Genomic DNA, 144,179 nt, shown 5'->3' with positions numbered 1-144,179 from the left:
CTGCAAGAGTCCAGAGCATCCTCCAGGCGTGACCCCCAACTGTCCACATGGGGCCGCCCTCCACAGGAGCGATGCGATGAGACTCCGACCAGACACAGGGCACCAGGATGGATCAGGCAGGTCCGAGGAGCAGAAGAGGTTCAGCATCTCGATCCCAGGACCGACATGTAACTCAGAGGGGCAGATTTGGTGGGGGGGGGAGAAAACACAGGTTGTTAGGTATGCCCAATGTCACCTGAATAAGTAGGAACAGTATACATATTGTACTGAGTACAACCAGGGACTCCGGCAACTAACTATGACAGCATAACTAAAAGGGGAGAGCCAGAAGGTAACACAGGCATGAGGGGCCCTGGGACATAAAGCAGCAGCCACTACACCGTCAACAAACTCGAGTGAGCAAGCGAGTGGGGACTGACAGCATCCATACATCCCAGTTGACCAAAACACTCTATGTCTGACGACCCTCCAGATCTACTCCTTTACCTCATAAACACCATTAACACAAGGCTTGACTAAACAGATCTGTTTTCAGCCTAGACTTAAACACTGAGACTGTGTCTGATTCCCGAACACTACTTGGAAGGCTGTTCCATAACTGTGGGGCTTTGTAAGAAAAGGCTCTGCCCCCTGATGTAGCCTTCACTAGGGTTAGGGTTTTTTTTTGGCTCCCCTACTCAAGCGAGTAGGACGCTTCTTTGCTTTGCTCCTGCTTTCTTAATCTTTATTTCTATACTTTACTTTCTCATTGAATTTCCACTTTTTTTTTCTTTTCTTCATCTTTATAAGCTTTTAATTTAATTTTAATTTCCACTTTTTTTTTTTTAAATGCCAGGAAGCAAAAAATCCTGCAGAAAATGCATGGAATTAGAACAGAGGATTTCTATTCTGGAATCAAAGATTAATGCTCTGCCAAAGACGAACGAATTAAAAGCGATATCTCAGGAAAGGAGTACTGAAACAGTGGCTGAGAATGCAGAGATTGCACTCCGACAGACTGAGGACATTGCAGACCAAGCGGAAGAATTTATAACTCAAGCTGTGCAAAATGTGAGTACTGAAAACTGGCAAATGATGGGTGCTAAGCCCAAAAACAAAAACAGAAGAGTAATTACTTCAACACCAGCTTGTTCTACAAATTACAATAGGATCTACAATCCTATGGAAAATCCACAGCCCATAAAGCTTCAGAACAAATTTGAATGCCTCAGGGATGTGGAAGAGGATTTGTCAAGCGGACAAACACATAGTAAAAAGAGATCGCACCAAGATCGAAGAGCTGTGAGAAGAGGTAAAAAGCAGCTCGTAACACCACCTGATCCCACAACCCTTGTTCTTGGTGATTCCACTGTAAGACAATTAAAAGGTTATGAGATGATTATTTGTTGTCTTCCAAATTCATCCATCTCTGACACCAAAGACAGCATTTTGAAACTCATGTCCAAGCATAAAACTATTAAGCGTACTGTTGTACATGTGGGAGCAAACGATGTTTTCAGAGAACAGCTGTTTGTCCAAGATGATTTCAGAAAACTTTTTTCTGAGCTCTATAAGACTGGAATTCAATCTTTTATCAGTGGCCCACTCCCAGCGAGAGGAAGTTTTGCTTTTTCTCGACTCTTCAGTCTTAACACCTGGCTTGGAAAAACTTGTTCTTCATTTGGTATGAATTTCATAGACAATTTTAATCTTTTTTGGAATCGCAAAGAATTCTACAAGCCAAATAGCACTGAACTCAGCTGGATTGGAGCCAAAGTCCACTCCAAATCTGTCCCTCTGAGTTACATGGAGTCAACAGGAAATCTTTTGGTGGAGACGGTGTGGACCTCGACTGGCTATCGTAGCCTGCAGGGAATCGGCCGTCAGACATTCTGTCGCATGTCCCAGACCCGGTGAAATGTAACTGAATTGTCTTGGCCAGCCCTAAGGGTCCCATCTGCATCTCATCATTGGTGAGGAGTGTGCTCCCATCACCCAATCAAGCATCCAGCCAGAGCAGGTCATGATATATTTTTTTTTACCATATTAACATGCCATTGTGTGTCATGCCTGATGTAAAGACTCTCGTCTCTGCGAGCCTACCACACAGATTTAATACTTGTCATTTTTAGGGCATACCTAACAACATGTTTTCTTTCTCTCTCTCTCTCTCTCTCCCCCCCCCCCCCCCCCCCTCTGTCCCTCTGGGTTGCGTGTTGATCCTGGGGTTGGGATGCTGGCCTCTTCTGCCCCTCGGACCTGCTTGGTCCATCCTGGTGCCCTGTGTCTGGTCGGAGTTTTATCGCCCCACTCCTGTGAAGGACGGCCCCATGAGGACAGTTGAGGGTTATACCTGTTAAAACTGTTAATATTATAGTCAGGCTGTCTGTTGTTGCCCAAATGAGGATGGGTTCCCTTTTGAGTCTGGTTCCTCTCGAGGTTTCTTCCTCATGTCGTCTGAGGGAGTTTTTCCTTGCCACCGTCGCCACAGGCTTGCTCATTGGGGATAGATTAGGGATAAAATTAGCTCATGTTTTAAGTCGTTCAAATTCTGTAAAGCTGCTTTGCGACAATGTTTATTGTTAAAAGCGCTGTACAAATAAACTTGATTTGATTTGATTTGATTTAGCAGACCACTACAAACTTGCAATCTTTTCTCAGCCAGCACCGAGGAAAACAGTTGATAAGATGTCACAGACTGACATAGTTACAAAGCCTAAACAATCATCTTTGCAAGTCGTCATCAAGGACACACAAACATCTGACTTGCAGGCCTCCCAACATTCAAGGACAGATGACTCCACTTCTCCTCGGATGGATTTCCCAAATAGCATGAAAAAATTGCTCCCAATGGCTACACTCTCTTTTTCCAGCCCAAATTTGTCGCGACAAGCAGTGTACCCAGTTCATCAAAATTGTGTTCGTCCAGGACTTTCAGCTGGCTACAAATCTTTTTCACCATCCAAAAGATACATGTCATCTCCAGTCCTTTCACCCTCAAACCAAATGGAACATTTAGAAAGTCTTGTTTGATGTACTCTGGGTCCCTGCAAATGGATGTAGAAAAAAGCTGGGATCCGATGTTGACACTATTCCTGTGTTGATAAGAAACAGAAAACATAGAGCACATTTAACCCTGGGGGTGAACCAATCTAATCTCCTTCCTGTTTTAAAACAGCATCAGAGTGCACAACCAAATATTACTGTAAAACTAGCCCTTCTGAACATTAGATCACTTTTAAACAAGTCATTTTTAATTAATGATCTTATTTGTAAACACAATCTTGATTTTTTGCTTCTAACTGAAACCTGGCTGGATCAAGCAAATAGTGCTACCACCCTTATCGAAGCAGCTCCCCCAAATTTTAATTTTTTGAATGTTACCCGACAAGGGAAAGGTGGAGGGATCGCAAATATATTCAAAGTCTCTTTTCAATGTAAACAATCCTCACTTGGTGATTTTATGTCCTTTGAACACTTATGTGCACTTGTTACATGCTCTCCTAACATATTATTATTAACTATTTACAGGCCTCCAAGACATTCAGCCAAAGTCTTTCTTGAAGAGTTTGGTGAACTGTTGTCAGTCATTTGCTTAGAGTTTGATTGTCTTATTATATCTGGGGATTTTAACTTGCATGTAGATAATACTGATAACATTTATGCCAAAGAACTATTTGCAATTATTGATAACTTTAACCTAGTACAACATGTACAGGGACCGACCCACTCTCGTGGTCATACTCTTGACCTCGTCATCACAAAGGGTCTTACTGTTTCTTATACTGTTGTTGACCTGGCCTTATCTGATCATTTCTGTGTTTTCTTTGAAGTTTCTATGTCTCCTCACATTCAGAATAGCTCAACGACTATAGGCAGGAGAGTCATAAACGACAACACATGCTCTTTTTAAGCAAGCTCTCTCTCAGAACTCAACCAAAATGTCAGACTCTGTAGATGATTTACTGGAATTTTTTAATTTAAATATGACCCAAATTATGGATGATATTGCTCCATTCAAAATAAAAAGAGTCAATGATAAGCAGAAAGCACCATGGAAGCAGTACCCGGCTGTTAAACTGCTAAAGAGAGAATGTAGAAAGACTGAAAGAAAATGGCGCAAATCTAAACTTCACATCCATTATCAAATCCATAAAGAGATGCTTTGTAATTATAATTATGAAATTCGTAAAGCAAGACAGTCTTTCTTCTCCAATATCATCAGCAGGAATATGAACAATGCCCGTGTGCTATTTTCAACAGTAGAGAAGCTAACTAATCCCCCACCACAATTAGCACCTGAACTTCTCTCAGTTAATAAATGCAATGAGTTTGCATCCTTCTTCAAAGGTAAAATTGATAAAATACGGCAGAATATTTCTCATAATATATCTCAGCTGAAAAAAATTGAAAAACTGCAATCACCAATGACACAGATAGATAACTTTAACACAATGTCAGAATTTTGTTTAATTGATTATGAGACTCTTGAAAAAACTGTACAAAATCTCAGTTCCTCAACATCTGAACTGGACATTCTGCCCACCAACTTTTTTAAGTCTGTTCTTCATCTTATAATTACAGATGTGCTTCAAATTATAAATACATCCTTGGAGACTGGTGTTGTTCCTGTGTCCCTAAAAAAAGCTGTTGTAAAGCCCCTTCTTAAAAAAAATAATCTGGATCCTTCAGTGTTAAATAATTACAGGCCAATTTCAAATCTACCATTCATCGGGAAAATCCTGGAAAAAATTGTCTTCAATCAATTAACTGCCTTCTTGATATCAAACAGCCGTTTTGATAATTTTCAGTCAGGATTTCGTGCCAATCATAGCACTGAAACAGCGCTGATTAAAGTTATAAATGACATACGTCTTAATACTGATGCAGGCAAAACATCGGTCCTGGTATTACTGGACCTCAGTGCAGCTTTTGATACTGTTGATCACAACATACTGCTATATCGACTTGAACACTGGGTTGGATTGACTGGTAAAGTTATCAATTGGTTAAAATCATACTTAAAAGATAGAAGCTTCTTTGTTACCCTGGGAAATTGTTCCTCAACGTCAATGCCCTTGACCTGTGGTGTCCCCCAGGGGTCGATTCTTGGACCATTACTTTTCAACCTTTATATGCTCCCACTTGGGCAAATTATCAATAAAAATTCAATTTTGTATCACTGCTATGCAGATGATACCCAAATTTATTTTGCTCTATCACCTAATGATTATGCCCCCCTTGAATGTCTCTACCAGTGTATCGATCAAATCAATAGCTGGATGTCACAAAATTTTCTTCAGCTGAACACAGATAAAACAGAAGTAATTCTATTTGGAAAAAAAGATGAAAGACTCAGGATTACCACTATTCTTGACACAAAAGGGATTAAAACTAAAGAAATGGTTAAAAATCTTGGTGTTTTCATTGACAGCGAGCTAAACTTTGACAGTCACATGAAAGCAATCACTAAAACGGCATTTTATCACCTAAAAAACATTTCCAAACTAAGAGGACTTATGTCAAAACATGATCTGGAAAAACTAATACATGCCTTCATCTCTAGTAGGGTTGATTACTGCAATGGCCTTTTCACAGGCCTGCCAAAAAAGACCATCAAACGACTTCAGCTGGTTCAAAATGCAGCGGCGAGGGTTCTCACACGAACAAAAAGAACAGAGCACATTACTCCAATTCTAAGGTCCCTTCACTGGCTTCCAGTAAGCTACAGAATTGACTTTAAAGCATTGCTGCTGGTGTACAAATCTCTAAATGGTACAGGGCCCAATTACCTCTCTGATATGTTGCAGCGGCCTAACCCAATCAGATCTACCAGATCGCAGCAGAAAAATTTACTATTAAAACCAGTTGTTAAAACAAAGTGTGGTGAAGCAGCTTTTAGCTACTATGCAGTACAGCTATGGAACCAACTGCCAGAGGACATTAAAAATGCTCCTGCTGTTGGCAGCTTCAAATCTAGGTTAAAGACCAAGCTGTTTTCAGATGCTTTCTGTTAAATAATTAATATTTTTACATTTTTTATAATCTTTACTTTCTCTGCATGTTTTAAATTTACTTTAACTTTATTCTATTTTATTCTGCTAGTTTTTTTTTCTTTCTTTCTTTTTCTCCTTTTTCTTTTTGGCATTTTAATATTTTATTTCTACTATTGTTTAATTCTTATTATTTTCTTTTAATTCTTTTAATTCTTTTAATTAATTCTTTTAGAATAAAGATAATTATTTTATGTAATTTTATTTCTCTATTGTTTACTGTTTTTGTTTTTACTTCTGTAAAGCACATTGAACTGCCATTGTGTATGAAATGTGCTATATAAATAAACTTGCCTTGCCTTGCCTTGCCTTCACTATATGAGGTACCAGCAAATAGCCTGCACCTTTTGATCTAATGGCCCTTTTCCACTACCCTTTTTCAGCTCACTTCAGCCCAACACAGCTCGCGTTTCGACTACGTTAGAACAGCACGACTTGGCTCGCTTCAGCCCTGCTTAGCACCCAAAACTCGCACGGTTTTGGAGTAGGGCTGAAGTGAGCCAAACCGAGCTGAGTGAGGCTGGGGGCGTGAGCAGACACTCCCCTGTGCACTGATTGGTGAGGAGGAGTGTCCTCACATGCCCACACATGCCCCGCGAGCATGCTGGGATCTGTAAACACCGTAAACCCGGAAGAAGAAGAATTACGAATTACAAGAATTTCTGAAGCCTTATGCGCCTCGCCTCATCTATACGCTCTTGCCAGTATCTGTTGGCGTTGTCGGTGACAACAAGCCACAGCACCAAGACCAGCAACACTAACGACTCCATGTCCTCCATGTTTATTGTTTACTATCTGGGTCGTGAGACTACCACTTAAAAGATCACTGATGTCACTGTTTGCACCGCTTAACGACATCACGTGACGCCCACCCACTTTCGCTAACTCCACCCAATGTGTCCACCCACTTCCAGCCAGCACGGTTCAGCGCGGTTGTTGTCGAAATGCAACTCCAACAGCCCCGCTCAGCTCGACTCAGCTCGGCACGGCTCAGCCCAACTCAGCCGCGTTTGTAGTGGAAAAGCAGCATAAGTAGGCGTGGCAGGTCATAGAGGACCAGAAGTTCACTCAGGTACTGTGGTGCGAGACCATTCAGTGCTTTGAAGGTCAATAGTAGTATTTTATCGTCAACACGAAATTTGATTGGGAGCCAATGCATGTGGATAAGACAGGGGTGATGGGGTCATATTTTCTAGTTCTAGTAAGGACTCTTGCTGCTGCATTTTGAACTAACTAGAGCTTGTTTATGCACTTATTGGAACATCCAGACAGTAAGGCATTACAATAATCCAACCTGGAGGGAACGAAAGCATGAACTAGTTTTTCCGTGTCATGTAGTGACATTAAATTTCTTATCTTAGCAATATTTCTGAGATGAAAGAAAGCTATCCGGGTAATGTTATCAATGTGAGTTTCGAATGAAAGACTGGGGTCAATAATCACTCCGAGGTCTTTTACTGCTGCACGTGAAGAAACAGAAAGGCCATCCAGAGTTACTGTGGAATCAGAAAACTTACTTCTAGCTGTATGTGGTCCGAGTACAAGTACTTCAGTCTTGTCAGAGTGAAGCAGAAGGAAGTTAATAAGCATCCAGTGTCTAATGTCCTTCACACATTCCTCAGTTCTATTAAGCTTGTGTCTCTCATCAAGTTTTGCAGAAACATACAACTGTGTGTCATCAGCATAACAGTGGAAACTAATACAATGTTTACAAATAATATCACCCAGAGGGAACAGATATAAAGAAAAAAGCAGTGGACCCAAGACAGAACCTTGTGGAACACCAAACTTTACCTCAGTACATCTAGAAATATCACTATTTACATCAACATACTGATAGAGATCAGTTAAATAAGAGCTGAGCCAGGAGAGGGCCGTTCCCTTAACTCCCACAACATTTTCTAGTCTATCCAGAAGAATGGAATGATCAATGGTATCAAATGCTGCACTAAGGTCAAGCAACACAAGCAGTGAGACACAGCCCTGATCAGATGCCAACAGTAGGTCATTTACTACTTTAACCAGAGCTGTCTCTGTGCTATGATGAGGTCTAAATCCTGACTGATACATTTCATGGATGTTATTCCTATGTAAATATGAGCATAACTGCTGTGCCACAGCTTTTTCAAAGATCTTGGAGATAAAGGGGAGGTTTGATATTGGCCGATAATTGGACAGCTGACAGGGATCAAGGTCAGGTTTTTAATCAGGGGTTTGATAACTGCTAGTTTAAAGGATTGGCTATGTACCCAAATCCTAAGAGAAGAATTTATTATTTTTAGAAGTGGTTCAATTACTTCAGGTATTATCTGTTTGAATAGACGTGTAGGTAAGGGATCTAGTGTGCAAGTCGAGGCTTTTGATGCCGAGATTAATGAAAGTAATTCAGTTTCTCTAAGGGGAGTAAAACATTCTAATTGCTGATCTGATACAGTTATCTTGTTCACTACAGGGTCACTTACATTGTCTGACCTTAAATTAGTAGTTTGAATTTTTTGTCGGATATTCTCAATTTTGTCATTAAAAAAAAATCATGAAGTCGTTGCTACTACATACTGCAGGTGTGCATGTGTCTATAGTGGACTTATTCCTGGTTAATTTTGCTACAGTATTAAATAGGAATCTAGGATTATTTTTGTTATCTTCTATTAGGGAAGAGAGATATGTTGATCTAGCAGCACTAAGAGCTTTTCTATACTTCAGGAAGCTCTCCTTCCACGCTAATTTGAACACTACCAATTTTTTTGATGCCATTTACGTTCCAGTTTTCAAGTGGTCTGTTTTAAAGTGCGAGTGTGAAGTGGTACCAGGGTGCTAATTTTTTGTCTCTGACCAGTTTCCTTTTTAGAGGGGCTACATTATCTAAAGTATGGTGGGACGTTGACTCTAAGCATTCAGTTGCCTGATCAAGTTCTGCAGGGGCTGACAGTGACCCAATCAAAGTTGATAACTCTGGGAGATCATTTATAAAGCTCTGTGCAGTAGTTGACGTGAATGTAAGTTTAATACAGTAGCGTGGTGAGGTGCATATATTATTACTCAGACATAGTTTGAATGAGATGAGATAATGATCTGAGATAACTTCAGACTGTGGAAGTATGACTATATTTTCTACGTTTAACCCGAATGTTAGTATTAGATCGAGGGTGTGACCACCATTATGGGTCGGTCCTATGACATTCTGATTAATCCCGACTGAATCTAAAATGGACACAAACGCTGTTTTCAAAGGGTCTTCTGGGTTATTGAAGTGAATATTAAAATCTCCGACAACTAAAGTCAAGTCAAGTCAAGTTTATTTGTATAGCGCTTTTAACAATAAACATTGTCGCAAAGCAGCTTTACAGAATTTGAACGACTTAAAACATGAGCTAATTTTATCCCTAATCTATCCCCAATGATGAAGCCTGTGGCGACAGTGGCAAGGAAAAACTCCCTCAGACGACATGAGGAAGAAACCTCAAGAGGAACCAGACTCAAAAGGGAACCCATCCTCATTTGGGCAAAGCTTTGTCTAAGGAAATAACCAGATCTGAGATAAAATCTGCAAATTCAGAAAGAAACTTAGAATATGGCCCCCAGGGGCCTGTAAATAATAAGTAACGGAATTGACTGGGTAGACTTATTTTTCAAGGCTACATACATTATATGAGTGTGAAGAACTTCAAATGTATTAAATTTATAACCAGATTTTTGTGTTACACCTAGATAATCATTATAAATAACCGCGACGCCTCCTCCTCTGCCAGTTAGACGAGGCTGGTGTATATAACTGTATCCAGGAGGACTCGCTTCATTTAATGCTATATATTCATTTGGCTTAATCCATGTTTCAGTTCAACAAAGTACATTAAACTCCTGATCAGTAATGAGTTCATTAACCATTAGCTCTTTAGATGTAAGAGATCTAATATTTAATAGCCCCACCTTTAGATCAAAGGTGCTGGCAGCAGTTGTACAGTCAGTATGATCTAATTTTATATTGATTAGGTTACTGGAACAAACTCTCTGAATATTTCTACCTTTTTGTTGAGCTCGGGGAACAGACACAGTCTCGATGTAGTGGACCCTGAGTAACGACTCTGTGCAGCTAGCAGACAGTTGGTTTAGCCTGTTCGTCTGCTCCCTGGCCTTGGCTCTGGATTGTCAGAAATTAACTAGGCCTGTTCTGAGACTATGACCTATGCTGCAGGAAATGAGAGCAGCACCTTCCCAAGTGGGACGGATACCATCCCGCCCTAACAGGCCAGCAGTGCCCTCAAAATTAGCCCAATTATCTATAAAGCCCACACTGTTTTCAGAGCACCACCTGGACAACCAGCAGTTCAGTGACCATAACCTGCTGTAAGCTACATCGCCATGCCACACTGGGATGGGGCCAGAGCATACTACAGCATCGGACATCGCCTTCGCTAATTTAAACACCTCTACAAAGTTACTCTTAGTAACCTCAGACTGACGAAGGCATATATCATTAGCTCCTGCATGGATAACTATCTGTAAGAATCTGTGCTTGCCTAGGACCCTAAGATTACCTGCTATGTCCGGCACCCTGGCTCCCGGTATACACCTGACTAAAGCTGCTGGTGCCCCTAAAGGCTGAGCTAATTTCACATGCCGTATGATAGAGTCCCCTATAACCAGAGCTCTTTCAGGTTTCTCAGCGGGTGCATCCCTCAGGAGAGCAAACCTGTTTGACACGTGATGCGGAGAGGAGTGGTGCTCCTGTGGACGAACCTCAGCAGTAGCTTTGGCTCTACGCTTATGCTGCCGAGTCGTCACCCATTCGCCCCGCTGTAAGGGCTCTAACGCCAGAGTTGGGGGATTACTAACTCCACCTAGGGCATCCAGACTTTCCCCTACAGAAACTACAATGTTCCCATGCTCACTGACCTTCCCTAAGCCTGGACATGCGCTTCTAACACTGTAATCTTCTCCGTCAGAGAGCTAACTAATCTGCACTTATCACAAATAAAGCTATTGCTAGTGACAGAGGAAGAATGACTAAACATCCTGCACTCAGCACACTGAACAGGCTGAAGATGTGCTATGATGAAAAGATTCACATACCTTCATCGAAGATCTGTTGATATTAAAGCAGATCCAATGTAGATGGCCTCCGCTTGTGGTCTTTATGCAGGAGGAGAAAAAAGAAAAAGAAAGCTTCCGGTCTCTGTGTTCTTCTGAAAAAAGAGAGAGAAAAACCGGAAAAAGGAAAGTGAAAGTGGAAAGTACAAAAAGGAAAGTGAAAGTACAATAAAAATGAAGAGGATACTGGAAAATTATTTGTAGAAAATTTTTTTAAAAGATTAGTAATTAACACCAACACTCGTGGAAAAAAGACTCGTCGCAAACAACTCAGGAACCAGGAAGTGCGTAGCATTGTTCCTCCTGAATCCGAGGTTTGACTATCGACTGGACTCTCCTCTCCAGCACCCCAGCATAGGCTTTCCCAGGGAGGCTGAGAAGTGTGATCCCCCTATAGTTGGAACACACTCTCCGGTCCCCCTTTTTAAAAAGGGGGACCACCACCCCAGTCTACCAATCCAGAGGCACTGTCCCTGACCTCCATGCAATGTTGAAGAGGCCTGTCAGCCAATACAGCCCAACAACATCCAGTGCCTTCAGGAACTCAGGACGAATCTCATCCACCCCCAGAGCCCGGCAACCGAGGAGCTTTTTAACCACCTCGGCAACCTCAGCCCCTGTGATGGGTGAGTCCTCCCAAGCACCCTCAGATTCTGTGTCCTCCTTGGACAACATGAAGGTGGGATTGAGGAGATCCTCAAAGTATTCCTTCCACTGCCAGAAGATGTCCTCAGTTGAGGTCAACAACACTCCATCCTCACTGTAAACAGTAGGGACAGAGCACTGCTTCCCCTTCCTGAGCTGCCAGATGGTTTGCCAGAATCTCTTCAAGGCCAACCAAAAGTCACTTTCCATGGTCTCCCCAAACTCATCCCACACCCCAGTTTTTGCTTCAGTGACTGCCAGAGCTGTGTTTTGCTTGGTCCCTCGGTATCTGTCAGCTGCCTCTGGAGACCCACAGGCTAACCAAGCCCAATAGGACTCCTTCTTCAGCTTGACAGCTCCCCTTACTGCAGGTGTCCACCACCAGGTTTGGGGATTACCACCCCGAAAGGCACTAACAACCTTGCAGCCGCAGCTCTGCACAGCTGCCTCAGCAATGGAGGTGCAGAACATGGTCCACTCAGACTCAATGTCCCCATCCTCCCCCAGTATGCAGTTGAAGCAATGCCAAAGGTGGCAGTTGAAGGTCCAATGGATGGGAACCTCCACTAGATGTTCCCAGAATACCCTCACTCCACATTTGGGGCTACCAGGTCTGTCTGGCCTCCTCCCCCGCTATCTGATCCAGCTCACCACCAGGTAGTGATCAGTTGATGTCTCTGCTCCTCTCTTCACCCGAGTGTCCAAGACATACTGTCATAGATCAGATGAAACGACTACAAATTCAATCATTGATCCATGGCCTAGGATGTCCTCGTGCCATGTGCACTTATGGACACCCTTATGCTCAAACATGGTGTTCATTATGGCCAAACCGTGCATGGCACAGAAGTCCAACAACAGAACACTGCTCAGGTTCAGATCGGGCAGGCCGTTCCTCCCAATCACACCCCTCCAGGTCTCACCCTCATTGCCCATGTGAGCATTGAAGTCCCCCCGTAAAACAATGGAGTCCCCTCATGGTGCACTGTCTAGCACCCCACTCAAGGACTCCAAGAAGGCTGGGTACTCTGAACCCGGCGCATAAGCACAAATGACAGTCAGAGACCATTCCTCGACCTGAAGGCGCAGGGAAACAACCCTCTCATTCACTGGGGAGAACACAGATGTATAGCCCCACCCCTGCCTGGTGCCACTCACCCTTGGCAACTCCAGCATAGAAGAGAGTTCAACCCCTCTCCAGGAAATTGGTTCCAGAGCCCAAGCTATGCATTGAGGTGAGCCCAATTATATCTAGTCAGTACCACTCAACCTCATGCACAAGCTCAGGCTCCTTTCCCACCAGAGAGGTGACATTCCATGTCCCAAAAGCCAGTTTTGTCAGCCGGGGATCAGTACGCCAGGGCCTCCACTTTTGGCTGCCACCTGATCTACAGTGCACTGGACCCTTAAGGCACCTCCTGTGGGTGGTGGGTCCACAGGAGAGTGGTTCCATGTTGCTTATTCGGGCCAGGCCCAACCAGGCTCCATGGACATAGGCCAGGCGCTCACTGATGAGCCCCTCCCCCAGGCCTAGCTCCAGGGTGGGGCCCTGGTATCCCTGGTCTGGGTGAGGGCACTCAGATACCTGCTCTTCCTCTCATAAGGATCATTTGAACTGCTCTTTGTCTGACCTCTCATCTAGGACCTGTTTGCCTTGGGAGACCCTACCAGGGGTAAATGCTCCCAACAATATAGCTCCTAGAATCCCTGAGGCACTCAAACCCCTCCACTATGTTAAGGTGGCAATTCAAGGAGGGGCTTTGTGACAATGCTTACTGTAAAAAGTGCTGTACAAATAAAATGAATTGTACTTGAATTTTTAAAGGCAGTGCAGTGGTTAGCTCTATCACCTCACAGCAAGCAGGTTCTGGGCTCACATCTGCCAGTTGACTGGGACATTTCTGTGTGGAGTTGGCATGTTCTCTTCATGTCTGTGTGGGTTTGCTCTGGTTTCCTTCAACAGTCCAAAGACATGCAGATGAGGTCAACAGGTTACTCAAATTGTCTGTAGGTCTGAATGGCAGTTTGTCTCTCACTGTGTTAGCTCTTGGTGACCTGTCCAGGATGTACCCTGCCTCTCGCCCAGTGTCACCAACGTCAGCTGGGATTGGCTCCAGCTCACCCTCGATGGATAAGCTGTGTAGAAAATGAAATAATAATAATAATAATAATAATAATCCATCCATTATCTGTAGCCGCTTTATCCTGTCCTACAGGGTCACAGGCGAGCTGGAGCCTATCCCAGCTGATTATGGATGAAAGGCGGGGTTCACCCTGGACAAGTCGCCAGGTCATCACAGGGCTGACACATAGACACAGACAACCATTCACACTCACATTCACACCTACGCTCAATTTAGAGTCACCAGTTAACCTAACCTGCATGTCTTTGGACTGTGGGGGAAACCGGAGCACCCGGAGGAAACCCACGCAGACACGGGGAGAACATGCAAACTCCGCACAGAAAGGCCCTCTCCAGCCACTGGGCTCGAACCCAGAACCTTCTTGCTGTGAGGCGACAGTGCTAACCACTACACCACCGTGCTGCCCCAATAATAATCTTATCTCATCTCATTATCTGTAGCCGCTTTATCCTGTTCTACAGGGTCGCAGGCAAGCTGGAACCTATCCCAGCTGACTACGGGCAGCTGGGATAGCAGGGTACACCCTGGACAAGTCACCAGGTCATCACAGGGCTGACACATAGACACAGACAACCATTGACACTCACATTCACACCTACGCTCAATTTAGAGTCACCAGTTAACCTAACCTGCATGTCTTTGGACTGTGGGGGAAACCGGAGCACCCAGAGGAAACCCACGCGGACACGGGGAGAACATGCAAACTCCACACAGAAAGGCCCTCGCCGGCCACGGGGCTCGAACCCGGACCTTCTTGCTGTGAGGCGACAGCGCTAACCACTACGCCACCGTGCCGCCCTATTATTATTATTATTATTATTATTATTAATAGCAATATATTTTTCTAACTTTATGATGAAATACTTATATATAAAACTCATGAAACTCATAGGGGTTTGATGTCTTGCTCAAGGGCACTTCAGCCATGATACAGAGGGAGGGGAAAGTGCTGTTCATTCACTCAACTCCCCTCACATTTTTCCTGCCGGTCCTGGGAATCAAATCAGCCACCCAAGGCTGCTTCTGTAACCTTTATGCCATGGCTGCCCCAGTCAGAAATTATGCAGCTGAGATTCCCACATTTGAGAAATTCCTAAAGGTCAGCACAGCCTGACTGCAATGGCTAGACCTCACTTTCGGTGAACCACCTTCTTGATCATGTTATTGCCCCTGCCGGGTAAGTACACCAGGTAAGTATGTTTTTAAATCCCAGTTCTCCCATAGTCACATTTGAAATTGGCACATATTCTTCAAGATCAAGTATCTGAAGCACAAGAATGATGGAGGACTATTTAATCCACCTTATTATCAGGAATAAAAAGAGCATCTCCAGTGCACCAGGGTCACAGATATAAGACTAAAAATGCCTCTCTGAAACATTCAGTCTCTTTCTTCAGAAGAGAAACACTCGTGTATATGGGTCAGTGCATCTGTATCTCCGCCTGAGGAAGAACAGTGATGGATATATTGTACATGTACAGAAGCTGGGATGATTCTTTATGTGACTCTTTATGGTGAACGATCGAAGATATTCCCCAGATCAATCTATAGCTTAAAAATGACAGAGCAAAAAGCATCAGATCACAAACATATTGTTTTCTTGGAATGCTTTATGTCAGGTTTCATGTGACCTACTATTTCCTGTCCAAAAGGTATTTCAGATGGTAAATGTTTGGGCTCGTCAGAATGAAATGCACCATCCAGAGACTCCAAACGGCAAATGTATGACTGTGTTAATTTAACTGGCATGTTTTTTAGTTTGTTAGTGTTTTTTTTTAAACGTTTCTCAAATGTATTTCTCAGGAACTGCTGATGTTAGTGTTTTTCTGCTCTCACACAGACAGGATGTTGAGTTCTAATGATTTACAGTGAAATATACTGAAATAAATGGATAATTTGTCTAAAGTGTGTTAAAGGAGCAAAACACTAATGTTCTGTTCACTACTTAGCAATGGTGTGTTTTGCTGTTTATTTTGATTTTATTTAGCGCTTCAATTGGAAGATTTAGATGTATTCAATTATTGGTAATATAGATGGAAACTCTTCTCATCCATTTAATGGCAAGTGGATAAGCAAGAAGAAGAAGAAGAAGAAGAAGAAGAAGGAAAAAAACCAAAGAAAAATCACAGGGATAATCTTTTTTTTTATTTTGCATTTTTAATGTAAAAAGAGTTAAAGGGTGATTTCCCCCAAAACAGTAACGATTCTGAATGAGATCTGGTAGTGTTTGTTGCTGTTGACCAGCAGGTGGCTATAGATGACCACTCACTGCTGTTTAGGGAACCCATGCTTTATTATGTTTGAGAAAATAGTTTATGTTTTAACTTTCTTATGGTGCATAAGTCAACCAATCAACGTGACGTGCTCAAGGTCATCCTGCCTGTATCCTTTAGGCAAGGCAAGTTTATTTCTATAGCACATTTCATACACAGTGGCAGTTCAATGTGCTTTACAGAGGTAAAAGCAAAACAGTAAACAATAGAAAATAAAATTACATAAAATAAATGGGGAAGAAGAGATAAAAAAAATAAGAAGAATTAAACAATAGTAGAAATAAAATAATAAAATGAAGTAAAAGTTCAGTAAAAAAACAGCAGAATAAAATAGAATAAAAGTTAAGAAAAGTTTAAAACATGTAAAGATGACAATATTAATCAGTTAGCAGAAAGCATCTGAGAACAGCTTTAGTTGTATTTAAATTTCAATTCAATACAACAAACATGTCAAGCAATTTTAGCTGGTTGGTTTAAGGACATTCTACACTCTGGGCTTTGACCTTTGCTCTTTTTCTGCTTGTTATTGATTAAACTCTTCTGTAGCTCTTGCAACACATTCTGACGGTAATATTCCTACACTGCATGCAGCTCTCATTATTTTATATTTATTACGATATATTTATTATATATAATTTTAGATTTTTCCTTATTCCAAAAGGGGATTACATATGAAACTGACGACACATCTTCAGGGTGAAATAAGACTATAAGGCAGCAGATTTTCCAGAAGCCCCATGGTAAGCTTATTTATTACATTATAGGCATTTAGTAGACGCTCTTATCCAGAGCGACGTACAACACACCCAGAGCAGCCTGGGGGTTCGGAGCCTTGCTCAAGGACACTTCAGCCATTCCTGCTGGTTCAGGGAATTGAACTGGTGACCTTTTGATCCCAAAGCTGCATCTCTAACCATTAGGCCATCTGAAACTCCTTGTCATTAACTACTATTAATATTTTGCATGTCATTGCACTGTTGAGCTTTAAAAAAGTTGTTGGTTGGCACAGCACATACACTTAATTAATGGCAAAAACTGGACTTTTGTATGTTCTCCCAGTGCATGTGAGTGTTACAGCTTTACCTCTGACTGTAACAAAACACTGACAGCTGAGACTCCTTTCATAAGCATGCTCTCGCAGAAAAGTTTCATTTATGTGGAGCATCCACTATAAACATTACGTACAGCTGTGACTATAGAAACATATTAGAACACAATATACAGTATAATATTTTGGCTTTTTTGCTTGGATGAGCAACATCTCATAAATCAGACAGTCCAGCTGCTTTCTAGTGCATTTTCGTAGAATAATAAATTGATTGTTCAAATCAGGGACATCTCGGAGGCCATGCTCAGTCTAAAGGTGTTTACCAATAGTTGAGTGCCAATGGTCTTCAGTTCGTTGGTACAGATGCCTGCAGGTGAAGCCGATACAGTCTGCATCACACAGACCCCAATGAAATAAATTAACATTCTGTTGGCTAACCAGCCGTGGTTTGGCTTCGTGTAACTTGACTTCCTCCGGAATTTTACGGCTTGTGTAAACAGGAAGTAAGGCACTGTTAAGTCTAACACTCAAAGATCCAAGCTCTCTTCCAAGCTGTTTAAGCGTCCAATCTGATTCTGTACATGCTGAGGTTTTTACTTGATGGGACTTTATAAAAAAATTGAACTGACTCTTAATCACTTACTTAAACTCTGTTTATTTTACTCTGATGATGTCAGTGACGTCAAAATGTCAGTTTATATTATTGCTAGCTTTTTTTTTAATTACACTGTTTATACCTTTATTCGTCACATGCACACTTCAAGCACAGTGAAATTCATCCTCTGCATTTAACCCGTCTGAAGCAGTGAACACACACACACACACACACACACAGAGCAGTGGGCAGCCACGCCAGAGCGCCCGGGGAGCAGTCAGGGGTTCGGTACCTCGCTCAAGGGCACCTCAGCCCAAGGCCGCCCCACGCCAACCTAACTGCATGTCTTTGGACTGTGGGGGAAACCGGAGCACCCGGAGGAAACCCACGCAGACACGGGGAGAACATGCAAACTCCACACAGAAAGGCCCTCGCTGGCCGCTGGGTTCAAACCCGGAACCTTCTTGCTGTGAGGCGACCGTGCTAACCACTACACCACCGTGCTGCCCTTCATATACATATTTATATGTAAATGCCATAATTGAGGTAAATGGTGTCTTTGTTGTGACAGTGTGTGATGATTTCGACATGCACGCAGTATAATACTGAAGAACAAGGAAACTTCAGATGCCAAACTTGTCCTGGCTGAATGATTATATTTCAATTAAGGGAAAATTGTATATATTTCATTTTGGCCAAACAATTCTGTCATCTAGGAGACAGTCTGAATTTAAAATGCTCCAGCTGGCGAGTTAAAAAAAACCTCAGCCCTCACAGAGCCTACAGGTGTCCACGGTACCCCTTTGAGCCCCATGAAGAGTTCATTGAAAAGAGATAGAGAGAGAAATAGAAAGACGGTGGGTGTGTGCAGTCTATAGAGACAGCGAAGCCAGTCTGCAGGAGAAAGAGAATTAGAGGCAGATAAAGACAGGCAAGAGAAAGACACGCTGAATGGATGCACTGATCCGTGGAACACAAAACACAAACTGGGCAAAGACTCTGGTGCATTCACAGCGTGCGGTGTGTGATGAGAAAAGGACACGGTGCAGAGGCCTACTTCTGCTGAAAGATACACAAACTCATGTTCTCTTCAGCGACTGCACTCTTTACAAAATACCATGTGTTTGTGAAATTCCAGATCCTCAGCCACTCCTGTCCAGGGTTTACTCGTCTCCCAGACACCTGACCATATAGTGTCTCACTACAGCTGTGTCTCATTCATAATTCGACTCAATAGGCCAGATGTGCATACATGAGAAGGCACAGCAGAAATCTTACTCACAATGAAGCCGATATTAATTTTTAAATAACTCAGGGTGCTTGTAATTCCTTGAATTGCACTTCCTTGTTCCTGTTCCTTGTTTACGAGCTCATCCCTTCGAGGATGGGAAGAAACAAGAACAAACCTACAGTATTTGTTGAAGGATCACTTGTTGATGACACAGTGGACTCTTTGTCATGACATACTGAATTAGCATCAGTGAAAACATTACTGTACATCTACAGTGCATGTAGTACGACACCTCAAACGCAATTATACACATTTTAATTCACTTTTATCTGAAAAATGACCCACTCGAGAAGTAATTCGCTTATCATAAGTGTTTTATCTTAATCAAGGTCGTACTGGAGCTTAGGAAACATTTGTGGGACTAGACTTTGAATGGGACATTTGTGCAAACAGTTTGTTTTTGTTAATATTATTAATACAGTATCAATAATATTATGAGAAAAAGACAGGAGGCTGAACTGGAGGGAGCAGAGCTGAAGATGCTGAGATTCTCACTGGGAGTGACAAAGTTGGACAGGATCAGAAATGAGTATATTAGAGGGACAGGACATCTGGGACGACTTGGAGACAAAGTGAGAGAGATGATATTGAGACAGTTTGGAGACATACAGAGGAGAGATCCAGGGAATATTGGGAAAAGAATGCTGGAGATGGAGTTGGAGGTAGAAGAAAAAGACTAAAAGCGAAGATGAGATTTATGGATGTGGTGAAGGAGGACATGAGGACAGTTAGTGTGACAGAAGAAGATACAGAAGACAGGAGGAGATGGAGGGACATTATCCGCTGTGGAGACCCCTAACGGGAACAGCAGGAAGAAGAAGAAGAAGTGAATGTGTCTTAGGTCTTGTTTTAACTGCATAACCATATTTTTTCTTTGGACAGTCATGCTTTCTTGAGTCTTATGTGGAGGTCATGGTCTCTCTCTCTCTCTCTCTCTCTCTCTCTCTCTCTGTATGTGTGTAGACCACACCAGGCTCATCTCTGAGTGTGTTTGCCCTGCGTCTGGGCCCAGGACAGGAGTTGCTCTCCTCTTTGCAGGCATTTGTTGAGGAGAAGCAGCTCAAAGCTCCGTTCATCATCACATGTGTGGGCAGCGTGACAAAGGCAACACTGCGACTCGCCAACGCAACGGCAGACAACACCAATCAGGTGTATATGCCTAAAATGAAATGTGCACTAGCTTCACCTGACAACAAATACAATAAAACAATCAAAATACTGTATATCCATGTGTTTGCTTCTTTGGTTTTCCAATGAAGCCATGAGGCGACTGTCACACTGAGCACGTCTAAATCCTTGTAAATATTCTGTTTTACATTATATTAAAAGTATTTATGTATTTTCATGACTTGTGGATTAGTTTTTATTGGTGTGTGTGTGTGTGTGTGTGTGTGTGTGTGTGTGTGTGTGTGCGCGCGCGCGCGTGCATGTAGGTGATTCGGCTGCAGGAACGCTTTGAGATCGTGTCTCTTGTAGGCACACTAAACCCCGAAGCTCATCTGCACATCTGTCTGGCTGATAAGGAGGGCCGCACCGTCGGAGGTCACGTCCTGGGTGACCTGGAAGTGTTCACGACAGCAGAAGTGATTCTAGGGGAAGCCATGGATCTGTATTTTACCAGAGAGATGGACAGCAGAACCGGCTTTCCTGAGCTGGTTATTCAAAAGCGTCTGGAGCAGACAGAACCTATTTGAATGCACTACTGAGAATGATTTAGATATACAGTAATTATATGAAATACAGTACAATGATTTCTTGTATTATAAACCGCTATAAATCTTCATTGTGTGTTGTGTATTCTTAAATATTGAGCATTGACTGAAGAATTTTGATGAACATTTGCATGAGTTAAAGTTTGGGGACTTTTTAAAAGTGTATTTTGGGCTTCTTGAGTGAACAGAAAAATGTTCACACTAATTGCTCGAATCCTATCAATGACTTCTCAAAAAGAGAGTGAAATAATGATTAGGCCGTGAGGTGAAAGACTGATTGTGCACCATGAGGCATTATGAAAGGAGCCTGAAGCACTTTGGAAAAGAGAGAATACGGTATTATACAGGATAATATTTTATTACTGCAATGCAGTAAAGATGTGATTGTATAACGAGTTGTGTTCATTCTGAGTTCACGCTCCAGCAAGCCCTAAGCAGAACACAGGTACTTCAATCAGTCCAGCTTATAAATCAGCAGGTTTCATTAAATGCATCAGGAATTATAAGCTTTTGAAACATGTCTCTTCAATGTTTCACAATTATGTAATAAAAGAAACCTGTTGGTAATTTCCCGCTCAGCGCGTAGATGGAGATTTCTGCAAAAATGACCTTGAAATCAGCAAGACTCTGAATATATACATGAGCTTCAAAAGAACAGACACTTGTCTTTCAGGCAGCGTGATTATGTGACCATCAGCTGCTCCGAATAAAAATAGAGGACTAAATTTATGAGGCATTAGTTAAAGGCATGGCTGATTTGCGACTGTTGTCCCACTGGGATCGTTTAAATATAAGTGGTACTTGAGAACGCGGCACTGCAGTAATGATGGAAAGGTTTTGCTTTTTCTTTACATGAAGCTAAAAATAGTGTAATGATGCTGAAGCCATGTATCAGTTGTGTTAACTCCAGAATTATTTGCACCCTTTTAAAAAATGGGCTAAAAGTATTGTTGCCAAAATCATTATTTGTTTTTCTCTAACAAAAATCTCTCTTTTAAAAAAAGAAGTTTTTTTTTTAATTAAATAGTATTGAGAACTAACTCAACTCAAAAGAAGAAGAAGGTTGTTGAACTTACTTACTTAGGCCCTTCGCTCCTCCTGGAGCATCGGCCATTAACGATCTCCCTCCTCCAGCTCATCCTGTCTTGAACTAGTCTCTCAAGCGTGTTCCAGGTGTCGCCCCAGCTCTTCATCACAGCCTCAACATCACGCCTCCTGGTGTTTTTGGGGCATCCTCTTTTCCGCTTGCCCTGGGGATTCATTTTAAAGCTTGACTCGTAACACTGTCTGGATGTTTCCTCAAGGTGTGGCCAATCCATCTCCATTTACACCAACTGATTTGTATTTGAATGGGTTCCTGACCTGATCGTTCCTAAAGATCTTTGTTTATTACTCTGTCTGTCCATCTCATCTCATAATTCTTCTCAAAAAGTTGTTAATAAAGGTTTGTAGCTTGTTGCTAGATGTCTTTGTAGTTCTTCATGTCTCTGATCTGTACAAGAGGATGTTTTTCACATTGGAGTTGAAGATCCTGAGCTTTCTTTTACAGGAAATGACATGGGAACTCCACACTTTCTTTAACAAGTTAAAAAACACTCGTGCCTTGTCATTGAAACAGTTGTGTAATTGGGCTCAAACTACAGATGCAAAATGAAAAACAACCAGGCAATAAAAAAAGGTCCAAAACTTGGGAATGTTCCATATCCAGAAAGCACCCAGGACAAGCAGTTTTCATGTCTGCGCTATTAGTTTTCTTATTAAAGCAGGTCTAACAACTAGAAAAAGAAAAACCTGTGCTTACTGCTTTCCATTTGCTATGTAGCTACATATATTTTAAACATGCTGGACTTCAACATTTACTGTGTGCCACATCATGATGCTGTAACTACAGTACAGGTTACTTGTTCTGAATCCAAACACGTGCTTCTGAATGCAGAACTATTTTTACTGACAGATAACAAAGAATCCATCCATGCATCCATTATCTACAGTGGTGCTTGAAAGTTTGTGAACCCTTTAGAATTTTCTATATTTCTGCATAAATATGACCTAAAACATCATCAGATTTTCACATACATGTCAACCTATACGGAATGTCTGTATTTTATATGGATTTGATTCAATAAACGTAGTATACGGGCGTACAAATAAAGTTATACGGATTCTTAAAAAAACTTCAATATTTATTTAGAGCTATAATCAATTCCCACGATGATAAAAGAGCGCATAACATTTACAAACGTACTGTACACCACAAACAGCACAGACAGCCAGTAAAGAGTCTTATGAAATCGCGCGTTATCTTGTGGTAGCGAGACTTCGTTCCACTTTTGATCATGCGCACACCGCATTGCGAGAATCCCGCCAACCGGGAAGTAACATTTTGTTTGAAAAGAGAATTTCCACCTGAGCGACTTTCAATAGCGACTGAAAAGATTCTGAATGGGCGCTCCGGCAAAGAAATTCAAAACACAATACAGCGGTAGGTTTCTCACTGAATGGAAGGACCTTTTCAATGGCATAATCCAACCGGCAGCCTCCAAAAACGAAGAATATGCACACTGTATTTAATTAGTGTATATTTAACAGTTATTCCACGAAATCAAGTTGTACATGAGCTGATAGGTGATGAGTCATGTAGCACCAAGTTGTCTATCATCCATGTAGGACAAGGTTGAGTGGAATAACTGTTTTATTCTATGCACAATCACTGGATTTTGAGAAACAGAGCATTTTTATTTTTTGCAAATTCGATAAATAAAAACTTTATACAAAATGTTCAACAAAATTATTTCTGCTTAGAACGTAAACAAACTGGTGAAATGACAGGAGCAATTTGTGAAAAATGTGATAATAATAATTCTTGGAGAAAAAAAGATATATTCTTACCATCAAATACTTTCATTCCATATTTTGTTGCTTTTTTTGTATCGTTTGGGGTTTTGTTTTCAATTAGAGTTTTTATTTTGTCCTCGATTGGTTCAGAAACACGCGCTGCCATTTTGTTTTTCTCTACTCATGGTATATGAACTGATAGCCTAGTAGTAGAGTAGCCAATCAGAGCACATGATTGCTCATATCCAGTGACTGTGGATAGAATATTTTTCATATCCTTTATGACAAATAATGTTCTCCAGCAGATGAAATGTAAATGGAAAAGAAAATGTTTCTTCTATTCTTTGTGTGGTTTGAATACAACAGCTACCAACTCTCACGCTGTCTTGCTATAAAATCCAATGAGAAAACTCAACACTCAGCTTATCTGTGGATCCTTTTTGGGCCTTGATCAAGCATGACGTCTCCCTACAGACTGACTCCTGAATCCTTTTTCAATTTTCCTCACTGATCTCCAGGATCACTGGGAATGTGGAGGATAATCAGTCCCAAAGAGGAGCAGGGTCAACACTCTCCACCACCAGACTGAACAAACACACCAAAACAAAAGGCCAGAGATGCTGCAGAAATGAGCTTTGTGCTGAAACACTTGTGGCCAGCTCCATTTAAACCTGCATTTGGCAGAATCCTGTTATTCCCCCAACACACACTGAGGCCTGTCTCTCTTAATGAGATACTGGGTTCATTAGAGATGTTCAGCTCGCTCATGAAGCGTCTGCCTGTGTCTTAAAGCATATGGCTGATGGGTGACGTTAACTGAGGGCAGGTGCTCAGGGTGTGAGGTGGATAAATTCCACACATTTTATTATTTTATGTGGAGTGTCCAGAATGTAGGTCTCAGTTAAAGGTAACGTATTAGTATTTAGTTTGAGCATTTAATTCTCTCTCTCTCTCTCTCTCTCTTTAAAGGTGGAGTACGAGATTTTGCAATAACGGTTCCCGCAAGCCATATTTTGAAAAGAAACATGCCCGCCCTCGCCATGCTCCCACCCCCCGCGTCTCCACCCCTCCTTCCCCTCCCCCCGCGTCTCCACCCCCCTCCCTACCCGCGCCTCCAAAGCATGTTGCCAAAACCATGTTTATGTGAACATAATGGTACTTACAGGTCAGAGCCTGAGAGTGAATCCGAACGAATAGTGGATACGGGAGGAGGAGGTGGTTTCAAAAACCCATGCTTCATTGGTGTCGAACTGGCTTGTGCCATGCCTTCATAACTAAGAAAACAATAAATAAGAGTTATCGTTTGTGCCACATACAGCTAAGCTAACAAATCATTTGTATGCATGAAATAAATACCATGGAAAAACTACCATCAAGTACGTAATACGACTATACGCATTAGTATAACAATCTGTGTCAGCTAACTTTGCAAATCATGCTAACTTAGCAAAACCTACATTGTGGTCCGTATCATCGGTTATGCTCTCGCTGCCAGGGTGTACACTTGTTAAAACGACAACACTGTCCTATCTGAAAATGTAATAAATACATAATGTTATCTTACCTATCGAGTAGAAACAGGGCCACCATTGCATGGTAGGCTATCTATCCGTTGCTTTGAAATGGCTGGAGTGGTCCCTGCGCATACTGTACGCGCAAGGGTAGGGGCGGGGGGGGGGGCGGTGAGGGTCGCGGGCTTCAGTCTGATTGACGTGTCAGTATCCAATCATTTTGAGGTGGTTACCTCAATAGGATTTGATGGCGTTTTTCCTTTATTTTACACTGTAGACTGGATTAAAATATTTCGTTTTTGGGTCAAACCTTCTATTGTACTGCTTGCAACATGGGTGTGAGGAGCTTTTCAAGCAATATGGTAAAAAATACTCCTGAAAAAAATCTCGTACTCCACCTTTAATTTCCAGTGCCTAATCCAGTCCATTCCTGATGGAAGCCCAATCAAGTCCATGTGCTCTGAACCTCTCGCACTATCCACTGTAACTGTGTTTTAGGGAAAAAAAAGCATAGAGTTGAGATTCAGTATTAATAATGGGACACTTTTAGCATGAACCATCGTTACTCTTGTCTTTCAGGTGATGAATATTCTCCTAATGCTTTATATTGCCACCGCGAGCTGGCCTAGTGGTTAGTGTGTCCACCTCTTGACCAGGAGATCGTGGGTTCTACTTGTGGTTGGGTCATACCAAAGATCATCATAAAAATGGTACCTACTGGCAAGGCATGCTGCAATACAGATGTGAGTAGGGAGTCAAACTCTCGTGGTGACCAGAGGACCCCCTGACTGTAACCTTAGCTATGTAACAGGTGAGAGACTGAGGGCTACAGAAACAGAGATTGATGCCACACCCATGCGCCTCAAAGAACTGGGTAGTACTGGGACAGGAGACTGCCTGGGAAGACCAGATCCTGGAGTGGGAGGGACTTTGACTTTATATTGCCAGATTTTCAGCTGTTTGCACTTTCTGTAAGTTTCTCTGAGTAATTACTGAATGAAAAATGTAACTCTGTCAATGGATTTGAAGTGTTTAGATGTTCTTTTCTTCTTGGATATATCCTCTTTTTGAGGTTACTAAAATTATCTTGAATTTTTTTTCTCCCAGAAAATGTCATCTCAACCACTGTTTCCATGCACTACATGTGCATATTTAATGTGTATAGACAAATCAATTAAATATGATCCACTGGAAGCCTCCCTCATTACTGAAAAAGTGGCTTCCTGTTTTCTTTTACAACAATCAGCCAAGTTTATAATCAGTAATGGAGCTTTGCATGAGGAGGAGGATGGTTATCTGCCCACTTCTTGTCTGATTCTTAGTTTTCTCCCTATTTTTTATTCGAGACACCCCTTCAGTTCCCTCTCAGCTTTGAGAGTCAACTTGTGCCAGGTTGTGTTATGAAACGTCCTGAAGCTGTGTTTTAAATTTGAAGATGTGTTGAGCCGTGCCCTCTTTACTTGATGAATCTTCACCGATCCATGTGGGAGAGCTCTCAAGAAGTTTCATCATCAACACAACAAAGTGAAAGTGTGGTGAAAAAAAAAGAAGTGAGGCGCCTTACATAAGGTGTTAATGTAGCTGAAAGTATTTGTATAGAAAGAACCTGTTGGGATTATCGGGTAAATATCAAGTTAAACGTTGTTACTCTGGGTAAACAAGGATTTCTTTTTTGTCTTCTCTTTTAATGACTGTGCAAAATGATGTCCTTATGACTGAACCTCCAAGTAAACACAGGCAGAGGAGATTTGATGGAAATAGGCACTCTTTTGAGCAGCCACCAAGGCCACCAGGCTGTACACGGAGACCATTATGGGCCCCAAATGAAGGTCAGTTTTACAATCGCTGTTCCATATTAGTGTTTGTGGCAGCAGTTGCAGTGGGGTTTCATCACAGCATTACAGTCATCAGTGAAAACAACTTTATGTTGATTTGCTGTGATGTGATCACATTAAACTGAAAAAGTTCAAGGCTGCAACACAGAGAGAAAAAGGAATCAATCAGGATAATTATTTGTACTGCAGTATCTCATACATTATTGTGCATGATCCATACAGGACACTTTTTCAATGGAATAAAAACGTGTTCTATTCCATTCTAGCAGGTTTCATTCATTTGGTTTGATAGCATGCAATATTGTTAGCATATCGCTTATCCTACATGTATTATGTCACTCTACCCAATGGAGAACGAGCGTTGAATATGGTTTATGATATTGCACGGTTGTCAAGACAACATGACGTCGCACGTCAGAGACGTAAAACTTTCATGCTAACGAGCAACTGACAATTTGTAAACAAACATGGCCGCCAGGTTTGCTTTATTAAATATGGAAGCTTTTGAGAGAATTTTGAAAGAGAAAGACGCGTTGAACACCTGAAAGGAATGTATAATAATAATAATAATAATGTCTGGCTTTTTTTGTGGTCTATCAGATATATTCCATTCAGCTACTCATCTTTGACTTGTTCAGTATCATGCTCGCTTAGTGGAATATATCCGATAGACCATGAAAAAAAGCCAGACAATATTATTTAAATATCATATCAATTAGAATATATGTAAGGGCAATATATTTGCAATACGTTGTAGCAAATATGTATTGCTAAATATATAATATCATATTTCCTTTATAAAATTGGAGAACATATGTAGTTGTTACTGTTGCAAAAATGAACATTCATATTCACCTTCCTAGATCATTTTCTGACCACATTTAAAGATAGCATGGGCTGTTTAAGAGCATCTAAAATATGCACTGCGGACATTACGAGTCTGGCCTCAATAAGGTAAAATAAATCCTTTTTTTTCTCTCATCTCAGAATTTCCACTGGACTTTTTCATCCATGTTGAAAAGCATGTTGATGTTATTTATTGCACTCAGGCTATCCAGTAACAGAGCCACTGTAAAACAGGTAGACATTTTCTGTGCTGAGTCTAATCGTAGTGAGTATTTATACACACTCCTCTCCAAAAGTATTGGAACAGCAAGTCCAATTCCATTGTTTTTGCTTTACACTGAAGGCATTTGGGTTTGAGACTAAAAGATGAATATGAGACGATAGATAAAAATTTCATTTCCTGATATTGTTTTGATATTTTAAATATCTAAGAATATAGCACACTTTGTTTGAACTCACCCAAGTGATCAACCATCTTGGAACATGTGACTGACAACAGTTTCTTGCCGCCCAGGTGTGCTCTGTTAGATTGTCTAAACAACAAATAGCTATGAGTGTCTAGTCTTTGTGTGAGCCTTGGTTTGAGTGAAGACTGCATTTGTTGTTAAAAAGGATAAACCAACATGAAGACCAGAGAGCTGTCTATGGGATAAAAGCAATTGCTCAAAGAAGACTTTGAGAGCAGAATTATAGAAGCCATATCACATGATGCAAACCACTCATCAGCAGTAAGCTTCAGAAGGACAGATTGGAATTTGCAAAGAAAAATGGAGATGAGCCACAAAAGTTCTGGAAACATGATTAACCTCAACCAAAGTGATGGGAAGGCCAAAATGTGGAGAAAGAAAGGAATTGGTCATGATCCAAAACATATAAGTTCATCAAGTCATGCACAGTGGAGGTAGTGTCATGGCTTGTGCTTGCATGGCTCTGGAACAGATTCATTAATCTTTATTGATGATGTAACTTATGATGGCAGCAGTAGAAACCCTCCAAAACAAATACCTGAAAGAAGCTTTTTTTTTATCTTAAATCCAAATGCCCAGTGTGTAGTGGTGAAGAAGAAGAAGAAGAAGAAGAAGAAGAAGAAGAAGAAGAAGAATTGGCCTTGCTGTTCCAATACTTTCAGAGAGGACTGTAAATAACAGAATAGGTTTAGCCAAAAATGATGTTTATCCCTGACCCTGTATGTACAACCCCAATTCCAAAAAAGTTGGGACACTGTGTAAACTGGAAATAAAAACAGAATGTGAAGGTTTGCAAATCATGGAAACTCTATATTTCATTGAAAATAGTACAAAGACAACATATCAAATGTTGAAACTGAGAAATTGTATTGTTTTAAAAAAAATATATGCCTATTTTTGGATTTGATGTCAGCAGCACATATCAAAAAAAGTTGGGACAGGGGTGTGTTCACCACTGTGTTGCATCACCTCTACTTTTAACACTCTGTAAATGTTTGGGAACTGAAGAGACCAATTAGATTAGATTAGATTAGATTAGATTAGATTAGATTAGATTAGATTAGATTAGATTAGATTAGATTAGATTAGATTAGATTAGATTAGATTAGATAAAACTTTATTGATCCCTTCGGGAGGGTTCCCTCAGGGAAATTGCTGTAGTTCTGAAAGAGAAACGTTGTCCCATTATTTCCTGATATACAATTTCAGTTGCTCAACAGTTCAGGGTCTCCTTTGTTGTATTTTGCACTTCATAATGCACCAAATGTTTTAAATGGGAGGCAGGTCTGATTAGATTAGATTAGATTAGATTAGATTAGATTAGATTAGATTAGATTAGATTAGATTAGATTAGATTAGATTAGATTAGATTAGATAGAACTTTATTGATCCCTTTGGGCGGGTTCCCTCAGGGAAATTAGGTCTGGACTGCAGCAGGCCAGTTTAGCATCCAGACTCTGAATAAAAAGTGATTGTTGACCTAAAAAAAAAATCACACACTACTGGGTGGTCTTGTAGCTTAACCATGATACCATTGTACAACCTCCATTATGTTGCTTTTAGTTAAAGATCATTACTGGTAGCATAAGGCTTTTTAAAAGAAGAATGGAGAATTTACCACCATCACTATTGCTCTATCATTTTGACTGCCATGTCTTTTGACCAGGCTTCTCCTTTCTTTCTCAGAAACACTAGCATAACACCCAAGGTAGCAACAAAAACACAGAGCTTTGAAGAGCTAAAGTGTAAATTGACCCATAACCCTCTCAAAATTATAGGTTTCAGGTTGTCATTGTGATGGCCAGGACCCTCTCATTTGAGGCACTCCTGCTGAAATAGAAAAGAAAGTCCTGATGGATTTGCTCTCCTTCATCTGTCATATGTCCCAAGGTTAACACAATGTGAGAAGCTGAACTGCTCCATCGGCACCTTGAATCAGTTCTTGCTGCTCAGCCACAACGGCCCAGTAGAGTAAATGAGATTTTTTTTTGAGTGGACAGCTGGTCTCATCTTTCTATCCTCACCTGCAGTGCTTCATTTTGACTGGAAAAGAGCAGTGAAACGATGAGCAAAAGAATGTGACAAGCTAACTTGCTAATTTTATCACTACATTGAAATATCTGAATGCTTTCAAATAAAACTATGATAGAAATGTTCCAATTTGCCAATCATGCTTTAGCACAGGAAAGATTTATACCTCCACCAAGAAGAGTAGATTTGAAGAGGTATTGTGTGATCCTCCAAAAGCTGAGCTACACCTTGTGCCAATTTGAGTTCCTGTGCATCAGATATTCATTCAGCAGATACTTTATTAGGAACACCTGTTCTTTCTCTCAAAATGATAATGCGTTTCATATAACAAGTGAGTGTATTACGTAATATAAACCAATGATGTGCAGCTGCACTGTCAGAGCTGCTGTTTGAGAAAATAAATCAACATCTTGTGACCAATCAGAATTGAGAATTCAGTTCAATTCAGCCACAGTCTAATCTGGGAAAGTAGAAAGTAGATACAAAAGAACAATGCATTTGGTTAGTTTTGTGCGTGTGTTCTTTTCTTCTGGTTTGCACAACACTATTGGCCTTTGGCCACCTAAATAATTGCCCTTTCTTTCAACCTCACTGTCCTTTAATTCCAGCTATCTTCAGCATGACAGTGTGCTGTGTACATGACGCACTGACACAAATAACTTCGAATAACCTGAACAATTAGCAGTTATTCCACAAAATCGAGTCGTACATGAGCTGATAGCCAACGAGGTGCATAGCACCAAGTTGTCTATAATCCATGTACGATCAGATTGAGTGGAATAACTGTTTTATTCTATCCACATTCACTGGAGTTTGAGAAACATCTTTTATTTTTTTTGCAAATTTGATAAATAAAAACTTTATACAAAACGTCCAACAAAATCATTTCTGCTGAGTGGACATATGATAAATTACATACATGTGTAGTAACAATTTGTGAAAAATGCGATAATAATAATTCTTGAAGAAAAAAAGATACTTTCTTACCACCAAATACTTTGATTCCATATTTTCTTGCTTTCATTTTTTGTTTTTGTTTTTCAAGTAGAGTTTTTATTTCGTCCTCGGCTGGTTCAGCAACATGCTCTGCCATTTTGTTTTTCTCTATTCACGGTATATGAGCTGATATCCTAGTAGTAGAGTAGCCAGTTAAGTCAAGTTTATTTGTATAGCGTTTTTAACAATAGACATTGTCGCAAAGCAGCTTTACAGAATTTGAATGACTTTAAATATGAGCTAATTTTGTCCCTAATCTATCCCCAATGATGAAGCCTGTGGCGACGGTGGCAAGGAAAAACTCCCTCAGACGACATGAGGAAGAAACCTCGAGAGGAACCAGACTCAAAAGGGAACCCATCCTCATTTGGGCAACAACAGACAACATGACTATAACATTAACAGTTTTAACATGAAGTCAGTTTCGTTGATGTTGTAAACTCTTCATTGATGGAAACTTGAGTGCAAAACTGTTCATGACAACTGCAGTCCTAAAGTTAACAAGACAACTGTAGTCCTCAGCCATAAAAGCATTACTGTAAGAGTCCAGAGCATCCTCCAGGTGTAACTTTCAACTGTCCTCATGGGGCCGTCCTCCACAGGAGCGATGCGATGAGACCCCAACCAGACACAGGCACCAGGATGGATCAGACAGGTCCGAGGAGCAGAAGAGGTTCAGCACCTCGATCTCAGGATTGACATGTAACTCAGAGGGACAGATTTTTTTGGGGGAAGAGAAAACACAGGTGGTTAGGTATGCCCAATGACACCTGAATAAGTAGGTACAGTATACATATTGCACTGAGTACAAGCAGGGACTCCGGCAAAACTAACTATGACAGCGTAACTAAAAGGGGAGAGCCAGAAGGAAACACAGGCATGAGGGAGCCCCGAGACATAAAGCAGCAGCCACTACACCATCAACAAACTCGAGTGAGCAAGCGAGTGGGGACTGACAGCATCCATACATCCCAGTTTACCAAAACACTCTGTCTGAGGATCCTCCAGATCTACTCCTTTACCTCATAAACACCATTAACACAAGGCTTGACTAAACAGATGTTTTCAGCCTAGACTTAAATGCTGAGACTGTGTCTGATTCCCGAACACTACTTGGAAGGCTGTTCCATAACTGTGGGGCTTTGTAAGAAAAGGCTCCACCCTCTGATGTAGCCTTCACTATACGAGGTAATCAGAGCATGCGATTGCTCATATCCAGTGAATGTGGATAGAATAATTACAGATTAGCCCAAAAGTGGTGCAGTGGTCAGCAGTCATCTCACAGCAAGAAGGTTCCGGGTTCAAACCTCACAGCCGACGAGGGGCCTTTCTGTGTGGAATTTGCATGTTCTCCCCGTGTCTGTGTGGGTTTCCTCCGAGTGCTCTGGTTTCCTCCACAGTCCAAAGACATGCAGGTTAGGTAAAATCCCCAGCCACTGGGGTTACACAAACCAGTGCATACTTAGAGCCAATCCCAAGCCCAGATAGATTGGGGAGGGTTGTCTCAGGAAGGGGATCTGGTGTAAAACCAAATCAAATCAAATATGTGGAAAAAGATCCGCTGTGGCAACCCGTAATGGGAGCAGCTGAAAGAAGAAGACATCAGTAACAACAATAATATGCCGCTTTTCCACTACAAACGCGGCTGAGCCGTGCCGTGCCGAGTCGAGCTGAGTCGGGCTGAGCGGGGCTGTTGAAGTTGCATTTCGACTACAACCGTGCTGGCTGGAAGTGGGTGGACACATTGGGTGGAGTTAGCGAAAGTGGGTGGACGTCATGTGATGTCGTTAAGCAGCGCAAACAGTGACATCAGTGACAGTGGCGGAACAAGTCAGAGCCGGGCCGGGGGCGGGGCAAATGACCGGGCCCTTTATTAAAGCTTATCATAACATCATTTTAGGCTACAAAATGTCCGCAACTGCGGTGTTTACCAATTTCAACACTACCGGGTGCAACTATGTTATTTAGTACATCAAGTCCTTCAAACGAACATGTAACTCAGAAACAAAAAACATTAGGATACTGTACATGGCTCATAATAAAACATCAATAGCCTATACTGCGCACATTATTTGAAGGGCATACGAATGAGCGCTCAGAGTGGTGACAGGAAGAGTCAGAAATAAAAGGAGGGCGGTGCAAACCTCACTGAATGCACTGTGTTTACCAATTTCAACACTACGGGGTGCAACTGTTATTTTGTACATTAAGTCCTTCAAACGAACATGTAACTCAGAAACAAAAAAACATTAGGTGACATACTGTACATGGCTCATAATAAAACATCAATAGCCTACTGCGCGCATTATTTGAAGGGCATACGAATGAGCGCTCAGAGTGGTGACAGGAAGAGTCAGAAATAAAAGGAGGGCGGTGCAAACCTCACTGAATGCACTGTGTTTACCAATTTCAACACTACGGGGTGCAACTATGTTATTTTGTACATTAAGTCCTTCAAACGAACATGTAACTCAGAAACAAAAAAAACATTCGGCGACATACTGTACATGGCTCATAATAAAACATCAATAGCCTACTGCGCGCATTATTTGAAGGGCATACGACGAGCCTTGCGCTCCGCGAACTCGTCCACGATGCTCTGTATGTCACTGATTCAGTGAGCTTTTAAGCGGTAGTCTCACGACCCGGATAGTAAACAATAAACATGGAGGACATGGAGTCGTTAGTGTTGCTGGTCTTGGTGCTGTGGCTTGTTGTCACCGACAACGCGGACAGATACTGGCAAGAGCGTATAGATGAGGCGAGGCGCATAAGGCTTCAGAAATTCTCGTAATTCATAATTATTCTCCTTCCGGGTTTGCGGTGTTTACAGATCCCAGCGTGCTCGCGGGGCGTGTGTGGGCATGTGAGGACACTCCTCCTCACCAATCAGTGCACAGGGGAGTGTCTGCTCACGCCCCCAACCTCAGTCGGCACGGTTTGGCTCGCTTCAGCCCTACCCCAAAACGGTGCGAGTTTTAGGGGCTAAGCAGGGCTGAAACGAGCCGAGTCGTGCTGGTTTTTGGTAGTCGAAACGCGAGCCGTGTCGGGCTGAAGTGAGCTGAAGCGAGCTGAAGTGAGCTGAAAAAGGGTAGTGGAAAAGGGCCAATAGTGGTGGATAACAACCATAAACCTTTTTTTTTTTTTTTTTGCTTATACATGATAATTAGTGAAATTAAATTTTTTTTCCATTTGTTGTTAGTAATTTTTTTTTTAGCTAAAGTGAAATCATACACTATATGGCCAAAAGTATGTGGACACCTGGCCATCACACCCATACGTGTTTCTTCCACTTGCCACAAAGTGAATATATTTGAATCCTGTAGCATTACAATTTCCATTCACTGGAACTAAGAGGCCCAAACCTGTTCTAGCATCATAATGACCTGAGCTCCATGAAGACATGGTGTGTGAAGGTTGGAGTGGAAAAACTCGAGTCCTGTACAGAGCCCTGACCTCAACCCCACTGAATACCTTTGGGATGAACTGGAACACTGACTGCACCCCAGAGCTCCTTGTTCAACGTCAGTGCCTGACCTCACTAAAGCTCTTGTGGTTGAATAAACACAAATCCCCACAGTCACGCTCCACAATCTAGTGGAAGACCTTCCCAGACAAGTGGAGGTTACTATAACAGCAAAAGGAGAATGGAAAAAGCACATAATGAGTGTGATGGTCAGGGGTCCACAAATATTTGGCCATATAGTGTATATATTCACCTCAAATCCTGCTGAAAAATCCAATTTGTTCTGAGGAGCTACCAGTTTCCAAAACAGGCTAACCTGTTCAAGCTGGGAGATCATCTTTGCCAGCTGAAGTGATTTTCCAGCTTCATTATCAGCTTGGCCTGGATGTTTGTACCTGATAACTGGTCAGACAATGTTGGATTTGTCAGCAGGGAACTATGTTAAGTATCATGAACAGACTCAAGATCATAAAAATGGACAAAATTACATGATTCATGAACCTTCAATAAACATTCTTTTTTTTTCCAACTCAGGGTTGTAGTGGATCCAGATCCTAGGAATGCAGGATGTGAGGTGGGAATACACCTCGGATGGGACACTGGTCCATCACAGGACACCATGTACACACATTTACACCAAGGGGTAATTTAACTAAACCATTGGCATGTTTTTATGAAGTGGGAGGAAACTGAAGAACCTGGAGGAAACCCACACAGACACAGGGAGAGCATGTGAACTTAAACCAAATGCTGTATCTTGAAGTGGATATTCGACCAATCTGTGAGATCCAGAACACAAATCAGGTTTTATTAAAAAATAACAATAATAAAAACAATACTTACTGATCACTGTGGTCAGTAAGTATTGACTATTTTTGACTATTTTCACTCATTATTTGTTGAAATAAAAGTGTAAGTATCTGTGCATACATATGCAAATGTGCAGGACAAAAGAAATAATGGTGCATTAGTTAACCCATGGCCATGATTTTCTGGTCAGCATCCACTGAGTGGTAGTTTCACAAAATAACCATGGTCATGAATACAAGGTTAATGTTGACTATCTATTGAGAGCTGTGCTTGGTTAAATCCCTCCTTAGATAAGTGATACATTTTAGCCAAAGTCTGATTACATTCCTTCCAAAACTAGGAGAAATTGGCTAAAGCACTCTCATGCACATCACAAATCCCAATAATCAGCCACAGAAAATAACCGAATCCCACTCCAGCTTGAGGCTAACGGGAGGAAGTGCGTTTGTTATTAAAATCCTTTATGCCGGATGCTCATTCTCTGCATTTCCATGCTAATGGGAGGCTAAGGGCCCTCACGCTCTCATATTACAGGCTATATCAGGCCACCCACCAGCACGTTGTCTTGCTTTTTACAGAGTGCTTTCAATTCACATCAATTTAGGCCAATTAAACCATGCCGCATCCACCGAGAGTGCTTTAGAGCTATGTTTCAACCCACTCCTTTCAATTAGGTGAAAAGAAAAAGATCCCAGTTTTCATGATGAAATTTTGAGACATTTTTTCTAGTATTTGGCTTCTTGAATTTTATTTTAGCTTTTATGACATCCTGGCATAAAAATAACCAAGTGCAACACCTTTATTAAGTCTGATGCTTCATTCCAAATTTATTTACAATAAATGACAGCAAAACTGACAATGATACACATGCTAATATAGCTGGAGCATCATCAGGAGTTGCTAACACACCACTTCTACAAGTTTCCAATTATAGTCTTAGTTATCAGTCTCAAAATAATCAATGACCTTGCGTGGATTGATTCCAAAATTGAATCAGATTTATTGCTGATTACAAAAAAAATCCATATAAACCCTACAAACATTCAATCACTCGTTCTTGAGACACTGTGCTAATAATGAGAATTTGGGATGGACACACATATTGAAGGATGGACAGAAAAGCCAAAAACATAATAACAACTAGAAGGGCACTCGGTAGAGTATAAACCTCCTCTAAGCCATACATTTGGAGTTGCATCAAAATCTAATCAGTTGTTCCTTAGCCCTTGGTCACCTTCCTTGAAAATTGCATCAAAATCTGTTCACTACTTTGAGTTACATTGGGAAAAAACAAACAAATAAAGGCGAAAGCACGACCTCTTCCAACCCAGTTGGTGGCACTAATAAGCGCTTTAATATAATCTGTAGCTAGAACTACATGTCAGTGCTGCTGTTATAGAAAGTTAATTAACATATTGATGACTTGCAACCACGTGATCAAAGTGTGCTACATCATGAGTGTCCGCCATAATGGTGGCGATATAAAGCAACTCGGATGGCAGCCACTGAAAGCGTGTCTGTAAACAACGCTGAATTTTCTCAGTATTACCACGATTTGAACGGTCAAGCGAAGATTTGATACAAAGAGAAGATAGATTTGTGTGGTTTTGACCCATATTATTGAAAAAAGTCAGACTTTTCTGAAGATAAGACACTTCTACCAACCATCGAGTACGAACACAGGTCATTTTGTCCAATGACCATTTCGTCCAATAGTTAAGACATTTCATCCAAAGCCTTTTTCATACACACTGACAATTATTTAATATTTCAGGTATTTGTTTGCTCGAAAAAAGGAGGAATTCTCAAGGGAATTTGACCAAAACAAAACACATTTTTGTAAAGCAAATGAGTGCCATAGTATGTGCGCTTCGACACTAAAGGGGGTACTAAGGGGGGTAACCACGTCAGCCCGTGCCACTTGCTGACCCTGGGATGATTTTAACTCCCTGGTCATTGCAGGCTGCTTGCTTGCATGTCTATGTTTCCGGCTAGGTCATATTAAGGCTACATCCACACGACAACGGCAATGAGATTTTATTAAAAAAAATATCGCGTCCACAGGGGCAACGGATCAGTAAAATATCAGGTACATATGGCAACGCAACGCTTGCTGAAAATGATGCAATACACATGCCACACCTCTACGTGCACTGTAAGGCTACATCCACACGACAACGGCAACGAGATGTTATTTAAAAATATATCGCGTCCAAATGGGCAACAATCAGTAAAATATCAGGTCCATATGGCAACGCAACGCTTGCTGAAAACGATGCAATACACATGCCACACCTCTAGGGGCGCTGTAAGACGGTCCCTTCGGAGACACCAGAACAATAGAAGAAGTAAGGATGCATATTAGCCACAAAGTCAGGAAAATCTGTTTGTAAAATTACATTATAATGACCAAATACAATGAAAAGTATTTTTCCAGTCTCACCTGTGAAAGGTAATCCCATGTGATCTCGTTTGGATGGCAAACCTGTTGGTAAAGTTAAACGCAGCTAATCTTTATTCTCCGCTTTGACCTCTCCAAAATGGCGGCGAGGATGACCTATGATTCTACGCGGAAGGCGGCATCTTTAATGGTCCGGAATAAATTGAATGCTAATTAAATAATGATTAATTTGCTCCTCTACGCCCTTTTTGAGGAATGTATTGTAGGACTTAAACCCACATCTGAAGAGGTGAGATCGCTCTTTTTTTCTCTATTTTTGCTGGCGGGATTGACTCTCTCTCTCTCACTTTGCACCATTACACAATAAATATTCACAGTGAAAATATTTTGTAAGCGCGTTTCATGAACCAAGTTATAGGATTTGTTGACAACTCGCATCGCAATGAGAAGATCATTGGCACTACTGGTGTTAAGAATCAGACCATTTCATAAATGAATATTTTGCTGTAGAGCTGCAGTGTTTGTACAATTGCATGTTTTTGTTTCACTATTACTGTCACTATTCTGCTTCTTGCATTGCTACTGTGAACTAACACTGAACATAATAATAATAATAATAATATCCAAGCTCGTGTTTCACTCTCACTAGTGCTCTGTAAGACTTTTTCCTGGTGATATTCGTTACACTTCTACCCGGCGTGAAGCACTCACAGTCATGTGGTTGTGACGTCATCGTAAACAAATCCGTTTTACTCATCCAGACGACTTCACAACGGCAACGTTGCCAGATCTTTCCACTCTGGAACCCGTTCTCAAAAAGATTGCGTTTTGGGCACCCAAAACGCCGGTGCCGTGTGGACGCCAGGCCTAAACGATAAGCAATTGTATCGGAGTCACCTGAATCCGTTGCCGTGTGGACAGGGCCTAAGACGGTCCCATCGGAGACACCAGAACAATAGAAGAAGTAGGACGCATGCGCATAAACCCCTTCTTCTACCTGGCGTGAAGCACTCACAGGAACAAGCACACAACAACAAGAAGAAGATGGCTGCGACTACGTGAGGAAATCGTGCCTTCTGTGTGTACAAATTAGTTTTATTAGTGTGCATAGTTTTATATAACTTAATTTTCTTATTGTGTGTGAACATTTTGAAAAGTATTTTTATATAATTTATATAACTTTTTATATTGTGTGTGAACATTTTGAAAAGCAGTCTTATCCAATAAAAAAAGAAATTCAAGAAATGGTTCAGTTACTTGTTTATTTAAAAGAAAAGCTGTATACAAAAGTGAATGCAATGCAGTGGTTCATACAAAACAGCGAGAGTGCTGCTTGTTCTAGTCATGTGGTTGTGACGTCATCGTAAACAAATCCGTTCTACTCATCCAGACGACTTCGCAACGGTGCCGTTGCCAGATTTTTCCACTCTGGAACCCGTTCTCAAAAAATATTGTTTTGGGGCACCCAAAACGCCGGTGCCGTGTGGACGCCAGGCCGAAACGATAAACAATTTTATCAGATTCACCTGAATCAGTTGTCGTGTGGACAGGGCCTAAATCTTCAGGCACTGAGCAGCGCTCTCACGAGGGCTTTCTTCGTGAATCCCGGGCCGAGGCGTGGTCCTACTGACCCGAGACCATGCTCTTTCCAAGGGGGAGGCTTAGAGGGAGCTGCCTGTAAAATTTAGCTTCATTGTGAGCTCCCCTGGCCGAGTTATTAACTTTTAAATCTGGCTGGATCGTATTAAATCTTTAGGCGCAGAGCAGCGCTCTCACAGGGCTTTGTTCGCGAACACTGGAATACCTGAAATATAAAATAATTGATAGTGAATAAGAAAAAGGCTTTGGACAGAATGTCTTAACTATTGGACAAAATGGTCATTGGATGACGTGTCCTGATCCCCTCATCTCCTCTCCATACTAAGCCTCAGAGTTTCCTCTTTCTGAATCATGGATGGAATTCAAAAAAATCAGAATGTGCCACGGTCACAAGTACTGCTGTGACCACAACCATATGCAGCACAAAGGTACGGCAGAGCTAAAAGAACGCTTAAAGCAGTGGAAAAACAAAGAGAGCTGCACACGCGTGACTATGTTTTATATGGAATGTCGCTTGACCCCGAATTTGTATCTCCACCAACATGGCCGACATCCGGGTTTCTAGTTTGCTTTGACGTCACTTGCAAGTCAAGGATTCTAACCAATCAGATTTGAGAATTCAGCAGTGCAGAGGTATACGTCTGTATAATTAGATGCATATGGGATATAGCTCTTAGCTTCCAGGACAGGAGTGTTATTTTTGTTTGTTGGTTTTAACACAGTGATGAACAGTTATACACTTCAGCAGTTGAGCTCTGGCTCTACTCACCTACAGAATAAATTTGTCAGATTGTACTGTACAATAAACTTTGTAAGCCTTGAAGCTGATCAACCACATGGACCATCCCTGTAACCCCCCCCCCCCCCACACACACACACACACAGTAAAACCTGAATGTTAATCCTGTTCTGTTCGTCAGACCACCATCCTACATGGTTCCATTATCAGATATTAAATGATCAGATTAATGGACCATAAAAGCCATTTTTGTAGTAAATTGTGGCCAGTTCAGTCGAAGTCAATGACTGGTATTAGTGTACTATTATGTGAAGCACCTTAACCATTAGTGGCCATCAAAACAATTTTTTTCATGTCCAGTTTTAGGATTACTTGTATGATGTTGGGTCTGTTTGGATTCCCAAAATATGCTTTTAAATGGAGAATCCTCATTTAATGTAGAACACGGTTCAAATGTGAATACGATAATGTATCAGGAAACAACAACAACAGCAATAGCAGTTGCAGTAGTCTACTGCCATATTACATACACTCGATCAGATGCTCTGCATTGAAATTTCCAAACACAGAGGAAAGATAATTGCGTAAAAGAGACTAATTACAGTAAAATTTAAAGTTTATCTAATCCCAGGGTGAATGAGCTAAAGGTCTTGGGAATAAGGCTGTAAACTGAGAAAGTGTTACATTTACCCTGAAACTGATTTACACAGGTATAAGAATATCTGCTGCTCAAAAATATCCCTGATAAAATAAGCACATAACGCACGGATAGAAATTGGCCTGTTTATGGTTTGCTATTCTATGATTCAGTTCCTGATTCTGTAATTAATTATATCTATTTCTGTGCCTTAAAGTAATTTTTGTCAGTTTTATTTAGGCTACTTTTCCACCAAAAGTACGCGACTGGATAAGGAAGGTATTTTGCAAAATTTATTTGTAAATAATTTTGTAAATTATATTGATGTTTATCCCCTATTTCAAGATTATAAATTACTGTGCATAAATTCATGTATAATTATAATTAAGTGCATTTCAGTTCCAGGTTGTAACATTATAAAATGTAAAGCATCAAGGAGTGTAGATACTTGTGCAAGATACTGTAATTATGAATCCTAGTTATATCACAGTGCTTTTGAATTCTTCAGTCTGAAAAGTAGAAATACTCAGAGAGTTTGTTCCAGTAACCTAATCAATATAAAATTAGATCATACTGACTGTACAGCTGCTGCCAGCACCTTTGATCTAAAGGTGGGGCTATTAAATATTAGATCTCTTACATCTAAAGCGCTAATGGTTAATGAACTCATTACTGATCAGGAGTTTAATGTACTGTGTTTAACAGAAACATGGATTAAGCCAAATGAATATATAGCATTAAATGAAGCGAGTCCTCCTGGATACAGTTATATACACCAGCCTCGTCTAACTGGCAGAGGAGGAGGCGTCACGGTTATTTATGGGCGTTTCTTAGACTACGGGCACTTTCATGTCCTTTGATCATATTTTATTTAAAAAAAAGGAAATTTCACACTTTCATAGTTATCTTTACAATGAAAGTGCTTTAGGAAATTTTTACCGGTAGTCTACGATGACTTTTTCACCTTTTTCAACATCGTTATAGATGCAAATATTGCTGTTTTGTGCCTGTCCCACACCCAGACTTCTGATCTTCAATAATGAAAATGAAGTGTAAAAAAATGATTTATCTACATTTTTAAAATGTGACTGAATAGAATATCAGTAAAATAATCAAAACATAATTGGGATATTTAAGGTCAAACAACTATTTATGTGATTTGATATACCAAATGTAGCTGTCCCACAGTATAGATAGTTTTCACATGACGTCACAGAGTCGGGGATTCCCTGGTGGCAGCCATCTTGTAGGGCAAGCTTACCGTACGGGTCACTGAGCACACACTGTAACGCGCGAGTTACATTTATTTATATATTATTTACATTTATAGTTACATTATTACTATTTAAAGCTAGCAATGGTGCACACCTGTTGTATTCACGGCTGTCGTAATAGGTCAGATGATGACGTCAAGCGGAGCTTTTATGGAATTCCCACTGTACGAGAGCAGGAAGGCGAGCAAACAAAGAAACTCAGCATACAAAGGAGAAATCTATGGCTTGCAAGAATCAACCGCAAGGATTTTCAGCCTTCCAAACACAGCAAAGTCTGCTCCGATCATTTTATAAGTGGTAAGTTGTTTAAATAAGCAATCAATTGTGTAATAAGCCTACATACCAGTTAATTATATTACAAAGTTTATACTGACATGGTACTGTAATACCACTAATGGATGTAAAATTTGTCTTAAATCAACTCGATATTATACACACATATATTTATATGCAGTGTTGAGAGCTCTAAAACTCCAATGTGTACATACCTTGGCTGTAATTAGGACACGGCTCTCACTTGTTTTTGGTGGACTTGCGGACCCAGCCACAGACAAAATAATTGTATGACTCCAGCGACTTGTATGCTTTGAGGTCGTCAAGTGTGTAGGCGCTTTTAGTATTCACGAAATAGTTCACAATATCAGGGTACGATATGGATGGCAGCCCTGCATAGTCACTTGAAAATGCTTCTTTGTCCACTTCGTAGGGGTCAATTCCCCCAATCAAGGCCAGTTTGGCTGCATACCGTTGTCGTGAGATGTCGTCCAATGTATCCATATACTTCCGTTTGCTTGATTTTGCTGACATTGATCTTTATTTTAGAAAACTGACTATATAACTTAATACATTCATCCGAGATAATGTAGCCAGTAGTGGCGATGGTCCATTTTGTTTGCCCTGCAAGATGGCGGCTGGGGGGCGTTCCCCGGAATGCCGTGACATCAGTGAAAACTATCATTGCTGTAATTTCCACCACAACACTGTAATATCCCTAAGTTTGTATGAAAGATTGTTTGGGTGGTTTCTATGGAGATGAACACTGACATCACAGCACATGTCTGATATGGAGGAGATTTTGAATTTCTTCACACATTTTTGAAGAAAACTCAAGGTAACTGTAACCTGAACAACCTTACGTTTGTCCTAGGTCAGAATCAATTGAGCCCATGAGTACAAAGACTCAGGCCCTGTCCACACAGCAACGGGTTCAGGTGACTCCGATACAATTGCTTATCGTTTAGGCCTGGCGTCCACACGGCACCGGCGTTTTGGGTGCCCAAAACGCAATCTTTTTGAGAATGGGTTCCAGAGTGGAAAGATCTGGCAACGTTGCCGTTGCGAAGTCATCTGGATGAGTAGAACAGATTTGTTTACGATGACGTCACAACCACATGACTGTGAGTACTTCACGCCGGGTAGAAGTGTAACGAACTCGATGCGAGTTGTCAACAAATCCTATAACTTGGTTCATGAAACGCGCTTACAAAATATTTTCACTGTGAATATTTATTGTGTAATGGTGCAAAGTGAGAGAGAGAGAGAGAGAGAGAGAGAGAGAGAGAGAGAGACTCTGCTCTTAGGGCAGAGTCAATCCCGCCAGCAAAAATAGGGAAAAAGGAAGCGATCTCACCTCTTCAGATGTTGATTTAAGTCCTACAATACATTCCTCAAAAAGGGCGTAGAGGAGCAAATTAATCCATCAACATGTAGCATTCAATTTATTCCGGACCATTAAAGACGCCGCCTTCCGCGTAGAATCATACGTCATCCTTGCCGCCACATTGGATGGGTCAAAGCAGAGAATAAAGATGCCAGTTTACCGTCCAAACGAGATCACATGGGATTACCTTTCACAGGTGAGACTGGAAAAATACTTTTCATTGTATTTGGTCATTATAATGTAATTTTACGAACAGATTTTCCTAACTTTGTGGCTAATATGAAGTCTCGCGCATAATAGTTTATGCGCATGCGTCCTTACTTCTTCTATTGTTCTGGTGTCTCCGAAGGGACCGTCTTACAGCGCCCCTAGAGGTGTGGCATGTGTATTGCATCATTTTCAGCAACCATTGCGTTGCCATATGGACCTGATATTTTACTGATCGTTGCCCATTTGGACGCGATATATTTTTAAATAACATCTCGTTGCCGTTGTCGTGTGGATGTAGCCTCAGTATTCCCCCACTATGGCTATTCAACTGAATGAATAAAACAAGAGGCTGTGTACAAAAATAAAACACTTTAATGATTGATACAGTATCTTTTTTTTTAGTTAAGCAATGAGCCACAAGATGTTATCAAAAGCAGTACAACGGGTCAAAGCCCCACTATTAATATGAATTGCCTTATTAAAAAAAAAAAAAAAATCATTCAAATACACAAATCCAAAACAAAAAAGAATCACCCCTAACAAGGGCACACAGAATAGGCTATAAGGGGCGAGGGTGAAAAAGACAAAAGACACCAGCCGGAGAAGAAAGCCCACAGGGGCGCAGCAAGATCTTACACTACACTGTTAAACTACTGTATTCAGCTCAGCACTACATCATGCTCAGGCAGCAAGTGGACCACACCACGCTCAGGCAGCAAGTGGACCACACCATGCTCAGGCAGCAAGTGGACCACACCACGCTCAGGCAGCAAGTGGACCACACCACGCTCAGGCAGCAAGTGGACCACACCACGCTCAGGCAGCAAGTGGACCACACCACGCTCAGGCAGCAAGTGGACCACACCACGCTCAGGCAGCAAGTGGACCACACCACGCTCAGGCAGCAAGTGGACCACACCACGCTCAGGCAGCAAGTGGACCACACCACGCTCAGGCAGCAAGTGGACCACACCACGCTCAGGCAGCAAGTGGACCACACCACGCTCAGGCAGCAAGTGGACCACACCACGCTCAGGCAGCAAGTGGACTACACCACGCTCAGGCAGCAAGTGGACCACACCACGCTCAGGCAGCAAGTGGACCACACCACGCTCAGGCAGCAAGTGGACCACACCACGCTCAGGCAGCAAGTGGACCACACCACGCTCAGGCAGCAAGTGGACCACACCACGCTCAGGCAGCAAGTGGACCACACCACGCTCAGGCAGCAAGTGGACCACACCACGCTCAGGCAGCAAGTGGAATACACCACGCTCAGGCAGCAAGTGGACCACACCACGCTCAGGCAGCAAGTGGACCACACCACGCTCAGGCAGCAAGTGGACCACACCACGCTCAGGCAGCAAGTGGACCACACCACGCTCAGGCAGCAAGTGGACCACACCACGCTCAGGCAGCAAGTGGACCACACCACGCTCAGGCAGCAAGTGGAATACACCACGCTCAGGCAGCAAGTGGACCACACCACGCTCAGGCAGCAAGTGGACCACACCACGCTCAGGCAGCAAGTGGACCACACCACGCTCAGGCAGCAAGTGGACCACACCACGCTCAGGCAGCAAGTGGACCACACCACGCTCAGGCAGCAAGTGGACCACACCACGCTCAGGCAGCAAGTGGAATACACCACGCTCAGGCAGCAAGTGGACCACACCACGCTCAGGCAGCAAGTGGACCACACCACGCTCAGGCAGCAAGTGGACCACACCACGCTCAGGCAGCAAGTGGAATACACCACGCTCAGGCAGCAAGTGGACCACACCACGCTCAGGCAGCAAGTGGACCACACCACGCTCAGGCAGCAAGTGGACCACACCACGCTCAGGCAGCAAGTGGACCACACCACGCTCAGGCAGCAAGTGGACCACACCACGCTCAGGCAGCAAGTGGACCACACCACGCTCAGGCAGCAAGTGGACCACACCACGCTCAGGCAGCAAGTGGAATACACCACGCTCAGGCAGCAAGTGGACCACACCACGCTCAGGCAGCAAGTGGACCACACCACACTCAGGCAGCAAGTGGAATACACCACGCTCAGGCAGCAAGTGGACCACACCACGCTCAGGCAGCAAGTGGACCACACCAGGCTCAGGCAGCAAGTGGACCACACCAGGCTCAGGCAGCAAGTGAAATACACCACGCTCAGGCAGCAAGTGGACCACACCACGCTCAGGCAGCAAGTGGACCACACCACGCTCAGGCAGCAAGTGGAATACACCACGCTCAGGCAGCAAGTGGACCACACCAGGCTCAGGCAGCAAGTGGACCACACCAGGCTCAGGCAGCAAGTGGACCACACCACGCTCAGGCAGCAAGTGGACCACACCACGCTCAGGCAGCAAGTGGACCACACCACGCTCAGGCAGCAAGTGGACCACACCACGCTCAGGCAGCAAGTGGACCACACCACGCTCAGGCAGCAAGTGGACCACACCACGCTCAGGCAGCAAGTGGACCACACCACACTCAGGCAGCAAGTGGACCACACCACGCTCAGGCAGCAAGTGGACTACACCACGCTCCGGCAGCAAGTGGACCACACCACGCTCCGGCAGCAAGTGGACCACACCACGCTCAGGCAGCAAGTGGACCACACCACGCTCAGGCAGCAAGTGGACCACACCACGCTCAGGCAGCAAGTGGACCACACCACGCTCAGGCAGCAAGTGGAATACACCACGCTCAGGCAGCAAGTGGAATACACCACGCTCAGGCAGCAAGTGGAATACACCACGCTCAGGCAGCAAGTGGACCACACCACGCTCAGGCAGCAAGTGGAATACACCACGCTCAGGCAGCAAGTGGACCACACCACGCTCAGGCAGCAAGTGGACCACACCACGCTCCGGCAGCAAGTGGAATACACCACGCTCAGGCAGCAAGTGGACCACACCAGGCTCAGGCAGCAAGTGGACCACACCAGGCTCAGGCAGCAAGTGGACCACACCACGCTCAGGCAGCAAGTGGACCACACCACGCTCAGGCAGCAAGTGGACCACACCACGCTCAGGCAGCAAGTGGACCACACCACGCTCAGGCAGCAAGTGGACCACACCACGCTCAGGCAGCAAGTGGACCACACCACGCTCAGGCAGCAAGTGGACCACACCACGCTCAGGCAGCAAGTGGACCACACCACGCTCAGGCAGCAAGTGGACCACACCACGCTCAGGCAGCAAGTGGACCACACCACGCTCAGGCAGCAAGTGGACCACACCACGCTCAGGCAGCAAGTGGACCACACCACGCTCAGGCAGCAAGTGGACCACACCACGCTCAGGCAGCAAGTGGACCACACCACGCTCAGGCAGCAAGTGGACCACACCACGCTCAGGCAGCAAGTGGACCACACCACGCTCAGGCAGCAAGTGGACCACACCACGCTCAGGCAGCAAGTGGAATACACCACGCTCAGGCAGCAAGTGGACCACACCACGCTCAGGTAGCAAGTGGAATACACCAGGCTCAGGCAGCAAGTGGACCACACCAGGCTCAGGCAGCAAGTGGACCACACCAGGCTCAGGCAGCAAGTGGACCACACCACGCTCAGGCAGCAAGTGGACCACACCACGCTCAGGCAGCAAGTGGAATACACCACGCTCAGGCAGCAAGTGGACTACACCAGCAAGCACTATGACTAAGGTAACTATGCACCACACTCAAACAACAAGTACACTATATCACTTCAGTGCTATCGTCAAGTTGAATCCACTACACTCATAAAACTTCATAGCACCACACCACACAAGCTTGTATGACCAACACCAGTGATGGGAATAACGGCGTTAGAAATAAACGGCGTTACTAACGGCGTTACTTTTTTTAGTAACGAGTAATCTAACTAATTACTTTTTACATCGTTATAACGCTGTTCCCGTTACTTACAATAAAATACTATGCGTTACTTTATTAAAGCTGTTCTCATCTGGCACGCTGCTCGTTCAGCCTTTCTTTCCTCTGCTTTCGTGTGGGGCGGGGAGACACGAGACAACGGCACAGTAAGCCAATCAGAGTAGATTTGGACAACATACATAGGTAGGCCACACCTACTGCACTACCGCGCGCTCTTTCAATTGGAAGACCCAGCGATGGCGAGTGGTCAGCCCAGCACTGCGCTTTCACATTGGAAATACAGCCAGGACTTTTCATTACTTGAAATAAAAGGCAAGAGTGTTTACGTGCAATGCACATTATGTCGAGGAACAAAGCGTTTGTCCTCGTCAGTGGCCAGTAATTAGTAACATAATTTTAATAACTACAAAAATATATTACATTTGATAGATGTCTTATCTCACATTGTCCCACAAAAATATTAATATAGTGTAGATAACGTTACTAATTGGTTCTGTTAAGTGTCCATTTCAGTCATTAAACACATTTAACATTCACTTTTATTATGATTACACTAATTGAATTTGATTTTTTTTGAGGGGGAACAAAATGTAACGGAATAATTACTTTCCCTGGTAATTAGTTACTTTTATGACAAAGTAACTCCGTTACTAACTCAGTTACTTTTTGGGAAAAGTAACTAGTAACTATAACTAATTACTTTTTGAAAGTAACGTGCCCAACACTGACCAACACACTTGCCAAGCCCGAATGGCATAAGCTAAGAATAAGCCCTCACAACCCCTTGTGCTTCCCTGCCCCGGCTGACAAAAGTGGGAAAAGGGAATAAGCCTCGCCGAATAAATATACAAATAAAGAAATAAATAAACTAAACAAGAGTGGAGGTGGTTTACACATGCTTACAACACATTATAACAAGGCATTTCACTGTGGGTCTTATGCTGATAGCTGTTAGACTACCCTAAAGGGCATTAAACAGGCCCACATTAGCTTTTAAAGTAAACTTTACAATGGGAAAAACAGTGACTACAATAGGCTCCTGTTACTGTTACGCTGGCGTCATACCATACAGGCAGGAACAGTCTTTAGCATGATTAACTTCTTACAATCCCCACTACGCATACCAGTAGACTATCCTTTTTCACTTAGACATCGCGTGGGTCAGGGAACTTTGGTGCTGTGTTGTTACTAGGGACTGCTATCACAAGCCAGAGAAACAGCCGAACTTACTTAAATACCGCTCTACGTTATATCACCGCCGGCAAATGCTGCACGCCAACAGTGCTCTCACCACTGCTGCGCTGTTAGATTTCAGACAAAGAGTGGGCCCATATTACAGGCTAAACTAATCTACCTGCATTTCCTCCTCACATGAGACAATTGAACGTCCGGTGATTCGCTAAACTCCGTTTCTACCCGTGTTCCTGATTAGCTGTGACTAATTACATGGCTTGAAGGCTTCTCCCACTCCCACCCATCACATAAATATTGCTTGAAATGAAAATATTTTTATTGTATGTAATTTCCAAACATGCTGTAACATCAATTGAGTTTGTAAATAAGTCGATTTTTTTTAATGCACATAGATGTATTTTGGATGCATGAAAAGCTAGATACCAATTCATAGCTAATATGTGATGCTAGCTTCGATTTTTTCACAAAATACTGTAGGATTGTAATTTCCACCTCCGTAATTTCCAACACATTACCTTCTTGGGTGGAAATTACATTTATGCTTACAGGTGCAATTTATAGCTTGTGAGGCTACATAAGTGTGATTTATTTATTAAAATATACAATGTTAATGTATTTATTCAAATGTATATTTGTTGAAATGCATTTTCATCTGTTTTTAAGATGCCACGGAAGTCTATAGCAGAAAGATCCCAGGCCTACAGGGACAGAATAAAAAAAGACCCTGTCAAATATGAAGAGCAACTGAAAAGAGACAGGGAGAGATATCTGAGAAAAAAAGAAAGAGGGGTTGTAAAGCCAATTGCAGAATTATCAAAGAGAGAACAACGCAGGGCGGCACGGCAGTGTAGTGGTTAGCGCTGTCACCTCACAGCAAGAAGGTCCGGGTTCGAGCCCCGTGGCCGGCGAGGGCCTTTCTGTGTGGAGTTTGCATGTTCTCCCCGTGTCCGCGTGGGTTTCCTCCGGGTGCTCCGGTTTCCCCCACAGTCCAAAGACATGCAGGTTAGGTTAACTGGTGACTCTAAATTGAGCGTAGGTGTGAATGTGAGTGTGAATGGTTGTCTGTGTCTATGTGTCAGCCCTGTGATGACCTGGCGACTTGTCCAGGGTGAACCCCGCCTTTCGCCCGTAGTCAGCTGGGATAGGCTCCAGCTCGCCTGCGACCCTGTAGAACAGGATAAAGCGGCTACAGATAATGAGATGAGATGAGAACAACGCAAAAGAAGGAGACAGGGGAGAATCAATATAAAAAAATATCGGGAGAAGATGAAGCAAGCTCTTAAGGTATAGGCCTACCTTGCTACCACTTCACCACCAAACTCTCCAGATTTGGTGCAACCAGAACATGATGTCGCTCCACCTCCCACACCACCCTCAGTATCACCCTCTGCCCAACCTTCAATTCAAAAACAAAGGGGAAGGAAAACGGTTTTAAGAAACCATTCAAAAGTGCATGCAATGTTAAGCTTGAGAAGGCTCTGCAGAAGGCCGAGAAGTACCGCAAATGGTACGATCGATTAATGAAAAAAGTGAGGCAGGCTGACTCGCCGAATGGCAAATCTAAAAAGCAGCTGGCAACAGCACCACACACACTAAGGAGAACTTTGGCCTCATCCCTGAGCCCATACCAGTGACAAAGCGCCACAAGGAGATTAAGACAGCAGTATGGAAAGAAATCTGCAAAATTTGGCCTTGAATTAGATTGTCATGGTCTCTCTCTCTCTCTCTCTCTCTCTCTCTCTCTCTCTCTCACTCACACACACACACACACAACCTCACTTTCATGCACACATAAATTATCTCTCACACATACTGTCTGGTCACTCTAAATGCTCGCTGGACAAACCACTCTCTCTCTCTCTCTCTCTCTCTCTCTCTTTCCCTTCCGCTCTCTCTCTCTCTCTCTCTCTCACTCTTTCTCTCCCCTGTGTTCAGAATACTTTACAGTTGATGTTATATGATAACTGATATGATATAGTTTAAGGTGTCTTTTAAAAGTTATCTTCAGAATAGTGTTCATCTAAAAGACTGATTACAATTTTACAATAACACACACACACACACACACACACACACACACACACACACATACACACACACACACACACGCGTGTGCATGCATGCCCAAGATGCTTTACAGTTCATGTTGCAATGCACTGACATGACAAAGGTTTAAGTTGTTTTTTTTTAAACTATGCAGAAATTCATAACAGTGTTCATCTAACCAATAAGAATGTTACAATTTTACATTCACAACTTTGGCTTTTTTTGGTTATAGCTGTTTACAGTAAGACTGTACTGTTCATCTTTTTATGGTAAGAGACCAAACAGACTAATGCCGCTTTTCCACTACAAACGCGGCTGAGCCGTGCCGTGCCGAGTCGAGCTGAGTCGAGCTGAGTGGGGCTGTTGGAGTTGCATTTCGACTACAACCGCGCTGAACCGTGCTGGCTGGAAGTGGGTGGACACATTGGGTGGAGTTAGCGAAAGTGGGTGGACGTCATGTGATGCCGTTAAGCAGCGCAAACAGTGACATCAGTGACAGTGGCGGAACAAGTCAGAGCCGGGCCGGGGGCGGGGCAAATGACCGGGCCCTTTATTAAAGCTTATCATAACATCATTTTAGGCTACAAAATGTCCGCAACTGCGGTGATTACCAATTTCAACACTACCGGGTGCAACTATGTTATTTAGTACATCAAGTCCTTCAAACGAACATGTAACTCAGAAACAAAAAACATTAGGATACTGTACATGGCTCATAATAAAACATCAATAGCCTATACTGCGCACATTATTTGAAGGGCATACGAATGAGCGCTCAGAGGTTGCAACGCTGACAGGAAGAGTCAGAAATAAAAGGAGGGCGGTGCAAACCTCACTGAATGCACTGTGTTTACCAATTTCAACACTACGGGGTGCAACTATGTTATTTTGTACATTAAGTCCTTCAAACGAACATGTAACTCAGAAACAAAAAAAACATTAGGCGACATACTGTACATGGCTCATAATAAAACATCAATAGCCTACTGCGCGCATTATTTGAAGGGCATACGGCGAGCCTTGCGCTCCGCGAACTCGTCCACGATGCTCTGTATGTCACTGATTCAGTGAGCTTTTAAGCGGTAGTCTCACGACCCGGATAGTAAACAATAAACATGGAGGACATGGAGTCGTTAGTGTTGCTGGTCTCGGTGCTGTGGCTTGTTGTCACCGACAACGCGGACAGATACTGGCAAGAGCGTATAGATGAGGCGAGGCGCATAAGGCTTCAGAAATTCTCGTAATTCGTAATTCTTCTTCTTCCGGGTTTGCGGTGTTTACAGATCCCAGCGCGCTCGCGGGGCGTGTGTGGGCATGTGAGGACACTCCTCCTCACCAATCAGTGCACAGGGGAGTGTCTGCTCACGCCCCCAGCCTCACTCGGCACGGTTTGGCTCGCTTCAGCCCCACTCCAAAACGGTGCGAGTTTTAGGGGCTAAGCAGGGCTGAAACGAGCTGAGTCGTGCTGGTTTTTGGTAGTCGAAACGCGAGCCGTGTCGGGCTGAAGTGAGCTGAAGCGAGCTGAAGTGAGCTGAAAAAGGGTAGTGGAAAAGGGCCATAAATTGATTTGTTTAATGAAATTGTGTGCTTAAGAAGGTTTTAAAATAAATGTCTTGTTTTTCTATATGGTCCATTCATTGAAATTTCCACAACACCCAGTAATTTCCACCACCCCATACCTTTTTTAAAAAATAGTGACAAAATTCGAATCACTCATTAAAAACTTCTGCATAGTTTATGAGATAATGTTCCACTTCATGTAAAAACACAAATAGTTATTTCCTGAAATGTATCTAACCATTTCAATATTATATTTCAGGTTGTGGTGGATGTAAGCTTTGTGTTTGGTCCTCATCACAATTAATTTACCGAATCCACAAATGTATGGTAATTGTAATATAGGTATAAACTGGTAAAACTGTGTGAAAGTGGTCTAACACTGTTGAGAAATGATGTATATCATACTATGCTAAAATAAATATCAAATATGTACATGTGATGGAAATTACATTTGTTCAATGCGGGTCGGAAAATATGTAAAAAAAAACCACCAATTTGTCTTGTAATGTTACTGCGTTCTCTTATGGATCATCAAACTAGACTAGTTATACTAACCTATGAGACTGTGACAATTTTGCTATGAACACTTTTTTCCCTCAAGTTCGCAAGGCCAAAAGTGCCCGTAGTTGAAGAATCACCCTTATAATGATTATGTAGGTGTAACACACAAACCTGGTTATAAATTTAATACATTTGAAGTTCTTCATGCTAATATAATGTATTTAGCCTCAAAAAATAAGTCTGCCCAGTTAATTCCATTACTTATTATTTACAGGCCCCCGGGGCCATATTCTGAGTTTCTTTCTGAATTTGCAGATTTTATCTCAGATCTGGTTATTTCCTTAGACAAAGCTTTAGTTGTCGGAGATTTTAATATTCACTTCGATAACCCAGAAGACCCTTTAAAAACAGCGTTTGTGTCCATTTTAGATTCAGTAGGGGTTAAGCAGAATGTCATAGGACCGACCCATAATGGTGGTCACACCCTCGATCTAATACTAACATTCAGATTAAACGTAGACAATATAGTCATACTTCCACAGTCTGAAGTTATCTCAGATCATTATCTCATCTCATTCAAACTATGTCTGAGTAATAATATATGCACCTCACCACGCTACTGTATTAAACGTACTTTCACGTCAACTACTGCACAGAGCTTTATAAATGATCTCCCAGAGTTATCAACTTTGATTGGGTCACTGTCAGCCCCTGCAGAACTTGATCAGGCAACTGAATGCTTAGAGTCAACATTCCGCCATACTTTAGATAATGTAGCTCCTCTAAAAAGGAAAATGGTCAGAGACAAAAAATTAGCACCCTGGTATAATGATGACACTTGCACTTTAAAACACACTCGAAAATTGGAACGTAAATGGCATCAAACAAAATTGGTAGTGTTTAAATTAATGTGGAAGGAGAGCTTCCTGAAGTATAGAAAAGCTCTTAGTGCTGCGAGATCAACATATCTCTCCTCCCTAATAGAAGATAACAAAAATAATCCTAGATTCCTGTTTAATACTGTAGCAAAATTAACCAGGAATAAGTCCACTATAGACACATGCACACCTGCAGTATGGAGTAGCAACGACTTCATGAATTTTTTTAATGACAAAATTGAGAATATCCGACAAAAAATTCAAACTACTAATTTAAGGTCAGACAATGTAAGTGACCCTGTAGTTAACAATATAACTGTATCAGATCATCAATTAGAATGTTTTACTCCCGTTAGAGAAACTGAATTACTTTCATTAATCTTAGCACCAAAAGCCTCAACTTGTGGACTAGATCCCTTACCTACACGTCTATTCAAACAGATAATACCTGAAGTAATTGAACCGCTTCTAAAAATAATAAATTCTTCTCTTATGATTGGCTATGTACCCAAATCCTTTAAGGCTGCTGGGCCATAGAAGGTTCACGCTGCACGCTGCATGTTGCACGCTGCACGCTACACGTTCACGTGAAGAACCGGACCCTGGGCCATTAAACTTCATGCTTGGATGTTCACGTGTTGCGTCTGTTCTACTTTGACCGAGTAACCAACAATATGGACTCTTCGGATGACGACGATTGCCTCATTCTGCTTTTACTGAGACAGAGGAAGAGAAAAAGGAACAGAATTTGGAGCCGAGAACACTTCCTTCTGAGAGAAACCCGTGGTGAATTTCACCGAACATTCTATAATCTGCTTGACAATCCCGATGAAGAACTATTTTTCAATTATACCATTCAATTATATTTTTTCTGAAGTTTTCCCCTGAAAGCATAGAGTTATCTCCCTAGACCCGTTCTGATTGGCTGGCGCGGCGGTGACCGCATGCATTGACTGGAATTTCCGTCTTCACGCCTAGAAAAAAGTGTGCATGTTCATTTCATGCTTCACGCGTGAAGTGTGCAGCGTGCAGCGTGCAACGTGAACGCCGTTCTATGGCCCAGAGCAAGTCATGCTACGTTTGTCCACTTTTCTTTACACGCGTGTAGCGTGCAGCATGCAGCGTGCAGCGTGAACCTTCTATGGCCCAGCAGCCTAAACTAGCAGTTATCAAACCCCTGATTAAAAAACCTGACCTTGATCCCTGTCAGCTGTCCAATTATCGGCCAATATCAAACCTCCCCTTTATCTCCAAGATCCTTGAAAAAGCTGTGGCACAGCAGTTATGCTCATATTTACATAGGAATAACATCCATGAAATGTATCAGTCAGGATTTAGACCTCATCATAGCACAGAGACAGCTCTGGTTAAAGTAGTAAACGACCTACTGTTGGTGTCTGATCAGGGCTGTGTCTCGCTGCTTGTGTTGCTTGACCTTAGTGCAGCATTTGATACCATTGATCATTCCATTCTTCTGGATAGACTAGAAAATGTTGTGGGAGTTAAGGGAACGGCCCTCTCCTGGCTCAGCTCTTATTTAACTGATCGCTATCAGTATGTTGAAGTAAATGGTGATGTTTCTAGACGTACTGAGGTAAAGTTTGGTGTTCCACAAGGTTCTGTCTTGGGTCCACTGCTTTTTTCTCTATACATGTTACCTCTGGGTGATATTATTCGTAAACATTGTATTAGTTTCCACTGTTATGCTGATGACACACAGTTGTATGTTTCTGCAAAACCTGATGAGAGACACCAGCTTAATAGAATTGAGGAATGTGTAAAGGACATTAGACACTGGATGCTTATTAACTTCCTTCTGCTTCACTCTGACAAGACTGAAGTACTTGTACTCGGACCACATGCAGCTAGAAGTAAGTTTTCTGATTCCACAGTAACTCTGGATGGCCTTTCTGTTTCTTCACGTGCAGCAGTGAAAGACCTCGGAGTGATTATTGACCCCAGTCTTTCATTCGAAACTCACATTGATAACATTACCCGGATAGCTTTCTTTCATCTCAGAAATATTGCTAAGATAAGAAATTTAATGTCACTACATGACGCAGAAAAACTAGTTCATGCTTTTGTTACCTCCAGGTTGGATTATTGTAATGCCTTACTGTCTGGATGTTCCAATAAGTGCATAAACAAGCTCCAGTTAGTTCAAAATGTAGCAGCAAGAGTCCTTACTAGAACTAGAAAATATGACCCCATCACCCCTGTCTTATCCACACTGCATTGGCTCCCAATCACATTTCATATTGATTATAAAATATTACTATTGACCTTTAAAGCATTGAATGGTCTCGCACCACAGTACCTGAGTGAACTTCTGCTCCTCTATGACCCGCCACGCCTACTTAGATCAAAAGGTGCAGGCTATCTGCTGGTACCTCATATAGTGAAGGCTATATCAGGGCAGCTTTCTTACAAAGCCCCACAGTTATGGAACAGCCTTCCAAGTAGTGTTTGGGAATCAGACACAGTCTCAGCGTTTAAGTCTCGGCTGAAAACACATCTGTTTAGTCAAGCCTTGTGTTAATGGTGTTTATGAGGTAAAGGTGTAGATCTGGAGGATCCTCAGACAGAGTGTTTTGGTAAACTGGGATGTATGGATGCTGTCAGTCCCCACTCGCTTGCTCACTCGAGTTTGTTGACAGTGTAGTGGCTGCTGCTTTATGTCCCGGGGCCCCTCATGCCTGTGTTACCTTCTGGCTCTCCCCTTTTAGTTATGCTGTCATAGTTAGTTGCCAGAGTCCCTGCTTGTACTCAGTGCAATATGTATACTGCTCCTACTTATTCAGGTGACATTGGGCATACCTAACAACCTGTGTTTTCTCCCCCCCCAATCTGTCCCTCTGAGTTACATGTCGGTCCTGGGATCGAGATGCTGAACCTCTTCTGCTCCTTGGACCTGCCTGATCCATCCTGATGCCCTGTGTCTGGTTGGAGTTTTATTGCATCGCTCCTGTGGAGGACGGCCCCATGAGGACAGTTGAAAGTCACACCTGGAGGACGCTCTGGACTCTTACAGTCATGTTTTTATGGCTGAGGACTACAGTTGACTTGCTAACTTTAGGACTGCAGTTGTCATGAACAGTTTTGCACTCAAGTTTCCATCAATGAAGAGTTTATAACATCAACGAAACTGACTTCATGTTAAAACTGTTAATATTATAGTCAGGCTGTCTGTTGTTGCCCAAATGAGGATGGGTTCCCTTTTGAGTCTGGTTCCTCTTGAGGTTTCTTCCTCATGTCATCTGAGGGAGTTTTTCCTTGCCACCGTCACCACAGGCTTCATCATTGGGGATAGATTAGGGATAAAATTAGCTCATGTTTTAAGTCATTCAAATTTTGTAAAGCTGCTTTGCGACAATGTTTATTGTTAAAAGTGCTATACAAATAAACTTGACTTGACTTGATTGGTTAGAAGGTGGTGTTGAGTTTTCTGGAACAGCGGCTCTGATAAGAGATTCGCTGCTAATCCCAGGTTTCCACCGAGCCACTCATTCAAATATGTTATCTTTATTATAACAACTTGCACAGTGATTTGATGGATGCTGCACATAATCTTGTACTAATAAACAGATTAAACTGTTATTATTTAGTGGAAAAAAAATGATAATCACTGATGCAGGGAAGTTTTGTGCTAGGAGACATTTATTTAAAATAAAGTGATTCTTTTCTACCACAAAAAGTCTTCAGGACAGAGGACTTTGAGGTTTCTGGGGGGTTTTGGTAACAAGACTAGTTGATTTTTTTTGTCTTATTAACTTCAAAGGAAATTAAAAAAAAGAAAGAAAGAAAGGTATGTGAGAGAATTAACTTATCTCATGGATGAGTCACAACGTGAAATGTAACAATAAATGGACAAAAAGTCACATGTATTTCTTTAATGAATGTACTTTGGGATGTGCAACTCCACTTCACTTTGGGTTCCATCACACCACTCCATTATTGATTAATTTCATATAAAAGCATGCCCTCAAGTGTTGAATTAATCCCTTACCTATCTGTGCATCCTTGCATCAGGTGAAATTAAATCACAATTTAACCACAGTATCGCAATAAGTTTAACTTCCATTAGAATTCCACTCGAATACATCTCAGGTCTACTTGAACAATACAAACCTTTCATGTGTCTCAGATCACTCAGCCAGAAGTGTCTAGTGCAGGGCTTCTCAAACAAGGGGACATGACCCCATGTGGGGTCTTTCGATTTACAAAATGGGGTTGTGAGAGACACACAGTCTCGTCTTTTGTTTTATTCATTTATTATACAAATAAACACTGTATAATGAACGTCGCTCTCACTATGGAGAAGGTTGTCACTTGCACATGCAATCAAGCCACTTTTAAATGAGTCGAGTATGTTTTGTTAAAGTTTTTGAATATCCTGTCACATCGCACTAATCGAGGAGTTCAGTGTTAAAAATGAACAAAAATTTCTCCATAAATCTATTGTCTGCAAAAATAACACTGAGTGACTCTGACTGAGTGGAACAACAGAAGTCAAGAAAACACAACATTTTTTTGAATCTGGATTTCATCTCATCTCATCTCATTATCTGTAGCTGCTTTATCCTGTTCTACAGGGTCGCAGGCAAGCTGGATCCTATCCCAGCTGACTACGGGTGAAAGGCGGGGTTCACCCTGGACAAGTCGCCAGGTCATCACAGGGCTGACACATAGACACAGACAACCATTCACACTCACATTCACACCTACGCTCAATTTAGAGTCACCAGTTAACCTAACCTGCATGTCTTTGGACTGTGGGGGAAACCGGAGCACCCGGAGGAAACCCACGCGGACACGGGGAGAACATGCAAACTCCGCACAGAAAGGCCCTTGCCGGCCACGGGGCTCGAACCTGGACCTTCTTGCTGTGAGGCGACAGCGCTAGCTACCTAACCACTACACCACCGTGCCGCCCCTGAATCTGGATTTATAAATCCTAAATTATATAAATGTGGAATAATAATGGAGGCGATCAGTGATTGGTGTTGGAGAAAATTCTATTGAACAATGTCCATTTGGGGATGTTTGCCCAGAACATTTGGGAGTCCATGGCTTAGAGTTAGCGGAGCTCCATACGTAAGAGAATATGGTCATACATCGACCTGATGTTTGATGGCTTTTGCGACCATACGATGTCCGTGTCCCACCACAGGGAACCTGACTAAGTGCAAGACAGTGTATCTCATAAACACTTGACCACCGGACAACAAAATTTGTATCTTTATTTCCATAAGATAGATGGGTTTTTAATCCAACACTTATTTTTAATTTGCTTTTAAAAAAACAATGTGGGCTTATTTACCAACACATTTTACAGAAAATATTCATGGCAATTTCATATTAAACAAATTCAAACAGTTTTATTCGTCCACTCACTTGTTGGACAGTTGACAGCTGGAACCAGACGATTGTTTGACTTTATCAAGCTTGAAATATCAACATCGCAGCTCGAACAGTCACAGCTCATACACTGCATTCAGTGAAGAGGATGTTTTCCAGTAGGTTTTTTGTCCCAAAGATTTTTATCCTACTGTGTTTTTTGTTTTGGGGCTTTTTTTTATAGTGGGCAAGGTATCTTTGCATTTATATGTTTTTTTTTGTTTTTTACCTGAATGATTTCTTACTCTGCACACTTGTGTAAACAATCATTGTAGAGTTCAATAGTAATTATGAGCATCTTTCCATAGTTATAGATAATCTAAAACGACAGCAGATCAATATTGATTAGTTCTTATGTGTGATGATATTGGATGGTAACTCTACAGTAGTGATGTAAAGTGAAAGCGCTGGTTCACTGCTGTCCCCCAGGCACCCAGCAGAGTCACACCATAATAAATGTGGTGTTGTTGTTTCTGGCGCATGGCATGCAGAGTCAAAGAAAGGAATAAATATGCATCGTAACTGCGATGTGAATCTCATTATTGGTCTCACTGTCACAAGACGATGCAGTGATTTATTGAGGTGAAAAATGCAACACAATTTGATGGTTCATTCATGGTGCTGTAATATCATTATTCTCTCCAGGGGGATTTTGTGCTCTTGGAAATATTTTGCTCATAAACTCATCAGGAGACCTGCTTTTAGGTAGTACCGAAATATCTATTAGAACCATGATGAAGCAACTTTCAGATACGCCGCAAACAGTCCACAGCTAAAACAAATCTCTTTTCCTGTGTCTTTGATACTTAAGCACTTTTGCCTACACTTTGCACTTTAAAAAAATTTGAATATCTAATTTATGCCTTTTATTTCCAACTTATATTCTTCTTTTATTTATCTTGACCTGGTCTTGAAAGCCCTCAGATACAGATATGTAAAAAAAAAAACCCACCACATAGCATTTCTATCCATTACAAACCATTAAAAACCAACCAACAGAAACCTGCAACAGCTTCCACGTTTCTTTCAACTTAATCTATTATAATTATTCTGATATTTTTTGTGAGATTAATAATAAAAGTTTACCATAAAAGCACACTGAATAGACATACTTTACTGTAGATGAGGAATTTTGGATGCTTTTTTTTTCTTTTTTTCTTTTTTTTTTACAATGGGATAATGCAGCATTTCTGAGGCTGTCCACGAAGCCAACTGTGATTGTGTATGAATTTCAGCCGTGGTAGATAATGGTGCTCATTCTCTTTACTGAACAAAGCGGGCTTAAAGAAGGTGCTCTTCAAAGAGGCCCAAGGTTCATGACCTTGGCCGAGCCTCGGAGGTGTAAATCGATCTTTTGTGCGATTTGAATTCATCTTAAGCTTTTCATGTCGAGCTTTTCATGCATCCCAAACTGTTGCTAATCACAACATAGAAAGGAGGTCCATGAATAATGGCTTGTGTGGATTTTCTACAAACGAATGAATTTATTTGGTGATTAAAGTCCATGTAATACCGACTCATGGTCATTATACACATCAGCAAGCCTCAGAGTTTATTATCGCTGCTATCTTCTTAACATGGAACAAAAACACACACTGATATGGTGTACACAAATGAAGCAACACAATTTTCCTTGAGATGCTTTCTTCATTTATTCATTCATTCATTTATTCATGAGCAGGAATGCACCCTGGATGGGAAGCGAATCCAAAACAGGGCACCACACACACACACACACACACACACACACACACACACACACAAATTCATACCTAAAGGCCAGTAGTCTGGAAATCAGTTTGTCAAAGAATTACTTTTTTTTTTACTCATTATAATCACTTTCTGATCACAAGTATGTGCTTTCATCATACTAATTCCACCCATTTTCATTGAACTATATAAATAATAAATAAGTAAATCAATAAAAATAATGAACTTGCTGTAGTTGAGCTTTACTGTACTCTCTAATGTATATGTTATATGTTCTGAGCAATCCATTACGATCAAATCCTCATGCTCCAGCAGTAAATCCCTGCTTTCATGTACCATATATATATAAAATACATAGTGTCTTGCAAAAACAGGTGTTTGTCCTGTTTTGTCGCATTACAAGCTGGAATTAAAATGGATTTTTGGAGGGTTAGCACCATCTGATTTACACAACATGCCGACCACTTTAAAGGTGCACATTGTTGTTTTATTGTGACACAAACAATAATTAAGATGAAAAAACAGAAATCTGGGGTGTCCATAAGTATTCACCCCCTTTTGTATGAAACCCCTAAATAAGAGCTGCTCCAACCAATTCACTCCATCCATCCATCCATCCATCCATTATCTCTAGCCACTTATCCTGTGCAGGGTCGCAGGTGAGCTAGATCCTATCCCAGCTGACTATGGGTGAGAGGCGGGGTACACCCTGGACAAGTCGCTAGGTTATCGCAGGGCTGACACACAGAGACAAACAACCATTCACACTCATATTCACACCTACGGTCAATTTAGAGACACCAATTAGCCTAACCTGCATGTCTTTGGACTGTAGGGGAAACCGGAGCACCCAGAGGAAACCCACACAGACACGGGGAGAACATGCAAACTCCGCACAGAAAGGCCCTCGCCAGCCGTCAACCCAGGACCTTCTTGCTGTGAGGCGACAGCACTAACCACTACACCACCATGCCGTTCCCAATTCACTTCATAAGTCACATAATTAGTTGATTACGATCCACCTGTGTGCAATCAAAGTGTCACATGATCTGTCACATGATGTCTGTATAAATCCACCTGTTCTGGAAGGACCCTGACTCTACAACATGACTAAGCAAGCAACATGAAAACCAAGGAGCCTCCAAACAGGTCAGAGACAAAGTTGTGGAGAAGTATAGATCAGGGTTGGGTTATAAAAAATATCCCAAACTTTAAATATCCCACAGAGCACCATTAAATCCATTATAGCAAAATGGAAAGAATATGGCACCACTACAAACCTGACAAGAGAAGGCCCCGCCCACCAAAACTCACAGACCAGGCAAGGAGGGCATTAATCAGAGATGCAACAAAGACACCAAAGAGAACACTGAAGGAGCTGCAAAGATCCACAGCGGAGATGGGAGTATCTGTCCATAGGACCACTTTAAGCCGTACACTCCACAGAGTGGGCGGGGCTTTATGGAAGAGTGGCCAGAAAAAAGCCATTGCTTAAGAAAACACGTTTGAAGTTTGTCCAACAGCATGTGGCAGACTCCCAAACACATGGAAGAAGATTATCTGGTCAAATGAGACTAAAATTTAACTTTTTGGCCATCATGGGAAATGCCATGTATGGCACAAACCCAACACCCTGAGAACACCATTCCTACAGTGAAGCATGGTGGTGGCAGCATCATGCTGTGGGGATGTTTTTCATCTGCAGGGACAGGAAAGCTGGTCAGGACTGAAGGGAAGATGGACGGCACTAAATACAGGGCAATTCTGTAGGAAAACCTGCTTGAGTCGGCCAGAGGTTTGAGACTGGGACCAAGGTTCACATTCCAGCAGGACAATGACCCTAAACATACTGCTAAAGCTACACTGGAGTGGTTTAAAGGGAAACATTTAAATGTCTTGGAATGGCCTAATCAAAGCCCAGACCTCAATCCAATTGAGAATCTGTGGCATAACTTGAAGATCGCTGTACACCAACGCAACCCATCTAACTTGAAGGAGTTGGAGCGGTTTTGCCTTGAGGAATGGGCAAAAATCCCAGTGGCTAGATGTGCTAAGCTAATAGAGACACACCCCAAGAGACTTGCAGCTGGAATTGCAGCAACAGGTGGCTTACAAAGCATTGACTTTGGGGGTGGGGGGTGAATACTTATGCACACTCCAGGTTTCTGTTTTTCTTTTTTTTCATCTCACTGATTGTTTGTGTCATAATATTAAAACAACAATTTTCCCCTTTAAAGTGGTCAGCACGTTGTGTAAATCAAATGGTGCTAACCCTCCAAAAATCCATTTTAATTCCAGCTTGTAATGCGACAAAACAGGACAAACACCAAGGGGGATGAATACTTTTGCAAGACACTGTATTCAATCCCTATTGTTATTTTTGAGGCTCACAGCAAGACGTACACACAATAACGATGGTCTGTAGTGTTGTGCAAATGCATTTATGTTCCTCTTTGTGTCATCTCATTATGTTCGAGGCTGATTCATTAAGTAATTGGTCCCTGGTTGTTTATGAGTGTTAAGGTTGTCTATTCAGGAGCCTTTGAGAGACACACTGTCGTTGTGTTACATGTTATGAATACAAATGAGAGCAGGACTTGATCTTCACAGATACTCCAATAGCAGGTATGCTGTCTGAAGATCAGCACAGCTTCTACACATATACTGATAAAGACAGGGACTGATGGGGGCATTCTGATCCAGGATCAGCGCTGTATGTGAAGGCTGGTTGTGCTCAGTGAAGTCTGATTGGCCAGAACTGCTTCTCTGCTGAATGGCCCTGGAAGTGTATGAAGAGCTTGCTCATTGTATTCAGCCTGTACCTAATAAAGTGTGTGGTTTTAATGCATTCAGCCTCCACATAAGTGACCATGAGTACATTTATGCATGCTTATTTCTTGATTACAGGCATGGAAATAAGAAACTTTTTTTTCCCTTTTCATGAATACAGTCTGGGAATTGATGATTTGGCCCAATTGAACAGAATAAGAGTCAAGGAAAATGGTGAAAAGATGAAGCAGTTGTCGATTGGCATTTGAGGAGAGTATAATGTAGAAGAAAAATACTTTGATGATACTGAAGTGATATCGACGTGATATTTGAATTTACAGAAACCTTAAGAATGAATTGTTGTTTTAAAAATTAAGTGAAAATGAAAGTAAATATATTTTCATTTCTTTCTTTACACACACACACACGCACGCACACCTCGGGATAATTTGGAGTAACCAGTCTACTGATGAGATAGGAAGGTGGGAGGAAACTGGAGAACCCAGAGGAAACTCAAACAGGCACGGAACAAGCATGCAAAAATCCTGATAAACAGGAACCTTGGAGGCATCAGGCAGCACTGCTACCAGTTACACCACCATGCCTGTCATAACAACATCATAAAGATGGGCTTGGATCTTTCTGTGTGGAGTTTGCATGTTCTCCTTGTGCCTGAGTGGGTTTCCTCTTGGTGCTCCGGTTTTCTCCCACAGTCCAAAGACATGCGGATGAGGCCAACTGGCTCCTCTAAATTCCCCAGAGGTGTGAATATGAGTGTACAGTAATTGGTTGGTTGTTTGTCTCTGTGTGAGTCCTGCGATAGTTTGGTGACCTGTGTACAAGGTGTATCCAGCCTCTCGCCTGAAGTCAACTGGGATTGGTTCCAGCTTTCCCTGTGACCCTGATGGATAAACAGTACAGGTAATTGATGGGCTTGGGCATATTTAGAGTTATGCTTCAGCTTCTTCTTCTTCCTGACAAATTTCCAACTGATCCAAACTTCCAAACTTTTTTTTAATGGCCTTAATTGTATTTATTTTTTAAGAAGAAGCCTTTATTTGTCACAAGTACACTCAAGCACAGTGAAATTTCTCCTCTGTGTTTAACCCATCTGAAGCAGTGAGCACACACACATATCCAGAGCAGTGGGCAGCTATACTACAGCGTCCGGGGAGCAGTTGGGGGTTAGGGGCCTCGCTCAGGGGCACTTCAGCCCAACCTCAGGCCCTGGCTGCCCCATGTTAACCTAACTGCATGTCTTTGGACTGTGGGGGAAACTGGAGCACGCGGAGGAAACCCACACATACACAGGGAGAACATGCAAACTCCACACAGAAAGGCCCTCGCCAGCTACTGGGCTCGAACCCAGAACCTTCTTGCTGTGAGGCGACTGTGATAACCACTATACCACCATATTATGTACATATTTGTATTTGGTATTTTTTTATCTATTATCTAACTTGTTTGGTTCTCTGTGTTTAAATCTCTTTGCTTGTCCTTCTGGTGATGGCTGACAAAAAGATTGTGTGACCTGATGTACACTCACTGGCTACTTTAATAGGAACTTGTTGTTGATTCTAAGATCCCTGTTCTTGGCTGCAGGAGTGGAACCCAATGTGTTCTTCTGCTGTTGCATGCTGAGATGCTTTTCTGCTCACCACGGTTGTAAAGAGTTGTAAACTCTAGAGACTGTTGTGTGTGAAAACCCCAGGAGATCAGCAGTTTCTGAAATACTCAAACCAGTCCATCTGGCTCAAACCAACACCCATACCACAGTGAAAGTGTGGCAGCGGGGGCGTGATCAAGCGCTGGTCTGTGACAGGAGGGCGGAGTCAGGGAAGGTAAGTGGCAGAATCACGACACCTGAGAGCAATTAACCTGTGTTTGTGTGTCTTCCCAGTGACCGCGCCCTACTTAAGGAGGGAGAGCGAGAGCAGAGAGACTCTCCCCCGAACGAGACGCCAAGTTGTGTGGTTGTGTACGTGTCTATATTTACTTGTTCACTGAAAAGTATAACAATAAATAATGCTTTACAAACCCGATCTCTGTCCTGCTGTCTTCTGTGCTCCACCCTTCCACACGAACTGCTACAGTGGTGCCGAAACCCGGGACCTGGAGCACAGACGCCAAACCGCCCCATGGAGTCTTCCCCGTTCGCCGACCTGGTCCATGCCCTTGCCATGGCCCAGCAAAGCCAGCACCAGGCGCTAGTCACACTCTGTAAGGAGCAGGAGCAGTGCTTTGAGGCCCTGGTGTTGGCCCAGCAAGAGGATCGACAGGCGTTCCGGCACCTCCTTGCGTCGGCGGGGACTACTGACGCTTCCACCGTGGGCCCGTCCTCCCTCACCCTGACCAAGATGGGCCCACAGGATGACCCCGAGGCTTTCATCACGCTCTTTGAGCAAGTCGCGGAGACCTCGGGGTGGCCGATGGATCAGCACACAGCGAGCCTCCTCCCCCTGCTAATGGGAGAGGCTCAGCTGGTGGCGCTACAGCTCCCCGCCGACCGCCGGCTGGCCTACGCGGACCTTCACCGGGCCATCCTCCAGCATGTGGGGCGCACTCCTGAACAGCAGCGCCAGCTCTTCCGCGCTCTGCGCTTGGAGGAAGTCGGCCGGCCGTTCGCGTTTGGCCAGCAACTCCGGGATGCCTGATGGCGGTGGCTGAGGGCTGACAACCGCGACGCCGAGGGGATCGTCGACCAGGTGGTACTGGAGCAGTTCATCGCGCGCTTGCCAACAGGAACCGCGGAGTGGGTCCAGTGCCACTGCCCGGCGTCGCTGGATCAGGCCATCGAGCTGGCGGAGGACCATTTGGCGGCTGTTCCGGTGGCAGGACAGCAGACAGCCTCTTCTCTTCTCTCCTCTTCTCTATCTCTCTCTCCCCCTCCTCCTGTGTCCCGTCCTCGCCCCATTCCCCCACCGCGGAGGCAGGGGCCGGCACCACCCCAGCCGGCCTGCTGCACCCACGGTGCCCTCCCGTTTCTCCCTTCTGTGTCTGTCTCTCCCCCCCCCCCCTCAGGTGAGTGAGCCCCAGAACACCGGTGCAGAGAGGAAGCCCGGGCCGGTTTGCTGGTGCTGCGGGGAGACGGGCCACCTCCAACAGCAGTGCACGGCAATGGAGGTGGGCGCGGTGGTTCGGATCCCCAATGTGCCAGAGGCCGCCCTCGATCGGGCCGGAGCGTATCGCATACCGGTGAGTATTCAAGGGGATACATATCAGGCGTTGGTGGATTCCGGTTGTAATCAAACCTCAATTCACCAAAGCCTGGTGCAAAACGAGGCATTGGGGGGAGCACAGGGGGTGAAGGTGTTGTGTGTGCATGGGGATGTTCACAGCTACCCTTTGGTGTCGGTCCACATTTTTTTCCAAGGGGAAAAATGCACAGTAAAGGTGGCGGTTAATCCTCGCCTCACCCACTCGATAATTTTGGGGACTGATTGGCTGGGATTCGGGGAGTTGATGAGCCATTTAGTGGAGAGTGGGTCCTGCCATACGTCAGCAGGGGGAGGCCCCGGTTTCGCCTTGGCGGGAGCAGCTGTCACAGAGCCATCTACGTCATCTCCGCATCAGAGTGAGGAGCCACCGGCTCCTCCTCTCTCTCTTGGGGAATCCCTCGCGGATTTCCCGTTAGAACAGTTGTGAGACGAGACTCTGCGACATGCGTTTGACCAAGTGAGAGTAATCGATGGTCAAATGCTCCAGCCGAACGCCACCCCATCCTTCCCCTATTTCTCTATTATGAAGGATAGATTATACCGAGTGACGCAGGACACTCAGACGAAAGAGCAAGTCACGCAGCTTTTAATTCCAAAGAGCCGCTGGGAATTGGTATTCCAGGTGGCTCACTTTAATCCCATGGCTGGACACCTAGGGCAGGATAAAACACTGGCCTGAATAATGGCCCGATTCTATTGGCCGGGGATTCACGGTGACGTTCGTAGGTGGTGTACGGCGTGCCGCGAATGCCAGTTAGTAAATCTAGCGGCCATTCCAAAAGCACCTTTGCACCCTCTACCATTAATCAAGACCCCGTTTGAAAGAGTTGGGATGGATCTCGTCAGGCCATTAGATCGGTCGACACGAGGGTACCGCTTTATATTAGTTCTGGTGGACTATGCAACGCGATACCCGGAAGCAGTGCCTCTGTGCAATATCTCAGCAAGCAGTATTGCGGAGGCGCTCTTCCGCATTATCTCCCGAGTTGGAATCCTGAAAGAGATCCTAACTGATCAAGGCACCACGTTCATGTCACGAATACTGCGCAAACTGTATGGGTTATTGGGGATTAAGCCGATCCGCATCAGCGTGTATCACCCACAAATGGACAGTTTAGTGGAACGGTTCAACCGCACCCTCAAGAATATAATTAAAAAATTCGTAAGTGAGGATGCACATAATTGGGATAAGTGGCTCGAGCCCCTGCTGTTTTCAGTACGAGAGGTCCCCCAAGCCTCCACGGGATTCTCCCCGTTAGAATTATTATATGGGCGTAAGCCGCGCGGCATTCTAGATGTGCTGCGGGAAAATTGGGAGGAGGGACCTTCACAAATCAAAAATGAAATTCAATACGTTATGGACCTGCACGCAAAACTCCACACCCTCACCCACCTAACCCAGGAGAATTTGTGGCAGGCCCAAGAACGGCAAGCCCGCCTGTACAACAAGGGTACGTGCCTTAAAGAGTTCGCACCGGGAGATAAAGTACTCATACTGTTGCCCACACTGAGCTCCAAATTGGTCGCCAAGTGGCAAGGACCCTTTGAGGTCACACGGCGAGTCGGGGACGTGGACTACGAGGTGAGGCGAATGGACAGGGGTGGGGCGCTACAGATTTACCACCTCAACCTGCTTAAACTCTGGAATGAGGGGGTCCCCGTGGAGTTGGTGTTGGTGGTTCCGGAGAAGGCGGAGCTGGGGCCGAAGGTTCAAAAAGGGGCATTGGCGTCAGGTATCCCTCCGGTCCCCTGTGGAGACCACCTTTCCCCGACCCAACTCGTGGAGGTCGCCCAGTTGCAGACCGAGTTTTCAGATGTGTTCTCGCCCCCGGGGGTCGTAGTGCGTAGCCGCCCTTACAGGCTACCCGAACACAAAAAAAAGGTGGTTCGGGAAGAACTCGAGGCCATGCTCGAAATGGGCATCATCGAGGAGTCCCACAGTGACTGGAGCAGCCCGGTGGTCTTGGTACCCAAGGCCGACGGGTCGGTCCGGTTCTGTGTGGACTATAGAAAAGTCAACGCGGTGTCTAAATTTGACACGTACCCAATGCCTCGGATTGATGAGTTGCTTGATCGACTAGGCACAGCTCACTTTTATTCGACACTGGATTTGACAAAGGGATACTGGCAGATCCCCTTGACTCCTCTATCCCGAGAAAAAACGCCCTTTTCCACACCGTTTGGATTACACCAATTCGTCACACTTCCGTTTGGGCTGTTTGGGGTGCTCGCTACGTTTCAGCGGCTGATGGACAGGGTTCTTCGCCCCCACGCCACTTATGCGGCCGCTTACCTAGATGACATCATCGTCTATAGTAATGACTGGCCGAGGCACCTCGAACATCTGAGGGCCATCCTTAGGTCACTGAGGCGAGCGGGGCTCACAGCCAACCCAAAGAAGTGTGCGATTGGGCGGGTGGAAGTACAGTATCTGGGCTTCCACTTCGGCAACAGGCAGGTGCGTCCCCAAATTAATAAGACGGCAGCAATTGCGGCCTGCCCGAGGCCCAAGACCAAAAAGGGGGTGAGACAGTTCCTGGGGCTGGCTGGCTATTACCGTAGGTTTATACCTAATTATTCGGACGTCACCAGCCCGCTGACTGATCTGACTAAAAAGGGGGCACCAGATCCGGTCCAGTGGACGGAGCAATGCCAGCGGGCTTTCTCTGAGGTAAAGGCTGCACTGTGTGGGGGGCCACTTTTACACTCCCCTGATTTCTCTCTCCCCTTTATGTTGCAGACCGATGTGTTGGACAGAGGGCTGGGGGCTGGTTTGTCCCAGGAGGTGGAAGGGGAGGACCGCCCAGTCTTATACATCAGCAGAAAGCTGTCGGTGCGTGAGGGGTGCTACAGCACCATAGAGAAAGAGTGTTTGGCGATCAAGTGGGCGGTCCTTGCCCTCCGGTACTACCTGCTGGGGCGCCCTTTCACCCTCTGTTCAGACCACGCGCCCCTCCAGTGGCTGCACCACATGAAGGATGCCAACGCGCGGATCACCCATTGGTATCTGGCACTCCAACCCTTTAATTTCAAGGTGGTCCACAGGCCGTGGGCGCAGATGGTCATGGCGGACTTCCTCTCCCGTCAAGGGGGGGGGGAGTCGGCTGTAGGCCGGACGGCCGCCCGGCCTGAGTCGGGCGGTGGGGGTATGTGGCAGCGGGGGCGTGGTCAAGCGCCGGTCTGTGACAGGAGGGCGGAGTCAGGGAAGGTAAGTGGCAGAATCACTACACCTGAGAGCAATTAACCTGTGTTTGTGTGTCTTCCCAGTGACTGTGTCCTACTTAAGGAGGGAGAGCGAGAGCAGAGAGACTCTCCCCCGAACGAGACGCCAAGTTGTGTGGTTGTGTGCGCGTCTATATTTACTTGTTCACTGAAAAGTGTAACAATAAATAATGCTTTACAAACCCGATCTCTGTCCTGCCGTCTTCTGTGCTCCACCCTTCCACACGAACCGCTACAGAAAGAAAGTCACACTTTGAGATCACAGTGTTTCCCATTCTGATGTTTGAACATTGTGAACATTAACTGAAGCTCTCGATTTGTATCTGCGTGATTTGATGCGTCGAGGGATCGGCTGATTAGAGAACTGCAGAGAACAGCAGGTGGATGGGTGTTCCTAATAAAGTGGCCAGTGAGTGTATGGTCAAAGTAAACGATATTCTGTAGTTTTGGAAATTTGGCTGCAATAATTCAGTTATATGTCACTGCGACAAAACCCAAAGAATTCAGAGATCTTTTTAAATTCTTGAAAGAATCTGTATCATATCTGGAGATATTTTTTTGACAATGCCTTGATCAGAGAGTACTCTATATGAATTGAGTCATATATGGGTCATAATTTGAAATATCTGGGCAAAACCATCTTTGGATTCTGGGGTATTTTGCCCAGTGTGGTTTTCAGAAAAAAGTCTAATTTCTAATAAAAATTCTGAGTTCTAATATTATTTAACTTTAATTATTTTCTTTTTTAATGTCTTTATTTATGTTTCAGTAATGTTGCTGGAGGACTCACAAAATAAGAATTTAATTGTGCTGTGTGACACCGTCTCAAGTAGGGGAGAGCGGGGTAAGATGAGCCAGAGGGTAAGATGAGCCACCCCCTGTTTCTAAGAAACAGTAAACAAATGTGACCATGTGACCACATTCAAAGGGGGGCGGGACCATTTACTTACACTTGTGGAGAGGAGCACCACATGTCAAACTAGGTGAGGGAGATATTTATAAAAATGTGTTTTTGTGCTTTCTAAGTCAATTCCATGTTTGTCCACAGTGAAGATAATTTAGAGAAGACAAAAGTAGAATAATATTTAGACACATTAGGGTTAAGTTAGTGGCTTTCTAAGCTATGATATGAATGCTAATAAAAATAATTTTGATTAGCCTAATCCCCTTTATTAGCATTTTTCTACAAAATGGTGGCCACGGGGTAAGACGAGCCATTAGATGTGGGGCAAGTTGAGCCACTGGCTCAACTTACCCCATTGGTGGCTGAGCTTACCCAATATGGATGACACTTAAGTTTTCACATTTACTGGTCATATATGACAACAACATATACATATATATATATATATATATATATATATATATATATATATATATATATATATATATATATATGACATCAGATGAGGAAGACCAGTTGTTAGATGTGGGGGATTATGTTGTGGCAAAATTCACGGGGAAGAAGAAAGTGCATTTCTTCATTGGCCAGATAATCAAATTGGATGTCTTCGAAATAGAGGCAAGATTTGTCAAAAGAAGCCGGTCATGCCATGGCTCTGCAAGAAAGCCGACCTTTGTCTTCAAAGAGAAAGATAAGGCTGTCCTGTCAAGACAGGATATTGTGAAAAAATTGCCCCACCCCTTTACTGTTGGGGGGACAGCACGGAGGGAGAGGCAAATGGTGTTCCCTTGCAATTTGAATGCTTGGAACATTGAATAATGATGAAATGATTGATGGAATGATTGCTGCATGTTTTAGCAATGTTTTAACCTACTGAAAGAAATAAGATTTTTTGGCACTGTTCTACTGTTTTAGTAATTTCTATAATATAGTATATCTCTCATTCCCTCTCTAACCATCCCTCTTTCTATCTATCTATGCATATCTCTCTCTCTATCCATCTATCTATCCCTCCCTATCCCATCTTGTTCTATCACCTCTCTCTTCATCTCCCCTTCTCTATGCAACGGCCCTATCCCCCACTTGATTGACTTGACTTGATTCACTGATTGCATTTCTAATAATAAAAGTTGTTTACTTTGTTAACCTAACATGTTTTGTGTTGGCTCAATTTACCCCACACAGTGGCTCATCTTACCCCGTGCATGGGGTAAGTTGAGCCACTTGACATTTTTTTTTCAAGAGGTAATATCACTCTAACCATAAGAGCTTATAAATTATTTTTTGCTCAGATAGTAACAGTACACTTTGAAATTTGGTATGGTGTGTAGACTGGAAGCAAAAATGGCTTTAACATGTAGTTATGATGAAAAATGTAAAAAGTGGCTCATCTTACCCCGCTCTCCCCTACCTATGACAAAGTTGAATTGAATTGAATTTTTTGTGGAAAAGTAAACAGTTTCTCCATATTTTGAGTGGAAAATATGTATCGTAGTCCAGACTAAACCTCCTAGTGTAATCCAGAGGAAAGCAATGCAGTATGTCTGGTGCCAGTTTGGTTGCAGGAGTTACCAAGAAGACTGACGAGTAGACAAGTCTTGCTGCCTGTGGGGCTTCACTCCGATTTTTCTGTCAGGGTTATTTTCTCCTATCCCTAGCACTCATAAGGCAGTGAGACCCCATGGGGGTTTGGGTGGTGCAGGTGCTATTAGCCAGCAGCAGCTCCCCTGGGATCCGTCTCACCATGATTGAACCTGCCAGGAGCAGGGGGAACCTAGCAGGACTAGGCCTGATGGTTTGCCACTGTGCTCCTGATGGTATCACAACCTAGGGTCATTGCTGTAGCTGTTGCCTGGGGAATACCACTAGGAGGTTAGCACTCTGACAGTAATCCCCTGTTAATAAAGATAACTCCAGAATTACTGGTACCCCTCAAAAGAATGCACAAAATTGATTGTAATCTATAAAATCATTTCAAGACTCAAGATTCTTTGATTGTCACACAGCAGTGTTGTTGGGAATTGAGTTTGATTTGACTCAACATTGATGAATAACCAATAAAGTACAGGACAAGCCAGCGAGTGAGACAGTATGAAATGATGATTAATGCTGAGTCTGTACACGTTTAGCAGGAGAGAAGGTGGAAATGTTGCAGAATGTGTAGGAAACTTCATTGATTTGTCTCAGGACTTTAAATGGACCAATGTACCAGGCTTGGAGTTTTCAGCAAGTGTTAGATGGTCGGAGATTCTTGGTGGCGACCCATACCCTGTCACCAGGTGCAAAGTCCGGGTTGTTACTCCGTGTTTGTCGGCATATTCTTTGTATTTTGCATTGACTGTTTCAATACATTGATGTACCTCTTCCCAAATGGCTTGGCTGCATGTAAGCCAGTCCTCGATGGCTTGGACTTGCATAGGCATATCGTCCCAGGGGAACAAAGGGGGCTGGTAGCCGAGTATGCACTGGAAAGGAGTCAGCTGCATGGCAGAGTGTTTCAAAGAGTTTTGTGCATACTCTGCCCATGGAATGAAACGTGCCCAGTCCCCTGGGTTCCTCATGCAAAAGATCCTTAGGAAGCATCTGATTTCCTGGTTGGCCCTCTCCACTTGTCCGTTAGATTGAGGGTAATACCCTGATGTGAGACTGACCAATACTCCAAGTCGCTCCATGAAACATGACCATAGATGGGAAATGAATTGAGGACCTCTGTAACTGACTATGTCCTTGGGAATGCCAAAGTACCTGAATATGTACTGAAACAGAAGTTCGGTGGTCTGGAATGCAGTCGGGATGCCAGGTAACAGAAAGAGCTTTACTGCCTTGGAGAATCGGTCTATGATCACAATGATGGTGGTGTTTCCCTTAGAAGGTGGCAGGTCTGTGATGAAGTTGAGGGCTACGTGTGACCATGGTCTCTGTGGTACAGGAAGTGGACACAGCTTACCCGCTGGCGGAGTACAAGGCACCTTGGCTTGGGCACATTCTGAGCAAGATGCAATGAACTGGTGGATCTCTGTGAGCATATTTTCCCACCAGTACTTGTTGCTTAGTAACTGGAGGGTTCGTTGGCTACCTGGATGTCCTGCAGCGAGAGACACATGGGCCCAGTCATTCTCTGAACTGCTTTGGAACGTAAAGAAGACCAGGTGGAAGGCTTACCGGAGTGGTTCTGGGTTGAGTGTTTCATATTTGCTGGTCTAAGTCCCAAGTGATAGACTGAATGAAGCACTTGGGTGGAAGAATTGCAGAAGTGGTGGATTCTTGCTGTGAGGAGGTGAAAGTGCATGACAGAGCATCTGCCTTCATATTTCTTGACCCTGGACAGAAAGAGATGATGAAATTGAATCGGGTGAAGAAGAGGGCCCATCTGGCTTGGCGCGGATTGAGGCGCTTCACTTTTTTGAGAGATGCTAGGTTCTTGTGGTCCGTGAGTATTGTGAAAGGATGAGTGGCTCCCTCCAGCCAGTGTCGCCACTCCTCAAGTGTGAGTTTGATGGCTAAGAGTTCACAGTTACCTACGTCATAATTGTGTTCTGCAGATGTGAGCTTCTTAGAGAAGTAAGCCACAGGGTGAAGTTTGTGCTTCTCTCCACAACGTTGGGACAAGATTCCTCCAACACCCGTGTCAGATGTGTTGACTTCCACTGCAAAAAGTTTGGTTGGGTCAGGATGCTGCAGAACTGGGGTTGAGGTGAGCATTTTCTTTAGCCAGTTAAAGGCTTCCTCTGCAGAGGGATTCCATTGCAGCCGTTTGGGTCTCTTCTTAAGCAAGGCCATCAGCAGTGTTGCAATGGAGCTAAAACCTTGAATGAAGTGTCAATAGAAATTTGTGAACCCCAAGAAACGCTGAAATTCTTTGATCGAGGTGGGTATTGGCCAAGGCATAACTGCAGCTACCTTGGAGGAGTCCATGCTGACTCCTTTAGAACTAATGATGTATCCAAAGAATGAGATTTGCTTCTTATGTAACTCACACTTTTTGGCTTTAACATAGAGGTGGTTCTCCAATAAACATTGGAGAACTGCTCTGGGGGGAGGGGGGGTAGTTTCAGATCTTTTTGTGTTTGGTGTTCGAAGCTTGCTTTTTCCAACCCAAAACCTTGTTCCTAAACTAACACGATCTGGCATTTTAAAAAAAGTAACTCTGGAAAGCCTGCACCCAGGGCGACCAGCGTCACGCTTTATGTGTTCATTAATGCATCTTATTGTCTGCTTTTTTAAACACCTGGTCTCAAAAAAGCATGAGAAAACATTATTGTGTAGTATAGTTTTCTTCACTGATATAACTGATAACTCAGTGATAATTCATGTGTTTAACAAAGGTGTGCATGTGCGCATCCAAGTGGATAAAAAAGGCAGACAAAAATGAATACAGTCTTTGTGAAAGTAATGGAACGACTGTGCACAGTGTTCAGTTTTAAAGAGAACATGAAGATAAGAACTGGTCTACTGCATATGCATCAGGCTACATCAAAGCCTCCGCATAGAGATGAGCCTCAGACCAAGAACCCTGTAGATCACCCCATGCCTGTTATTAGCAAAAGAACAGAAAAACAGCCTACTAATATAAGTGTGATTAAAACACATTAACACCTTGCTCAATGCATAATCATAGCACTGACCTCCAGGTGAACTGTTCATCTGCCTTAATTGGTTTAAGTGTGCAATGAAATCAGCAGCTGAATCATAAATGACAAAACCTCCTTCAGCATGAGATATTCCGCAAACATCACGTCGTGTTCATCTGTACATTTTAGAATAATGTGGTAACACAAAATAGGACTCATTTCTTTTCATACTAGAAGATGAGTGGGTAGAAAACGCATGCAAGCTTTAGAGACAGTTGACCTTTTGTCAATTACATATCACATGATTATGTGAGTAATATGTAAGGTGCATTTTGAGCTTCAACATTATGTCCAGAAATCACACTTTTGGAATATAACTAAGACACTGGGCTTTATTTGAATAATATCTGATCACATGCAGTGTGGGAAATGAGGAATTTTCAGCAGACTGTCACAGGACAGACGAGTCTGAAATGTTGTCTGTCCATCCAAATGTCAGTTTGTCCAATTGATGGGCCAAAGGCCCGGAACAATGTGGCCGGGGGTCCAGGGCCCACCTTAGGGCCCCGGAAGTTGAAGGGCTTTAGATGCCTGGAGATGGCTTCTCAGCTAGTTCCAGGCACATTTTTGTGATCTTCAAAGGCCAAATTACACTCGACATTAGTTGCTAATTACACTACAAACTGAATCTAATTTACAAGAAAATGTCAGAAGATTCAAGAAAAACATGTTTAAAGTTCTACCCAAGAAAACAGTACACTGCAAAAAAACGAAAACTAAATTTGAGGAGAAAATTCCTTTACACTAGTGAAATTATCTTGCTGCATGGACAGATAATTTTACTTGAGAAGACATCTTGGAATAAGTTGGTTACAATCTAGAACTAGTTTTAATAATCTCAGACTTGGTGTCTTGTATTCTTCTAATAGGAAATGCTAGATCGTTTCAACTATCTCATCTCATTATCTGTAGCCGCTTTATCCTGTTCTACAGGGTCGCAGGCGAGCTGGAGCCTATCCCAGCTGACTACGGGCGAAAGGCGGGGTTCACCCTGGACAAGTCGCCAGGTCATCACAGGGCTGACACATAGACACAGATAACCATTCACACTCACATTCACACCTACGGTCAATTTAGAGTCACCAGTTAACCTAACCTGCATGTCTTTGGACTGTGGGGGAAACCGGAGCACCCGGAGGAAACCCACGTGGACACGGGGAGAACATGCAAACTCCACACAGAAAGGCCCTCGCCGGCCACGGGGCTCGAACCCGGACCTTCTTGCTGTGAGGCGACAGCGCTAACCACTACACCACCGTGTCGCCCCGTTTCAACTATATTCAAGATATTCTAACTTGTTAAGATATCATTTTTGCAATGTAGAAGAATACAAGACACCAACTCTGAGATTATTAAAACTAGTTCTAGATTGTAATCAACTTATTCCAAGATGTCTTCTCAAGTAAAATTATCTGTCCATGCAGCAAGATCACTTCACTAGTGTTAAGGAATTTTCTCTTCAAATTCAGTTTTCGTTTTTTTGCAGTGTAGCACACACAGGTCAGTTCCATGTCTAGAAAAAAGTCTGGGGGGATCAAGAATGTTCCAGTTGGTTACAACTTACTGGTCCTCATATCACTCACACACTCACTCACTATCCGTTTTAAGTCAGTTGACATGTGAGATGTGTGTATGACTAGCAGTCTTCAGCAGAGCTCTCCATTCAGCATGGTCTTGAGTTGCCTCCTCTGCAATATTCCATAGCTTCAAGTCAGCACGGACAGATTCTTTCCAGCTTTTTCAAAGTCCGCCACGGTTGTTCCTCCTTCAACTTCCAAGGTAGTACATCTGTTGATCCAAGAATTACTGCATTGGACGTGTCCAAACCAACGGAGATGATTGCATCTGAGGACAGTGTCAAGGTGACGGAGGTTCAGCATCAGCAGAAGAGAAGATGTGCTAATTTGTGTTCCTCTTTTGACATTGCACATCCATAAAAGCACGGCTCTTTCATTACACTCAAGCCATTTTTGGTCATCTCTTTGGAGTGCCCAACATTCAGAACTGTATAACATGGTGCTACACATACAACTACTGTATAGTTGACCACAGGTATGAAGTGAGACAGCTTTGCAGGTTAACAATGGCAGCAGCTCTCTAAACTTTCCCCAAGCAGAACGAGTTCTGATAATCATTGCCAGTTCACAACCACCTCCTGGGCAGATACCATCACCAAGTTATACAAAGCTATCGACGACCTCTAGTTTGCTACCTGCCAACATTACCTCACTGCATGGTCTCGCATCAATCAGCCGAGCTCCTCCGAGACAATGCTGACACTTGTAATCTGGGTTTTCAACTAACCTCCCCTGCACACCAGAACATCTTTTGTGTACCCACATTTTGCAACCACTACAGAAAATTGAATTCTGGCCAACCCCTTTTCTACACACCACAAGGGTGTTTTCCAGAAATTCTCAGTGTATTTAGGTCATTACCAGAGATTATGACTTTGGTCTTCCCCATGTTGACTTTCAGGCCCTTTTCCTCAAGACCAACCTTCCAGCGGTTCAGCTTCTCAAATAGTTCATCCAAGGATTCTGCAATTATGACCAGGTCATCCGCATAAAGCATCTCCCAAGGACAACCAACTGGAAACTCTCTTGATAAGGCCTCTAACACAATCATAAACAACAGGGGGCTCAAAACAGATCCTTGATGGACCCCAACCTTCACCTTGAACTCTTCACTGAGTGAGTTGTTGACCTGCACCTGACTCTTTGCATCACTGTACATGGCTTTTACCAGTTTGTCAATCCATTCAGGCATCCCAACCACCCACATCGCCCACCACAACACTCTTCGGGAAACCCTATCAAATGCCTTTTCAAGGTCTACAAATGCTAAGTACAAATGTTTTTGCTTGGCCAAATACTTTTTCTTGTAGCTGTCTGAGGATGAAAACAGCATCAGTGGTACCTCGTCCTGTGCAAAACCCAAACTGGATTTCATCAATGTTGACATAACCTCTGATGATTTTCTCCACCACTCTCTCAATGATCTTAAGTACCTGTTCTGTAAGCTTCAGGCCTCTGTAGTTGCCTCGAATCAATGCATCACCTTTACCTTTAAACAGGCTAAGGATTATGCTTTCATCCCAGTCTGTAGGGATCTTTTCCTCTCTCACAATAGCATTGGCCAAATCCACAACAATTTGGCAACACACCTCAGGGGATGCATGCAACATTTCGGCAACAATGCCAGAAGGACCAACTGCTTTGCCCGTTTTCATTTTCTTCAGTTTATTAAAGACCATTTTATGAGTGACATAACATGGTGGTCCAGCGACAGGATCTGCTGGGGGAAGGTTTTGAGACCAAGGAAATTCGATGTTAAGTAGCCATTCATAGTGTTGTTTCCAGGCCTTCTTTTTAGCATCCTCATCAAATGTCATGTTGCCATCATCATAAAGAATACATTTCTCACCTACAGTACTACATCTTGGTTTTCTCTGCGCATTTGTTTTGCCACACGGTAGATGCTGTCTGTGTCTGAATCTATCTCTTCGGCATTCCTTTTGGCAAAATAAACTGCAGTTCTAGCCCGGCATTTAGCTGCCAGGTAATCCTCTTTGCTACCGCTGTTCTTCCAGGTTTTCCACAGCTTGCATTTCTCTTTCACTAGGCCACTGACATCCTCATTCCATCACCAGGTTTGTCTTCTCCATAACCCCTTCTTTGTCCAGCCACAGGTCTTATCAACAGCATACAGGAGGCTGTCTTTGAGTTCTGTCCATATACGTTCAACATCACCGCCTACCATGTTGTTAACATGCTCCTGCAAACAGGTCTTAAACTCATTGCATATGTTGTCCTCTTTCAGCTTCCAGACATGCCTTTTAGGCACAAACTCTTTCTGCCGACTCACCGAGTGTGATAGCTTGACATCGCATACCACTAACTTGTGCTGGGTAACATATTCCTCATTTGGAATCACTTTTGCACTGCGCACCAGTTTGAGGTTGCGTTGCTTGACCAAGATGTAATCCACTTGACTACGATTGCCCCCAGACTCGTATGTCACCAGATGATTATCTCTCTTCATGAAATGGGAGCTGGCTACAACTAGGTTGTTGGCAACAGCAAACTCAAGTAACCTTTCGCCCTCTGTGTTTCGAGTGCCATAACCCTTTCCTCCATGAACACCATCATATCCAGCAGCCATCATTCCAATGTGTCCATTGAAGTCACCACACTGGAAGAGGATCTCCGAAGCACCTATCTTGGCTACAGTTGCTAGTAGATCTTGGTAGAAAGAGTATTTTTCATCATCGCTGAGGCCAGCTTGTGGAGCATAGGCTGATAGCATGGTCACAATACATTTTCCAACAATGAGTTTGATGAGCATGATTTGATCTGATACATGCTTCACATCGTAGACATTTTCCACCCACTTTTCAGCAAGCAGAATCCCAACACCTCCAATGCCCTTCTCATTACCAACCTAAAATAACTTATACCTTGAATCTTTCCCTGTGATCATTCTGGTGGATGCTCCTCTCCACCGGACTTCCTGAATGCCACAGATGTCAATGTTCCGCCATGACAATGCTTCGACTACTTCTCCTGATCTCCCTCTCATTGTTCCGACGTTCCATGTGCTAACTCTAAAATTCTGATGTGGTCGCTGACTATCGATCTGACTGGGCCCACATCTAACATCAGTCCTACCGGGAGTGACACCTTCAACCATATGGTTTCCAGTCCCTATCTTACGAACTTTACTGATAACTGCCATAAGAGAAAAACTGAAGCAATATTTTATGGTTGGATGCCCTTCCTACCACCAGCCCCCAACCTGGAGGACCAGGAGATCACACTTAGTCTAGCATCTACCCTTCAACCTGTACGGCATGGGTGGCCCTACCAGGAGTTTAATACTCCAGCCGACGTAGCTCTAGGGGTCATTGAAGCACACAAACTTCCCCACCATGATAAGGTAGTGATCTCTTTGGGGTAGACGTGTTATATATCGGTACTATAATAACACTCATGAAACATTATGTCAACAGTGACTATTTTTATACTATGTTTATAATAAGTCTATAAGAAATTTACAGTATTTTATATACAAGAACCTCTGAGATCAACAAAGCTGTATTTGAGACATTACGTCAGTTTGATATCATGGAGGATTTAAGCGCTGAACCAACACTAGAAGAACTGCAGCAGGCTATAAACTCGGTTCCTGAAAATAAGGCATCTGGAAATGATTGTATACCAGCTGAAATTTATAAATGTGCTGACCAAGAGCTGCTCACCAAAATTCATCAAGTTTTACTTCTCTGCTGGCAAGAAGATGACGTTCCACAAGATTTCAAGGATGCGCGATTCATACAACTATATAAGAATAAGGGCGACAGAAGTGAATGTGACAATCACAGAGGTATCTCTCTGTTGAACATTATTGGTAAAATATTTAGTCGCATCCTGCCCCAAAAAATACCGCTTTTAGGAGAAAACATTTACCCTGAAAGTCAATGTGGCTTTCGACAGGGGCGTTCTACCACAGATATGGTATTTTCAGTCAGACAGCTCCAAGAGAAATGCAGGGAAAAGCGTATCCCATTACATATGGCATTTATTGATCTTACAAAGGCCTTTGATTCTGTCAGTAGAGAGGGTTTATACAGTGTTCTCAGGAAACTTGGTTGTCCACAAAAGTTCCTAAACTTAATTCGCTCGTTACACATGGGTATGATGGCAACAGTTGTCTATGAAAACGAAGAATCCAAATCATTCACAGTTAATAATGGAGTAAAGCAAGGGTGTGTCCTAGCTCCTGTTTTATTCAACATATATTTTTCTTACCTAATAAGGCATGCATTCCAAGGAAATGATGAAGGGATCTATCTCAGAACGAGACATGATGGCAGACTGTTTAACATCTCTAGATTCAGAGCAAAGACCAAAGTGAGAGAATTTACTGTGCGTGAACTTCTCTTTGCCGACGATGCGGCGCTAGTTGCTCACAATGAAGAATCCTTGCAAAGGCTTTTGGACAGATTTTCAGAGTCATGCAAGAGTTTTGGACTCAAGATAAGTTTAAAGAAAAGTGTGATAATGCATCAGGGATCTACGGGATTCAATTCTGAAATGACCTTAGATGAAAATAGGCTTAGCAGTGTCGATAAATTCTGCTACCTTGGTTCCACAATAACAAAGAACTTAGATCTAAACGATGAAATTTCAAAACGAATTGGCAAAGCGGCTATGAATTTTGGGTTATTAAAGAAACGAGCATGGGAAAATAATAAACTCTCCACCAAGGTCAAGGTTCGCATATACGAAACTTGCATGCTTTCTTCGTTGCTGTACTGCTCAGAGACATGGACTACGTACCATATGCTAGGAACATTAAAAGGCTGAATAGTTTTCACATAAGATGCTTACGAAAACTGTTAAAAGTTAAATGGCAAAACAAGATACCCGATACAGAGCAGTGGCGGCTGGTAGTCTTTCAAACAGGGGAGGCTGGTCGGTTACGATATTTCCAGATTTTAAAAGAAAAAACACATCAATTTTGCCCATACTCTTGCCTCTGATCTGGCTGATTGTTGGCAGCATCACAAACTGTGAAATAACAGGTTCTTTTGGCCCATTAGCCTACTGTCCAATATACATGATGGTGGTGTTGGGGGGAGGGGTATATTTCAACATTTTATATTTTAAAATTGTGGCATGTTGTTTAAAAATTGATCATTATTGAAAGCAGCTCTTTGTCAGGAACCTCAGCAGTAACAGCAGAGTGTTCTGGAATAGGCACAAGCACTGACCTTGGGGAGCCAAACATAGAGCTGGGTGCCACACATTTCATTCAATGACACTTTCCCTATATTTTACTTATTTTGACTGAGAAATGTTTTATTGACAATTTTGATAACCCTTCACTTTTAATCCAGGTCTGTAGTGTGAAATGTTCTCGGCTGTGTTCTTGTTTAAAAATGTTTTCCAAACTGTAGCTGTGTTTAATTCATATCCAGAAAAATATATATTCCAATATAATATACTCAGCATAAACATTTTAAATAGATTCTATATTTTTGGTCCATCCATGACATATTACTAAAGTAGCCTATTTACTGTTGTTGATGTGGGTCACTTGCTGTTAGCCAATTCACTTTCTCGTACCAGGAGAGCTGAAAGGAACGAGTATTATTCCCTACCTTTTTCACCAAGTCAGTTTGAGGCATTGGTCTACCCTGCTCTTTAATTTTAATTTTTTCCTCGAAAGGAAGACTGGCAAATGGCTTCGCCAAAATTAAATCAGCAATGCTTGGCATCCGTGCGCAGCTTTCTTGCTAGCTGACTAGCCCCCTCAAGTTCAAGTTCAGTCACTCAATTAAACGACATTTCTGGAACTAAGATAGCAAACTTGACAACACTATATTTACACTTTATTTACAATGAAAATATATACAAACTAAAAAAGCTGGTAGAAACCGTATGTAATGAATGAAATCGAAATGTAAGCTGATCTCTTACAATACACCACAGCACTTGCGAATCCGCATGGGACTGAACTGAGATTCACCGCTGCCTGTCTATATTTGAAACGAGCTGTCAATCAAAGAAAATATCCGGCCGCTTTCACCAATCACCAGTCTCCTCGCGGAAAGCTTTGCCATGTCCCTCCCACTGTGAGGCTGGGAGTCCGTGAGACTCCATGGGCGGGCATTTTCACAGTATTTGTCCAATAATCGTCTTGCATTTTGAGATTGAAAAGTGCATAGCTCCCAAATGCCATTGAAGTCCACTGAGGCTGGGCTGCATCGCGCTGCCACGAGGGGGAAAAACTCACGCACACATTAGGCGAACTGGGGAAAGTTATAACGGAATGATTTCGCACTGTAGTTGGGTTGAGCACATATATTTCTATGATTCTGGATCTGAAATAGCAATGTTATAAGGTCGGCTATAACATAAGCCTAGCGCAATTCATCCTACACGATGTTCGTCATTTTTAGAGGAGGCTGAGCCTCCCTCGTTGTCTTAGAGCAATCGCCCGTGATACAGAGGTACTAAAGCGATCAGGGTTAACACACGTGGGAACTATAATAATGCAGAAACGGTTGAGATGGCTTGGGCACGTCAAAAGGATGGATGATAGCTGTATTCCCAAGACAATTCTTTTCAGTGAAACTCGTGATGGCTCCAGGAAACAAGAATGTCCACTGTTGAGATATCATGATAATTGTAAGCGTGACATGAAATTGTTTGATATGAATGTAGAAAGCTGGGAGGAGTGCGCAACACAATGTTCATCTTGGAAAGAAAAGGTGATACAGGGAGCAAAGAGATATGAACAAGCCCTTATACAGAGAAAGGAGGAGAACAGGACAAGAAGAAAGCAGCCTTTAACAAATCTGGATGTCAATGATGGTGCATTTATTTGTGAAGACTGCAACAAGTGCTGCCGTTCAAGAATTGGACTGTTTAGCCATATGCGGACTCATCAGAACTAAAACATTAACGCATATACCATGATCTTTAAGATCGAAGGTTGCCTATGATAAGAAATTTAGTAATTAACAAGACAACTATTCTTACATAAAAGAGTTAAAATTTTGAGTCTGAAATTCCAAGTAACTTTGTAACAAAATGACTTTTAAAATGACTCAGAACTAGATACAGTATGGTCATATCATTTGGCATTCAGACTAAAATCTGCGGGACTAGAACTTAGAAACTAAAAACTCTATTAAAATATAAATCTACATCCTACAAAGCATATGACTGACTGTCATTCTTATTATGAATGAAAAAAATGCACATTATAATAACAACATAACCACTGATTGGCAGTTTGGGACTTAACCTAATACTGTACTGCAAAGTTTCATGTAAACTGAACTCTTAATCAACCGACTGGATCAATCACATACTGTCAACCTTAAAACACTAGTTCACCTGCATTGTGCAATAAAAACAACAGTGAACACCAAGTTGATTATCATTGTTTTATTTAGTGTGCCACTCGGGGAGAGGGATGGGCCTGTAAATTTTGGCAGGGCTAGGACCTTCAGTGGCCATGTTAGGGATTTTTAAATCCCCACGTCTGAGCAGCTGGAACCTAAAGCTATGCTAAAGCTAAAGCTTTCTGCGATCCACACTCGCTCCTGATGTTGGATCGGGCCGAGCCCGTGCTGGTTCAGAAGGGTCAGATCAGATCAAGTTTATTTGTATAGCACTTTTAACAATAAACATTGTCGCAAAGCAGCTTTACAGAATTTGAATGACTTAAAACATGAGCTAATTTTATCCCTAATCTATCCCCAATGATGAAGCCTGTGGCGACGGTGGCAAGGAAAAACTCCCTCAGACGACATGAGGAAGAAACCTCGAGAGGAACCAGACTCAAAAGGGAACCCATCCTCATTTGGGCAACAACAGACAACATGACTATAACATTAACAGTTTTAACATGAAGTCAGTTTCATTGATGCTATAAACCCCCCACTGACGGAAACCCGAGCGCAAAACCGTTCACGACAACCGCAGTCCCAAAGTCAGCAAGTCAACTGCAAGGGCTCAGGGAGAGGGAGGGGCCTGTAAATTTTGGTGGGTTTAGGACCTTTGGTGGCCAAGTTTTTAATTTTTAAGGTTGGGCCCACTGGGGCCCCCATTTCACAGGCTGTGTTACGACAATGTATTCGCCCAGTGTAAACATCTCATCTCATCTCATTATCTGTAGCCGCTTTATCCTTCTACAGGGTCGCAGGCAAGCTGGATCATCGCTGAGCCCATCGCTCGAACCCAGGACCTTCTTGCTGTGAGGCGACAGCGCTAACCACTACACCACCGTGCCGCCCCCAGTGTAAACATTTGGAAGCAAATTGGAATTAGATTAGACCCATATCTTTACAATTTTTCATGGGCCATCCAGTTTGATGCTTTTGAAATACAGACGGACAAATGCAAAAATGACCAGTCAGTGTCCGTTGGTCTGGCCTTATTTCCCACAAGTGTTTTAGTGTGAAATACACCACTGGCATTTTTCATCCGAGCTCCATCCGGGACATGGAGAACCAAAACCGGGACATAAATCTCTATCTGTCACTCGTGAGGAAATCGATGAATTGTTTTGATAAATTTGGGACTTTTTGTTTGTGAATGTGTCGATATAATAAAAATAAAATCACACGTTGGATTGAAGATATGAAGTTTATCTTTGTGTGTTGAAAAACTCACATTTTTCATATGAAATACATCACGGATCTGAGCGACATATTTCAATAATATTATCTGGCTTTTTTTTCGTGGTCTATCAGATATATTCCATTCAGTGAGCATGATATTGAAAGAGTCGAAGATGAATAGCTGAATGGAATATATCTGATAGACCACAAAAAAAGCAATTATTATCTCATCTCATTATCTGTAGCCGCTTTATCCTGTTCTACAGGGTCGCAGGCGAGCTGGAGCCTATCCCAGCTGACTACGGGTGAAAGGCGGGGTTCACCCTGGACAAGTCGCCAGGTCATCACAGGGCTGACACATAGACACAGACAACCATTCACACTCACATTCACACCTACGCTCAATTTAGAGTCACCAGTTAACCTAACCTGCATGTCTTTGGACTGTGGGGGAAACCGGAGCACCCGGAGGAAACCCACGCGGACACGGGGAGAACATGCAAACTCCGCACAGAGAGGCCCTCGCCGGCCCCGGGGCTCGAACCTGGACCTTCTTGCTGTGAGGCGACAGCACTAACCACTACACCACCGTGCCGCCGATTAAAAAAAAAATCGTTTTTAAATTTTAAAAATATTTTATTGTTCGTTTGTAATATTCATTCATTCAATCATCTTCAGGAGCTACTTGATCCTGGTCAGGGTGGTGGAGGATCCAGAGATGCCATGACGTCATACCGCATCATACAGACACACACATTCACAGCCAGGAGCGATGCAGCATAGCCAGTCACGTGTCCACCCAACTGCTGGGTTTGGACACCAGGAGGAAACTGGAGAACCCAGAGGAAACATGCAGAGGAATGGAGCTGCAAGATGGCTGCACTCTGTGTGTGTGTGAACCCCGCCTTTCGCCCGTAGTCAGCTGGGACAGGCTCCAGCTCGCCTGCGACCCTGTAGAACAGGATAAAGCGGCTACAGATGATGAGATGAGATTTGTTTTTATCGTTCATGCTTGTTTTATTTATTACTTGTGTGAAACTGTGAGTCTGAATCCTCTGCTTCAGGAATGAAGTGGTGGTGGTGGTGTTATTTCCGCCTGTAGATGGCGCTCAGCTCTTTCCCCAAACTTCCTGCACGTCATCATGAACCCGGATATGAATCTTGGCGATGCTACAAACGTAGCCGGCGCGCTAACATAAACGCGTTGTCATTTATTTGTGCTATCGCTGGCGGTCTTTTTGTTTTGCCAGCGGCTTTCAGACTCGTTAATTGTTTTTAAAGTTTTTTTTAAAGACGCATTTTAACTGAAGATGGGAGTCCCTGCGTTTTTCCGCTGGCTCAGTCGGAAGTATCCGTCTATAATTGTGCACTGTGTCGAGGAGAAGGTATGCTAACATGCTAAAGTAGCTAACCGCGCGGCTCAACCCGCACCGGAACCGGGTTTACAGACCGACACCGCGGACCGGTTAATCAGGCCGCGTGCGGGTCTGCCGCTGATCAGCTGCGGCTGTTTGTTAGTTATTCTGGCCAGAAGCAGCGCTGGGTGTAACTGCGCGATTCTAAGCGGCGCTGCGTGTAACTGCGCGATTCTGCCCATGGCGGCGCTGCGTGTAACTGCGCGATTCTGCCCATGGCGGCGCTGCGTGTAACTGCGCGATTCTGCCCATGGCGGCGCTGCGTGTAACTGCGCGATTCTGCCCATGGCGGCGCTGCGTGTAACTGCGCGCTGTTAAACTCTCCCTCAGCTTCAGCGCAGTTTCACTCGTCGCGCGCTGTGGGCGGGGTTTCCTCGCGCTAATCTCACTTTATTCCCAGCGGTGTGATTGATCTCTCTGGGGGAGGAGCTAATGCGTGCTCGCACAGGCTGCGGGTGACGTCATTGTCTTATTTGCGTATTCATTGATCTCATTTGCATATCAGCGCGTCTTGCCTGAAGAGGCCACTGAGACTAAAATTAATCTAATAATTTCTACAAAGAGAGGCAGGAGTAATTAGTTTTAATGCAGTTTTATTACTCTTTATATACTACATCGCCAAGAAAGGAGTTTAAAACAAATAAAAGTGCATAGGCTTATTGTTCGAATCGCCTGAAAATGTCCACCACGTGATGCATGACGTAGTATCTTGAATTGGGTCATGGTGAAGCAGGAAACAATAGCAGAGACTTTAGGAGCACATGGAGGGAAATTCAGTAATTGTTCTATTAAAAACTAATAAAACTAGAAGTCTGTGATTTTGAGTTCAGTAGCTTTCAGTCACTAAACAAAAATAATTGGGTGTCGGGAAAATTCTTTTTATGACCTACACTTAAAATCTGAAAGTCAGTCCAGCTTTCAGGCCCCTGTCACACTTATTCAGAATTGGCAGGAATCAGAACCAGCCAGAATGAAAAAAATGTTAAAATTCGTGCCACATTCCGGAGGGAATTTCAAACTGACCAATATTTTCACTGTTTTGTAAGGATGCCTTTCAAATACTTAAAATGTGCTTCGAACCTGCCTTGAATGATTCTTGCACGTTCCAGGTGTATTAGCTTTTGAATGCAGTTCAAATGTAGTTGGAGCACAGTAGGAATGCCTAGAATGCAGTAAGAATATTAAGAATGCACTTCAAATGCCATACGAGTGTGGTTCGATTGCTGCCCAAATACCACCCAAAGTCTGGTTGGAAGGTGCCTCAAATGCAGTCAGAACGCTCTTGGAATAGCCGCTGAATGTTTCGAACATCTAAGAATTCAAAGAGAATGCAGCTCAAATGCTTAGAATGTACTTAGAATATCCCGGAATATATGAAGAATTTTCATTCCGGCTCATTCAAGGCACATTCGGGACATTCTGGCAGGATTTGAAGTGGCTTGGCATTTCAATTTTTCCCTCGAACGCGATCAGAATTTTTCGAATGCTGTTGGAATGCTGTAAGAATATTCAGAATGCAGTTAGAATACACTTCGAATGCCATTCGATATTTCTCCTCTTCGAATGCACCTCGAATGTTTTGAGCATAAGCAAAACGTTCGGGCCGGCCACAAAAATGGGCCCAAATGTTTGGAATGCAGTCTGAATTTTTAGAATGCACTTTGAATATCCCGGAATATACGAAGACTTTTCGTTCTGACAGCATTCCGCCTCTAGTGTGACTACCCTATAAGGGTACCACCCCCCCTTTTTTTTTTTTTTTTTACTTGCAATATTTCACTCACTATACAGATCTAGGAATGAAATGGATACGAGAGAAAGACTTGTACAGAAGTCTGATACTGTGCAATTCAGTAAAAAGTGATTCTGAGCCAGAACAACGGAGTCCTGCAAAAGTAGCCTTATCTCTGAAAGGATGAATTTGACAAATTGAGCTTTAATTGCAAATGCCTTTGAAGTATTGCTGAACATTCTGCATAACACGTTTTGTGTTTTAAAAAAATTATTAATGTATAACTTATCAGTATAGGCACCTGCTTTTTTTTTTTAATTTAAATTTGGATGTGGTAATCGTAAACACAATGATTTGTCACCACTTTAGCTCCATCAGAGCCCCTGGCATTAACTCAAAGGTGGACACATGATTCCGTCAGGACAGGCAGATTTCATGTGTGCTGTTAGGTTTCTTCTTTCACTGTGTCATGCTCGGTAGATAAAGTAATGCACTTTACTTTGTGGTGTGATGCCCTCGAAGCTGTAACTGAAGCGCGTGCCGCTCCTTCCGAGTGCCACCACCTGCTGCACTACACACATTTTCTGAGGTGCAGTCTGGGTGTGCAATCATTTTACTAAGCTGATTAATTACTGTGTACGGATAACTGCCCATCTTCTCCAAATCAGGAACCCACAGGTCTGGAAAACACTGAAACTGAGCAAAATAAAGTGCAGTGCAAAGCCGTTCTGTGACTTGCCGATTATAAGAATGAGATCTTGCAGTTAAATGTGTATCTCAAGACAAAGCGAAGACTCTAAGCAGACATGAGTAATGTATTTTATGTATATGAGGACAGAATGCCAAAGCTCAGAGCCAAAACCATCACTAAAGGGTACAAACCTGCTACAGCAGAACCTTTTCTGAGAAGAGGATAGTCATGCGCATTAATACAGAGTAAAGGAACAGTACATGATGACACTAATACAGGAGAAGAGGATGATGTACATTCATCAAGCCCCTGTTGTTCCACTGTTGCTGATTTTTCTCTCATCCACTGAAACTGAAGAATCTACGTTTGCATGTTGGGTTTCTTTCAGTCTAAAGAGTGCAATGGAGTCCGGATACCTGTCGATACGACTAAACCCAACCCGAATGAGGTGGAGTTTGACAACCTGTATTTGGATATGAATGGAATTATCCACCCGTGCACACATCCTGAAGACAAGTGAGTCGTCTGGCTGGAAGCTTTGGTTTTTTTTGAGGCGCTTGCTGATGTGTGGTTTTGTTTGTTTGTTTGTTCTCAGGCCTGCACCCAAGAACGAAGATGAAATGATGGTTGCAATTTTTGAGTATATTGACCGGCTTTTCAACATCATTCGTCCAAGAAGAGTTCTTTACATGGCCATCGATGGTGTTGTAAGTGTTCAGGCTCAGCATTTGGTCCTTCAGAGTTCAGACAGCTGGGTCATTTGTGTGGAATCAAACTGTGTTGAGAAAATGGCTGGGGGTCATCCCAGACCTAATTAATTTGGGTTTTGTGGGATATTTTATTTATTTTTAACCGAAGCAATGTAGAATAAACGATGTATGTTTGGCTCTGTTAAGTCTTGCAGCAAATTTCATGGCAAGCAACACATCTGGATTATTAAACATTTTTTAAACACATGGTGTGTATTGTGCCGATCTATAATGGTGTGTGGGATGTCTTTTCTTTTCTTTAGGCTCCTCGTGCCAAAATGAACCAGCAGCGATCCAGGCGATTCCGGGCCTCCAAAGAAGGAGTGGAGCTCGTTGAAGAAAAAAAGAAAATGCGGGAGGAAATTATTCAGAGAGGTACAGGGCTTTCCCCCCAAAATTCTTGTTCCATCAACAGTTGGTACATTTTACATGTACAATTAAAAAAACAAAGTCCCTCCCACACCAGGATCTGGTCTTCTCAGGCAGTCTCCTGTCCCAGTACTCTCCAGCTCTTTGAGGCACGTGGGTGCAGCGCCAACCTCTGTTTATAGCCCTCGGCCTCTCACCTATTATAATAGCTAGGGTTACAGTGGGGGTCCTCGTTAACTGTGAGGGTTTGACTCCCCACTCAGCTCTGTTTTGCAGCATGCCTTGCCAGATGGCATTCAGTACCAGTTTTATGATGGTCTTTGGTGTGACCTGACTGTGAGTAGAACTCGCGATCTCCCGGTCGAGAGGCGGACACGCTAACCACTAGGCCAGCTCGCGGTTACAGGTGTAATAGTCCACTGTTATTTGCTCATCCACCCAACAGGTGATGAGTTTATGCCGTCATGTGTTGTCCGTCATCCACCCAGCGTTGTCCACGTTTCACAAAAATCGCTTCTTTTCTCTCAATTCTTCACCAGTTTTGATTCTTTCTGGTATGAAGGTAGGGGAACCTAGGGTGCATATAACTTCTACCCAGACTTGCTTCATTACAATTAATGAAGTTATGGACTAATGAAGCCTTAATGATCAGCAGTTCAACTAAAATCGCTTCTTCTCGGTCAGTTCCTCACTGCTTTGGATTCTTTCGGGTAAATAAAATTTTTTTTTTTTTTCATTTCCGGTTGAGAGTATGTCGTGCGCGTTCTGACTGCCGCTTCTCACCAGAGCTTTTTTTTAAATTTAATTTTTTTATTTTCTTTTTCTATTTTCATTTTTTATTTATTTATTTTTTTGTGTGTGTGTTTGTGTAGTTTGAAGTTTGAGTGTTTTGTCTGCCGGTTGTGGTGTAGCTCCAGACCTAGTTTTGGGCGTCGGTTCCCTCCAGGCCTTGGTTTGCTGTGGGTGATGCCTGCGCTCCCAGCTGTGGACTGCAGTGAGCTCGTTGCTCATTTTACATCGTGGTTGTCCAGCGCTCTGCGCTTTAATGCTTGGCGTGATGTTCCGAGCGATGTTGCTCGGTGGTGTTGCGGCGGCTGTGCAGGCGGTTTGGGACACACCAGCGCTCTGCGTGGCGGAGCTTCTCCGCTTGCTTTGTGGATCCATGGCGTGGTGTTCGAGCGATGTTGCTGACGGCGTCGTGGCGGCAGTGCTGGAGATGTGGGGCTCGTTTTCGTGCGCCTTTTGGTGGGACTGTGGCTGCTACACCATGGGAATTACATCCTGACCCCTACTTGGACTTTTTACTTTTTTTTTTTAAATTATTATTTTTTTTTTTTTATTTGTCTATAATTGTAAAGCGTCCTTGAGTTTCTTCTATATAAATTTAACTTGTTATTAAATAGGTCAGTATTCCTAGGGTGGATATTGCGCATATATATATATATATATATATATATATATATATATATATATATATATATATATATATTAATTAGTGTATATAGCTCGCAACATTTATTGTGCAAGGTGGCCCACTTTAGATCGTTCCTTCTGGACTGGACGGGGCCAGAACGAGCTACACGGTCATTGACTGTGTCGTTCCAAATATGACAATAATTGGAATTTCATACAGCTCCGTTAATCTCTAATTCTATTTGTGTATTCTGAATTTGACCTTAATTGAATTTAGCACTTTCCAATTAAGATGTGGGATATGTCGATGTTATTCCGGGTTTAGGAGCGTTTTTTGGACCTGTATATTGTGTTTCTCAGTCAGGTTTTTACAGCAGTTTGCAACACACAGCCTCTTGCCTGTTTATGGTCAACTCTGTGCATTGTACACAAACAACTAGAGTATGCATGGCTGCATGTAAACGGGAATATTAGTCGAATATTAATTTTCATTAGTCGTGTAAACAGCTTAGTAGGAGTTGTGTGTTTCGGGATAAGGGCAAAAACCGGAATATTTTGTGTGCGCTAATGTAGTGGCTGATGATTGGTTGCACTTTATCATAAAAATGTACTCAATTTTATGAATATGATAAATACAACCGCAAATGCCTTTTTTTTTTTTCCTTTTTCCTTTTTTTTTTCTTTCTCGTTTTCCCAAGGTGGTTACCTGCCCCCTGAAGAAATAAAAGAGCGGTTTGACAGCAACTGCATCACTCCGGTAAGTCAGCAGTGTGTACACACATTGAACTTCGTATTGATGTAAGATGTACATTTCCCATCTGTGTTCAGTTAAGTGTTGTCTTACAGTCACATGCAAATAATGACATCAGGTAGGGTTTTTGTTTTTTTTAAAGTAATAGTTTTGAGATAAATCTAGATAAAGAGTGCTGTGCAAATATTTATATACCTGTGTACTGTATTCGAGTGACTAATATTGCAAGAGTAATGGTGTAAATATGCTGATGCACATGTCCAAGAAATGTGAACCAAAAAGCTGTGCCAAGTCATTTTAAAACCATACAGTGGCATTTCAGAGAAAAGTCTTGAACAGACGATACTTAACTCTGATGCTGAAGGGGAAGGTGATTGGGGAATTGGACATAGTTTTCCACCTGATTCTAACAGGGTGTTATTCTGGAGACAGATTTCGGTATTCTCTGCTAGACCCTCTTCCCTGTTCTGTCCCTGTCCGCTTGATAAACTCCACTTTGTATGCTATATAAAACGCTGTGCTGTTGATGGTTCCGGTGCAGCAGCAGCGTGGGTGATGGTCAACCCCCTTTAGCACAGATTCACTCTCGTGTTCAGCCAGTCAGGTCAAGCACACCACAGCACAGGATGCAGAGAAAATTACTGCACGTTTATTTTTAAAATTGGGGTGGTTCTGGTCTGTGAAATACCCCTACATGTTTGTTTTCTACTGAATCACAACACACACTGATAATGAAAACTCTGTAGTGAAGATTTTTATTTAATTGTTTTGTGAACATCAAAGCATCTCGGGTTATATCTAGATTAATATTGCTGATAAAACCAGTCTGAGAATTGTTTTGTTTTCATTGTAAAGGGCACGGAGTTCATGGACAACTTGGCCAAATGCTTGCGCTACTACATTGCAGACAGACTGAGTAATGATCCTGGATGGCGGAATGTCACAGTAGGTCATACAGCGCTTATTGTATTCAGGATTTAATACTCTGCTTTTAGCTCGTTTCTTTAAAGTGCTGCGTAAAGCCTGTATAAAGCTCTGGGATGGAATTAAATGAAAGATTTTGGCAGTCGTGTGTGGACTAAACTGGATTCCTTTGGTTTGCAGGTGTTTCTCTCTGATGCCAGTGTTCCTGGAGAAGGAGAACATAAGATCATGGATTTCATCAGGAGACAGAGAGGTAAGCCAACTCGCATGGCATAATTAGGATCTGTTCTACCGTGATCGTACTGAAGACCAGTATGGGCTGTTTTTGCTGAGCAAGCACACTTCTGGCACTCACCTGTCCAGTCATGCGCCTTGCAACAGAAAGGGAGGGGCTTCAACCAGATAACGGGCAGTGTTGACATGGCTACCGTTTAAATGATCACGTTAATAAAATTACAGATAGCCTAACGATCATTATTAAGGTTGTAGTGATTGCATTTTAGTCGGTTCCTGGTAAATACTAATAAACAAACCTCCTGCACACACAGCCACTTAAAGTATCCTGTAAATGTGTATAAAAGTGCAAAGTGAATGTTCCCTGCAGCTTTGCGTTACTGTGTTGGTAATTCAGACCTTAGTTAAATGTTAAATCTATTTATTCATTCATTCTTCTCTCTTCACTCAGCTCAGCCCAATCATGACCCTAATACACACCACTGTCTCTGCGGTGCTGATGGTAAGTGAACGTTTAATTTCGTGTCCTTTGCTCTGTTCTCTGAACTATGTTACTTGTCAAAGAGATGAACTTTATACGGTGATGTATTGAACTGAAGCAACGTTCCCGTCTGTTTGTGTTTATTGCTCTGGACAGAAACGGCTGTAATAAGCAGTGCCTGAAATAGAGAGAGATATGAGCTTGTCCAACGGACAACCTCATGACCATTTTAGGTTGTTCGCCAAAATGTTTGGTTGTCCAAAAATATTGATGTCAAAATTTGTCATTTAATCTTTTTTATATATGCTTTCTGTTTCAGGGAGGTACATTATAAGTGAATGCAAGTCATAATCACTGAAATCATTGAAAATTAAAAAAATATTACACAATAAATCATAAAATGTATTCCGTTTTGTAATATACACAAAAACATAACTCATCTTGGCCTGGGATTCCTCTCTCACAAAATTGGCGCCATTCACACAGTCTAGTCAGAAATCACCGAGAAATCACGCCATCTCGCGGGAGAGAATATAAAAACACAGACGACAGTTGACGGAAGTCACCGAAAATTACGTCATCTCGCGTGATCTCGCAGTACGCGTAGAAACAACAAAAATGGCGCTGCCCACGCTAGTAGGTGATTTTAGGGTGATTTGGGGTGATTTTCACTGGTTGTCCGGCAGGACACACTACAGACGATTTCTTGTTGTCCGGAGGTGTTATGGCTGTGTCCAGGACAACCGGAAACACCTTATTTCGGACGCTGTAATAAGTTTGTTGGTGCTTGAAAGGACTGAACCCTTGAGTAACGCTTGCAGCCTTTTATGAATAGGAGCAAGTAGCAGGCCTCCGCTAAACAAGGACTGGAGCAGTCAGTGGTGCATGACGCCCTTGGGGGAGGGGGACAAAGGAGGAAGAATATTGCGTCTTGTTGCGCTTGAAAACCTTGGTGTGTCTGTTCTATTCAGCAGCTCTAGATTGTCTTTGTTGATGCTTGTAATGTCAGAGCTGCGTTTATCGTGTGGCGCATAATTAGGGTTAATAAAACTCAAATTAAATTGTGCAATAGGGTAAAGTCGGCAGTTAAACGGATCCAGCCATCTTTGCGTAGTCTGGCACCGCATGCCCTGATGAACATAATCCACACTGAATACTTGAACAAAAGACTAAATGATGTGGAAGAACTTTAAGTAATTTGGCCACTTAGCCAGGGTTTTCATGAAGGGGAGGATTTTCATTTCACCGTAACCAAACGCAAAGAGAAGAAAAATAATCGAAACCGTTAAGCTGCGGAATGTCGTCTGTCAGCTCTCCGTGACACAATTTGCAAATGTAGACCTTTTTACTTTTTGATTTCAAGTAGTATTTTTAAGTGGCTTGTTTGTTTTTCCTCTTTAATGAAAATTGAGTATATTCCAAATTTTGCCTTGCCAATTTTCATAAATGTCACTTTATACATTTTATAATCTTTAGCTTTTGTTAATAAGCTGAATCTTCTTGTCTCTAGCGGATCTAATCATGTTGGGTCTGGCAACACACGAGCCCAACTTCACCATCATCCGAGAGGAATTCAAGCCCAACAAACCCAGACCCTGTGCCCTGTGTGGACAGATTGGACATGAAATTAAAGAGTGCCAGGGTGTGGCCAGGGAGAAGAAAGGAGAGGTAATGTAGAACAATCTCTGTGCTTCAAACACTGTCATTTATTCAACTAATTTGGTGACTTGATTGATTTTTCTCCCCCCAGCATGATGAATTTGCTGACACGGTGCCAGTGTCTGAGCAGGAGTTCATATTCATTCGGCTGTCCGTACTGCGCGAGGTGTGTGTCCGTCTCCGTTACGCTGTATGAGTGAACAGCTCGAGTGTGTAGAATGATGATAATTCTGTCTAACTGGCTGGTTTTTATCCAGCTGTGTTCTTGCTGCTCACTTCTCCTTGAGCCTTTATCACTGCTGTAGTTTATGAAGGTTGTCATTTCTCTGCAGTATCTGGAGCGAGAGCTGACCATGGCCAGCCTGCCTTTCCCCTTTAACTTTGAGAGGAGTGTTGATGACTGGGTTTTCATGTGCTTCTTTGTGGGAAATGATTTTCTGCCCCACTTGCCTTCTTTGGAAATCAGGTAAATCAAGACAGTCTTTCAGAAATACTTTTCACACGAGCCTTAAAAAGTAAGGCAGGATTCTCTTTTTATATATGTTACGCACACGAGGGTAAGTCAGAAAGTTCTAAAACAGATGTTATAGTTTCAAAAGGTGTGAAAAACATCCCTCAGAATTCTACAAAGAAGGAATTCTCTGATGGAAGCACCACTTGCAGAAGTGTTTAGACTTAAATGGAGGATGTAGAGAAATAGCTTTTTCATAGGATTTTTCAATTTGTCTTAGAACTTTTTGCCGTGTGTGTGTGTGTGTGTGTGTGTGTGTGTGTGTGTGTTAAGAGAGAATAGTCTGGAGAATATGGCAGAAATTGGTTATCAGTTGTTGTATAGTTATATAAATACAGGGCATGTAATGATTCAATTTTCCCACGATATTTTTGGAAATATTAAATGAGAATTTTGTTACAAAAAAAGCAATAATTATTTTTCTGTTTATCAACTTAAATATTCCTGTCATGAAATAAAGAAGAAAATTAATTTCCTTTTTAATAACCAGCAATAATTTCTCACATTTGTAAAGGTTGGAGTAAAATGTGATGGCCTGTTAAGATGTTCCTTTTTTTTTTTTTTTTTTTAAATATATATAAAGGGGAGGTTAATAACAAATAGGCCTTTTGTTCATAAAATTGAGATTTGTACAACCCCCATTTTTTTTCTTTTCTTTAGGTTTCAACAGTTTGTAAAAAGTGCCCTGATTTCTTGTTAAATCTATTTGTACAATCACACAGGAGCACCTTCCCATTTTCGATCTGTTTTTGTGCTATTAGAGCAGTGTTACTTCCACCTACTGTGAAGCTACGTGTATTTCAGCTGTCGCTCTCTGCTGTCTAAACAATACAGTTACAGTTTGGGAAAACTGATTACACAGCCTGATAACGGTGTTTTTAAATCAATTTAAAATCACAAATTTGTATTATGATTTTATTGTCACACTGTATATTAGAACTGGGGGATATGGCCTTAAAAAAAAAAAAAATTTTTTTTTCACAAAAAATCCGATTTTCGATTTTAATCGATTTCTCCCCCACCAGACTACCCCCCCCCCCCCCCCCACACACACAAATCAAACTACAGATGACACGTTTTACCTTTTTGTTTTCACTTAAATTTCCCCTTTGTGGTTAAAGTGCAACCAGAAACCGAAAAGAAGCCAAAAAACAAGCGTGTGAGAACATACAGTAACTTTTAGAAAGCTTTCTCCTACATAGCTTAGTTTCAAACTGGTACTGACATGATGCACCCTCAAACTTAAAAATAAATAAATGCCCCCTCAAAAAATATAAATAACAAATAAAATTGTGTCCTTTGTGATAAAACTGACAAAATAGGGAAAAAAATCCCGACTTTTCCACCGTATGTATGGGCACCATGTCTTTTGCAATAAACATCACGATAGCGTCTGCCTTCCACTGCGCCCCATTCTGATCATCAGGCACGCAGTTGGGAAAAGTGTCCGGGGCGGCTGCTTGCTTTGCTGTGGATGGTGCGCTCGTGCTGCGGCTGTGCTCGTTCCGCTGGGAGCAGCACTTCTCCCGCTCCGCTGCAGGCTTCTGTTTAAGGGACAAATAAATTCGTCGTGCTGCTTCCTTTGGAAGCAACAGTTTTCAAACACACCTTACAACGAGGACTTGTTTGGTCTACATCCGACGCTGCAAAACCAAATCACTTCCAGATCACAGAGGAAGTTACTCCTTTCTTGGGCACAAGTTGCGGCTTTCCCCCAATCGCTGCCATGCTGTTTGTGTGTGTGTCTATGGCAAGCGCGCGGGAGGAGGGCGATAGTGTCGGTGCCCGATCCGTTCTGCACATGCGCAGAGGGGAGCGTCGGTGGCGGAAGTTAAAACTGAGAGAAAACCAAATTTCATAAAAACACATCGTCCTTAACTGTAAATTCAAATGAATCGATAAAACTGATTTTTCGCCCAGCTCTACTATACATCATTAAATACCTAATAAATACACACCCTTTGGAGAAGATTATCCAGAGAGAAGACCTCTAATATGAATTTTAAAGTATCAGCGCTATGCCGTGTTGGTTATTGAACCTGCCAGTGTGTTAAATTAATATTGCTGCTGAATAAATTTCAAATTCTCCTGATTTGTATGTTTTGCTTTCAGAGAGGGTGCCATAGACAGGCTTGTGGGCATTTACAAAGATGTTGTGCACAGAACTGGGGTAAAAACAACCAAAAACAAAAAAACACTTCCTTTATATTTCAGAACCACGATCATGCCAGGCTGAATAGCCTGAGAGAGAGATGCTCTAACAGTGGTGCTTTTTCTGCAGGGATACCTTACAGAAAATGGTTATGTCCACCTGGAGAGAGTGGAGCTCATCATGCAGGCTGTGGGAGTCGCTGAGGACAACATATTCAAGAAGCGCAAAGAGGATGAGGTACAGTGTTCTGCTTTAATAAAGGAAAATAATCAGTGGTTTCCACTGCGCACTCCTGAGTGTTCTCCCTACTTAACACTGTGTTCTCATGGTGGTGTTCTGTTTATCGGTGATTATGTAAGGATTTGTTTTGCTTCTTGTAGGAGAATTTCAAAAGGAGAGCAAAGGAAAAGAAGAAACGAATGAAGGTGAGTGGAATTCATTTGTTCTGAAATGTCCCTTTTTTTCTTTCCTCTTCTCCTCTCGTACTGTATGCACGCTCACACTTGCTATTCTAGGCTTCTTGCACTCGAGACATGGCCACTGTCATTCCTCACTTGTGTGGTGGAGTTTGCTTTTAAGGTTATTAAATATGACCATCTTTCCACATGTATATAAAAAATTGCATACACAAATAATTCTGCCAAAATATCAACAAAAATGAAGAAATCTGACTGGTAGCTCAATCAGCATGAAGTTTGGCAGCCAAGACAAAGTCCATCAAAATGAAGTCCTGTTGTCGTTCGAGGCGTTATTCAGTGTAGGGCCGACAGTAATACGACACTGGAATGGATTGGGGCAGCATTAAATATCACTAAGAGTTTACTGTGAAGTATACAGTGGAATGTACACTGTGCAACTGTTAGTGTTTAATCATTTTTAAAAACTGATCACTAACGTTATGGAGCTACCCGATCGAGCTGATCCCATCCCACAGTGCCCGACAACATAAGCTGAAAATATGATCAGGAAAAAAGCCCCGACCGGCCCTCGGTCTCCCTGTAACCCATACTGAAGACACTTTTTCTGAGGACCTCTGAAGTCTGGATATAGAGCTAGTGCATGGTAAATGTACCACATTGCTATAATTGTCAATGTATAAATAAACTCTTTTATTGAATGATATATTTTATTAAAGTAAATAAAAAAAAAATCAAAGTACCAATAGGCTAAAAAAAAAATAAAAGCCTGTAGAATGGGTTCTTTTGAATAAGTGTCTGTGTGCACTAATCCGACTATAGCTGCTTATAAATTACTATTTTGATGCAGTGAGTTTTTAATGTATTTTAAAAAATAATTTTGAGCTTTGTACACTTTTGATTTTATAGCAGATTTGCATAAAATGTGTGTTACTTTTGGAGTTGATTGAGCTTCCATTAACATATACAGGTAGTCGTCGACTTACGACTGCGTTTGGTTGCGACTGACCGATCGTAAACCGATCTGGTCGTAAGTCGGCCTGTGCTAAATGAACGTAAGTATATTGTGATGTGTAATGATATTGTAATCATCTTAAAGTCTTATTTTATCAACGTTTTCTTATTTCATTACCTTGGCTCATTATTTGGTTTCAGTCAAACACTGCGTACTACACTGCGTACAGTACAATTCGTTTAATATGTGCAAAACAAAAAATATGAAATACAGGTGTGAAAAATAGAAAACATTTTAGTTTATAACATAGCAAAATGCAAAATTTAGTGACTGCTGGCATCACTGGTGCTTGGCTGTGGGTCGTCTACGTCATCAGCTGTTGCAGCGCTCGGGCTGGCGGGAGGATTTGCTCATTTCATAAACCAGGAGCCGGGGCGGAAATTGTATGACGGAGTGCGCGAGAGAGACTGTGCCTGGAGCTGGGGCGGAAACTGTCGTACACGGCGAGAGGCGCTGCTGGGAGCTGGGGCGGAAACTGTCGTACGCTCAGCTGGGAAACACTTGCCAGTCATAACCAGACAGTCGTAAAGTCGATCAGTTGTAAGTCGCATAGGTCGTAAGTCAATGACCTACCTGTATTGCACAAACTCTCTATGATTTTTAGTACAAATGGAACATGTTCGGAGGGTAAGACCAAACAAAATGAATGAAGAAAATTTTCTGTGATTTTAAGCTCCACCCTAATGTCGTCTTTCTGTTTACTCCACGCTAATGGAATCCGCTGATGATTCAGTTGTAAATGGCCGCCAAATGAGGGCTTTTTGTTTATTTTTCCCCTTAAATTGTGGTGTGTTCTTCGTTGTTTAATTTTTCGATCCTGCTGTCACTTCACTGAGTTAATGTTCTAAATCAGCCAAGTCCAGAAGGGTGAGCTTGTAGAATAAATTAGTAATTTTTCTGTGATTTTTTTTTTTTTTTTTTTTCTTAAAAATCATGAACTTTTTTTTTAAATTCACATGGATTTTCTTTGTCTGTCTCTCTTTATCTGAACTGTATTATATCTTGAGCTGAGATGTAGCAGTGTATTAATCTCAACAAGCCAAAATGAAACCTGTTCAGTTTAATCCATCTCCTTAAACTATGACGTTTCTAATGCTATTGTTTCACATATTATACTACTTTGACCATACAGTTCTAAAAAAAACTTGAAAAATTGGGGAGGGGGAAAACCAGTGGGAACTTTTTTCACTTGGAAAAGATTTATAGGATTTCATAGTACAACAGCGACACACGAACAATATTTATTTCTTGGGGGGGGGGGGGGGGTTCTGCTTGAATCAGGCTAATGTTGCAGCATTATATTAACGTTTGTTTTATTTATTTTTTTAAACTACCCATTTGTCATCATTTATTCAAAGTTCTGTATGTTTACTGTAACCCCTTCTTTCTGTGGTGTTTGGGTATCAAGGTATTTTTATTCGCTGCCACAAAGTCTGTCTGTCTCAATCTGGCCAAGTTCTCTCAAACTACATAAGCTACATCAACAAAACTTTGCGTGCTCATACTGCTGAAAAAAGCTGGGTAGCATTTTATGAAGGTGTCCTAGCACTTACGACATCATAAGTCGATATTAAAGCAACGGTCTAATAAGGGTGTAAGTGTCGATCTTCATAAAATGACCCATGTCGTCTTGTTACTCTCGCATGGGCAGTGTGTTCAGAGCGAAGCCCATAGCCAGTGTGACGTCTATTAAAAAATAAAATTCTCATTTTTGGTGTTTTTCCCAGAAAGAAAAGAACACTGCTCAGTCTTTTGTTTGTCAGTTTTGCTTTCATTCATAATTTCAAGGTTCACTTCATTAACCTCATTTTTGTGTTTGCCCCTGTGTTCACCGTGTTGGACGTTAAATCAGTTGCCCTGTTTTGCATTTGTGAAAGAAAAATCTTTTGACTTTGTGATATTTGGGTTGAATGAGTGTGTATGCAACATGTGCTTTAGTGTATATTTGTACACAAGTGGAGGTCTCTGCAGTTTTACATTATGCATGCAATTTTTTAAAGTAAACAACTCCATGGATTGAAATTCATGAACATTTGATATTTATTTATTAAATCCATTGTTGCAGCTCTAAATATAGCGCACGCAATCCTGTTGTAGAAACGGATCGGTGTATGAAATCAGTTTTATGGACCTTTGGCTTTTGTCATCTCTCCTCCCCCTCCCCCCCCCTTTTTTTTTTTTTAAATTTTATTTTAAATACACATGATTGCATCTAATTATAAAGCTCAACATTTGACTGGATAGCAGGTGAAGCTGCATCGAGTCCAATAGAGCTAGTGTTCAGAATCTGTGTGTGTGTGTGTGTCGTAGGCAGAACAGGGTCCAGCATTTGTCACAAGAGGTCAGTTTACCCCTCATGCGTTGGGAGGACGAGACCGGCCGATGCCCGTACACAACGCTCGCCATACAGCCTATGATATGAGGATGCAGGGCAGCAACTACCAGCAGAACAAGGTCCGTCCCTGAACTGACGCTGCTTTACACTGCAGCTTTCCTTTCACGCTCCATTGTGCTTATCTCACTAGTCGTCATCTGACTTTAACTGTGGCTTCTGATTTTTTCAATTCATGTTATTAGTTTATCATTTTGGGTATTTTGTTTTTATTGTTTGCCCTTTTCCCCCCACACCTGCAGGACGCTGCCAGTTCTTTAAAAGCCATGTTGAGAAATGGAGGAAAGGCAAGTACATCATTTTCTGTTAATCTGCAGGGTTTATTTTACCCAACTGTTATAGTCCACGTTAACGTTTTTCTCAAATTAATTTAGTCTGTAATTGCAGTTATTTTGTTAGGTTTACCTGTAATTTATTAATCTTTTGGACTCTCTCTAAAATTTATTTAAGACTATAAAACAAAATATTACAGTGGACCCAATGGTGGCTCTACTAGGTCTATTACCAAGAGGCATTGAAGGAAGAGCCAAAAAATATCTCTTACAGATCCTGCTAGCAACAGCAATTACATGCATTACAGCAAGGCGGTTGAAGCCTGACCCTCCAACATACATGTGGACAGAAAAAATAAAGGAAAAATATCAAATAGAACAAATAACATTCCCTGAGACTTCAAAAAGATATATTCACTAGAAGGTGGAGCCCTGCCATGGGTTTACTGTTAGTGTCAGGGATGAGTTTTCCGCTTTTCGGCGGATTTCCACTTTTGCTGAGCAAAAATCGATATGCCAAATCCGTTGAGGGTTTTTTTTTTTTTTTTTCCCCCATTGGGGGGGTTGGGGTATGTTCCTTCGTGATACTCAAGCGTACGATGATGATACATGTTTACACTTTCGCCATCTTTAGTCTCGCTAAGTCTCGCGGTAGAATACGTGTTATCTACAATGCAATTGGCCAAAACATCGCTGGCGAGAGCATGATAGCCAATCATAACAGTTCTTACAAGAGTGTGGGAGAGAACAAAAGCCAATCATAACAGTTCTTACAAAAGTACCGCATCTGTTCTGTTTTATCGAAACTTGCACATGTTCATCGTCACTGCGCTTCAGAAATGCGTTTCTCTTTCGTATTGGCTTTTTTTACTCAAAATGCCGAATACAACTGACAAGCGAGACGAAGCGAAGGTACGTGAAATCGATGCTGGTATAAAAAAAAAAAAGAGACGACTGACAAGCTCTTGTCTTTGGCCAAAAGGCTGAAGAAGTCGAAATGATTAAATGAAAATGAGAAGTGACTCTGAACTATAAATAATTGTATAAAGTGTACATAGACATTATCCCATAAACTTAGCATTCATTTGATTTAATACATTGAGCATGTATATGATGGTCAGTAAATCTGAATTAATGATGACAGTTTTGAAAACTTAAATATTTCAAAAGACTTTTTGAAATCATATGCAACTAATGAGGACATAGGGTGACTGACCTTTTCTCCCTAAGACATTTTATTTAATATATGAACATTTTGATAATTAATAAAACTTGCGTTTAATGTGAATTTAGTTTGTCATTTTTGTTGATCATAAATTATAACCATACCCTTGAATGTAGAATGTGATTTTTATTTTGAATTCAAACAATACTCCTATTGATTTGAAACATATTTTCATGTAAATATATAAAAAAGACAACAGATTTTTTTTTTTTAATCTACTACAGCTCAGATTGCAGGAAAAGTGGTTTGTAAGGCCTTATTTTTCAAAATTTTCCTGGGGGCGTATCCCTCCCAGACCCCCGGCTTCGGGCGCCATCTTGTTTTCTGCTTTTTTGGTGACCACCCACTCTCATCCCTGTAGTGTGGAACCCAGACAATATGAATCCGATCTGTATTATTCATCTTTTTTTTAAAATTCTATTTCTTTTATCTTCTTTTGTTTTATTCTATTTTGTTTTATATTTTTCTTTGTCATTCTAGTCTCCGTCTCCCTCGTTGTATCATAGTTGTTACCATGTGTATTGAAAAACAGCAGTTATGATGAATATGATTTTAAATGAAACTGAAATAAAAACTAAGTTTAAAAAAAAAAAAAAAAAGACTATAAAACAACCGTTTTGCAAGAATAGAAAATGGCCTCACCATACAGCTTGGTCATTTAAAACGACAATACATGCTTCACAGAGCTAAACACACTTTCTTTCACTTGTTAATTTTGCCTCAGGATCCCGGAGGGCCGAGTGACCGAATGGAAAGCCACGGTGTAAAGAGGAAAGCGGAGGACAGCGACAGTGAGCCAGAGCCTGAAGATAACGTCAGGTGATGATCTGATTGGAGCCCACCATTACACCTCATTAATTCCCCCCCCCCCCCCCCCTTTACCTCTCATGTCCTCTTCCACAAGTGCCAGTGATTAATATGGAAAGGGGAATATGCACTGAATATTCCTTTGTGATGCACTTGTCAAAACTGTTAAATCCGTTGGGCTAAATTGGTATTCATAGCAGTATTTCTTGCCCCACTGGGGATGCGTCGAGGATCAGCTCGACAGATGCTGCTCATCCCCGGTTACATGAGTGGAGCGCTGCTGCATTTCTAAAGTCCACCAGGTTTTGTTCAGGCCAGCAGAAATATGAGCGCGTGAATATGCAAGGAGGAAACATGATGTGTTTGACGCACACTAAACCAGCCCAGCTGAGTTAATAAAAATCAGTTAATTCAGTTTTGTCCCCAGTATAATTATTCTGTTGGTCATTGACTTGGCTTTGAGCCGTGTGTGGGTTGAGTGTAACCGTCCCCACCCTTTCTAAAGTTGACTGGCAGCTGTTTAATTTTTCACCTTTTGTAGGCTGTGGGAGGCGGGCTGGAAGCAGCGCTACTACAAAAACAAATTCGACGTGGATGAGACTGATGCTGAATTTCGTAGAAAGGTGGTCAAGGCTTATGTGGAGGGTCTCTGCTGGGTTCTTAGATACTACTATCAGGTAGGTGACTGAATATGAACCCATTATGATGAATACTTGCTTGCTGCATCGTTGCAGTAATTGCCATACAACAAATTTTCTCCAAAATATCGTTTGCGGAGAACAGGAGGGGGGCTAATGTATCATGTACCAGTCTCATTATATCCCAGAGCTGTTGAATTGAACCCAGAGCGGTTCTATTAATGCACTCGTATCCTGTGAAGTGTTTGTTTACATCATCTTGAATTATCCTCGTGTGGCCGTGGATGTTTCATGGTGATATTAGTGCCAAAGTTGCCATAATGGTAATGTACTCTCTTTACTATAAGACAGGAGCTACATGCTAGCCATATTCATTATAATTTTGGATTTAGCATGCCTCTAGTTGTACATGCAGGGTTAATAATGCATGCAGTGGACTGAAGAATGCAGTACCAGAATTTAACATGCTTTCATCCCTCTTTGATTTTAATAAATAAGCCATCACGGTACCGTACCAGGAGCTGGGTCATGTGGTTTTCATGTTAATATCGAGGTGTAGATTGTCTCCAATCTGTCTGTTCACCTCTCGTTTCTGTTTGCCTCGTCCTTCAAAGGCCAGGATTAGGCAGTCCGTTATAAATACAGGTCTTGATCTTTAGCTGTAAATTGAATAATTAGTTGTGTGCTATTTTCAGAAGATCCTGGTTTGATTGGGGTTCCGGCTGAGGGATTTGTGTGCGGTGAATAAGAACCCATGTACATGCTATGGCTTATTTGCCTCCACATGCTTCACTCCCATGGGACTCATGGAGTAGATTTATTTCGAGCTCTCGCAATTGCCAGAGATGGTTCTGCTGCCCCCTGTCATGCATTCATGCTTTTGTTCTCTCTCTCTCTCTCTCTCTCTCTCTCTCTCTCACGTGTGTGTGTGTGTGTGTGTGTGTGTGTGTATATAAAAACCACAGGGAGGGAGGGAGGGAGAGGGCACTGAAAGGTGTATGAAGAGGACATTTAGAAGAGTAAATATAGGGGGTGAATGTGCACATGGCTTATGTTTAACCTTCCACACATGGAGGTTTAAGAGGGTGTACACTTTTTAAACCATGGGTTTATTGGTACTTGATGTGATTTACGTTATTTCTGCGCATAATTTATCATCTCACAATGAGTTTTAGGACTTGCAGCAGTTTGGTGTGTGGGCTGGGTTTTTTTTTTTCCTGAGGGCAGATATTCTGCCACCGAGATTAAAACAGACGGTTAAATCATGCAGTGTTACCTTCTGGAATATGACCAGTAAAAATAACACCAAGTAATACATCATGGCTAAACTGACGTTTTCCTAAAGCTGTGGGTGTAGGATAACACCAGGGCTTTAGTCTTGAACACCATTTAATTCACAATGTTGTTCTTTACAGGCAAAAATCATGGTTTTCCCCAAAGCGTTTTAGCGTGTCGGGCCCGATCCGCTTGCTCTGCCTGCTGATGCGCTTAGTCACTTTAGTTAAAATCCGATACGCTTAGATTTATACCGAAACGTTAAATTTCCTACCCACAAGTAACTAGATACACAGGAGAGCAAATAACAGATCCATTTACATACTGATTGATATTTGTGTTAAAGAAGTGCTTTTTTTTTTTTTCCCCCCCAAATGTTTGTGTTGATTCTGTCAAAGTAATATGTCCGCGTGGTATGATGTAAACAAACTGTAATCTGTTGGCTACGTCAAGATCACGTGTTCAAACCGTCCAATAAAAACATCGAAAGAAAACGTCAGACATCCCGGAATTTTCCGATTCGTTATACGCGATCTCATTGGCTGCCGATGTTGTCTCCCACCAGACGGACAAAGCCGACTGATTTTAATAAGCGCGGAGAAGACTCGCTGGACAAAAATCCACATCAGCATGGATGACAGCGAGACGGACTATGAGAGGGCTGCCCAACATCAGGCCAAGCAAAAGCCAAGGAGAATTAATCTGCTTTAAAGGAGGAGAAAACTTAATCCATTAGTTTGGGTTTGCAGAAAGATTCTGTACTTATAAACACTCTCACCAAGTGAAGTTGTCCAAATGTGTCAAATATAGCATCATTTCAAATAATAATCATAAGCATTTTTGGCAGTGTGATGTCACTGGGATCCATTTAACAAAAGGCAGCTCCGGATTATTCTTTCGTTAAAGGCTCACCGTGACATCACACTGCCGAATACGCTCATCATTATTATTCACAATTATGCTGCATTTGACACTTATAAACAAATTCTCTTCATGAAATGTGTTTAAAAAGTGCATAATCTTTCTGCAAACTTAAACTGTAGAAATTAAGTTTTCTTTTCCTTTAAATGTTTTAATCTTAATCTAGTCCATTTAATAAAGTGCCAAAATGTAAACTTTATAATATGCAGTTGCCTGACTTTTCTTTTCAGTGCATCTTAGTTCTACATATATTACGGTAATTGCATCAGAAACATTCTAAATCATTAGTTATAGTAATACAGCAACTTATTTTAAGGTGGCAGGTCTTGGGTTCAGATCCCTTTGTGATCAACAGGAGGTCATGATGATCGATTCTCTTCATTGGGTTGCATAAGACGGCGCAAACCACTGGTCATATTTTCATGCACATTTTTGTTACAGCACGACTTGATCATGGATAATTAAGGGATCCCCGTAGATTTTCAGTCGATCGCAGACCTCAGTAATCGATAACAAAACAGTTTAACCTGCATGTTGAACTTTAAGGTAAAATTTCAAATGTGTTTACATTAATACTATTTAGGTCAGAAATCATTGCAGCACTGGTAAACTCTATCCTATAATCATGGATCTAAAACCTCTCTGAGACCCTGAAAATGCACCTGAGAGCATCGATTTTCAAAATATTTTCCGGGGGAGCACCCCCCCCCCCCCCCCCGCACCCCCCTCGTTTCACTTCGCGCCTTTGGCGCTTGCTTTCACACCATTGGCGCTCAATTGTCTGTGTTATCATGCCTGAATTTAGGGCTTTAATTTTTTTCTGGGGAAAACACTGAGAAATGTAGGAATGGTTCAAGCTGAATAAGAAACAAAAATGAAGAAATCAGTTAAATGAATTTACAAAGAAAGATGAGCTTTAGAACCTGGAGCTTCACAAGTGTTTAACTGCGAGTGCTTGAAGTCATGTGATGTGGTTTTCCCGTGAAAATACAATGGAGATGAATGGATCTCACAAAATGCTTACAAATGACACAGAAAATGAATTAAATAGCAATTAAATGCATATTACAAACTGAAATTTGTCTAATTACAAAATTTTGCCCCTTATTGCCACTGCACTGGTATCCCACAGTGATGAAAACGAACTGTAACAGGACACCTCGGTGCCATTTACATGACGTGAACAAGCTAGCGGTGTTCTTTCAGCCTTCAAGTTTGACGTCATAAACCCGGATTTAAAACCAGACCCAACCAAAAAATATCACGTGCATTAACCGGACCAAACCACGATATTGTCATCTACAGTGGGTATAACCTGAGAGAGAGAGAAATGCACTCCAAGAAATCCTCTTCATCCAAATCTTCTGCTGAAACCAAACATGGAACTTTTTTTTTTAAAGAGATTTTTTTGGGCTTTTTTTCACCTTTATTGGATAGGACAGTGTAGAGACAGGAAACGAGCGGGAGAGAGAGATGGGGAGGGATCGAACCCGGGTCCCCGGATTTATGGTATGGCGCCTTATCCACCTGAGCCACGACGCACCCAAACACAGAACATTATTTTAAAAAAGTGTTTAAAAGGACTTGTCGGAGAAGTAATAGTTCCAACAGTTTTATCTTTGAGTATTTGCACAGGTATAGCTTACAGACCTGCTCATCATGTGACCTATTAATACAAATGCAGGTTAAAACGGCTTGTATTAAAATGAGAATGTATGAATTGTGTGTGTATATTGTAAGACACTTCCTGTGATTTATAGAGATCACTTTGATGCTAATCAATTACAATTAATATAGATGTTCTCTGGTGAAATTACATGTTTGGAAATTTTGCCCCATCCGAATGATAACAGAAGCCAATATTACGCAGTGTCTATTTGTTTAAAACTGCTACGTTGAAGGAAAAAAATATATAGTTTAATAACTTCCTGACTCTGTGACAGGGTTGTGCATCTTGGAAGTGGTACTTTCCATTCCACTACGCGCCGTTTGCATCCGACTTCAAAGACATCAAGGACATGTTCACGGAGTTTGAAAAGGGGACCAAGCCGGTAGGTGGAACAGGAGAACGTGTCATTTTTGAGTACCTTTGTGAAAGTACGAGTGTTTTTCAGTAAAGCCCTGTGGACTCTTCGCTGCCTGGTGCGATATGAAAAACAAAAACCCACAATAACTGTTTTTCGTGGTTTGGCTACACTTTTTTTTTCTTTCAGTTCAAACCTCTAGAGCAGCTGATGGGAGTGTTTCCTGCTGCCAGTGGGAACTTCCTGCCACCAACATGGAGGCAACTGATGTCGGACCCAGTGAGTCCAGTTTAAATATAATGCTTATGTAATGTAGTTTCATGGGGTCATAAAATGGCAGCATTAATCGATGTTGTGACTTCATGTTGATTTTATTACACGTTGTATGATCTGTGTTCAACAGGACTCGCCCATCATTGACTTCTATCCTGAAGACTTTGCGATCGATTTGAACGGAAAGAAATACGCCTGGCAGGGTAAGCGATGTCCAGTGCAGTCCGCTATTGCCTCGCCTTTTTCCTCCTCCTCTCTCCCCATAAAAACCGTGCTGTTGATGATGGTCATGCTCTTGTGTTCTTAAAGGTGTCGCTTTGTTGCCGTTTGTTGATGAGCGAAGGCTGCGGGCAGCCTTGGAAAACGTCTATCCAGATTTAAGTCCAGATGAATGTGAGTGAGACAGTCCTTTTCATTTTCAGTACTAAATCTTGGAACTAATCTTGGTTTCTCCTAGCTGTAATTGCATTGTTTATACAGCAGAGGGCACAATAACGTACATTAGCCAGAATACACACAGGCTTGCCGCGCACCACTGCGCTGATGAACCTCCCGTACGTCTGTATGAGAACGGCATGTTTTCCTTTGCTGTTTCACTGTTTAATCTACATAAAACTAGTGTCGGTTCAAGAATAAATAACATTTATGGAATGTATTAATTTTGTGTGCCGTTGTGATGAGCTTTTACTTTAAGCGTTTTTAATGTTGTGTGATGCAGTACACTAAACTCTGCCATCTTGGGGTTTTTTTAGTGATCCTCATCACTGGTGGTGGCGGTTGTTGGCCCGCCCCGCTCACTGTTGGTTTAATCAGCTTGACACTCATGATTCCCCCCTAGTGGTCGACTCTCTCACGTTGGCTTGATTTTTTTTTTTTTTTTTCCAATAAAATCAGCTGAACCCTTTGCTGTCTCGTGCCCACAAACGATCGGATCACTGAGGATAAATCTTTAATCAATGATTTTCCTAACTTTTTTTCATGGAGAAAAATGTGTATAAATATCAGTAATACTGTGTTGAAGAAAATGAACAAAAGTTTGAGCCTCTTGTACGCCACGCATTTGAGCGCCACCGTCATTAGTCACGCTTGGTGTCCACAGTTTAAAATGAACATGACTGATAAATTCTGGCTTTTATGTTTAAACACACAGGACGGACCAATTTCACTGATGTTACATTTAAGCCTTCGAGGTGCAGAATTGTGATCTACAAGAAGCAGCGTCTGTCTAATTCTGTCTCTGATGCTCAAAATTCAGAATCTTGGTCTATTCATTTCAGGTTTTTTCTCATGAATGGAAAATTAAACCAGTGGAAAATGGTTGCTAGTTTGTGATCAGTGCAACGGACAGAAATGGAAGTTTTATAATGCGCTGGATTTTCAGAGGTTCATAACGGTTTGGTTTTTTAAGGCATTTTTACAAAATTAAACAAGTTTTCAATTCAGATCTTCACGGTTTTTAATTTGATTCATTACACAACACCATGACAACTACTTTAAAAAATGACCCGTCACTGCTAATACACATGACTTCCATAAGCAGAAGTAACGCAGCTCTAATGCTGCTAAAACACACACAGCTCTGAAAATGGGAGAGAGTTGTTGTGTGATTGACTGTACAAATCGATTTAACAAGAAATTGAAGCTTTTGTTTATAGGAAACTAAAGAGAAGCGAAATGGAGGTAGAATATTTTCATTTAAGAAAAGGCCTATTTGTTAATTTTGTTCATTTTTAATAAAGGGAATATTTAAGACTATTTTACTCCGACCTTTACAAATATGGGTAAATTATTGCTAGTTATTAAGAAAATGAAGTAAAAGGGTTTTTATTTAAAAAAGGAATATGTAAGTAGATGAAGAATAGGAAAATAAATGTTGCATTTTCTTTGATATTAAGAAAATAAAAATTGAGAATCAGATCTTGAACCCACTATTGTTGGTGAATAATTAGGAGTGTAATGACTAGATCACATTCATGTTATTTAAGTGCCTCACACAGACATGCACACCAGTTCTCACTTGGGGGAGGAGTCATAGGGTTTGGGGGAGGAGTCACAGGGTTCAGCTGAGGTTTAGAACTTTTGAATGCAGCAGTGAGCAGGAAATTTTTGTTGTTCTAGTCTACTTAATCTATTTGTTTGCCAGGCACTTACTGTGCGAGTGATGTGATGGATGGCTATAAAAAAAAAAAAGTCTAATCGCCCAGGCATGAAATCTTTGTCGTGCTTCTCGATTATCGATCCCTGGTGATTACTCATAACCTTGTTGCTTGTTTTAGACTTGTTTTTGATACGAGTAGGAATTTGATGTTGATCTACTTCATGTGTTCTTGTTTCCCTTTCAGTCAGAAGGAATAGTCTGGGCAGTGACGTGGTGTTTGTGGGGAAAGCCCACGCTCTGTGTGACTTCATCCAGGAACTCTATAGAGCAGAATCTTCTGAGGTATGATTGAGATTTTTTTTTTTTTCTTTTTTTATCAAAATCCAGACTAAAACAAAGAATGAAAATGACCTGTCAGTAAAATCTGACTGAGGGGAAATGGCTACTTGAAAGCCATGACAAAACCTTCAGAGAAGTCTGTGGACTCATGACCTGTATAGCTGTTTACCCGTTGTGGCCCTTTAGTCATAATGTGATGATGTTAACTTTAAGGTTTGTGGCTTCAGCGCGTGCTGTAAACCACATGCTCCTGATACGGTGTTTCTCTGATCTTCACTCAGAGCACGGAGATTCCTCCAGAGTTGTGCTTTGGGATCCAAGGTGCATTATCTCTTGATGAAAATCCTATTCTACCAGATAAGTAAGGAGTAGCTGCTTATCCTCGATTTGTTATTGTTTTGCTATTATCTGTGGCCTCTTAATCTGAACAATGTGAATCTAATATTACACACACAGTTCTGGGCAAAATTCTGAGGCGTATAAAGAAATGCTGTCGACCAAAAATGGCTTAAAAATAATGAAATTAAATGTTTCAACATAAAATACTATAAACAGTAATCAGTGAGCGATAATAAATGAAAGAGTTGGTATTTGGTGTGAGACGACCGTTTACTTTTAAAAAAATATATATAAAAATCTCCGTCTCAGGTCCAGTGAGGTCAGTTTTATGTGGAAATGATCTGTAGGTTTTCCTGAGCATCTTACAGAACCAGCCACAGTTCTTCTGGACACTTTGGCTGTCACACTCACTTCTTCATTTTACACCAAAACCCAGCAGCCTTCATTATGCTTTCTTTTTCATCTGAAAAGCGCTCTCTTATGGAATATACTGCTCAGATACATTACAACCCCCCCCCCCCCCCCCCAATTTAATTTTGTGCTGGAAAAAAACAACCAAACATTTGGACTTGATAATGTAGAAATCATAAAATTTGAAATCTATAACACATTTTTTTTTTTTTTTATCCCCCCCCATACAAAAACGGGGTGCCGAAGACTTTTGCACAGGGTGTGTGTGTGTGTGAGAGAGATGTATATAAATTCTCCCACATGATGCCTTTTCTCAGACCTGTAGAATCTCCGATCCCCATGCTGAGAGATATTCCATGCAGCAGTGCAGTTGGGTAAGTGACTTTTTTTTTTTTTTTTTTTAATTATTAAACGAGCACTGCTAGTCTGCACTCACCTCAACACTTGAGCATCATACTTTCAATTGTGAAACTAGCTACTTCAAATATTAAATCAAATTTGCACAGTTTTAATCTTGTATGAAATGTATTTGATCCGGTGTATGTTTGAGGTCCGTCTTTTATTTGCATCTGGATTTTTGCGGTACATTGAAGTTTCCTCCTTTTGCACAGGAGGTACAGCCTTTATTCACAGATTTAAATATTGTACTATATCTTCATAACTTCTGGCTTTCTGGGAAATTGTGCGTGATGTCTTGGGGGCGGGGCTTTGTATACACTCTGGAAACGAGCAGTTTAGTGTCTCGCCGCTATTTTTACCATTTCAGCTGCAGAAACACCAAGTGGACAAACTTACTAAATTTCCTGCCGTTTTCTTTTTATTTCTCCTTTGTGGCTTTTCCACCCTGGGTAAATATGAACATTTTTGTGATCACCCCTTTTTTCTGAACGTCTGACGTTAGTCACCAACTCTTTTCATGCCACAAGGGCCCCTGGCAACTACATGATGTGCATTTGGATATCTGTTTAAAAAAATTGTGGTGTCCCCTGGTGACTGGGGGGCCCTAAGGATGGCTTCTCCCCCAAAAAATAAATTAAAAAAAAAAAAAAAAAGCCACAAAACCCCTCCCTGACGAGGTCCGCCCTGTCTACACCACTTGTCTTGCATGGAATAATTGCCAAATTGCACTCAGCCTTTCTGTCAGTGTTTAACTGTTTAATCAGCTGACTTTGGTCTCCAACACTGATTGGTTGGAAGGAAAGCCTACAGCCACCCCGCCCCTTTGTGGCTCAATTCCACTGCACACCAGTTCTGAATTTTCTCAAGAAATATTCACACAAGCTCACGCAGGTCAAAATATACACGTTTTTTTTTTTTTTTTGTCTATTAGACACCGCAAAAGAAATTCGGTATGATTTTAAAAAGCTTGATCAGCTTTGTTTGTTCCAAAGTTTCACACAGGAAAATGATTTACCCGACAAATCAAATGAAGGTTCTACTCAGGCTACGTTTACACTAGACCGTATCTGTCTCGTTTTCTTCGCGGATGCACTGTCCGTTTACATTAAACCGCCTGGAAACGGGAATCCGCCAGCGTCCACGTATTCAATCCAGATCGTGTCAGCTCCGGTGCTGTGTAAACATTCAGAATACGCGGATACGCTGTGCTGAGCTCTAGCTGGCGTCTCATTGGACAACGTCACTGTGACATCCACCTTCCTGATTCGCTGGCGTTGGTCATGTGACGCGACTGCTGAAAAACGGCGCGGACTTCCGCCTTGTATCACCTTTCATTAAAGAGTATAAAAGTATGAAAATACTGCAAATACTGATGCAAATACTGCCCATTGTGTAGTTATGATTGTCTTTAGGCTTGCCATCCTTCCACTTGCGAGTGGTAAGTGATGTGCGCTGGGATCACACACACAGCGGCTCAGTCCCGAATCACAGCTTGTTCACTTCACTCGTGCGCTCTGTGAGCTGCGCAGGGCCGGAGTGCGCACCCTCCAGAGGGCACTCGCTGTTCAGGGCGGAGTGATTTGGAGCGCAGGATGCCTGCGGAGCCGAGCGTATCCACGTATTGGCGTTGCTGTGTGCACGGCTAACGGTTTTAGTGTAAACGCGAATCGTTTTAAGAACGTTAATCTGATGATCCGCTGATTCGATGTAATGTAAACATAGCCTCAGACTCTCCCTGTTGTCTCCTTTCCAGCAGCAGGTGTACCCAGAACTTTTTCCTTCTTGAGAGCATGTCTATAATTGTCCATCACTATGACGTGACTCCATGCATGAAATGTTAAATTCATATTGGACTTTTTTTTTCTTATATTTGGTATAAAAATTGGAGTACAGCACGTTAAGCACTGTTGGAAATGCAATAGTAAATGAGTTAAAAGTAGTTCTACAAAATTAATACCAATAGGGGACTTATTTTCATTGAGGTCCTTAGTGGGAAAAAAAATGCCAAGTGTACAATGGGGAAATAAAATAATGATTTATAATATTAACAGCAATAATAATGTATACAGTGAGTGGTGAATAGCGCCGATGGTGATAAAAATGAACTAGTAATAAAAAAATTTTAAATCACCTTTCAACAGAATAACAAAACTTGTTTACAAGCCGATTTAAAATCATTATGACTAGAGCTGGAGCAATGCGTCGACATCATTGATGACGTCGACACAAAAATTACGTGGACGCAAAATTTGTGCCGATGCGTCGGACCCAAAACAAAGATGGCGGCACCGCGGAGTAGTAGTGATGCGAGTGGCTCTTCAGAGTTTCAAAAGTCTTGAATGACACGCGCACACGCATAGTATTCTTAAGGTGAAAGGAAAGTGGCAGAGTGTAAGGTATTTGCATGTGAATGAAGATGCACTTTTTTCAGTAAGCTAGGCCTATGTGTTAAACATAAATGTTAAACTCTGTTGGTTGAGGAAATGGTGGGCTGCAAGCTGGAAAAACACTTTCTGTATTAGCCTAAAGCCCCCAAATTTACATTAGTTACTGTAGGCTATTCTTTCAATTTCTCTAAGAAAGTATTCTGGGTGACCTTTTTATTGAATGCTAGACATCAGAATGCATTATTTTGCACTTGTAGACTCTTACTTGAATTGTATTTTGGAATTTTGAGTTTAAGAAAAAAGGTGAGTGGCAGAGTGTATTACTAGAAGTTATTTTCATCTGAATAAATAATTAAGATGCACTATTTTCTGTAAGCTAGACCTGTGTTTTCAACATAAATGTTTAATTCTGTTGGTTCAGAAAGGACACCATGACGAGCTGCTGGGTCCCACTGCCGCTATTTTTTATTTTTTTTTATTTATTTTTTGTTGGAAAACACTTACTGTATTAGCTTAAAGCCCTCAAGTTTACATTAGTTACTGTATTCTTCCAATTGCTCTAAGAAAGTATTCTGGGTGGCCTCTCTATTTTATATTGAATGCTACCTCAGACACAGAATACATAATTTTGCGCTTGTATTCTTACTGGAATTTTATATCTGAATTTTGAGTTTAAGAGCAATAAACATGCATTGCAATGTTAAGGAATTTGTGTTTTTTCATTCAGACATGTAAATGAACATGTATAAATGGCTATATAAGTGAAGTAATGGGGAAATAATCGTTAATCGAATTAAAAAATTAATCATTAGATTAATCGATGCATCTATAAAATAATCGCTAGATTAATCATTTAAAAAAATAATCGTTTTGCCCAGTTCTAGTTATGACTAAATTACGGACGGTGACATTTGTTATTCCAGTCAGAAACAGCTGTAAATTTGAAATGTATTTTTACCAATTAGGGTCCGAGCATGAGGGAGTACAAGTGAAGAACTGCTAGATCTTGTTGGTACATGGTGCATACTGTGTGCGAAAACTCTCACACATTTTTCACATCGTAATTTTATATCCTGTCCAGTTTGTAAAGTCCTTAAGGTTGAAGACTTCAGGTCTAAACTGTGCAGTTTAAACAAAACCTGACAAGTCATTCCGATAATATTAAAGCGAGACGGCCTTTTGATTTCATAAAATCAGTGAAATTTAGTTCCGTCTGAAATGTGGTGATTGTGATATCTGTTTATTTCTGTAATATCTCATAAAATATCAGGCCATTCTGTGGCTGGGAAGTTATTTAATTTGAGGGGATTAAAGCAAATAATGTGCATGAAATCGCTCGCTTCGTGCAGTCGAGCAGACAGAGGAAGTCCGTGTGCGCATGCGCAGGTTTACCACCTTCTTTTGGGTTTTACAGCAGCTGGCATCCACAGTGTTGCATTACTGCCATCTACAGGTTTCCCTTTGAGCGTGCACTGACAGTTCCATCATTCTGTCGCTAAACGAACAGCTGATCACACCGAGGTGCTCGCTGAGCCCCCATATTTATTAGTTTGGTCCTGCGTTTCCTTTCCTTCGTACAGTATATAACATAACGTCTTTTCTTCTCACTTTCTTTCCGTTACTGTAGTCGGTTTTTCACGTTTCATTCGCACACTCGCGTCGTCCATTTTTCTCTCCTGTTTCAAATTTGTTTGTATCCCACAATGCCTTGCGTGAACGAGGAAAGCCCACCACGTGATGCATGATGTAGTATCTTGAATTGGGTCATGGTGAAGCAGGAAAAAATAGCGGAGAATTTAGGGCCACGTGGAGATGAATTCAATAATTGTTCTATTAAAAAAAACCTAATAAAATTGGAAGTCTGTGATTTGAATTCAGCAGTTTTCAGTCACTAAACAAAAATAATTGGGTGTCGGGAAAATTCTTTTTATGACCTACACTTGAAAAATCTGAGGCAGTACAGCTTTAAGGATTGCAAGCCAGTAAGTCTAACATTTTGTGTTCTGTTCTAGGAAATTAAATTTTTAAAAAATGTCTGCAGATCTAATCATGCATTTTTGTTTTACAGAATTAAGTTCAAGGATCCACAGTATGAAGATGGTTATGTGTTCAAGGCGGTCATCCTTCCTGGGGCAAAGTATGTACAGACTCCTCTTAATTAGGAATAGAGTAACCGTTAAGTCTGGGTAATACATGGCTGTTTTTTGATGGTTTTGCAGGTGCCAGTAGTTTTAGGCTTGTAAATTAAACTGTTGAGAGGTGATGCAGATCTCATTGTGACTTTTCTTGTCTAATATATTTTAACCAAACGTGCGTTTTTTGCAAGCAAATATCACTGGTTTTAACTTTGGCCTTAATGAGTAAAAATCGGTTCTCTCTCGGTCCTTTCTATATTAGGATCCTAGCATGAATACACGTTTATCATTGATGAAAATTTGCCTAAAATTGCAGTCTCCACCTGATTTGAAACTTGATGTGGGTAGTGATGCTATCAGAACGGTTTGTTTTTAGGTTTAATATTGTGCAACACAGAGTATTGCCATGTTAATGGTTTATTAGAACACGTCTCTACATCATGTGGTACAAATTCACAACCTTTCTACCAGGCTGCATGGCTTTTGCAAATAAAACAAAAAAAAATTGGCTGTTTTTGTGTAAGGTAACCATCTCTCCATTTCCTCCTTGTGTAAATCTGTTTGCTTCCAGGATTCCTCATAAAGTGTTGAAGCCTGGTGACTGGGAAAGGTCTAACAGCCAACCATGGAGACCCCAACTGGGCTTTAATCCCAACCGCCAGCAGATGCACCTGGACCAGTCTGCCTTCAGGACACTGGGGTAGGTGTGAGACGCTCCGACATAATTTACTTAACAGATTTGCAGAATTTTTTTTTTTTTTTTTAAATCCCCTTTATGTAAGGAACAGGAGTGTGGTCGTTCTGTAACACGGCTCTGACAGCAGTGCTCTCTTGCATCTGTCATCAAAATTCAAGGTTTATATTAATGTGCTCACTCTAAGTTACCGTTTCTATGGCAACTACTCATTCATACTGATTTCCTTTGCCAGATCTACATAAAGTCTGATATGTTTTAAATGTTATGCAGTATGCTTGGTGTATGGAAGCTTTGAGACTTTTTATAACCTTTATGGAGAAAACTGTGTTTTCCAGTTTCTGTAACTTGGAGAAAAAAAATGAGGGAGCGACTGTTTGTTTAATAGCTGTTAAACATGATGGGAACTAACCATAGCTAACTCTTGTAAGTGCTGTTTTTAATATAAACAGTTAAAATGCATTGCGGTGTTCGTTAATTTAAAAAAAAAAAAGAACTGCATTTGTTGGCATAATGACTGAGGTATAAGAGGAATAAGCACACAAGCTGTTCTAAGAAAATCAACTCTGCTTCTCAGGCCACATCACACCTCTATTCAGTGGGATTATTTATTTATTTAATGTGTGCGTGAACAACATAGTCTTTCCTTACATACCACAGTAATTTGCCAGCAAATAACTTGCTGACACCAGAGACTCCTTCAAAAATGCTCAATACACGTCTCAACTTCTCAAACATGTTAAAAGTTGCATGCTTGTGTGTGTAAATAAATAAACATAAGCTAAAGGCTAGGCTAGCAGACAACCAGCGGCGCTACAAACCATCCATTTCCGCCGTTATCATGCAGAATGTGAACTCGCTGCCGAATAAAGTCGACGAGCTTTCCGCTCTGAACAACCAGCAGATTTAATCTTCTCCGTGCTCTCACAGAAGGTGGTCGCATTTCTCTGCCTCTCCCTTCCCTTATCTTTCCTGCTTCTGCTGTCTCGTCTGTCTATTGTCTATATTTTTGAGAGACTCTCTCTGCACTGCTCTCCAAACTAAAAATCATGGAGTTGATAAACTGGTCTCTTCATGCAATTGACACAATGTTCTCGACAAGAAGCCTGGGTTCGGGGGAACCAGCCTGTCCTGCCGGAACGTTTGCAGCTGGCTACATGATGGATGCATGGGAGAGGTGGCGGGTCGTGTGCCTAGCGGTTCTTTCTGTGGAGGACATTCAAGACATCTACCTATTCGGAACCATGATTACAGGACTTTTGCTGATTTGGATTAGGCATTGCCCTAGTTTATCGAGGAAATCAGAAAACCGTGACAGCTGTCCAAAGCCCCATAAAGCTGCCCGACATGATTGAAGCGGTGGGCAGAGCTGTCGGCACTCAGACTGTGGCTATTCAGAACTTGAACCGCAACATGGATAACATCATGGAGAAGCTTCTGGCTTTGCAAAAGAAAACTGATCAATTCGGAGACCAGAATGGACAAACAGAGTAGTCGTGTAAAGGAATGCATCTACTCGCCCCAAGACCAAACAATCCCAATCTTATCTGCTTTCGGCTCCCTCAGACAGCACTGGCCTTGGCCAAGGCCGTTGCTGGGACAACAGCTCCCCCCTGTAGGTCACTGCTGTGAGACTCCCTCGTATTCCTCCCCCCACTTCCCACAATTGCCGCTTTTACCCCAGTGTGACAAGTGGGTAAGCGCCGTCTTCGGCTGCAGGACCGGACTGCTTGTTTGCGCTGGGTTACCTATACCTCTGCCCCTACTCCCTTACCCCTCGAGTCCTGAGTTTTCATGTTGTAAAGTGTACTGTTATTTTTGTGCTTATGTGCTGAGGTTTTTTTTTTTAATGTTCCCACACTGTACTCCCCACAGGAGCATAGTGTGGGGGTTGCTTTTTTTTTTTTCTCCTCCCTTCCCTTCATGTTACTCTGTATTTTTCATCCCGGTCTTCCTGTCCTGTCTACTCCCCCGTGTCAATTGTATGTATATGTACGGACGGGTTGATGGCTAATTTCGCTGGTACTTGTGACTAAGTGACGACAAAGGGTTCATTCATTCGTTTATTTATTTATCTGGAGAGCAGCTTATTTATCTTTACAGAGACATGGCTTTTTTTGTAAAGCACACGCATGGAATTTCAAACCAATCATATACTGAATCCAGCCACGCAAGTAGGTGCTAGTCAGTCCTCAGGGTGACCGAATGACGATGGGCCCTCAAATCCCTCTGGAAGGCATCCAACTGATAATGGCACCAAAAACGAGGCACTAATGCGTTGTAGGAGAACCATTTTTATGGCCTCTTTCAATGCATGTACAATCCGTACAGACTCGAAAGCAAGAGAACTAAGCAACCGAGCATCAGCGCTCAGCATCGAAGTCTTGGGGATCCAGGAACACCGGCATGTCCACCCAGCCGTACTCCAGTTTAGCCGAATCGAGGACCATTTTCTTGTAACATCCTCAGCGTGGAGAAATGAGGCACAAGCAGCTGTGGGTGGGGTGGGTCTTCTGCTGACCAACCGTGCAAAGAAAGCGCTATGCGACGTTCAATCATACACTCCTCGCATTCTTCTGGCCATATTTGCCGGTAACCCAGCCACTACAGTAATAGTAGCATATTCTCCAACGAATGCCTCGGATACCGCTGATATGGACCTTTTTTACAGACATCTTCGTGGAGCCATACAGGATACCCCCGCGCATAACTTCTTGGTCATCTTAGGGGACTTTAATGCCAGACTTGGCCCTGCGGACGCAAGCTTCCCTTTCCACCAAGATACTAACAGAAATGGTGAATACCTTGCCGAACTGATGATGGAGCACAACTTGCTGGCAGCCAACACCTGCTTCAGAAAACGGATGGGAAAGAGATGGACATTCATGGACAGGGCCACTGAGTCAAAACGACAACTTGACTACATCCTGGTTAGAAAGAAGTGGCGTAACCGCGTACTCAATGCCGAAGCTTATAACTGCTTTGCGAGTATCGGTTCTGATCACAGAGTGGTTTCAATGAAGTTCCGTCTTAGCCTTCGAGTTCCCAAGCAACAACCAAGGCAAACGCACTATAACTGGAAATGTCTGGCGACCTCTCCAGCCCTACAGGAGTGATATACTGTCGAGATCAGGAATCGCTTTCACTTTCTAGAAGACGAATCTGCTGAGGATCCAACGTCTAGCTACCAGAGATTTATTGACGCCAGCAGAGAGGCGGCCAAGGCTTGCATACCTTCTAAGGCAAAGAAAGTAAGACTGCAGAGATCTCAACACCCCGAGGTAATAGCCGCTAGAAATGAGCTGAATAGAGCTGTATGTACACGGAATAACACACCCGTAGATGATCTGAGCCTTGAGCAGCGCTCAGCAGGAGTGAATTTAGCCAGAAAGACACTCTGAGGTGTACGACTGACTACTGGCGGAGGACCTGAATGAGAAAGCAGAAAGAGTCGAGGCTGCAAGCACAAACAGCCAGCACAGCACTGCATGGGAAGTTATTAACGAGATCAGCGGACGCAAGAAACGGTCAGAACGTGGGCAGGTTACCGGATCTAGCCCAGAGGAACGCACTGCCACCTGGCTCACCCATTTTAAAAACCTCCTTGGTAATCCACCAGTAATTGAAGAAACTGATGAGGAGATCGAAACAGTCATATTTGACCTTGACATAGATGACGGTCCCTTTACTAAGGACGAAGTGGGGTACGCCAAGACCTCACTGAAATTTGGCAAGAGCCCGGGACCTGATATAACCCCGGAGGTCCTGAAAACCTGCGATTTGGACAACATCATCCTTGAATTTTGTAACGGCGCTTATCCACGAACGTAGACCCGACCAATGGTCTTTAATATTATTCCTGTACCAAAGTCTGGGAACCTGAACATTACTGACAACTACCGTGGGATAAGCCTTAACTGCATCATTGCGAAGATGTATAATCGTATGATCCTGAATAGAATACGTGACCCAATAGATCCACATCTTTGACCAAACCAGAAAGGCTTTAGGGAAGGCAGGTCAGCAGCGAGTCACATTCTAGCCTTACAGAGAATTTTGGAAGAATCACGTAAGAACAACCTGCCTGTAATGATCACACTCTTGGACTTCAAAAAAGCTTTTGACTCCATCCATAGGGGGAAGATAGAGATCCTCAGGGCATACGGAATTCCACCAAGACTTCTCAGGGCGATAGAGCTGACATATAAGAACACACGAGCAAAGGTTGTGACTCCAGACGGTGATACGGAGGAGTTTGACATCTCTGCTGGGGTACTTCAAGGAGATACCCTAGCTCCCTTCCTGTTCGCTATAGTATTAGATTACGCCCTCCGTAAGGCCACCGGAGGTAGGGAGTCTGAGCTTGGATTCGCCATCAATCCTAGGCGTTCCAGTAGAAACCCGGGCCTCAGCATAACCGACTTGGACTTCGCGGATGATATCGCACTGTTATCAAATAACCCAGTCCAAGCCCAGGAGCCACTAGAAAGCGTTGAGAAAGAATGCGGCCGAATTGGCCTGGCCCTTAACAACAGGAAGACCAAACTGATGTCATGCAACCTACCTTCTCAAGCCTCCCTCACTACCAACAATGGGAAGCCACTCGAAGTGGTTGATGACTTTACATACTTGGGATCGTGGGTCAATTCTAGCAACTGTGATATCAAGATTCGCAAGGCCCTCGCCTGGCAGGCACTCAACTCAATGTCAAGTCTGGAAGTCCCACATATCTGACGGGCTTAAACGCAGGCTCTTTGTGGCAACAGTGGAATCTGTTCTTCTCTATGGGTCGGAGTGTTGGACGCTGACAGCGACGGCAGCAAAGTCACTCGATGGATGCTACACTCGGATGCTCAGAATTGCGCTTGGCAGAGCCACATGCCAAACTGCGAGGTCTATGGTCCCCTCCCAAGACTAACCGACAAGATCGCATGGCGGAGGCTTGGGCTTGCTGGCCATTGCTTCAGGAGTAGGGACCCAACAGCCTCTCCCTTGATCCTGTGGGAGCCGCATCATGGTCACCGGTCCCGAGGCCCCCCCCCCCCCCCCCCCCAAAAAAAAAACCTTTATTGACACCCTTAAGAGGGATGTGGGCGCCCTCGATGCACTAGAACTAGCATCATGCATGGCGGATCGGGATGACTGGGCCTCCAGGCGTGTGGCTCGGCTGAGGCCGCCATGAATGAAAATGAAATGAGACATGGCTAACACACCTTGTACCGGATGCTAATGTGGACCTGTGGGGATTCACTGCTGTGAGAGCCAACAGAGACACTAACACATGCGGGAAAAGCAAAGGTGGGGGACTCATCATTTAGGTTAACAACTGCTGGTGTCACCCGGGACAAATCTCCGTAAGGACAGTTTTATGTTGCCCGGACTTGGAGCTGCTAGCCGTTAGCCTGCGGCCATATTATCTTTCGAGGGAGTTCAGTCAAGTGATTATCTGTATTAACATCCCTCTGAAGGCAGATGCAGCCGCTGCATGTGAGAGGATTCACTCTGTCACAGCAAGGCTGCAGACACAGCACCCTGAGGCATTTATCATTTCTGGGGACTTTAATCACGCTACTTTGGACTCTACTTTTGGCTGCTTTTTATCAGGCTGTGGATTGTCCAACAAGGAACAACAGGACAATTGACTTGCTGTATGCTGATGTGAGGGATGCATACAGAGCCACACCCCTCCCCCCACTAGGGAAGTCTGACCACAACCTGGTTCTTCTACAGCCGAAGTACACCCCCCTGGTTCAAAGGCAGCCTACAACATGCCCAGGACTGTCTGCAGTTTGCATACCAGGCAGGTGTTGGTGTGGAAGACGCCATCCTCTACCTGCTACACCGAGCCCACTCGCATCTGGATAAGGGAAATGGCACAGTGAGGATCCTCTTCTTGGTCTTCTTGAGTGCCTTCAACACCATCCAGCCCCTATTTCTTCAGGACAAACTGAACAGGATGTGAGTGGACCCTTGCCTGGTCACCTGGATCTCCAGCTACCTCACTGTCAGGCTGAAGGACATCACGTCGGACACTGTAATTCGCAGCACCGGAGCACCCCAGGGCACGGTGCTGGCCCCTCTTCTCTTCACCCTCTACACCGTGAACTTCTGCTACAACTCGGAGCTGTGTCACATTCAGAAGTTTGCCGATGACACAGCCATCGTTAGGTGTATCAGTGATGACAGAGAGGAGGAGTATAGGAGCCTGGTGAGGGACTTTTGTTGTGTGGTGCAACAGGAACCATCTGCAGCTCAACATCTCGAAGACCAAGGAGCTGGTTATTGACTTTGGGAGGTCCAGACCAAGGTCACGACCAGTTCTGATCGAGGGAGTCGAGATGGAGGCTGTGGATTCCTACAAGTACCTTAGGCTGTGGCTGGACAGCAAGCTGGACTGGACTTGCAACACCAATCACTTGTACAGGAAGGGACCGAGCAGGCTGTACTTCCTGAGGAGTCTGCGGTCCTTTAACATCTGCAGGAAACTCCTGTGGATGTTCTATCAGTCTTTGGTCGCCAGTGTCCTGTTTTACACCGTGGTGTGCTGGGGGGGTGCAGCACATCCAAGAAGGACACATCCAGGCTGGACAAACTGATCAGGCGGGCCGGCTCTGTGGTCGGCATGAAGCTGGACTCTCTGGTGACGGTGGCAGAGAAGAGGTCTATGGATAAACTACTGAACATCATGGATGATGCCAGTCACCCTCTGCACACCGTCATCAGCAACCAGAGGAGCCTGTTCAGTGACAGAATGCTCCTTCCCAAGTGCAGGATGAACAGACTTAAAAACTCCTTTGTCCCTCACGCCATCAGACTGTACAACTCCTCTCTGGGGGGGAGGAGGGGTAACAGGAGGATGGGAAGGAGCAGTAGCCTAGCCTAACAATAAGCAATACCGGATAATGTGCAATATAAAGTGCAATATCTTTCCTGCTTCCCCCCCTTCCTCTCTTCCCCATATCTTATTCTTTTGTATATGTAAATACTTTAATTTATCTAGAAGTTTTCCTCTTTCTTTTCTCTATTTATCTGTAATGATGCTGCTGGAATCTTAATTTCCCTGAGGGAACCCTCCCAAAGGGATCAAAGTTTTATCTAATCGTGTGTGTTTGTGGACAGTCCTCCATGCAGGTCTCTGAATGAGTTGTTACTACAGAAATGTTAAAGTATTAGAACGAGTGCAATAACACAAACCTGTGATTTGGCTTCCAGCTACGCTACTCTGTATAAAAATGAAAAGCAAAAAAAAAAAAATCACCTTATGACCGTTACTGTGGTTTCATTATAAAGTAAGGGCCTCTGCATGCTCTTGTGACAAGGCTTTCGCAGATAGCTTTTCGCAGACAGTTGTAATTTATCGTTGAGCGGGGAGTAATAGGCGTGTGCGATGTTATTCACTGCCACAACGCAAGGGGGCGTGAAGTCACGAAATCGCTAGGAGTAGTTGGTGGGTGTGGTTAGTGGAGTGTTTATCCTCCGGTTACTTATAATGACTAGAACTGGAGTCGTATAGATGTACGTACTTCCTCGATCAACCGCTCTTCGTGCTGCTCCATCTTTGCTCGTGTTTTTAAAAATGGCGGTCGTGAAAACAAAACAAACCGGGAAAGTAGGGAAGCGGAAGTGCGTGTACAGCGGATGTAGAGTGGACCAATCAGAGCCCTCTTTTCTGCGAGGCTTCTGCGGTGGTCACAATTTTTGGGAGGTGCGCGCAAAGCGTCTGTGAAGGGGGGGGGCTACGCAGACGCCATCTGCAAGGACTGCGTTGTCAGCATAAATTGGCCTTAACGGTAATATAGTGGTAGATTGACATGTAGGTGTTTGGAGGTTAGTCGTCATGTTTACGTTCATCCACAGAGCAGCAGTGATTTAAGAGTGTGATTAGTTCAGAGCTGTTAGACTGAGTCATTTCTGTGGTAAAAGATTCAGGTCCTCTTCACCGATAAAGCACGATCATCCTGCCAGGTTCTGCTCTGTTTCAGAGAAAGCTATAACAACTGCTTAAAAATGTAATTGAACATCTGGCAGATTCATCAGGCCCAGGTGTGAAAGGATGAATTATTCATCAAGCGTGGGTCAGGCAGCTTTTTGCTAGCCGAGGCCTTAATCTCTTAATGAAAGCTATCATTAGGTTTGATTAGACCAAGCAGACAGGTGCTCACAGGCTTCTATAGCAGAGCAAGGAGCTTGAGTTTTAATTCCTGTTGCTGTAGAGGAAGTGAACATCCTGGGAGATTGTGTGAGAAAGGTCATGTATGAATACGTGTGTGTGTGTGTGTGTGTGTGTGTGTGTGTGTGTGTGTGTGTTTAATATAATTTTTTTATATATATATTATTTTTATATATAATATAATTTTATATATTATATAAATAAACATGTCTGTATATTTTTTTTTCTTCTTCCCTCCTCCTGCCTTCAATCAGCCATCATATGAACAGTCATCAACAAGGAGGTGGGCAGCATGGGCACAGGCCCCCCCTGATTGCTATGGGTGGGCTGTACAGCAATACTCCACCCCCCAGTACGTATCATCAAGGGAACTATCGGCCACCTCTTCGAGACTACCAGCGTGAGTTACTCTTCATGTAGAACAGTATTGAGGTCCCATGTATCAGAAACCCTCCTAAAAATTTTTAATTTTAATTAGCCTAACAATCATTAAGATAAACCAGAAAAGTAGCCAAGTGCGTACTGCTACTAGGATGAAACTGCCGTTTTTTGAAATGGTTTGTGTAAAACTGTGGCTCTACGGGCTATTTCCCTGACGACTGCAGTAGGTTCTAATGCGCACATGGAGAGGGAGGGGTATTCGGCTGGTTGCCGTCTGCAGCCTCCCCACTAGATGCCACTAAATCCTACATCGTGTACCTTGAAGTCAGAATGCAGTATCCTGTGTGATATATATATATATATATATATATATATATATATATATATATATATATATATATATATAAATAAAATATGAAATGCAGTCAGGATGTTTTGCATGTTTAAATCCCTACTATCTACAGTCAGAAAAGAAAAAAAAAAAATCACTGTCCGATTTGATATTTATAGATGTAATTTTAATTATACCTGAACACTTTGAGGATTCAGACTGTCCTTTGAGGATTTGGGGGGGTATTTATTTATTTATTTATTTATTTATTTAGGGCCTGTAAGCTCAAACGCTGAAGAAGCAAACGTTTTGAAGAAACAATATGCGCACAGTTTTTGGTTGCACGATTCCATCAGATTAAAGCTGAATGATTATAGCTACAGCTTGTATGATGTATTTGTAATGATATCTTAAAACAATTGTGAGGCAGTGCCATGTTTGTTCCCGATCATACTGTGTACGATGACGATCAGAAACTGAGTCTTGTCGGTTAAAACTCATTTGAAACTGCTTCAGGAAGAATGGAGTCCAGTCACAGTGTTGCTCTGAACGGTAGAACATCTACAGCTTAAAATCACCTTCAAGTGAGTTTAAGAATAATAAGCAGCTGATGATAAATTGTCAGCACATTTTTGCATTGATTCTGTTCACATGACGTTACGTAACCCTGAATTCTGAACAGCACTCGCCGCCGCCATGCTGAAGTCGCCACAATGTCTGTGTGCCATGAAGTCACCTGGGTTTGTCACAGAGGAAGCGGAGTGTGACTCGAGCTCATTAACAGGCTCGGTTCTGCTCTTGCGGAATAGTTCGCCTCGGCCTTGTTTCTCCTTGCTCACTTTGATGTATGATTTGCAAGTTGATGAATCTCATCCGCGGCTGATGTGTTCCGCGCGAGCTGAGGTCATCCTTCTAGCACTTAATGCAAATGTAGTCATGTTGAGTTGGAGGTGTACAGAGACCCACATCTTTTCTTGACCTTTGTTTCTGCTTCTCGCTGCCAGCTACTGAATCCACCACACTTTATTACTGTCGGTCAGTTGAAAGAGCTGCTGTTGGTTTTGTTTTGTGTATCTGATGACCCACTTCTGGTCTGATATTTGCATTTTTAAAACGGTACAGTTAGTTCTGCTAATTTATTAAGCTTAAAAAAAAAAGCGTTTTGAGACCAGGGTCTGAGTGAGGTGTTCAGTTTGCACAGTGCTCCACTGAAGGCTGTGGTAGTCGTGTGAGTCTAGTGTAAAGTTTAACAGGCTGAAACGGGGTGGCGAAATCATTAACCCAAACACTCGGGACAAGCTGGTTGCAGGTTCAGACAATCAGGTAGTTATTTGTAGTTTCCCAGCAGACATCTAGGTTTCATAGGTATAATTTAATATCTAGTTAGTATGCTTTAAAGGAAGTTGTTACCAGTCTCACTAGAGAAAGAGGAGACCAAAAAAAAAAAAAACCCTCATGACTTGTGGTTGAAGGTAACGTTCTAGTTTCTTCACTGTTGCCCCTTTTCCACCAAAGCAGTTCCAGGGCTGGTTCGGGGCCAGTGCTTAGTTTGGAACCGGGTTTTCTGTTTCCACTGACAAAGAACTGGCTCTGGGGCCAGAAAAACCGGTTCCAGGCTAGCACCAACTCTCTGCTGGGCCAGAGGAAAGAACCGCTTACGTCAGCGGGGGGGCGGAGTTGTTAAGACGAACAACAATAACAAGACCGCAAAAGATCGCCATTTTTAAGCGACGAGAAGCTGAAGCTGTACAAACGCAAAGTCATTATTATTTGTTGTTGTTGTTGTTTCGATATTCGCGCCAAGGTTTAAGCAAACGTGGCGACGTAACTGACGTATACAGCAACGTAATGATGTGGCACCGCGAGCGATGGAAAAGGAAACTGGTTCTCAGCTGGCTCGCAAGTTGAACGAGTTGTGAACCAGCACCAGCACTGGAACTGATTTGGTGGAAAAGGGGTATCTATGAGCTTGTTACTCTCCTCCTGCTGCATTACGCACCTCAACCAAACAATGCATTCTGGCCATGTCCAACTTGTGCATTCCCTGTGCATGCAGTGGTGGGGAAATGAGACTTTCAAACAAGTTTCTCCCATTTTCACAGCAATGTCAGATTTTAAACATTCAAAATGTGGATAATTATCAGATACAGACGCCGAGCAGAGGCTTTTAAGTACGTGTTTCTTGAGCCTTGATCTCCAACTCAATCAGCAGGGCTTTAAGCTTCCTCACTTGGGAGAGCAGCAATTATCTTTACGTGAGCCATCGTTGCGCACACACTGGGGGTGTGGGGGATGTGTTGGCTCTGGTGGCGCATGTTTGAGTAGTGCCATGAGAGGGGTAAAACCCTAGTTAACTTTCCCTTTTCACTGGGCCATCACCTCCTGCGGAGCCGGCTCAGTGTGGAGTTTCAGACGGACCGTCAGCTTTTACTGACTCGACCACCAGCTGTTTCAGTTAGTCAGTAGGTTTGGCCACGAGCTGACAGTGTTATAGCAACCCCCCCAGCATAAACTCATAATAATGGTAACAGAACCAGGATCTTAAAGGGGAACTGAAGTCATTTTTAAACTTGCTTTATTTCTTAACGTGTTATTTAATTGTTTTCGGTTTTATTAACCTTATAGCGTGACTCGTATTGGCATATCATATTACACTTATCAGCCTTTTCTGGTTTTTAGCCATGTTGAATGTAGTTCATTTGGTCCACGGGAGGCGTCGCTTATCCGCGTGATCTTCGAGACTTGTGCGAGACTTCAAATGTGGAGCGTCAGCGCTGCCGTTTTGAAAACTGTTTACATAGCGGCCAGATCACCATATCATTCCGATTTAGATTAATTTCTAGATTTGCCAGCTGCATCAGTGATGGAGATTATTCCATACGACTTCGAACTAACGTGGAGTGGAGTAGAGAAGAATTGGAAAGACGGCAGGATAAAGACGAGTCCGTCACGCTGGTATTTACGTCATTACTGTCGCACAATTAAAACGTGCCAGATCAGGCGGCTGGTGGGTTTTCAAAATAATAAATGCATGCGTGTGTTTTTGTGAGAAATACATATTATACAGGGCGCGTTTCCCACATAATCCTCACTAAGGTTTCGGACAGCACTACAAAATGGCGTCCCCACTATACAGTGCCCTATATAGTGAGTAGGGAGCGATTTCAGACGCAGAGAAAACTTCCGGCGTGATTACGTCAGCATTCGAAAGAGGGCGTGCACGTCTTTTGACAACGTTGGCAGATGTTGGTCACTTTGATTCCCGCTGTACGTTTTACTTCTGTCCTACGATGTCTCGCACAGGTCTTTGACATATGGACTGATATATATTACAGAGCATATTTCAAACACTTGCTATAGCAGTGACAAAATAGCGATCAAAAATGCATTCCTATATTTAATAAAATGAGAGAGAATTTTGATGGTAAAAAAAAAAAATTGCCTTTAGTTCTCCTTTGAACATTTTCAGCTGTGGATTTTTCTGCTAAGTTCTAATAAGAGTGTTGAGGAAACTCCTTCTCCCTGTTGCTGCTATTGGGTACAAATTGTACTGAATTCAAATCAAGTTGCATTGCTGGAGTTCATGTCGAACCTATAAGTCACAATTGAAGCACATATGCATATACCGAAGATGGGGATTTGTTCAAATGCTGCATTTTCAGCTTTCGAAAATGGGGGGGGAGGAGCGCTAGCCTCACTGTGACAACAAAAGTAGGAATACTGAGTAGATAAGATTCCTGGAGTTAATTCTAGTATTTTATTTATTTATTTATTTTTTAAGTATAGTCTGTTTTATTATACAACCCAATTACAAAAAAAGTTGGGACAAAGTACAAATTGTAAATAAAAACAGAATGCAATAATTTACAAATCTCAAAAACTGATATTGTATTCACAATAGAACATAGACAACATATCAAATGTCGAAAGTGAGACATTTTGAAATGTATTGGCAAATAGTGGAGCAATATCAGAAAGGAGTTCGACAGTGTAAAATTGCAAAGAGTTTGAACATACAGTATCATCATCTACAGTGCATAATATCAAAAGATTCAGAGAATCTGGAAGAATCTCTGTGCGTAAGGGTCAAGGCCGGAAAACCATACTGGGTGCCCGTGATCTTCGGGCCCTTAGACGGCACTGCATCACATACAGGCATGCTTCTGTATTGGAAATCACAAAATGGGCTCAGGAATATTTCCAGAGAACATTATCTGTGAACACAATTCAAATCAAATCAAGTTTATTTGTATAGCGCTTTTAACAATAAACATTGTCGCAAAGCAGCTTTACATTACAGAATTTGAACGACTTAAACATGAGCTAATTTTATCCCTAATCTATCCCCAATGAGCAAGCCCAATTCACCGTGCCATCCGCCGTTGCAGCTAAAACTCTATAGTTCAAAGAAGAAGCCTATCTAAACATGATCCAGAAGCGCAGACGTCTTCTCTGGGCCAAGGCTCATTAAAATGGACTGTGGCAAAGTGGAAAACTGTTCTGTGGTCAGACGAATCAAAATGTGAAGTTCTTTATGGAAATCAGGGACGCCGTGTCATTCGGACTAAAGAGGAGAAGGACGACCCAAGTTGTTATCAGCACTCAGTTCAGAAGCCTGCATCTCTGATGGTATGGGGTTGCATTAGTGCGTGTGGCATGGCAGCTTACACATCTGGAAAGACACCATCAATGCTGAAAGGTATATCCAGGTTCTAGAGCAACATATGCTCCCATCCAGACGACGTCTCTTTCAGGGAAGACCTTGCATTTTCCAACATGACAATGCCAAACCACATACTGCATCAATTACAGCATCATGGCTGCGTAGAAGAAGGGTCCGGGTACTGAACTGGCCAGCCTGCAGTCCAGATCTTTCACCCATAGAAAACATTTGGCGCATCATAAAACGGAAGATACGACAAAAAAGACCTAAGACAGTTGAGCAACTAGAATCCTACATTAGACAAGAATGGGTTAACATTCCTATCCCTAAACTTGAGCAACTTGTCTCCTCAGTCCCCAGACGTTTACAGACTGTTGTAAAGAGAAAAGGGGATGTCTCACAGTGGGAAACATGGCCTTGTCCCAACTTTTTTGAGATGTGTTGTTGTCATGAAATTTAAAATCACCTAATTTTTCTCTTTAAATGATACATTTTCTCAGTTTAAACATTTGATATGTCATCTATGTTCTATTCTGAATAAAATATGGAATTTTGAAACTTCCACATCATTGCATTCCGTTTTTATTTACAATTTTTACTTTGTCCCAACTTTTTTGGAATCGGGGTTGTAGACTGGTAGGTTGTTGGGTTTTTTTTTGTTTTGTTTTGTTTTTTTTTAAATTCTTTAGCTCCTGGCAGAACTGCATGATTTATGACTCGATGTTGGTAGTGTTAAGTTTATTAAACTTTTAACAATTACTCAGTCTACCATTAGTCCTAGTTACAAGTAAATATTCAGACCTCAATATTGATCTCTCTATTCATTCAGTATCTCCCACCCTGATGATTAGGTGAGAACGGAGCATTATGGGGAATAAAAATGATGCGGTTTTGACGCGCTCTATTCAGTTCACTGCTTCGGTCCATGAGCATTCTTGTCAGAGTGCATCAGCATTCAGACCCTGAAAATGTCCAACTGTTTTCTCCAGCGTACAACTGAGGGACCGGAGATGAGAAGTGGTCTTGCCGTCCTGTGGGTCTGTTAAAAAAGCAGGCGATATGTCCGTGTTTATGAGCTGTAAATGGGGACGGTGTAATTCCTGTGTTAAGTTAATGAGAATCCAGTTTACACAGGATTGCTGATGTAATCCTATTTGTCACCTGGTGTTCAGATCCTTTCTGCACCGCTGTACTAAGACTAGTCTGGGTTTATTTGGGATGAATTGATTAGAACCCGGTCTTTAGGGTGTATACAGAGCACAGTCGACTCGGGCGAACAAGATAATTGGGCTGAAAGTGGGTGGTCCCTTTTTGTTTTTCTCCCTCTGGTCAGCAGATCCGAGCCTGTGAGAATCCGATGCCATCTTTGCTGTAGTCTTAATGCTGTCATTTGCATCCAGAATAACGAACGGTCCGTTTGCAGGTGTAACTGATTACGACAAACATGGAAACATTCCTCTTCCTCCCCCCCGAGCAGATTCGAACCCATGTTTGTAAATGACAACTGAAGTTCTTGTCTTTACTCCCTGCTTCCCTGTATGCCGTCTCGTACACTCCCCCCACGCCCCTCCACCCCGTCTCAGCCACTCACCAGGCCTTCTACTATAAAACAAGTCTGAGCGCTGCAGCTGGTTATCGCCTTGGCAACAGGAGATTGGGTTGAAGCCACTTGCTACTTTTTTTTTTTTTTTTTTAAAAGAAGTGTGCCTTTGTCGAGGGGTTTGCCTCGCTGGAGCTGGAGCACTTGAGCCCGGCACAATGTCGCCACATGAATGCTTAGTTCATTTTGTAGGGGAAGAAATGCAAATGCAGACACAAACCCCCACCCCCTCAGGTACTGCTGTCATTCGAATCGCTCCTGCTTAATTGCATCAGTGAAACCATTTTTCTTTCTTTTTTTTTTTATTACGTTTAGTAAATTAACTGAAGTCAACTGATTTAACGCCCCATTCAGTATAATTTCTTACACACTGTTCTATAAGAAACCATTGTTCATGACCTCAAATATTTCTTCCTTAATAGATTCCAGGCAGCAGGGATTTCCAAGACATGCGCCACCGTCTCATCCCCAGCAGTACCCACGGTAAGTTTCTAGCTTTATCCAACCTCTGCATTTCACCTTCACCGTATTTAAACGTCCCCTCACTCGCACTTGAGGTCATCGCGTGCTCCTCGCGCAGTGTCGATACGCATGTCCGCTTCGTCTCCTCCTCAAAGTTTTGTCCCGTTTATTATTCCATGTCCATGTGATGTCGGTCTATACACCTGGCTCGTACATGTGCAGTAGCGTTGCGTGAATTGATCAGAACGTCTTGCAAAAGAACTCTTTTTCTGATTTTCTTTTGAATATAGAAATCCTTTTTTTTTTTTTTCCTGGAATTACTCAGTCTTTCTCCCTTTTGCTTCCTCTGTGGGAGGGCTTAGGATGGAATTGGTTATTTTGCACAGGCTAAACAAATTTTTCTCCTGAAGAGGTTTGCAGGACTTAATGAGGCAGCACTAATTCTGTTGGTCCAATATCGCCTCGGAGGCTGCGCCGCTACGGTCACACAGACCAGCCATTGATTCTGGCTCCAGACCTCTTCAGGCACTAATCAGCTTCTTTTGGGTTCAACTTTTTAGGCCTGCCAGGCCTATTGTGGGTCTGTGTCACCTTAGGTCAGTAGTTATTAGTGGCGACTGTGCACATTTCCTTTAAGCACTCGGGACAGACACGAATGAAATGCATAAAGGAACCTGGAGGAGGGATTATGGATTCCACAGTTGTTTGCTAAGGCAGGCGTTGGGAAGGCTGTGACATGGTTGAGTAATGAGGGATGGTTAGGATTCCTCTTTTCTTTTTCTCCTCACCGTCTTATAGAGCCTGGATTAGAGGTAGTTTGGGTCTCCTGCTTTATGGATTGCCACATGTTACAGATTTGCTGTTTGTAGAAATGAAGTGTTTTGAGCTCAGGAGGAAACTACCAGAAAGTGTCTTCTGGGAATAACATGAATCGGACTCTTTGCCTGTATTCCCCCCCCCCCGACCATGTTGTTCACCCATACTGGGGGGGGCGGCATCTTTAATATTTCTTCACAGCGCAGTGGCCGTTTCCTGTCTGTAAACATTTTTGAAATGTCATGTTTCTTCCACACAAACCCACAGTGCCAGCCATCATCCAGCAAAAAATAAAAAAAAACTGATCTTGTTTCACTTGTATGCCCTCAGGGAAGACAAATTATACAGCTTTCTCTGTAAACCATTTTTGCTCCTGTGGTAACGACTCTGCCTTTTGGTTTGCGCCTGGGCTTCGTCGACCCTGACAGTCAGGAGAAATGCTCATTGTGCTAACGCTGCACTGATCAAGCTGAGCTAATATCCTTTGGGATGCTCATAAATTTTAGTGTATCTGGTGCTAATTGCTCTTGATATTTCCGTTAGTCTCGTACAGCCAGCTGTAAAGCGGTCATGTGCACATACTGGATGGCTTAATGTCTTCTCACACTCGACCCCAAAAAAAAAAAACCCTGACCGTTTCTGCGAGAGGACTCCTTGGCCATGGTGTTTATTGCAGACTAGATCGATTAACCTACAGTACGTGTCCGTTCACACGGGACTAATGATATAACTGGGATTAGAACCAGTGACGTCCATACTGTCCAGTATTCCAAAAGATCTTTATAACTTCATTCGCGCTTTCTTCATTTAAAGGCGTGTGATTGGCCGCGTCACCAACACAACTGGAAAACGGGTTTGCAGTCGCCTCTGTTTGTGACAAATGTTAAATATTAAAGGATTAATCGAGTATATTTTCTCTCATGTTGCATCCCAAAATTAAACTTGTTCAGTAAGAAACTATTTTAACTGTTGGATATTATTTCATAATTCGGAATGGTGTGATGGCACTGTGTGCTGCAGCTGCTGCTTAAAAATGCTCCGTCCTTCAGTTACTTTCATCTCTCATTTTTGTGTACATGTACAGTGGTGTAGTGGTTAGCACTGTCCCCTCACAGCAAGAAGGTCCGGGTTCGAGCCCCGTGGTTGGCAAGGGCCTTTCTGTGTGGAGTTTGCATGTTCTCCGCGTGGGTTTCCTCCGGGTTCTCCGGTTTCCCCCACAGTCCAGAGACATGCAGGTTAGGTTAACGTGGGACGGCCTCAGGCTGAAGTGCCCAAGAGTGGCAGCGCACACGTATACAGCGGCTTTACTCTCCTTTGATGAACTAAAATTTCGTTGTACGTTTGTGCAGTGACGACAAAAGCATTCTATTCTAGTCCATGTATATAATAAAGCAAAATTTACATGATGATTTAGTTTTAAAGAAAGAGGCCCAGTATCAGTCTTATCCACCAAGAGTTTGCACATCTGCAAAAACTTGAGAGAAAATGCAGTCGCAGTGCCTCCTGAAGATTTAAAAAGTGAGCCGTCTCAGTATGTGATGAGGGCGACTCCCACCCGCAAACCAATCCCAGCTCCGTTAACTGCATTGCACGTCGCAGGAATCTCATCTCGGGCTTCAGCTTTTAAAACATTGCAGAACACCTTTACCGTTGAGATGAACATGAGGTTTGGGTTGTGAGCAGAGTCTAACTGCTCGTGTCTTCATTGCACCCGCGGTGTGTTTGTGGACACTTCAGGGACGTTACATGTAGCAATGCAGTCACGAGAAGTTTTGGTGCATTTTTAAAAAATAAAAATAGAGATGGTACACTGCCACTCTTTTTCTTTTCTGATACGAGTACTGAAACATGGAGTATTGTGTGGGGTGTGATGATTTTATTTTTTAAAATATTTATTTTTGGCGGGGAGGGGTGTTTAGCACTTCGTTTAATGTGCATATGTGATAAATTAACTTGCACAAAACCATGGCGCTTTTTTTTTTTTTTTTAATTCAGTTAAACCCTTTACAGCAAAACATGGAGTACAAATGTGTTAATGAAATCAATCACAGCAAAAAGTACAATCAGTCTCTCTCTCTCTCTCTCTCTCTCTCGTTTAAACATTTTCCAGTTTAAAAAAAAAACTTCTTGCAAATTCCAGTCTTTTCATTTTGTTACAGGATCTAAATTAATTTCTCTTCTCCCCCCCCCCCCCCCCCCCCCCAAAAAAAAAAAACAAAACTGAGTAACCTATTTATTTATTTTTGGCTGGGGTCATATTGGTCTAATCTCTATTTAAATTAAATTTAGAATAAAAATAATTGTTTTTAATTTTATTTTGCTCCAGCACTCCTAAATATAGCAGACGTGTATAATGTGTGTTACAGTATTTATCATGTCTTTAATTTAGTAGCTTCACCACATTGTACTTCTAAGCTCAGACTAGGTGAGAATATTCAGTAATTAATTACTGAAGCCTGGATTATCTCGACTGCAGTCACCTTGTGTGTGTAATATTTTATTTCTTCATCCAGGCCTCAGCACAGCGTTCATGGGTGGGATCGGGCCATGCAGGCTCAAGTCTCTGCGTATCAGCATAACCTGCAGAGAGCTCCTGGAGGAGCAGGCGGCTTTCAGCAGCACATGCAACGCCGAGATGATCGCCGACCGCAGGAGGTGTGTTTTGATTCTTGTAGTCTCCGTTGTCACGTCTTTCTGAATTCTAAATGTGCTAAGGGTTTCAAGTTGAATGAGCAGCTCCTTAAATTGCAGCACGTAAACGGAGCTGGAAGAATTTTTAAGTGGGTGGAGTTTCTTTTTTGTTTTGTTTTTTTCCTAATTAGGTTTCTTGCTCCCCCTCAGGGTTATAATTCGTCGAGGAGTTACGGCGTGCCTCCACCCACACGGCGCTACAACTGGAACTGAGTCGTTCACCTGATTTTAAAGGAGATCGGTGTGTCTGCCTTGTTTATTTTTTGTTTTTGGTGAGCTGTTTAATTTCTTTTTAAAAAAAAAAAAACGAGAGGAAAAAACTGGTTTTACTCAGTATGTTTTTATGTACTGATTTTGTAATTCCTGTTAAATTTAAGAAATACACAATCCAATGAAGTCTTACTGCGTGTGGTGTGTGGGGTTTTTTTGTTTGTTTGTTCCTCCCCTCCTGCCTTCAAATGTTCCAGATCAGATTGAATATTTTGTACTGAAGCCGGTACGTGTGTCTGTCCAGTCCCTCGTATAAAACGTGCTCAGTTTGGATTTTTCCACGGTGTTCATCCAGAGCTGAATATTCATAGCTTCCACATAATGGACGATTATAAATGTAGATCTCGGAGCTGAAACACTGTTTTTTAAATGAGTGGAATAATGAGGTTAATAGACGAACAGCCTTGATCTGAATTCAGAAGTGTCGGCTGCTGAACTTCAACAATTGACTTCTTCATTCCTCCCTCTTTGGAAGACTTGTTTAAATAAATGATTTTGGTTTTGTTTGTTTTTTATTTATATATAAATATCACCATATCCCAAAATGTAACATCTAAAATTCCAGTCAAAAAGAAATCACTTCCTCATGTAGGTTTGTTGTAAAAAATATAATTATACACACATGATGGGACAGCAGCAGTTTAAAAGGGTTCGTTTTATGTTTTAATAACAATTATATAAAGTGTTGTGGTGGGTTATCATAAAGCCTGCAGTGCAACAAGTCTGTTTTTACTTTAACTTAAATAATTATATAGTATTGCAGCCTGTGGACCAAGAGTGAGGCCCAAAAAACTAAAATGACCTCAAAATGGCTGCTTTTTTTTTTTCTCCTTTTCTTGTCAGCACAATTTTTGCGCTCACTGCTGTGCATCGCCTGAAACTGGCCTTTAAATATAAACACTGAAAATTTCTACATTTTTAAGGGAAAGTGATAAAACTGTTCTTAAAGCAGCAATGTGCATTATTGCCTCACAGATATTAACTTTGTTTTTATTTATTTGAAAACGAATCCAAGGTGTAACCGATCAGTCGCTTCATGGCACGATATGAATGTTTATTGAAACCCTTCCTATAAATCTCCAACTCAGTAAAATTTCCCAAATAAAGGATTATCTTTCCACTGCCTTGTAGAAATCTGCAAATCATTCAGAATGTTTTTATTGTTGGATTAAATTTTCTCAGAAGGCTTTGATTTTCTTAAAGTACAAGAAGTTTCCATGTGAACAGCAAAAAGTCTCACGGTGTCAGATGGGTCCTTTATAGTTTGCATCACGTTCATCTAAAAAAAAAAAAGTTGAAGTATCTTACAAAAAGCTTCATAAACAGCTGTGGAAGAGAGGGATGTGATGAAGAGAGTGATGTGAGAGGGATGTGACGTGATGAAGAGAGTGATGTGAGAGGGATGTGATGTGGGACAGAGGGATGTGATGTGATGAAGAGAGGGATGTGATGAAGAGAGGGAAGTGAGTGATGGGATGCGGAAGTGAGTGGCCTGGTTTCCCGGATGTCCATCAGTCAGCAGGTGTGTGAAACTCCGAACCTCCGACTGTTTCTGGATATAAATCTGATAAAATCCCCGCGCGCGTTTCTTTCTGTCCTGTTGTTGTTCTCGGACTCGAACTCAAAACCCTGGCCCGCCTACCAAGTTCTGCCGTACAGCAGGTTCGACCCGGCCATGTTGTACTCCAGGAGGGCGGAGTCCAGGTGGGACAGGCCGCTCAGGTGAGCGCTGTGCAGCGCGTGCGGACTCGCCGTCATGTCCTCGAGCTCTTCCGCTGCGGACGCTAAAGACTCCACCGTGTGGCTCCGTTGCGGAAGCGGAAGCGCAGCCAGAGCAGCGTTCGGGCCGGATGTCTGTGCGTCGGTTCCGTTCTGACAGGGTTTGCCGTCTTTGACGAGCACGGGCACGGTCACGCGCCTCGGTGAGTGCTGCTGCTGCTGGCCCGCGTCCCCGCCCTCCAGATGCTGCTGCGGCGGCTCGCGCGCCGATTTGTCTTTGGCCTGCCGTTTCATCTTGTAGCGGTGGTTCTGGAACCAGATCTTCACCTGGTTCGGGGTCAGGTGGATCAGAGCGGCCAGGTGCTCGCGCTCGGGCGCGGACAGGTAGCGCTGCTGCTTGAAGCGCCGCTCGAGCTCAAACACCTGCGCCTGGGAGAAGAGCACGCGCCGCTTCCGGCGCGGAGCCGCGTGCAGCGTCACCATGGACTTGGCGTCCATCCCGGAGAGCGCGTTCATGTTCACCGCGGGGGAGGAGCTCAGGAACCTGGGAACTTCAGCACAGACACATCATTATTATTATTACTTCATTTATAATAAAATAAATAATAAAGCTGATTCGTTTGAAAACTTTAAAGTGCATTCATCAGATTTAACATCAGATTAAAATAAATGAGTGAAACAGACCACTATAAAACTCAATGTGGAGACTAAAAAAAATCATTCGAATTGAAAAGTTAATTGAATTTCCTACAGTAAGTTGAATTATTTGCCTCCTTGTTCTCACCGAAGAAGACTTTTTTTTCCCTTCTGGGATGAATATATATAATTTTTCAGTAAGTTCTCAATGAAGACTATTTTATAGGCAACTGAAAAAAGTGTGTGCGCGTCCTTTTAAAATACATACAATTTGTTCTAACCAGACTAAATCAAAATTGTACGAAAAGAAAATGACTGGTCTCTCTTCTCTTCTGAGTAAATAAATGTTTCATCTCAGCGTTTTGTCCCATAAAGAACAGAAACACTTGAACATTTCCCGTTTGTTTGTTTTTGGGTTTCTTTCCTGGTTGTTTCAGATCTAAAGCGGGTTTAGACATTGGGTTTGGACCCAAGCTGCTGTCACTACTGTTGTTCTGCATCACAAAATAAAACTTATAGTCATCAAACTGTAGCTGTAAAGTGTGTATATGAAAAATATGCTGAATATTTTAAATTCAGATTTTGTTTATAAATATAGATTGATTGATTTATAAATTTACAAATTAGAGGCTAATAAACTGACATTTTGTTGCCTTGTATTCCTCAGACAGGAGCTCTGGAGCCTAATAACGGCTTATAAACACAGTGCGCGGGTCTGCGCCATGAAGAGAATGTTCTATTGGCCTTTTTTTTTTGAAGGAAGGAGGGAATAATCTTTTTTATTTTTACAAATTTATAGAGATTAAAGTGTCTATCAGAAGATAGAAAAGTATTAATTTTCCTTCCCAGCAGTAATTTATTTTAACAATCAGTATGTCATTATATACAATAATGTGCTTTTTTTAAAAAAAAAAATAATAATGATAAGAAGTGTTTTGGATGAACTCACGTGCTGCGTAACGCGGTTCCGGGTTCGCTCCGTACCAGGCCGCAGTGGCAGCGCCGCCCCTCACACTCTCCGGGTAAGTGGGCAGCTCCGCCACGCCGCCGAGGCTCCCGTTACAGCATCCCGCCACCGCCGCGGGTGAGAACTGTGACATCCCGTGCGGCCCGTGATAAGCTCCGGGGTTCACTCCGTGCTGCTGCTGCTGCTGAGGATGATGATGATGATGGTGCTGTTGGTGCTGATGGTGCTGATGCTGCGCGCTCTGCGCTGGAGGGGGAGGAGGAGGGGGAGGCTGCCGGTAAGCGCCCTCCATGCACGCAAACTTCTTAAAGCAGCTCTCCTCCAGCGGGCTCAGGATATCACTCACAGAGAAAGGAGTGGAGTGTTTCGGGCTCAGGGACATGATTCAGCCCCCGCGCGCACAGAGGAGGATGTGCTCGCGCTCCCACAGCCCGACACGGCAATGAGGAGAGGAGAGAAACTCCCCCAGTGATGGAGGAGGAGAAGAGAGAAACTCCCCCAGTGATGGAGGAGAGAGGAGGAGAGGAGAGAAACTCCCCCAGTGATGGAGGAGAGGAGAGGAACTCCCCCAGTGATGGAGGAGAGAGGAGAGAAACTCCCCCAGTGATGGAGGAGAGAGGAGGAGAGGAGAGAAACTCCCCCAGTGATGGGTGTGATGGTGCTGTGGTCCGTCACTCGGCTGTTGGATGAAATGTTCCGGGCGGGTGGAGACCCGTCTTTATCTCACTGCTTGGTTCGTAACTGCGCGCGAGCCTTACGACAAACACAAGAGGCGGAGCAACAGGAAGTTAAAAAAAAAACGGACAAAAGCGCGCGTGCGCGTCCTGCTTCGGGCGTTTAGTTAAATTTAGGCCGCATTTCTAACCGTTTACAGTCTAAAGGAGCAGAGTCTGGGTTTTCCTCACTCTGGTCTTCATCTCACTGAAATCCTCAGGGATTAATGAAAAGCCACAATGAACAAACAAGTGATAGATAGATAGATAGATAGATAGATAGATAGATAGATAGATAGATAGAATCAGATCTCCTGTTAGTTTCATGGCCCCAGGCTGAGCAGCAGCAGCGACGCGGTTCTGATGAGTTTTACTCCACACGAGCAGCACATCGAATAAACATCAATCATAAATCAGTCTGAGATGGATTTCATTCCAAAGTAAGTCCGAAAAAACAACAACAAAAAACAACCCCGTTCTCAACGCGTTTCTATCTTTATTTGTTTCTCTTTTTTTGACCATAAAAACACTGCTGAAAAACATTTCGTTTTCGAGTGAAGTGAAAATATAGTGTTCATCAGTCAGTTAATTTTTATTTAAATTTATTTAAAATTATTATTAGTAGTAGTAGTAGTAGTATTATAAAGGATGACACAATAAAAACTTCTACATGTTCCAGTTTATCCTGCTGCGATCAGAATTTATACAGGTAAAAAAAAATTAATAATATATCCATTATAAATAGTTTTAGTACATTTTTAGAAGCTTGAACAATTTTACAGGTTTCAGGTAAAGAAATGATGGCTGTTTTGTTAATATTGCTAATAATCTAATTAATTCAACATCAATTTATGGATCCTGATTAAATAGACGTGTGTGTGTGTGTGTGTGTGTGTGTGAAATGTTTCACGGAAGTGGACACACTCGGGTTGTAAATCTGTGATTATGTGAGTTTTCCTGATGTCGGAGATGGAAATGTGGGACACTGTTCAGTGCAATGCAGGGCGACACACACTCCTACACACACACACATACACACTCCTACACACACACACTCCTACACACACTCACACACTCCTACACACACACACACCTACACGCGCGCGTCCGTGTTGGTGTTATATCGCATAATCCGTGGGAGAGGCGCAGGGGGCTTAGAAAATAATAATAAGTCAGGTTCTCACCTCTTTTATTCATGTCTTATTATAGTTATGAAGTGTCTGTAGTGAAATTTTTATTATTTGAAGTGAGCTTTGTCTAACCGCTTCAGTTTCTAACCCGAAAATATATAATGTTCTCTAAAAAAAAACACGAACAGCAAACTAACGAGGGTTAAAGACCCAGAAATAGCTGATAGTGATGAAGCCCTTCTAGTGTTTCTTGTGTCCTCCTGGAGAACCGAATGCACGCGTGAATTCAACCCTCAGAAA

At 42.6% G+C, this 144,179-nt stretch overlaps 3 protein-coding genes and 1 pseudogene across 3 annotated transcripts; 2 read left to right on the top strand and 2 right to left on the bottom strand.

Moving 5' to 3' along the window:
- Positions 1-14,949: 14,949 nt before the first annotated feature.
- Positions 14,950-15,094, bottom strand: LOC132883931 (U1 spliceosomal RNA; annotated as a pseudogene).
- A 72,257-nt stretch (positions 15,095-87,351) lies between these two features.
- xrn2 (5'-3' exoribonuclease 2) lies at positions 87,352-139,837 on the top strand. Its single transcript, XM_060918010.1, has 31 exons — positions 87,352-87,574; positions 90,416-90,543; positions 90,623-90,734; positions 91,040-91,151; positions 93,257-93,315; positions 94,165-94,254; positions 94,414-94,486; positions 94,919-94,969; positions 96,459-96,616; positions 96,699-96,773; positions 96,940-97,073; positions 99,231-99,288; positions 99,400-99,507; positions 99,651-99,695; positions 103,012-103,155; positions 103,336-103,380; positions 105,315-105,409; positions 105,939-106,074; positions 110,175-110,282; positions 110,445-110,534; positions 110,659-110,731; positions 110,838-110,921; positions 112,871-112,968; positions 113,247-113,326; positions 114,033-114,089; positions 118,570-118,638; positions 119,208-119,336; positions 127,755-127,900; positions 134,898-134,958; positions 138,267-138,408; positions 138,595-139,837. The coding sequence occupies exons 1-31, from the start codon at positions 87,500-87,502 to the stop codon at positions 138,655-138,657; spliced, it is 2,898 nt and encodes a 965-aa protein (XP_060773993.1). The 5' UTR covers positions 87,352-87,499; the 3' UTR covers positions 138,658-139,837.
- LOC132882471 (craniofacial development protein 2-like) lies at positions 121,535-122,446 on the top strand (the record flags this gene model as incomplete). Its single annotated transcript, XM_060915589.1, has 1 exon — positions 121,535-122,446. A coding segment is annotated over one exon (912 nt), but the record flags the coding sequence as incomplete, so codon positions are not given.
- A 222-nt stretch (positions 139,838-140,059) lies between the features above and the next one.
- Positions 140,060-142,418, bottom strand: nkx2.4b (NK2 homeobox 4b). Its single transcript, XM_060918011.1, has 2 exons — positions 142,019-142,418; positions 140,060-140,984 (listed from the first exon to the last, which is right to left on the bottom strand). The coding sequence occupies exons 1-2, from the start codon at positions 142,416-142,418 to the stop codon at positions 140,353-140,355; spliced, it is 1,032 nt and encodes a 343-aa protein (XP_060773994.1). The 3' UTR covers positions 140,060-140,352.
- Between the last annotated feature and the right edge of the window lie 1,761 nt (positions 142,419-144,179).

Source organism: Neoarius graeffei, chromosome 3 (genome assembly GCF_027579695.1).
Source record: "Neoarius graeffei isolate fNeoGra1 chromosome 3, fNeoGra1.pri, whole genome shotgun sequence".
NCBI classification, from domain to species: Eukaryota; Metazoa; Chordata; class Actinopteri; order Siluriformes; family Ariidae; genus Neoarius; species Neoarius graeffei.
This window is presented reverse-complemented; position numbering and strand designations above follow the sequence as displayed.

Bases quoted from the DNA above. Each gene is read 5' to 3' on its own strand.
- xrn2 (XM_060918010.1), top strand. From the start codon at position 87,500: ATGGGAGTCCCTGCGTTTTTCCGCTGGCTCAGTCGGAAGTATCCGTCT. The intron at 93,316-94,164 runs GTAAGTCAGCAG...TTCATTGTAAAG, and splicing joins ACAGCAACTGCATCACTCCG to GGCACGGAGTTCATGGACAA. The intron at 118,639-119,207 runs GTATGTACAGAC...GTTTGCTTCCAG, and splicing joins GTCATCCTTCCTGGGGCAAA to GATTCCTCATAAAGTGTTGA.
- nkx2.4b (XM_060918011.1), bottom strand. From the start codon at position 142,418: ATGTCCCTGAGCCCGAAACACTCCACTCCTTTCTCTGTGAGTGATATC. The intron at 140,985-142,018 runs GTGAGTTCATCC...TCTGTGCTGAAG, and splicing joins GGAACCGCGTTACGCAGCAC to TTCCCAGGTTCCTGAGCTCC.